General features: G+C 33.3%; 1 non-coding gene across 1 annotated transcript; it reads left to right on the top strand.

The window, feature by feature from the left end:
- Positions 1–81,014: 81,014 nt before the first annotated feature.
- On the top strand, positions 81,015–81,120 carry LOC114092068 (U6 spliceosomal RNA). Its single transcript, XR_003582611.2, has one exon. It is a non-coding gene; the product is annotated as a U6 spliceosomal RNA (small nuclear RNA).
- Positions 81,121–144,179: the final 63,059 nt, after the last annotated feature.

Raw genomic sequence — 144,179 nt, 5'->3', positions numbered from 1 at the left:
GGAAAATCAACACTTATCCAAAAATAAAAAAATAGATTTGACTGAAGGACAGGGTGGGGATAGTTAAATCCCAAAAATACAATCATAATTCTTCCCCTAGCTTTGGAGATATATGCACATTCAAACTCACTCTTCTATATATGCCTCACAACTTGCATTCTAACCCATTGAACATTATGCTATGTTGTAGTTTAGATATGAGGTATCCCCCCAAAGTGCACACGTGAGACAGTGCAAAAAAAGGTTAGAGGTGTAATGATTATTATTACACTAATAGTTATAATTAGTGTAATAATTACACTTATTAACTTAATAAGTGCATTAATCCACTGATAAGATTTAACTGGGTGGTAACTGGAGGAAGTTGGTAAGTGAGGTCATGATTTGGGGGTTTATATTATGTTCCTGGTCAGTGGAGCTCTCTCTCTCTGCTTCTTACTTGCTGTGTTCTGAGTGGCTTTCTTTTGTTGTTCTGCTTTATACCTGGGGCCCAGAGCAAGAGCTGGCTCTCTGTGGACTGAGACCTCTGAAACCATGAGGCACAAATAACTTTTTCATCCTCTAAAATTGTTCTTGTCAGCTCTTTAGGTCACAGTGACAAGAAAGCTGACTAAAATACTCTATCATTTTGTTTACTCCCTGGCCCACTTTAGTTAGTGTAGAAATAATAACCATGTAGACATTCATCATCGAGCTAACAGGAAATGATGAAATAATAATTTTGATCTCCAAATAAAATTAACTTTGTGAATTTTAAGTATTTAAAATTTTAAGATTCTTAAACATCAATATGAGGCTTAAACTCTAGAATATTTACAAAGTTAGTTTTATTAATTCTAGACATATAATTCCCTGAAAAAGTTTTGGGGGAAATCCTGCTTAACCTAGCTATGAAGGAGCCAGTTTTATTAATTTATTTGCTCATATTCTGGGTTAAATTTATCATACATAGACTGCTGAGGGGAAACTGACAGGACGATTTTTCTTCAGTTACAATTCTTTATTACCTTTCCCTAAAGATCAGCATCACTGTCCCCCATGTTATTAAAGACATTAATCTAAAAATACCTGAAATAATCCTAACAATCGACTTGCTAGTGTGATAGTTTTCTCAGCTGACTGATCATGTTAATTAGATTGGTGAACTACAGGAAATGTCCTCAGTTTTATTGTGATACTCTGAATTTGACAGTCTGGGACCTTCATACAATCAATCAGCAATTGAGGGAAGATGGGTCATCTTTGGAACTAAAGTCAAAGGAACTAAAGTAAAACTGTTCAGGATACAGAATAAAATTTTCTCCCCCAAGGAGATGTTTAGATTCCTCCCTAACCATTCTTAGGAAGATTTTCAAAAACAATGCCATGTCATTAGAGCACTAAGTACATAAATTTTGTACACACTTTTCTACTATGTAATTTAGATTTGGAAAAAAAAATAAAGAAAAACTAGAACATAAATAGCAAATGAATGAGCTATGTTTTCCCTTTTGAGGTTTATGGAAAGTTACATTTAAAAAATAGAGCTGTATAATCCATTTTATTATTACATGGTTTCACTGCATGTTGGTGGTAGAAAAAGCCCCCAATGCCTTAAAGGGTGATTCAAGGTGGAAAATAGATCAGGAAAAATCAGGAATTTAATTAATGTACATCAGAATACCAATGCTGCCATATAATATTGGTAAGATTAAGCAAGTGCCTGAAAGCAGGCTTGTATCAGTGAGGGAAGGTGGGTGTAGCATTTAAGAGGAATCAAAAGAAAAGTAAGATAAATATTTTTGATGAGTCTTCAATATATTTCCTAATATTTTAAAAGCTTCAAGGCTTACAAATATGGACTTTTCCACATAATCTGGTATAAAGTTTTTTGTTTTTTTTTAAAGGTATCACCATCCCCTGGATTTTGGTTGAAAAACTCCCCTAACTGGTCTTCTTGCTTCCACTTTGGTGGAAGCAATGGACATTTTACAGTTCAAAAGTCAGAGAGCTCTATCTAAAATGGGAAGAAAATAATGCCATTCCTCTGCTTGCCATTGTCACTTTGGGTAAAAGCCAAGTTCTTATAAGATGTGCTTGGCCTTTCTTGAGCCTTGCCTCTCACCTGTCTGGCACATTATTTTCAGTTCTTGCCATGTTGGACTTTCAGCACTATCTTAAATGCCCCTACTCTTTTCTGCTGCATGAACTCTGCACACCCACTTTCAGACCTCACTAACTCCTTTTCTTTAAATGACAAGCTAAATTTACTTTCGGAGTGGCTCTCACCAACCACCTAATCTTGAAAAGTTACCTCTCTTTGTTTTTTCCTTAAGCGCCACGTTTTGTTCTTCATAAGGTTTAACACAGTTTACACTGTGTGTTGTAATAATTAGGATACAAGCGAAGCTGCTGCTAAAAACAAACAGTAACAAAAACTTGACCCCAAGACTGAATAGTTTACATGAGGTAGCATTTGGTTTCTCACTTTCAAAACAATCCAGAGGCAAATGGTCTGAGCCTGGGGCAGAAACTCTGCAGTCTGCATCACATGGTTTTTAATCTTTGAGTTCCAGACAGTTCCATTTTTCACTAATATCCTACTATCAGGCAATAGGAGGGAAAAAAAAAAAAAAAGAGGAGGCAACACATTTAATACTGGGCGCTGTGGGCACTACTTCCACTATTGGCCAAAACATAACTATGTTGTCACACCTGAGAGAGAGACTGGGAAATTGAGCAGAGCCTGGTGGTCACATGCCAATCTCACTCCATGGCAGAAAAGAAGGGGAGAAAATGCCCTGGAGGACACACAGCAGCCTAGATAACGCTCATGTTTTAAGTGTTTGATGTCCATCTTCTCTACTCAATTGTGTAAGATCCATTAAAACAGAAAGCCCAACTGCTGGTTTTAACTTAGTCTCTGGTTCAGCATCTCACACAGAGAAACTCCTTAAAAACTATACTTTAATTAAATGAGTAAAATGAATTCAAAATCTTTACTCTGAAGTGGCTTAACACATTCCTTTTTGTAGCCTTGTACGTATTTGGCATTATATAATCTATGTATTTGTTCTTTCTTCCTTACAAATTTATAATCTCCAAAAGTGTGGATATCTTTACTATTTGGTGTATATCTCTATATCTATCTATCTATCTATCTATCTATCTATCTCTCCCTAGTATATAACATAAGTGGTCATTGAATAAACACATGTTGGATAAGCAAATTAACGTAAACACATAATCAGTTCTCTAATAGAAATTTTGACAAGGTCAAACATCTAGCAAATTCTGGAAATTCTTTCCTATCAGTGTTTCATTTTCCATTATCACTTCCCCTAAAGAGTGCTTTTTTGATAGCTTCCCAACACCTTTTGAAAATTTAATGCAGTGCATGCACTGTACATCTGTGTATGTGCTGTGGTCTTTTGGAGGACCACAAAGCATTGGAATATATAAGATTTTTGCCCATCAACTCTACCCCAAGGAATCAATTTCCATTCCCTTACGGATAATATAACCTCTGTTGAGAATGCTTTCTTTATCGAACAGCATGAGACTTACCATTTTAGTTCATTTTAAGGATAACAAGAGATGTCATTCGTAGATGCCATAGTTGGACCACATGAAATTAAATTAAATTTGCTTATATAACATGAAAAAAAAAACATAGGTTTGAAAATGCAGTATGTGGTCTACAAATTTAGTCTACCTGTCACTTGTTCTTACACTTTTACCTATGGATATCTATAGCTACCATTATTTAAGTCATTATAATTTGCTAGACATTGGGCTAACATTTCATGCACCTTCTCTGGTGGGAAGCCTTATTTGAGGAGGAAATTTGTTTGAAATGGGAGTTCAGTGTACTTCGTGGTATTAGGGAAAAGCAAAGGAGCAATTGGGAGAGCTGGAAGGAGCAGAGAGATGCTGCACAGTATGGATATGGACATTAATGGCAGTTTATTATTAAAAATATTATTTCCAAGCATAACATAGTAATTTTATGGTAAGTTTCTTAATAGTAGATAGTATTGAGGTCCATAATTGCATTACCATATTGTAAGGTACCATATTGTAAGGTTTAATAAAGAGACTTATCATGTCAGTGAAATTGCATCATCCTGATTTGTATCTTATTAGCTAATTATAAATCATTATTTTTCTCCATTATATTTTAGAATAGATTATTATTTATTGGGGCACATGACTGGGGTTAAATGTATCAATATCTTTATACTAGAATTCCAGTGTTTAGCTATGCTTTATTTATGGAACTTTTGTTTTTAAAATTTTCAATGATTCAAGCTGTTTGGTTGTGTCTCCTGCACGCATATTTGTAAAAAATATTTTAACAGATAACAGATAATGTAACATAATAAAAAAACACTAATATTTTAGGTTATGCATGAGGATGATATTTGAAGGACATCATTGGTGAACCACATAAAATCAAACCAAATTTTGACAAAGGATGAGGAAAAAAAATTGTTAGTCCAAGGAATAATAACCTGCTTATTAAAAAAAATCAGTTATCAAAGCAACCTGAATACTTTGGAACAAAGCCAAAACTTTTTTTAAAAGTAATTTGCAAAATAAGTTAAAATTGTGAGCTTCTCATTATCAATTAAAAATAGTGTATATTAAAAATGCTTCAAGATTTCCTGTGTTCCCATCTCTTCCTATGTTCATATCCCTTTTCTGATCTTGACAGTATTTATTATATTTAGGATTAAATATTTCTTTATTCCCCCAATCCATTTAATTGAACAATGAATTCCTGAGTGACAAAAATGATATTTTATTTAATATTTTCTGGAAGAATAAAACAATGTTGAAACACCATGTGGAGAAAAAAAAAAAAAACATTTCATCTTCCTGAGATTAATAACACAGGTGGTAGTTCTTGTTGATCTACATTAATCACCCAATACTGGCCCCAGTGATTTGCATATTATTTTATAAATTAATTTAATATACAAGACTTGGTTATCTATCACTTGATTTCCCAGGTTATACCTAACTAAAAACAGTACATCAAAGGAGTTAGACATGGATGGCAGAGCCACTAAAAAATGAGGAAGAGTAGAAAAGAAAAAAACAAACTAGAGTAAAAAGAAAATGCATATGTTGTTGAAAATACAAAGTGAAAGACATTAAATGTACTGCAGTCATTAAGACAAGGTTGAACAATATCTCACATAACATCTTTAAAAGCAAACATGTGATGCAAAATAAAATATTTTCATATAAAACTATGTTAAATTTACAGGTGGAAGTTAGTAAACTAATGAGCTCTAGGTACATGGAAAATCAGTTTCTTAAAACAGATTTTTTATATATGATGCTAGATCAAAGATATTACTCTTTCAAGGATCTACTTTGATTTATTTCAACTTTTGAAGAAAGTTCACATGAAAAGTCTATGAAAAGTTCTTACAAGAACAAGAATTATAAAAAAAAGAACAAGAATTCTATTTGCCTTAGAAACTTCTCTGACACTAAAAACATCTTCCTTAAATTCTTTATGCTGAAGATGGATTATAATGATAAATAGAATGATACTGAATTTGTACTGAAGATTAGCTTTAAAAGATAAAAAAAAAAAAAAAAAAAACCACGGGTGTAGTTAGTACCTAGATAAATTGTGCCTTCTCAGTTAATTAATTGAAATGGGTCAAGTAAGTGAATCCTTTATCCAAAAAGCTGAATATGGTATAAATTTATTCAGCCAAATCTTAGCACTCTATATTTTTGGGGTTTTGTTAGTTAGTTTGTTTGTTATTGGTACTTGGTATTGAATGCAAGGGTTGTTTACGGACTGAGCAACATCGCTGGTCCATTTTATGTTTATTTTGAAGAGGTTATCAGTCAGTTTCTGAAGTTCTCAATAAATTGCTGAGGCTGGCCTAAAACTTGCAGCGCTCCTACCTTAGTTTCTTAGGTCACTAGGATTACAAGTATGTTTCCATGGACAGCTCTAAAATAAAGCCCAACTTTAAAATTCACGCATACATGTCAGAAATTTTTATGTATATCTAAATATCACTTAAGTTTATATTTTAATTTTATTTGCTGAATTAGCCAATTTCTGAAGTTTCTGAACAACCTATAAATATATAATCATACTCATTTTCACTGCTGTTTGTGAAACATTCAACATCCTTTTCTGAATTACTCAGAGTTACTCCTCTGAACAGGTCTTAGGAAGGACATTAATGAAGACATTATTGAAGCATCCCAGCATTCTTTTGTGCTGCAAGCTCAGATCTATCATTTGAGGCTCTATATCAATAATCACTACCACCACCATCATGAAAGCAAAACCTACCTAAAGATTAAAGTCATATAACAGTATTGGAAATGGTGGAAAATACCTTGGAAATGATCTTCACTATCTTTCTTGCTTTGAAAAAAAAAAAAAAGTGAAGTTGATGTTCAGATTAAGGAAATGATTTGTACCTGATCATATGTTGAAAAACAAACCATATACAATGAATACTTAATAAGTACTCTGTAAGAGAAAGACTTTTTAATGAATCATTCCATGTAGTCTTATGAATAATGTTATGAAATAAAATTTATTGCTATGTTTATTTTAAAATGGAACTTTTTTAAGTGTGGAAGATGCTTAGTGCTGGAAATGAAGTCCACAGCTTTCTGATTCTTTATATGGCATTTCATTGGATATCTAATTGTCTGTTTAGGCAAACATGATAAGTTAAAATGCATTTTCTACAGAGGTTTATACTTAGTTTAAGAATAGTCGAACAATGCAAAGTCTTCAGTTAACAAATGTTATAGAATAAGAACTACTGTGAATAATTTGAGGGCCAATTTTGAGGTTAAAGATACCTGAAAGCCCCTCAAATACTCATCAAATAGATGAGTACTCATCTACTCCTATATACATAAAGTCAGTTAAATCATATTTCATTGAAACTTAGATGCACATTTTCCCTTATTTTTAACTTCATGAAATGAGGATGCTCTTTATAATTGAAAGCATTTTATACCTGTAGAGGTAGAGACACAGTTACTGGTAAAAATATGTACGTATGAAAATTTTGATCATATTAAGCATAATATTGCCAGACAATTGAAACACAATTTTTTTTAGTTTAAAAAGTGTGTAAAGAACATTTGTAGAAAAAAAAATTAATTCTGGATGCTGTCCAAATGCCTTTCTTGACAAACTTTTGTGATACTAAGAGTATATCAGGTGTATTTCCATCCACTGCACAGAAATAAAACAAAAAAAAAATCAACAACTAAACTTGAAGAAGACTGTCAGTGGTACACTCATTAAAAAAATGCTATATCCAAAATCTCATAGAAAACACAGACTTTAATCTTGTATGAAACCTTTTGATATTGTTAACTCTGAAAAATATTAATAATTTAAAAGTGTCAAACTGTGCATATTAAGAAGGTAGGAACTTCTCAATTTGTTGCATTTACAATTTCTTTTTTATGTATACACAAATATGATCTATGATAAAACATCAAAGTATAATAGATTTAGAACAGACTTACATATGCATAATAAAATTTTAAGTGACTTGAAATCAATATTTCATGGTTGAATCAACAGCCTTTTTTCTTAATGACACATAGAATAATGGAGTTTCTCAGATGGTGCTCTACAGATGTTAAGATATTCTACTATACAGTATGATGGTGACTTTTTTCTGCATTATATAAGACAGCAACATTTTTTTAACATGGATACTATTAAATTCTTGATGAATAGCAATACAGTTATAACTGAAAAAGTTTTTAAGACAAAATAACAACATTGACCAATCTTATAAAGATAATATTGAGTCAAAATGGTGGACACAAAAGCATGTGTGTTGATTCCACATAGCACATAATTAAAAGTATGATTTTTTTTTTTGGTAGCAAGAAAGAGGATGGAAAAGAATAACAAGCAGATGTTTTGTTTGCTGACAATTTTAGAAGGGTGGCTATGATAGTATTTGCTTTGTGATAATTCAATAGGGTGTCCATTTATGTTTTGTGTGCTTTCTATTTATGCAATATATTTCTAAATTTAAAGTACAAAACATTTGGGCTGGGGATGTGGCTCAAGCGGTAGCGCGCTTGCCTGGCATGCGTGCGGCCCAGGTTCGATCCTCAGCACCACATACAAACAAAGATGTTGTGTCTGCCGAAAACTGAAAAATAAATGTTGAAATTCTCTCTCTCTCTCTCTCTCTTTAAAAAAAAGTACAAAACATTTGAATGTTCTAAACAGGGAAAAAAGTCATAATGAACACTAAAGTTTATCTCGAAAAAAATCGAGCTAAATATCACACATTAGAGATATCCAAACAGATAACTAGTGAGATTTGACTTATCTAACATCATATAAGTTATCAGTGATAGATATGGAATCTGTGGCTCTAGAATAATTAATTAAATAGTATTAGTTGATATGCAACAATTAGAAAGAAGTCAGAATATTTAGGACATTTACTATTTCAGAAAAATGTGCAGAGACAATGATTACTGGTCCCCAAACTTCCTTTGCATGTGTGCAATTGTAGATGATATTGTTCAAACTGGGGCTCAGACTGGATTTCTCTATGCATCAGGTCTTCTCCACAAACCAAACCCAAACATTCATTAAGATACCATTTCCATATTTAGTTTAGATGCTGCTTCCTTCCTATGATCTCATCCCCCCTTTTTTCTTGACAGCTCTTAGGATATTAGAACATCTGCTTCTATGTATTTAACATTTATTTTTAGGTGCACTGTCAAGAACTGCCCCAAAGCAAGCCATTAGCAGCTATTTATTGAATAATTTACTCAAGATCACAGTGCTGATAAATGGTGAAGCTGGAATAATTGTATTGAGAAGGTAAGTAAGGAGCAGATGGAGCCATCAATTCATGATTTTGTAGGTCCCATACTATAAAATCAAGTGTCCTTGTGAATTATGCCAGAAACCCCAAACAACATAGATCTCTATAGTCAACACTCTTAATCTTATAAAAATATCAAAGTAAAAATTTCTGTAGTAGTTTCACCTGATTTATTAGCCATCCCAGGAACATCCTGATTCATAACATCTTCTCTAATTAAGAATGCACTGTTCCTTAGGAATTTTTTGTACCAATATTAAGTCATCAATATAATTAATTTTAGCTCTGATAATGATTTTATAGTCAACCTTTATTCAATTTTGACAATAAATAGGGACACTCACATAGCTACAAGGAAATATGAAAAATATATATTTCATTCCTTCTTATATAAAGTAATTTCTAGGTACCTTCTGAAATGGATGGAAAAGAAAGCATTAATGAGAGAAAGTAGCTTGTGCAGCTTCCCTCTGCCTTGTTGAATTTCCTCTCACACAGTGACCTGGGACAGTGATGATGACATTTTTCAGTATTGCAGGTCACCAAGTCCTAACAGTTGTTGATTTTCCTGGCTGGACAAGCCTATTATATCAAAAGTATGAAAGTATCAATACACCTGCATGCACCATTTCTTTAATGAAAGAAGCCAATATCCTCTTGTCCTCCAGGGAGTCTGAGCTATTTGAATTTTATCACAGCTCTCCACTTCAGTAACTCTAGAGGTTCCCAATTAGCATGTTCAATTAAAACTTGGTTAAGTGCAGATTTTGCTGTACCCTAGCCACTTGAGCAATAGTGGCTGGGTTTCCTGTTCACTCATAATACTTATTCCACGATGCATTCTGATATTAGAATAAACAACAAAACTCTCAAAAAAACAGATAGCATTAGCAAAATTTACATTGTCACTACTGCTTTTTTTCCTTTTTTATTGCAGTATCCTCTTATTCTGTCAAAAATATTATGAAGTTTTTAATGAGACAATGAAAGGAACGGTGTAAATTTAGCCTCAACATTTAAAAGGAATCCATCACTTCCCACCATGAGCCATTATGCCATGAAATCAGCAGATGGCTTAAGATCTCTCACAGGAGGTCTTGTGAGATTACATGCTCTGCATCAATTGCCATTTTTATTCTTCTTCTAGGACTATTTTCCCTGATATGGGAGGTTTGAAATTCTACTCCCTTTTTAGGTATTTCTTTTCTAAAATCTTTTGGTTTTGTCCTCTTTAATTGTCAAAATTAAATACATGCAAGGAGTTTCAGTCAAAACAGTGGACTTTACAGTTAGAGAGCATTCACTCCCCTAATCAAAGGTAAGCCAACATCAGCACCTTGGGAAATTGATCACTAGTTTTCTTTTTCTATTTTATTTGGAAAATGATCATCAAATCTATGATGTTAGTTTTAACAAGTATTTTCTTCCCCCAATTTCCCAACCATTACTACAATATTTTTTTCCTGAATTTTGTGACCTTTATTTGCTGTTTCAGTTAGTCTTCATATTTTGCAAAATTTCCCCAAAACCAAACTGTGAAGTTATATGTTGGGGGGACATTATTTAAGAGGGAAACCCATGATACATGAATTAGATTTGGTAAAAAGTGAGCTAGAGAAGGAAGAAATACATGTGCACAAATAGAAGCACGCGCGAGGACACACACACACACACACACACAAAGAAATGTTGTGCACTAATGTGTGTGATAGAGGGTTGCCAAAAAAATTCAGGACACCTAGTTAAATTTGAATTTCAGAAAAATAACAAATAGTATTTTTGTTTTGTATATGTGTGCCAAATTTTGCAAGAGACATTCTTACATTAAAAAAAAAATGCTCTTTTTCCAAAATTTAAATTCACCTATCTTTTATTTGCTCAATCTGGCAAATCTAGCCTGGTACCACGATAACATTGAGAAGCATATATCAACATCTTCCTTTCAGAGAACAGAGAGGTTGACTCTGCCCCATATTGTGGTTAGGGTTGCTCTGATTGTCCTGTGTGTTTCTTTTCCTCCCTCCCAATTTCATTTGCAGCCATGCCTGTCTGCCTCAGAGAGTTCCTGGGTGCTGGGGGAAATCCTTGAACATAAGAGAGGCACATCATTTGAGGGGGAAAGGTCTACCTCCAGCCATGTTCCATTATGTCAAAATAGTGACAAAGACCTAAACAATTTTAACAGAGGAAGGAGGACATATTTCATTCTCTTCCTTGTACTGGGGATTGAACTTAGGGACACTCGACCACTAAGCCACATCCCTAGTCCTATTTTGTATTTTATTTAGAGACAAGGTCTCACTGAGTTGCCTAGTTGCTGGGGCAGGAGGGATAGGAGTTCAAAGCCAGCCTCAGCTCTTGGGATTACAGGCATTTGCCATTGGGGCTGGCCATTGTCTTTCTCTTGGAAATGTAAACACCGTTCCTTGGAACAGGTTCTTCTTTACTTATGATCTCTTATTGTCAAGTTTTATTATGAATTTACGATCAAAGACTAGCTCAGAGTCTCCCGTGTGACCTATGTCTCAGATTTCTGTTGTCAGAAAACTTTACCCATGTAGAGAAGTGATTTCTTATTTTTAAACTTTTCAACAGTATTAAAAACTACTTTTTTCAAAACCAAAATTATTTCTAGGTCTTATCATTACTTTGAATAAGTGGTTCTCAGTGTGTGGTTTCTTGAACAGCAACAATTGCTTCACCTGGGAACTTGTTAAAAATACCAATTCTTGAGACCTACCCTGAACTTCTAAATCAGAAACTCTCCAGGACCCAGCAATCTGTTTATTCACAAGCTCTCCGAGTAATTTTGATGAACATTCAAGGTTGATTAAGTATTGCTGCAGACAAGTAATAATACTAATATGTGGGACTGACTCTACTTTCCTCCAATTTTTTTTATTCTGATAAAAGCAAACTATAAAATTTATAATATTAACCACTATTAAGTTTACAGCTCAGTGTATTAAATACTTTCATATTTTTGTACAACAACTATCACCCATTGTCTCGAGAATTTTTTTTCATTTTGCAAAAGTAGAATTTTTAAAAATATTTTATAGTTGTAATTGAACACAATACCTTTTATTTTATTTATTTTTATGTGGTGCTGAGGATTGAACCCAGCCCCAAAGTAGAATTTTATATCCCTGAAATACAAGCTTCCCATATTTTCCTTCCACCAGACTTTGGTAACCCTCATTCTTCTTTCTTGTTTTATGATTTTAACTGCTCTAAGTACCTAATGTAAGTAGAATCATATACTATTTGTCTTTTGTGACTGGCCTATTTCATTTAGCATAATTTTCTAATGTTAATCCAAGTTGCAGCATATGATCTGTTTTCTTTCTTTTTAAAATTTAATAGTCTTCTTTTTGTATCCATATATTGCATTTTACTTATGCATTTAATGTAATATATTTTTAAATTTTGAGGAATTATTAGACTGTTTTTCATAGAGGATGCATCATTTTACTTTCCCACCAACAGTGCATGAGGGGTCTAATATCTCTATATCTTTACAAACACTTGTTGTTTTCTTTTCTTCTTCATTGTTATAATAGTTATCCTAATTACTGTGAAATGGTAATCTTATCATAGCTGTGATTAGTATTTATTTTGTGAATAGTGGAGTTGAACATGTTTTTATGGGCTTTCAACCATTTGTATATCTTGTATGGAGAAATGTCTATTTCAGTCCTTAGATTAGCTTGTTTTCTTTATATAATCTTTTTATTATATTTTTCAGTTATGATTTCCAAATATTTTCTTCTATTATTTTGGTTGCCTTTGTATTGTGTTGAGTCATTACACAAAATATATGAAGTAAAAGTCAATGTTTTATGCAATGTTCCTTATTATAATATCCTTTATTATATGCTCCAAAATGACCAATATTCTTTCCTAGTTCATGTGCTTAAAGAAATAAAATTTATTTCAATGACAAAATGATCTGTCATAGATTTTAGAATCATTCCATTCTACATTTTAAGAAATTGCAAAAATGTTTAAATACCCATTAGTAGTTTCCTGAAATTTATGATTTCTAATAACAAAAGAAAAACCCTGAAAATAGTTTCCACATTAGTATTTCCTATATACAAGTTTATGTAGTGATATGTTCAGAAAAAGTGGTTTAATTATTCTTTATAATAATTTGTGTCCCTACCTAAGTTTTGATATTTTAGCCTAAACGTTAGGCTTGGTAAATATGAAGAGAAGATTACAGAATAAATTGTCCAAATAAACTAAATAATTTCTTATTTATATTATTGTATTTCTTATGCATACATAGGTGTCTTGACAAACCAAGGGGTGCATTTTATAGTATTCGTAAATATTTTTAATTGAGAGCAATACTGGCAGCAATTAGTTTTAAAATTCATTATAAAGGACACCTCTGACCAAGAAAGATACCAGGAAAATAATTTAACTATGAGGAAAGTGTCTCAGAACGAATTCTGATTATGCTTTTTAATTTTCAGAAAAATTCTCACAAAGTTGCTTAGGATGGCCTTGGATTTGTGATCTTCTGGCTGACCTCGTCCTCCTGAATCACTGGAATTGTAGATATTGGCTACAATGTCTGACTCAGTTTTGCTTATGTTGGCCTCTCAATGTCTTGGTAAATTAGGACTAGAATGCATAGTTTAAACAATAGAAATTTATGTTTCATAGTTCTGGAATTTGAAGGTGAAGGTGCTGGAAGATTTGGGCTCATACCTCTGTATGTTTCATGGTTTGCAGGTAGCTATCCTCTTGCTATGACCACGCATGGTTGAGAGCAGAGAAAGCTAGCTCTCTTGTTTCTTCTTCTAAGGACCCTAATCTCATTCACAGTGTTCCACCCTTATAGCCTAATTAACTTTCAATAGTCCCATCCCCTAGTACCATAACAATGAGGGATAGGATTTCAATGTATGAATTATGCAGGGACACATACATTCACTCCTTAACACTTAAATAGAACTTGATTTAATTAAGGATACTATACAGAATAGAATCTTATAATGCTGAATCATATTTTACCTGCCAGAGACAAAATCTACAAGAATTATTTCATACATATGTTTGAATACATTTATATACCACAAATAAATTTTGTAGGTTTTGTTTGAAAAGTACAATTAAACCTCATTTTAAAAATAATCAGGAATGATCTATTGAATTCTTTGTGCCCCAGTAATCAACTCAAAGGCTCAGACTGTGCCTATGTCCATGGCTGTCTGTAGATTAACTGATGTCTGGACTTCTGTTGTTGTATTAATAACAAATTGGCATGCAGCCAGCAGGATGGGCTGTGTGACAGTTGCCTTGATGGATCACTCACCATGATTACTTAGTGTTTGACAGTCACTTAATATGATAGATTCTCTTCATTTTTAATTATTGTCAGGCATGAGGTAAATTGGCTTAGAAATTATATGCATTTTTTAAGCCACAGAACATTGTGCTGGCATTGTACAATAACCAGAAAAATGTTCTTGTGTCAAAAACAAAAGGTTCTACTAGTTTCACAGCTCTAGTGATCTCTTGCCTCTTCTGTACTTCCAAAAGTACAATTGAGGATAATAATTCCACCAATAATGTCATTGAAGTCAAAATGATTGGATTCATTCAAATAACTGGATTTTTGGAAAACAGTTCAAACCTGTCAATAAAATTTCATTAATTATTTTCACAATATATTCAACATTCTGGGATGGAGTTATTTGGACTTATCCTCAGAAGTTAGAATGAAGTTTCTTCAGTGGTTTGACATTTATTTTAAAAGGTGAGAAATATTTAGAATTGTAAATAATTTCCATAATTGTCTTCTATTTTCAGAATGCTAAATTTGTACAACTCATTAAAATATAATGTATTCAGAATAAGAGCAGACTGCCCTGAAATATTACATGGTGATAGACTAAAATCTCTTTTAAAATGAACTTTTGGGTTAAATTTTAATCTTGTCATTTGGTAAAAAAATAAAATTAAGAAATATTATTTAAAAAGTTGAAATCTCTTCCCCTTGAGCAGTTTGAACTAAACTACATTCCATTGTTGAAGTACATTATGTCTATGAATCTGATAGCTCTAATTTAGAGGTCAACAACTTTTTCTGTGTAAACCAAATTATAATTATCTGAGAATTTTTAATCTGTATAGTCTCTTTTTATATTTGTGTAAAAGGACAGGTTCTTATATATACTTATTCTGTCATTTTTACTAAAATCACCCAATTTGAGCAGAACTAATTTGAATTACATGGTGTGGCAGGAGGATCATTGGGTTAAAAGAGATGCCCATCTCAGGTGGCATCCACTTCTGCTGCATACCAACATGAGATGGTTTTCCCAAAGGGAAACATACTCCATGTGTAATTATTTGAGCTGTAGACTCAAATGGCTGCTGTTTTAGGATATCATCTTAATTGAAAAAAATGATCTACCCCTAATTATGGGTATTCATTCTTCACTATCTTTTGCACATTATTTTACAAATGAATAAAGTAAGCACTTTTTAGTTAATATTAAAAATTGAGATTTCAAGTGGAACTTAGACTTATGAAAAACTTATATTTGCTACTGTAAGATCATTAGTTTTCAAATACATAAAGACTTGTTTGATGAGACTTGCACTTATATTAGCAAATGTCATTTTTTATATTATGTAAAATATGTCAATATTTGGAAAACTTGAATAACTGAAAAAGTATTTTCTAAATGATCAATGTATGACATTACAAAATCACAAATAGGAAAACAATTCATTCGATGTGTAAGAGGGACCAGTGAATTTTAATTTATTGCTAAAATAATGTAGAAAATATTTGTTAAAAGGTTTTTGAGTTCCATGTTGCCACTGCCTTTTAAGGAAGTGCCACTTGTCAAGTTTTGGTGTAATATTAAAGAACGTTCATAATTATTTGATCTGAGTATTAAAATACTTTCCTCTTTTCTAATTACAGGCTATGTGAGAAAGATTTTCTTCATATATCTCAAACCATATAGCACATCACATTCAAATGGAGTAGCAGTTTGAGAATCCTACTGTCCTATGTTAACCCAGATGATAAACATTGTCAATAATGTAAAAAGTGAAAATAAATTGTTTTAAAATTTTATCTTTATAAGTGACAGCCTAATTCTTTTTTTATTTTGGAAAATATAATCATTTTTTCAAAAATGCATGTTCCATGTTGTTGACATGTGATTAATGTATCTTAATTATTAAATTAATCAATTACTTTTAATATTCTTTGGCTTTGATTTATAAATTGGCAAATATCAATACATAAATAGAGAAGACAATTATGGCTTGTGACAAACCAAGCTCTTTGGAATCCTTAATATATTTTAAGAGTTAAAACAATCTGAGCTGAAAGGGTTTGGAAACTTTGGCTTTAAGCAGGCAGTCATCTATGTCCTGCTTATTTTCACATTGTCACCAACATCTTGAATCTGAAAAGCGGATACCAAAGGGGAAGTACTGGGAAATGATATTGATGAAAATATATTATGTGCATGACCAAATACCTACAATAAACCCCATTATTGTGTATAATCATAATGTGCAAATTTTTAAAAAAGTAAAAAAAAAATAAAAGCAGATACCTAAGATGATAAACAAATTTGTGAAAAATTGAGGGTTTTTTTTTACCTATATTTTTTCTATATGTATTATTACCTGTATGTGGAATTTATTCTAAAGGCAATGCAATGTTTTCTCAAATTTCACTTTGTTTTCCCTTCTTTAAGAAATGAATAAATCTGTAACTAATGTAGATATGGGAACAGTCTAGATCTACTCAGATCCTTTTCTCTAGGGGGCATGTTGCCCTGACCCATAATATCTTTGTCCTACTACTTCTTTGCATTTTGGTTAGTGTTTGATAGTGGTATCATTTACAAATCACACTTTTGGAGGCCCAAAAGCTCTGTCAGTGGGTGCCTGTGAGGGGACCTGCTGTTGTCACTCCCTTCCTGTCTCTCTTCCTTCTTTCTCTATCTCCAGGTGAGAGCTCTGCTTTTGAACACATTCTAAGTGCTCTCAGGCACCTTTTCTCCCAGCACTCTTCAGCCCACTGCAGTGCATAAAGCAGATTCCATATGGGAGGCCATGGGTAACACAAAGCTGTTTATTTCCTTTAGTTGGGGAGATTTCTGTACATGCTACAGTGGAATGAAGACTGATTCCTCACTGCATAAAAGAATGCATGGATGGAACAAGGATGCCATGATGCTTCCTGTGCACTCATTCGCCATATCTAAACCAAAATAACTACTATATCACTGTTGAATCACTTCATGCTGATCACCATTATATTTATAAGTGCAAAGCAACTAATTCAATGAAACAATTATGATAGTATTTTTATATTAAAAATAAAAATAAGGTAAACTGTAATGAAAATTGCATATAGAAATACCAGGGTGTAGGCTAAAATTAAAGCTATCTCCCCACTCTATAAAAGCAGAAATAGATTTCCTACTCCTACCTTTTCTATGGAAAGATCAATCTTGATAAAGCTGCAGGCATATTGGTGGCAAAAGGATTGGTCTTTTTATTGGTAAATCTTTATTTTTGCCTCCCATGGCATAAATTGTATCTAATATACATTTAATCATATTTAAAAGCCACTTAACCATTCATTCTTTAAAAGGCTTTTGTATTTGCTTATTCACATTTGTTTATTTAAGAATAAATAATACAGTAAATTCATTTTGGGATTACTTAAAAATTATAAAGTTGCTAGTCAAAAATAATACTGGCAAGCAGATTTTAGTGAAACAATGCTGACATCCAGTGACTACTTAAGTAAATACACAGTTTATAAATAGCACAGGATGTGAGAGATGGTGTTCATTCATTTAAAGGTCTAGTCAAAGTGAAATACTACTGTTATCTGCCTGGCTGAAGAGTGTGTCAGGATCTAGGAAATACCAAGCACAGTCATTATGTCTGAAGTTTCTGGATTAACCATGACAGCTATTCAATAAGTACCTATAAAATAATTTATGTTAAAGTTATTTTACATGATGTATTAAAATTTTCCCTAGTTTAAAAGTGTAGCTAAAATGATAATAAATACAAATTCATCTTGTAAAAATGGACAATGCCCCCTTCTGAGAGAGATCTGGGAAAAAGATTAATATTTTTATGCCAGTAATATATATGTATTAATATCTTTCATTTATTAAAAGATTCTGGGTTAAATACTCCTGATAATTGAATGTAAAAACTATATTAGCCAGTAAGGCAACAAATACATCAAATCAATAATATTTTTTTTAATCTCAGTTCTTGGTTTAACCACTTATCATAACTCATCTAGGTCCAATATAATGCTTTTAAAATATTTCAAAAGTAGCAAACTCACAATTCTTATTCCAAAATTCAAGTTCTAGTTGATTTATATGGTTCAGTTTCTGGTATGGAGACTAAATCCATTTCTCTGGGTCTCCTCAATTGATTGGTTAAATATATCAAATTCTTATAAATTACAAGTCTTATATTCCTGGTTCATTAATGCTTCGAGTACAACTATTACATGTCAGGCAATGTACAGAATAGCCTCAAAGAAACTTACTGCTTGTGTTAGAAGTGAGTTGTATTCTCCCTTACATTTTCTCATACAATTTTTGAAAACCCATTGTGTTTTTCTGTTTTTCTTACATACTGATAGTTCAAAACCATTACATAAATATTTTGTAACTGTTGTTAGGATGTCAACTCATTAGACAGAAATAATATTCTTTCAACATTTCATTCCTAGTGATATCATTATTTCTGATTTTAAAGATTTATGCTTTTACATACAATCATTACTATAACAATGTCTTTTGCATGCAACTATTAATGAAACTATCAGTACTGACATACAGTCTTGAGAGTGTATATACACACACACATATGTATAACATGCACATAATATGTATTTGTATTTACATGTGAAAATATAGACATATGTTCGATGTATCAAGAGAAATCCATGTATTCCTACTTCAGTACAAACTTTTTAAAAATAAGAATGAAAATTTAATTTTTGCTTCATATATGAGGAGAAGAATATGGAAATTCTTCTTTGGCATTGTTGCCATGAATTTTATTAGTAATAGACTATCTACCATTGAATCACATGTGCATATGTAGGAATAGTTTGCTTAGCTTGTCTTTCACTTAAAAATGCTCAAAGAAACAGAGCAGACAGAGTAGCTCAAAACATGACCTAGAAAATGTGGTGATTTCTTATGTGACCTTAAATTTTGAAAGGTGTAAAAATATTCCACCTGTTCATCAGATTTCCACTATTATGAATATTCCTTACCTAGAATCTATAAAACACTATACATTGTTCTAGTCACCTTTTTTAATGCTGTGACTAAAAGGACTGATAAAAACAATTAGTGGAAGAAAAGTTTATTTGAGGGCTTATGGGTTTTATAGTTTTCAGTCCATAGATAGCTAGCTCCATTCCTTGGGACTCGAGGTAAGGCTGAACATCAGGACAGAAAAGTGTGGCAGAGGGAAGTGGTTCTTGTGATGATTAGAAATCAGGAGAGGAAAAACCCCACTCACCAGATATGAAATATATATCCCAAAGGCATGCACCCAGGGACCCACATCCTCCAGCCATACCCTACCTGCCTTCAGTTACTACTCAGTTAATTCTAACAGGGGATTAATGCACTGATTAGGTCAAGGCTCTCATGATTTGATCACTTCACCTCTGAATGTTCTTGCATTGTTTCACATATGAGTTTTTGATGGACATCTCACATCCAAACCATAACATACATTATTCATTTAAAACATTATTTAATCTGTACATATTTCATAAGTACCATATCTTTTCATTCCTACATTTAGAGTCATCATTTCTTTCTTATTGCCTTCTTCCTAGTAGTATACAAAAAAAGAAAGAAAAATGACTCAATTGTCAGTGAATAATGTTAATCTTAATGAACTGTGACTCAACCATAAGCAGTTATCAGTACAAAACAAAAAATACATTATTTCGGGTTTTAAAATTATAAGATACCTTACTATTTACATTTGTAAACGTCAGGCTTTTTTTCTTTTGTAATTGCCTTTTAGAATAATAAAAAGAGGATACGCACATATCAGTCCTTTAAATATTTAAGTCAGCTCTGCACAGTAATTGGCAAGAGTTTGTAAATGAAAATGAGGCATTTCTAGTAGTTATTTGGTTGCTTTGTCTTCATAAAGCAGTGTATTTTAAATTAACTCATGAGCAATTTGCAATTCTGAAAAAGTTTTTAAGCTGACCCACTACATGGCATACTATAAAGGACAGAGGACCTCCTTATAAGGTGTGTTGGAAATCACTGTTCTACCAATGACAGTCTTTCTTCTTTATTACTGCATGCACTTATAGAATGAACTCTTTCAACCCTATTGAAGAGGTGAAATAGATGCCATAGAATAGCATAGAATGGCATCTATTTCACCTCTTCAATAGGGTTGAAAGAGTTCATGAAAATTAATGTGCTCAAAAGTTAAGTTTTGGTAATTGGGATAGGAAGAATGTAAGACTAAGATAGCAACATAATTGCTGTCACTTCAAACCATGGTTAGTTCCAATGTTGACTAGCTTTCAGTAGCCTACACTGCCATACTTGGATAAGAGCATTAAGGGTTAACACTTCCCATTTTACCAGGGTGGATTTTTCCAAGTGCCCAGAGAGTGTTTAAAACTTGTAAGTATTCAATAAACATTAAGGTCTGAATAGATAATGCTCCAGAGAACAATATCCTAAACAGAGCTGTGCCATGTCACTGATTTAAGAGTGCTGTGTGCACTGGATTTTTTCCCTTGTCTTTATATGGATAAATACCTTGATTTTCCAAATTTAATAATGGATTTTAAGGCAAGAAAGTGTATTTTCCACCAAAGTATTTTTTATACAAAATAAAAGTAGATAGTACTTTCTCAACAATGATTAATTGGATAACCAAATGATTTTCTTCTTTGTTTTTGTTTTTGTCTTTTTGTACCAGGATTTGAACCCAGGGACACTTACACTGAGCCACAACCCCAGCTTTTTTTTGTTTTCTATATTGAGACACTGTCTCACTAAGTTGCTTAGGGTCTTACTAAGTTGCTGAGGCTGGCCTCAAACTTGTGATCCTCCTGCTGAGTTGCTGGGGTTGCAGATTATCTACCATTGCAGAGCATGTGCATCTGTAGGATAGTTTGCTTAGCTTGTCTTTCACTTAGAAATGCCCAAATGCCTGCAACCCCAGCCTTCAGAATTGCTGAGGTCGCAGACATGCTCCACAATACCTGGCAACCAAATAATTTTTTGACCCCCCAAAAGTAATTTTTATACATCTCTTGAATGTGACCCTCCAGAGAAATGATATTATGAATAATAATTCATATTATTTATTTGTAATTTATTATGCAATTCATATACATACACACTGTTGAAAATGTCCATCTTACATGTTAGATGTATGGTTTTGTATTTAATATACTCTAATTTCCAATTAAATTTTCACTACACACCTAATTATATCATAAAACATTCTAATTACTTAGGAGTTGTAATAGATTGCCCAGTGTTCATGGTACTTGCCCTAGAATTATGTATGATAAAGACAAAGCAAAAGACATCTTTTTTTTTTCTTACTTTTTCTGATAGGTTTGTTTCAAGTCGTATACAATTAATGCTTTCTTAATTTAAACCAATTCCCTTTTCCAAATATTACAGAAAATATCTCTTACCTTGATAGTGGCAAATGCACAAAATGCTGAGGTTCACTAATGAAGTAATTTATGACATAGATTAATCTTGCTCTGTGTAAAATTAAGCTTGCTAATATTTTCAAGAGTACATTAGTAATTTAAGGTAACTTCTAGAACCAAAAGAAAACCTCTGAGTTTCAAGTTTGACATGACATTTTACTAAAATAAGTCCTTGTCTGCATGGCAAGCAGATGAAGTTTGACTCTCCTGAGCTTGATTTGCATATTATCTAATATTTTCATGCTGAGAAAGCATAGGCATTATCCTGATTTAGAAACATTGAGCAATTTCTATATCTAAAACCAGGAAAATATGCAAATATACATTCTTATTCTTAAAAGGCAACTTGAAATTTTACATAAGCCATTTGTTAATAAAAGAGCTATTTGATTAAATATTACAAAAATAGTAGAATGCATACATATATTTTGTATTTAAGGTGACCATATAAAATGAAGATGAAAACCCCATGTGTTTTAAGGCCATAGAATATTAATAAACAATTGCTACTAAGAACAAAATTTGAATTCTGCCCTTTTGTATAACTGAGGCATATTCCCATAGATACAGAAAACACATCACTGAAAAAAACAACCTGAGAAAGTCAGACAACTTGAAATGCAGAATTTAAAGTTAGATGTGATTTACTGAGAGAGAATCTGTAGAAATTTGAGCATTGAAAGATTTGCCATAGTTGACCATAATAATAACTATGTTTGACATACACTTTTTATTTTTGTTTTTTTCTTTTTAGTTATTTATTCTAATTTGTTATATATGACAGCAGAATGCATTTCAATTCATAGTACACATATATAGAAGAATTTTTCATGTCTCTGGTTGTACACAAAATAGAGTCATACCATTTGTGTCTTTATACATGTACTTGGGGAAATTATGTCCATCTCATTCCACCATCTGTCCTACCCCACTACCCCTTATGTCCCCTCTCTCTCCTTTGCCCTATCTAAAGTTCCTCCATTCCTCCCATGCTCCCCCTCCTTAGCCCACTATGAATCAGCCTTCTTATATCAGAGAAAACATTCAGCATTTGGTTTTGGGGGATTGGCTAACTTCACTTAGCATTATCTTCTTCAACTCCATCCATTTGCCTGCAAATGCCATGATTTTAGTCTCTTTTAATGCTGAGTAATATTCCATTGTGTGTGTGTGTGTGTGTGTGTGTGTGTGTGTATATATCACAATCTCTTTATCCATTCCAAATGGTATAGAATAGAGGACACAGAGACTAACCCACATAATTACAGTTATCTTATATTAGACAAAGGTGCCAAAAACATACATTGGAGAAAGGATAGCCTCTTCAACAAATGGTGCTGGGAAAATTGGAAATACATATGAAGCAAAATGAACTTAAGCCCCTATCTCTCACCATGCACAAAACTCAACTCAAAGTGGATCAAGGACCTAGAAATTAAACCACAGAACCTGCACCTAATAGAAGAAAAAGTAGGTCCAAGTCTTCATCATGTTAAATTAGGCCCAACTTCCTTAATAAGACTCCTACAATGCAAGAAATAAAATCAAGAATCAATAAGTGGGATGGAATCAAACTAAAAAGTTCCTTCTCAGCAAAAGAAACAATCTGTGAAGTGAATGGAAAGCCTACAGAATGGGTGCAAATTTTTACCACACACCCATCAGACAGAGGATTAGTCTCTAGGATATGTAAAAAACTCAAAAATCTCAACACCAAAAAACCCAATAATCCAATCAAAAAAGGGGCCAAGGAACCTAACAGACACTTCTCAGAAGATGATATACAATTAATCAACAAATATATGAAAACTTGTTCAACATTTGTTTTTAATTTATGAGTTCTCATTTTCTTAACTCACTTAATACCAAACCACCTTATAATATTTGTTATACCAGATTTACAGGAGAAGATTCTGAAACAGAGGAATGTTAAGAAACTTGCCTAAGAACATGTATGTAGTAATCACAGGATCCTATATTCCAACCTTGGAGAGGTAGCATAACTATTTCAGTTTAATGGGTCTGCTACCAATAGAAGCAATCAAGCTTCCAATGGTGAGACTCTTGCTTGCCTGAGTAAGTAACACTTATCATTATAATTATTTTTGTTATAAATAAAATAAATATCCTATGTGTATAAATACCATATGTATTTAATGAACAACATTTTTATTCTAATAGGTTTGTTGTAGGGATTCATAAAGTTAGTGGTTACTTTCAACTTTTAGAAAGTGTGCTACAAATAATTGCTCTTAACTTCATCTGCATTAACATGCATCCCTCTAAGATATGTCTAGATGCTTGTGTGAGTGTTTTTCCTGTTCTTTAGATCAGGGGTTAATGACTTTTCTATGAAAGTCTCTACAGTATATATTGAGGTTTTGTGGACCATGAGGTTTATGTCCCTGTTACTCAAATCTAGCATATTAGCAGCCAGGAACACTACATAAACAAATGTGTTCCAATAAAATTTTATTTGTAAAAACAGATAAAATGAATTAGTCCTACAAGTCATAATTTGACAACTCCTGACTTCAATATAGTAGTACTGGTTTAAACATGATAGAGGCAAGCTCTCAAGCCCTATATTTGTAGGCTTATATTTATACCAATATGCAGCCACAGATGCAAATTTTGTTCAATTTTATCTATAATGACTCCATTATAGTATCTCCTTTAGGTAGAGACAGCTGCATTCTAGCCTGGTAGCTTCTCAGCATGGTTTATTTATGGGATTCTGATTACATGGTAACAATCACAACAACTGTAACGGAAAACACATATTATATTTGTAAAGCCCCAAGTGAGCAAACAGGTTGGTACCTGGATTAATAGTCAGATGAACAAAAGCGACTTTCACATATACTTCCCATGTAACTACTCTAAATTGTACATAAGACAACTGGATGATGAAGATTTTATACACAATGTCAAGAACCACTTTAGAAAATGTGATTCTATGTGGAAGTGAATTTCTGGGGAAGTCTCTATTATATTTAACTGGCAGCTTGACTGCTGAGCAGATGATACAAATGCAGAAGGTGCTGCATAAATTTCTCATTAAAACAGAAACATGGGCTTTTTATGTGAAAGCAATTTAATTCCCTATGCTGTATCTGTAGTTTGTTTCCCAGTGAATATCAAGTTTGAAAAGAGAAACCATATATATATATTTTTACTGTTATGAATGAAAACTAAAATGATATGTTTGGAGAAACACATAGGGAACAGATATTGTATGTTTTTACATGTAAGATGATGCTTGATGTAAACAATATTTAACTCTGTTCTTTCTGTCTGCAAATGATGTGATTTCACTTGGCAGTTATGTTGCATAACTTCACTATCCTTTAGGTTAGTGGAAATTCCAAATTTTGATCTTTCTTATTCTTAAATGTCCTTGCCTCCAACTTCATAAAATTCACACATGAACTAATGTGCTTTCCTGCCCACCAAATCAAGATTTATAGACACACACACACACACACACACACACACACACACACTGTGAAAAAGTCATTTGTCCCCAGCCTAGCATGCTTTTGTGTGTCCCTGAAAGAGGAGTGCACTGCTTCTGATGCAAAGATACACCAGTTCTTTCTATTACCTGGCCACTCAATCCTCCTTCTATCTCTCCGGAATCCTTAACCTCACTTTCTATTTCCTCACTCTTCTCAGTCTTCAAAGCTCATAACTCTACATTTTTCTACCTTAGATACTGACTTTCCTTCTCTTGTCTTAATTTTATTCTTTCCATCCCTACCAAAATTTCTGGAAAAAATATTCTATATTTGCCATTTCCATTTTCTTATGATTTTTTAAATATGAAGGCCCTGTCCTTATTAATATCTTATAAATCTGTAATGGATCCTTTTTCACAATGTCATGAAAGTTATAAGTTTTTTCCCCAAAAAATGAACCTGTGGAAAAATACTTTATAGTAAAAGGTGAACTGATCCCTTGATGGTCTTCTAAGGTGACAAGTGATGGCATGTATCGTAAACAAAGGGTCCCTGAGCTGCTTTCTCTAATCAACTCCATGGATTCTCATACCACCTAAGGGGTCATGGATCTTCAATCTTTCCCCAGTGTCCTTCATGACCTCCAAATCTTCTACTGGACATCTCTACTTTGCACATTATACTCTAATGTGTCTTAAGTAACCCATTACTTCCTCCTACTAAACCCTTCTCTTGTTTAGTATTTTGATGAAATGTAGTATCATGACCAAACACTTTGGAGATCATCAATGCCTCTTTCACTATTTATGTATGATCTATGAGGAATTTAAATTGAAAACACTCCCAAATATCTGAGATCCTCTCTTTATACCTTTTACCTATTGTTATAATTGCCAAATTTTTCATTTTTACCATGCTACTGCAAGTATTAATAACCATTGTTATGACCTCCTACAGCCTCCATCCTAAAGTCCCTCTCAATTAATATTCTCCAAGAGAATCACAAACACCAAAAGTAATACAACAATCATAACTTAGCTATGAAAGTCATTTATACCCGCCGTGTTTTCAACCTCATAACCTGTAAGTCCTGTATCCCTAGCCTATATTCTTGTCACACTGAACTTTGTGTAGATCCAAAAAAGTCAAAATGTAATTTCTAAACAGTTTGGCTTGGTACATTTCATTGACTTTGGCCAGAATTTTCTCCCTTCCCCTGATAACCAAGAAATAACTAAACCTTTAAGACTCAATTCAAGGACCAATGACTCAAGGAAACCCTCACTGAACCATTTTATACACAGAATCTGATTGTGGTAGGTGATATGACAAAGAGCAATTAAAATCACAGATGGGGTTAAGATTGCTAATCAGCTAATCTGAAATTAGAAAGTTTATCCTGTATTACCGGGGGAATCAGTATATTGACAATAGTTCTTATAAATGGAAAACAGTCATAGAATAAGAACAAAATATGATTAAGAAATGACAGAGAAATGAAAAATTGGCTGGTTTTTAAGGTGGAGGGGTGATGAGGCAAGGAATGTTGGAGACCACTAGGAGTTGGGAAGGGTAAAGATAGAAATGTAAAGTTGTGCTGCAATTGGGTACAATGAATCAAAATGCATTCTGCTGTCATATATACCTAATTAAAATAAATACATTATTAAAAATCTTAATGACTAGGTTGACCTCAGCATAAATCTGGGTTGTAAAATGAAAAAAAAAAAAAAGATACAAATACCCTCTGGGAAAAAATGCAGTCCTACATTTTAACCTAGTAAGACCCATTTTGGATATATAACTCACAAAGAATGTAAGTAAGATTAAAGAAGTTGTGTTAAGTCGCTAAATTTGTAGCAATTAGTTCCAATAAAGAATGAATGCCACAATCATTTTTCACCATATTTCTGAGATTTAAGTCTCTGTTACTGCTTAGAAAAAAGAAAACAGTCACCTTGGTTTTTAATAAAATTGAACATCTATTACAATGTCTATAAAGAAAAGTAAAAACCATCAAACTAAAAATTCAGAGAAATATTTCAATGCTAAAACTGTTTCATCTATTTTCTTTACAATTTATAAATAATTAAATAATTTTTTGGAAAATTGATGTATTAGTTAAGATGGAAATAGAAAGGTGATGTTTATTCTTAAAAGCATTTCCATTTAGATTTTTTTCTCTGTTTTCCACTCCTTTATTCTGCTTCTGCACTTAGAAAATGTCACAGGGGAAAATAATATGTTTAAGGCTGCAAATTCTTACCAAAATATCCCTTAGTTTCTCAAAACCCTGATTTTGGACACCTAAAGAGTGAAGTATAGTTTTCCATCAGATACTCTTTGAGAAAATGTAGCTTTGAAAGTGATTTCATTTACTCTCTCTTATCTCTCTCTCTGAGGTCTTAACCCTCCATTTTTGTAAGATCCCAGAAACTTCCAGGAACTCATTTCTACATTATTTTTCTTATGGATGCCATAGGAACACATGTCTCTGGTTTTACCAACCCACCTCAAAGTACTGACTCCAATTTTTTAATTTATCTTATGAAATTTTTCCTGTGTTATTCCTGAGAGTTTATGCCGATAGACTGGTAAACTGGCAGATTCTGGGGAGAAGGACTTGGGATGGAAGAGGGTAAAAGGTGATGTGGGGGGATGCCTTTATTTTGTATTATGTACTTTAGTAAATGATTTTTTTGTATAAGCATCATTATGTACAAAGACTATGATTTATTTTTCACTTCTTTCAACTTCTCCTCATAAGAACCTCATGAATTAATTTCTTACATTTCAATTGCCTCCAACAAAAAAGATATGCTAATTTCCCTTCTAACCAAAAAGGAGTGTGAATGCCAATTAAGACAGCCAGTGAAAATGAGAAGTACCAGGACAAGAGGATTAAGTAAAATGTGTTTGAAAAATTTAAGAGGTTGTTTGCAAAACAGGCCCAGTATATTTTCTTTGATTCTTTCTTTCTTTTTTCTTTTTTTTTTTTTTTTTGTACAGGGATTTAATTCAGGGGCACTTAGCCACTGAGCCACAACCCCAGCCCTATTTTGTGTTGTATTTAGAGACAGGGTATCACTGAGTTGCTTAGCACCTTTCTGTTGCTGAGGCTGGTTTTGAACTTGAGATCCTCCTGTCTCAGCCTCCTGAGCCACTGTGATTACAGGTGTGCACCATGCACCTGGCAGGCTCACTATATTGTCTTAGAGTTATTCTATACAATTTTGAAAATGGTAGGTGGTCTACAGATAGTGCTAGTTTCCAAATATAACTATGTTATGTTAACAAAGTATCAAATATGGAAACCTTCCATAGTATCAAAGATGGAATCCCATTGCCATTTACCCTCTCTTAACCCAAGTTCTTCTCCCCAAAGTTTACCAATGTTCCATTTTTTTCTTGTAACTCTTTACAAAAGAATAAAGAAGATAAAGTAAACATTCATATCTCTTTTAATTTTATGCAAACATGAAGAATTTATACATACAATTTATCAATAAAGTAATTGGAAGATTCATTCATAAAGCAAGTATGTTTTGAATGTTTATCCTGTCTCTGGAATAGAATAGCAATCTTGTTATTTGACTTGTCTCTAAACAAATTTCTTAGTTTTAAAATATATTTTTAGTTTTTGATAGACCTTTATTTTATTTATTTAAATATATGCAGTGCAGAAAATCAAACCCAGTGCCTTACACATGCTAGGCAAGCTCTCCACCACTGAATCACAACTCCAGCCCCTGAACAAATTTCTTAACCTCTTTTTTCTCTCAGTTTCTTTATGTTTAAATAGAAGAAATAGTTGTATTACTCCATGGAGTTGGTGTGAGGATTAGGTAAGTTACACTATATAAAAGTGCCCATGGTTACTTGCCTGATAAGCATTATACAACTGTTAAGTCTTCTTCATGTTCTGCATTGTGTTACTAAGCTTCTAGTACTATTTTAGATACTAAGGATTTATTAGTGAACAAGGTGGGCACCTTGATTAAACGAAGTCCATATTCACAGGGGCAGGAAGGGGAACAGATAATAAACTAAAAAATCAAACCATAATATCAGCTATAAGCAGTGTATACATAATATGAAAATTAACATAATAGACTAGGTCTGAGTGGAAGAAGGACTAATCAAGCCAACTCCTGTGGAATGCTTGGGGAAGGGTTCTTTTTAATAAAACTGTCAGAAGATCACCATTAAACAGGGACAAGAGGGGGGAGGGAAAGAGAGAGAGAAGGGAAATTGCATGGTAAAGGAGGAGACCCTCATTGTTATACAAAATTACATATAAGAGGAAGTGGGGGAAAGGGGGAAAAAAAACAAGAGAGAGAAATGAATTACAGTAGATGGGGTAGAGAGAGAAGATGGGAGGGGAGGGGAGGGGAGGGGGGATAGTAGAGGATAGGAAAGGCAGCAGAATACAACAGACACTAGTATGGCAGTATGTAAAAATGTGGATGTGTAACCGATGTGAATCTGCAATATGTATACGGGGTAAAAATGGGAGATCATAATCTGCTTGAATCAAATGTATGAAATATGATATGACAAGAGCTTTGTAATGTTTTGAACAACTAATAATAATAAAAAAAACTGTCTGTTGTAAAAAAAATGTTAGACTAAGAGGATGAGAAGAAACATTTCAGATAGAGAAATGAGTAAGCAAAACTGTGTGTGGTAGGAGAATGAGTTTCATGTTTTGTGGAATACAACAATTTCATGTAACAGGTGGTTGAAAGCAGTGAGCCTGGGGAATGAGAGGATGTATAAGATACAAGGGCAATGTCTGTTATCAGCCATAATAACAGTGTAATAACCTTGTCCATGGTTCTGCTTTCCACAGTTTCAGTTACAAGCCACTGCAGTCCGAAATATTAAATGGATATTTACAGAAAGAGAGAGGGAAGGTGGTGGGAAGAAGAGAGGGAGTAAGAAAGAGGCCACGCATATAGAAATGTTGTTCCAGTATATGGTTATCATTTTCTATTTTATGACTTATTATTGCTAATCTTTTACTATGCTTAATTTTCAAATTTAACTTATTAATATTTACGTGTAGAAAAATGCATAGTATCCATGAAGACTTCTGTACTACTATGATTTGAATATGTTTATTCCCACAAAGATCATTTATGGAAGCTGGCCCCAAGTGTGACAGTATTGAGGTGGTAGAGAGGTAGCCATTAAGTGCTTAAGGGCCATTAATGCTTTTCTTATAAGAGGGAGTTAGCTATCTAGGGGTGGATACAGAGAAGGTTGTTAAAAGTAAATATGGCTTCCCTGGCTCTATTATTTTCTACCTCTCTTATCATATGATCTCCCTTTCTCTTTCTGGTTCATGTTCCAGCTGTGTTAAGCTATCTACCATGAGGCCCTAGCTGAAAGCTAAACCTGGTGCCATGCTCATGGACCTCCGGACTATGAACTACATAAATCTCTTTTAATTATACATTACTCAGCATCAGATACTTTGTTAAAGCATCATGAAAGGAACCAAGATTGGTACTATCTATAATTTTCAGGTGTCCACTGAGGATCTTGGAGAATATGTCTTGTGGATAAGGGAGATTACTGAAACTGGTATCAGACACAACTGTAAACTACACATACTACACAATAGGTGGCTATGTTTAGAAGCAAGCAGTGTAAAGCTGTGTCCTGTGTTCACCTCATATGTCCAGCAGTGGCACTTTCCCTGAGCAATGCAGGGAGGTGGAGTCCAAGCAGAGGGGTTGTCTCCATAAGCTTAGAAGGCAAAGCTCATAGTTCAGGGCTGCCAAAGGAGCTAACAAGTACACAGGCCAAGAACAGGGATATGTGCAGTGGGGTAAGAAAAGGTAGAAGTGTGACCTAGAAGTCTGCAACTGGGATTCAATGACAAATTTTTGGCAGAGATCAGGTCTTCATATACAGGGGATAAGGCTCTACAAGGTCTAGCAAAGAGCAGCTGCCATGGGGCTGAGAGCAGAACAGAGATATCAGAGGTCATACATTTTTCTGACACTTTGCAGTTACAGCCTATTAGGTGGCAGGGTCTTGCTGAGCCTCCCAGGCTTTCAGACAAGACAAATAGACCAGGGTGTTGAGATTGGAGAAAGAACTATTCCCTAGTACAGAATTCAAAAAATATTTTATATAATGAACCAGATAGTAAATATTTTTGTCTGGGTCTGTCGCATATTCATTTTTACAAACCTTTGTCAATGTGAAAAATATTCTCAGCTCTGGGCTGAACAAAAATGGACCATTAGATTTTGCCATCTGGACCGTTTGCCAACCTATACTATAGAGCAAGGACCACACTCTAAGCAAAATTGAAATAAATCTATCCTTACAAAGCATAAAATTATCTAGATGAGTTTTAATTTAACTGCTCATCAGGAAAAAAATCAACATTCTTTAAATTCATAAAATACATTTCAAAATTCACTATAATGTGGTATTGACAATGTGGAGCAGTGAAATACAAAATATGTATAAAAGCAGCTAAATGTGACCCATAATAAAAAAAATTGAGGAGCCAATATAAACAGATGCCAAAATTATCCAGATGTTGAAATTAGCAGACAAGAATTTTAAACATCTATTATAAATATGTTCAAGGACTTAAGAAAAAGGATGGTCATATTGAGTGAACATATGGGAAATCTCAGCAGAGGAATAAAAACTACTTAAAAAGTACTGAATTGAAATTTAAAAACTGAAATATAAAACACAGGAAATGAAAAATTCACTGGATGAGCTTAATATCAGATTGGAGACACCAGAGTACAGGGTCAGTGACCTGAGAAACAGATCTATTAAAAAAAATCTAATATGAATAAAGGAGAAAATAGATTAAAAATAAGCTGAGCCACCATGACAGGTGGAACACTATTAGGTAGTAGAAGTGCATGAAATTGGAGTATCAGAAGAAGAAAATGTGATGAAGTATAAAATATATCTGAAGACCTTATGGATAAAAAAAATTGTCAAATATTTGAAAAAAATATTTGCAGCTTAAGACAGGAGTGGCTATTAGTCTCTAGCAGGATAAGGACAGAGCAAAGCATGCCTAGGAATATCATGATCAAGCTGCTGAATAGCTAAGATAAAGAAACACTCTGAAATTTCAGAGAAAAATAACATAAAAAGGAAATTCTGATGTAAACAATAACGGACTTCTCAAATAGGGTGGTGACCCAAACACAGGAGAATGGGATAACTTCAAAAAGTCAAGAAAAGAACGGAAACAAACTACTTATCCAGAAGTCTGTATCTAGATATATCCTGGAAAAATGATGCAAATTAAAAAATTGATATGGATAGAAGCCAGAAGAATTCAGTGTTTAATAAAAGGAGTACAATATAAGAAATGATAAAGAACATTCTCCACGATGAAACAAAGATGATGAAAAATAGAAACTATACAACAGAATAAAGAGCAGGGAAAGTGGAAATGGAAAACACATGCTCAAATACAAACATTTAAGTATTTCTCTTCTTTTAATTTCTTTAAAAACAACAGAGTCCTAAAAGCCTGAAAAGTGAGGTAAGTCTGCAAGACCCTTTCTTTTCAATTAACTAAAATTAAAATCTCTGAAAAAACATAAAGAGGAACGATCTGAAGATGTTGAAAAGTGAACAATTGGCACACGTGCTGGGAGGAGAAGTTACAATTTGAAGAAGGACACTGTATGTGGTGAGTTGCTCATTTAATTTTGATTTTTCCGTATTTTATTGTAGCTTTGAGCTGAAGACAGATCCTCACAGAGCAGTCATGTAAGATGATCAGTAAAACTCTTAAGTGCAATCTCATGTTTCTAGCCACAGGAATTTGGAAAAGAAATGTTTGCTAAGTGAAAAAAAGGGTAATGAGGAGGTGCCTTTTTATTGATTATTTTTTTTTCCTTCTTTTTCTCCCAGTTTTCAGCTAAAGTTATCTTTTCTCCCAGAAATTAGAGTCAACACTCTAACCTTTCATTTCAAGGAACTAGAAAATAGAAAAGCAAATTAAACTATAAGAAAGTAGAAAGAAAAAATAGTCAAGCGAACAGAAAATATCAGTGAAACTGAGAGAAATCACAGAATTATTTCCAAGTGAAAAGTTGCATAAAAACAATAGAGAAAATCAATTAAATGAGAAGCTGGTTTTCTAAGTAGATGAATAAAAAAGTAAGGTAGAAGACACAAATTACCAGGGTAAAGAATGAAGGACACCTTACATATGTTGATGGAATAATAAGGAAATACTACGAACACATTTATTTTCCTAATTTGAGAATTTAGGTGAAGTCTATTAACTCCTGAAAAGACCAATGGCTGAAGCTTATTCAAGACAAAAATAGTAATCTGAGTATCTCAAAACATGTTAATAAAGTTAAATTTTCATTTAAAATATTCAAATCTTCAGACCCAGATAATTTTTTATTGACAAAACTACCACACAGTATAGAAATAAATAATACTAATTCTATACAATTATTTCTAGAAAATAGAAGTTGAGGTAACAATCTGTAAGATGATTTATAGGACTTTCATTGTCCTGATAAGAAAACTACTGACCAATAGTCCTCTAAACATACAAGCAAAATATTTTAACACCATGTTACTAAAACAAATAAAGCAATATATAAAAGAATACTATACCACAATAAAATAAAGTTTATCTCAGGAATTCAAGGCCAGTTCAAAAATCTATCAATATAACTATGATATCAAACACTAAAGTGAAAAAAAACTGTGAAAAATATTTGACAACATTGAACATCCATTTATGATCAATTTTTTTAAAAAACAGTATTGAATTCCCTCAAAGTGATAAAGTGCATATACAAAATATACCTATGATTGATATTACATTTAAAGATAAAAGAGTAGAACACTCTCTCCTTCAGGTGGTAAATAAGTTATGAATGCTTACTCTCTGTGTTCTTATATGGAATAAGGTAGGAAAAAAACAAAACAAAACAAAAAAGACATTGAGATTGGAAAGAAAGAAATACAATTGATTTTATTTGTGGATGGTATGATTATCTACATAAAAAAACACAAAACAATGTATAAAAATAGCTACTAGTATAGTTCAATAGCTCATCAGAATATAAGATCAATATTTAGAAGTTCATTTTATTTCTATGTTCTTATAATGGACAACTGTTAATTTGTGTGTGCATGTGTGTTCATATGGAAATGAATATTTAATTACATATTTCAACACATAATTATTTTATACTAGTACCTAGTTACTTGTGGTTTGTTTCCTGTGGTTTCAGTTATTGCAGTTAACCATGGACTGGAAATATTACATGTGAAATACCATAAGTAAAACTATTCGTAATTTTTGTATTGTGTGCTATTCTAAATGGTATGTTGAAATCTCACGCTGCCCATCTTTATCCCACCTAGAATATGAATCATCCCTTTGCTCACCCTATCCTCACTGTATATGTAACCTGCTCATCAGTAATATAGTAATTATCTACCTTTATTTGGTAAGCAAAAGCCCAATCAAATTTGTTTGAACCCAGTTATTTAAAAAGTTACTAAGTCTATCATACCACAGTTATTCTTTTCATTTAAACTTTTAGGATTTTATTTTACCATTTCCTCAAACTGAACACAACTTATCTGCACATTCTACAAAGTTTCTTTCCTTGCTTACTATACAAAGCAGGATAATGTTTCAAAACATATGTTACACAGAACATTCCCCACATGCTTCCATCAATGCATCTGATTTTGTATCAGGTTTCTAAAAGGTCATCAGTCTACAAGAAGTCGAGAAAGCCTTGCCGATTTTCATGTCTTGACTTGACATTAGTAGTCATACTGTCAAATGTGGCCTTTAGAGAGAGTTCTGACCTACTGCAAAACAGGCAGTTCAGCTGGAGCCTCTGTGGAGGAAGTCGCTTGATGGGCATGTCTGAAATAAGAAGAGAAAATTCCTTTGTCTGCCTGATTCTCTGAAAATTTCTTTAGGTATCAATTTTTCCACTTTCATTTAGAAAAATAATGAACAAAGAAGCGAATAGATTCATTCAGCAATTATAGTCATTATGCGAACTCAAAAATTAAAAATCTTTAGAACATATCTCTCAGATTAGTCTACTGTGTTGTTAATTAATTTGAGGAAGATTAAAAATAGCAGCACTGGATTAGAAAAAAAAGACAAGCTGAATGCTCATCTTTGAATTTGGTATTTTTCATTCCTATTAAAAAAGGAAAACGTCACCATTTTTAAAATCTTGGTTTTCAAAAGCATTATATAAAACAGATAAGCAGTGATCATTGTTAGGAAAATATTCTCTGTATAAGGCTGACACACTTTGATGAGTACTTCTGTTTTCACTTATTTGTGGTTTATTTTCTTAAAAAAATGAAGTATTTCTTCTTTTTTTCTAAATAATTATTTATATTTAAGTTTTCTATTATAATCATAAACATTTTATATTAACGATTATTTATTGTTTTTTTTTCTTTTCTTCATGTCAATTATATTCACAAAAAATAAAATTATACAGATGGGAGTATATACAAGAGAGAAAAGAGAGAAAAATAAAGAATAAATGTTGACAACTGTTTTGAGGAATGATTTTATAAAGGTGAGCAAATAAATGAGACTAACAGATCATGTTTGTCTATTTTTAATGCTGAGACTTGTTTGATGTCGCTGATATTGGCAAAGCAATTACATAAATGAAAGACGAAGGAAATACAACATTTTGGAAAAGAGGCACAGGATGTGACCCAGAGCAAAGTGTAGGATTCCATCCTACAGAAGATTTCTTTTTTCTTTATTTTATTTTATTTTATTGGTTGTTCAAAACATTACAAAGCTCTTGATATATCATATTTCATACATTTGATTCAAGTGGGTTATGAACTCCCATTTTTACCCCGTATACAGATTGCAGAATCACATCAGTTACACATCCACATTTTTACATAATGCCATACTAGTGAATATTGTATTCTGCTATCTTTCCTATCCTCTACTATCCCCCCTCCCCTCCCCTCCCATCTACAGAAGATTTCCATAGCTTATTCACATTCACAGAGCAAAGGTAGTAAACACATTGGCTCAGATGTGGCATGCCTGACAGATTCGCAATTGAAAATAGAGGTCCTCCTCTGAGAACTGTCTGTTCAGGTCCTTGACCCATTTGTTGATTGGGTTATTTGTTATCTTATTGTCTAGTTTTTTGAATTCTTTGTATACTCTGGATATTAGGGCTCTATCTGAAGTGTGAGGAGTAAAAATTTGTTCCCATGATGTAGGCTCCCTATTTACCTCTCTTATTGTTTCTCTTGCTGAGAAAAAACTTTTTAGTTTAAGTAAGTCCCATTTGTTGATTCTTGTTATTAACTCTTGTGCTATGGGTGTCCTATTAAGGAATTTGGAGCCCGACCCCACAATATGTAGATCGGAGCCAACTTTTTCTTCTATCAGACGCAGAGTCTCTGATTTGATATCAAGCTCCTTGATCCATTTTGAGTTAACTTTTGTGCATGGCGAGAGAAGGGGATTCAGTTTCATTTTGTTGCATATGGATTTCCAATTTTCCCAAAACCATTTGTTGAAGATGCTATCCTTCCTCCATTGCATGCTTTTAGCCTCTTTATTAAATATAAGATAGTTGTAACTTTGTGGATTAGTCTCTGTGTCCTCTATTCTGTACCATTGGTCCACCCTCCTGTTTTGGTACCAGTACCATGCTGTTTTTGTTACTATTGCTCTGTAATATAGTTTGAAATCTGGTATCGCTATACCGCCTGATTCACACTTCCTGCTTAGAGTTGCTTTTGCTATTCTGGGTCTTTTATTTTTCCATATGAATTTCATGATTGCTTTCTCTATTTCTACAAGAAATGCCATTGGGATTTTGATTGGCATTGCATTAAACCTATAGAGAACTTTTGATAATATCGCCATTTTGATGTTAGTTCTGCCTATCCAAGAACAGGGTATATTTTTCCATCTTCTAAGATCTTCTTCTATTTATCTCTTTAGGGTTCTGTAGTTTTCATTGTATAAATCTTTCACCTCTTTTGTTAGGTTGATTCCCACGTATTTTATTTTTTTTTGAGGATATTGTGAATGGAGTGTTTTTCCTCATTTCCGTTACAGACACTTCTCAGAGGAGGATGTACAATCAATCAACAAGTACATGAAAAAATGCTCACCATCTCTAGCAGCCAGAGAAATGCAAATCAAAACCACCCTAAGATACCATCTCACTCTAGTAAGATTGGCAGCCATTCTGAAGTCAAACAACAACAAATGCTGGCGAGGATGTAGGGAAAAGGGTACTCTTGTACATTGCTGGTGGGACTGCAAATTGGTGCGGCCAATTTGGAAAGCAGTATGGAGATTCCTGGGAAAGCTGGGAATGGAACCACCATTTGACCCAGCTATTGCCCTTCTTGGACTATTCCCTGAAGACCTTAAAAGAGCATACTACAGGGATACTGCCACATCGATGTTCATAGCAGCACAATTCACAATAGCTAGACTGTGGAACCAACCCAGATGCCCTTCAATAGATGAATGCATTAAAAAAATGTGGCATTTATACACCATGGAGTATTACGCAGCACTAAAAAACGACAAAATCATGGAATTTGCAGGGGAATGGATGGCGCTAGAGCAGATTATGCTAAGTGAAGCTAGCCAATCCCTAAAAAACAAATGCCAAATGTCTTCTTTGATATAATGAGAGCAACTAAGAACAGAGCAGGGAGGAAGAGCAGGAAGAAAAGATTAACATTGAACAGATACATGAGGTGGGAGGGAAAGGGAGAAAAAAGGGAAATTGCATGGAAATGGAAGGAGACCCTCATTGTTATACAAAATTACATATAAGAGGTTGTGAGGGTAATGGGGAAAAAAACAAGGAGAGAAATGAATTACAGTAGATGGGGTAGAGAGAGAAGATGGGAGGGGATGGGGAGGGGGGATAGTAGAGGATAGGAAAGGTAGCAGAATACAACAGTTACTAATATGGCATTATGTAAAAATGTGGATGTGTAACCAATGTGATTCTGCAATCTGTATTTGGGGTAAAAACGGGAGTTCATAACCCACTTGAATCTAATGTATGAAATATGATATGTCAAGAGCTTTGTAATGTTTTGAACAACCAATAAAAAAAGAAACTAGAGGTCCTCTGAAAAGCTCTAAGAACGAGGAGAGTGGAAGAGATGCTGGAGTTTTGAGGGAAGGGGAGATTTCAAATAACATAAAGGCTGGTGATTGTGAATTGATGGTCTCTGCATATTGTGCTCAATAACATTCATAATCCTATTTCTTATTCTATTTTTTCTTTCTTTAAGAATTTCTCACCTTTCAGAATCTTATATAATAAGCACTTTCATTATGTAATTTGTTCATTATTGATCTACACTAGAATGTAGATGTATCAGAGGAATGAGCTTATTTCTTTATATCATTACTGTGTCTCTCAAAGCTTTGTACTTTATTTATCTATTTTTATGTGGTTCTAAGGATTAAATCCAATGCCTCACATGTGGTAGGCAAGTGCTCTACCACTGAGCCACAACCCCAAGCCCAGTTTTGTGGTTTACAAAAAGTAGAGTGTCAAATATTCTTGTGGAATGAATATATTTTATCATAGTATTCTCAGTCTTCCTTTATCATAATATCGAATTATTTTGAGGACAAAAGAGCTATTTTTGTCATATTTAATTTTTTTTATCTACAGTATACAATTATAAATTGTGCTTAAGGTATGTAATTTCATAAATTTTATTAAAATGAATTACATAAAATGTGTTGAGTAGGCACTTAAAAGCAACAATTGATGAATACTGATATTCTACTTTTCTTTACCACTGTTTTGTTTTTTTAAATATTTTTTTACAAATCCACTTTTAACAAAGACTTCATGAATCTCTCAAATAAATAATGTGATTATTGAATTTATTTATTTAAACATTCTTGGAAATATTGAGTTTTTGTATATTAATTCAGGTATGTATGCATGTTTATTTGTTTTTATGTAGGCACTTAGAAATTTACATAGATCCAAAGTTGCTGATAGCTAATGATATTTTTATGATTACATGTTGTTTTAGTAGTAATTATTCTTTAACATGGAGCTGTACCCCGAGTCCTCATGTATTTTAGCTAGAGACAGGATCTCACTGAGTGGCTTACAGCCTAGCTAATTTGCTGAGGCTGGCTTTGTACTTGTGATCCTCTGGCTTCAGCCTCCCAAGTGATGGGTTTACAGGTGTGTGCCATCACCTCTGGCAGTAATTATTCTTTATGGAACAAATAATGTAGGATCACATATCAACAAAGTATCTATTCTCATTCCAGGCTTCAATAGATGCCTGGTGTTCTCCTGCATTAAGAGAGAGAAGGGATGAGTGAATGAATCAATCACTAAATGCTTGTTGAATGAAAGAGCAAAAGAACCACAGATATCAGTTGGTAAAAATTTCATAATTTTCTTCCCCTCCCCAACAGCATTTGACATAATTAGATTTTCCTTTTAAATAAAATTCATTAAGACTCTAAGTTTTTGTTATTTATGCCTTTAAAAATTCTTTGTTGATTTTTTAATATTGCCTACATTATTCAATTTTTAAAATGGTATATTTTGAGTGTCTCTGTGTGGTTCTGGGGATTGAACCCAGTACCCGGCACATGTTCGGCAATCTCTCTACTATGGAGTTACACCCCAGACTGTTTATTTTGAATTGCAATGGTGTGTCTACCTTTAAATATATTACATATTTTTCTGTGATAAAATATTAGAATCTTTCTATTTTCAAACTTGAATCCGAGGAATAGCTTCTGTTTTGCAAGTTTACAGGAACATACCTGACATGTTCTTTTCGAGAACTGAAAGGTAGTGATATTGAACAAATGATATTGTTATATTGTGTGCCTGTACAAATATGTAACAACAAATCCCATCAACATGTACAGCTATAATGCACCAATAAAAAATGTGAGAGGAAAAAAAAACACAAGCCAACTGAAAGGTGGCAGACTACCTTACTTACTAGGTAACAATTTGGACTGCAATAGTTTCCAATTTCTGACTCAAGAGACTCCTCAGTCAGAGATGAAGGACAGTATGTCTTCACTCACAGAAACTGCATGAGCCAGAATATCAACGTGTTTATGTCAATTCTCTGAGCCCTGACTTCCACAGGGCAACCCAAAGATGGGCAGAGGACACTTGCAATGCAGGAGAGGAGCCCCATATTTCAGAACTCATAACTTTAACAATAGGCAGTAAACACACAAACTTTTGCCTCAAAGGGAGAGAGCATCTTTAGCTTGCAAAACTAAACAAACCTGCATTTAGCCCTGGAGAGACACAGTATTCTCTCTTTCAATACTGTTCCCTACATGCTTATCTCTGTAAAGATTGCTGGAAACAAAGAATCAGTGATTCTATCCTAAGACAATATATATGTATATATTACATATTACTGAAAGTGATTGCTATTTAGGGATCTTGTTTTCTATTGGATTCTCCAATTTGCTTCTCAACTATCTCATGCATAGACTTATTTGTTTTCATTTCTTGAATGTGATGCATTAAATTTAAAGCTCTAGACAAGTATATACAGAGAGCTTATTGACCTTGTCACATACTTCTGTTTTTTTTCTTTCTAATCATTTCAGTGTATTTAATGTTGGTAAGAAGTTAACTAATATATGTAAAAAGTAATTCAGAGCCCTGCATCCCAGCTCAAATGATAGTCTTCTTTAATTACCCACCCAGTCAGGGTATGATAAGGTTTATCAAATGGGGTGGAGAACACTATAAAAATTATTTTTTCTAATTGCATGGAAGAACTAAATCATAGAAGAACTGATTCACCGGCTGATGATGCTAAAGAATAGGAAAACAATGCTATAAAAATCTTTATCTCCACTTATTTGAATCTGCATAAAACACAGTCATACACTATATAAATGAAAAATATAATTTGCAATTAATATCTCCTTATGAGCTCTACTTTTTTAGGGGGAGGAGCGGAGTACCAGGGATTGAACTCAGGGGCACTTGGCCAATGAGCCACATCCCCAGCCCTATTTTATTATTTTATTTTATTTAGAAACAGGATCTCACTAAGTTGCTTAGTGCCTTGCCATTTCTGAAGCTGGCTTTGAACGCATGATCCTCCTGTCTCAGCTTCCTGAGCCCCCTGGCTCCTTATAAGCTTTAATAATGGTATACATAACAAAAGATGGGATGAGGAAACCAGGAGACATACCATCAAATAATTCCTAAACTGAAAGAAAACAAAAGGGGAAAAAAAGGAAAACGTGAAAAAAACCACTAGAGATATATGGACAAAAATAAAACAATCTGCTAGAGTTGTGATTGTTGTTCCACAAAGAACAGGAGAGAGAGAGAGAGAGAGAGAGAGAGAGAGAGAGAGAGAGAGAGAGAGAGAGAAAATGAGAGACCATGCATCAAAAATATTTTTAAAATAACACTCTAAATTAAATAAATACCAGTTCATAGTTTCAAAACCTATAAGAACCCCAACCATAAGCAACATTTATCACTGGAGATAAAAACAACACAATTAAACTATTGAAAACAAAACAAAATTATACACACACACACACACACACACACACACACATCTGCTGAAATAAGACACATTACCCTCCGAAAAAAAAATACTGACAATTGAAATGAGAAAACATTGAAATAAGATCACTATAAAAACAGAATAGATGCCAATTTAGACATTCATGCTGAGAAAAAGTATCTTTATAAAATAATCTGAAATAAAGACCTATTCAGACCAAAAAGAAAAAGAAAAAAATGAAATTGAGGAAACTTATCATCTGCAGATGAATTCAGTAATGAATTTCTTCACACAAAGAAAATGATCACTTAAAAAAAAAGAAAATGATCACATAAATATAGGAAAGAAAATCAAAGGATACAATGAATACACAGGTAAATGTGAAGGAAGATTGTCTAACCCATCAATAATTGCAATGGTGTAAAGGATAAAAATGTATAAAATTAAAATGTTTAATGGAAAACGTGGTAAGAAGTGTTAAAAGTTGTAGTATTTTTTTAAGGACATTAGTAAATTTGGTAGCATTTTAATAAGCCAAAGATGTACTTTTGATCTTTAAAATATTTTTGTGGGGGAGGGTACTGGGGATTGAACTCAGAGGCACTTGACCACAGGGCCACATCCCTAGTCCTATTATTTGTATTTTATTTAGTTACAGTATCTCACTGAGTTGCTTAGTGTCTCACTTTTGCTGAGGCTGGCTTTGAACTTGAGATACTCCTTCCTCAGCCTCCCCAGCCTCTAGGATTACAGGCATGCACCACTGCACCCAGCTTAATCTTTAAAATATTTAAAGGCTTAACAAGTTAATGAACATTAATAAAATCTAGAACATAAAAAGTAAAGAAGTAAAATGAAATAATATCCTATGTTTGATTATTTCAAAAGACTCCAAGATAAACGGTGTGGGAAGGAAAAAAAAAAGACTCAGAGAAGAAGTATACAATAGAAACACATGCAAGTAAAACCACGATAGATAAAATTCAAACATATCTGTTATTACACACATTTTAAAAGTATCGAATGCTTGTTGAAATTATGATTCTAAGCTGGATTAACAGATTATATGTGTTGCTTCTCACATCACTCAAATATGAGAATACAGAATATCTGAACATAAAAGAATTTTAAAATGTACTATGAAAACAATTGGTACAGCTATACCAATATGTAGATATTAATGTCTACATTAATATCTAGTTTATTAGCTACTAGTGATAAAGGTATATTTAATAATAAAAGGGTCAATCCACCAAGTATACATAATGATTGTCAATATGTATGCCTCTGGTATTTTAATACAGATAAATCATTTTTAACACAAATAAAGAAAATGAAGATAGTGTCTATCATCCTTAAAGGAACTATTAAATCACATCTGATAAGTCATGTGTGCAAACAAAATTACACCAAAGTTAGAGAAAATATAAAAAAACACAATTAAAAATATCTCCAACAATGATATGAAACATCTATCCTTGAAAAAACATATTGAATTCATGAGTACTCGAGATACATATTTTAATCTATCTTGTATTACAAAGTAATCTGAACCAAATTTGAGGGATAAAGTCATTTTGGGATGTTTCCTAATAGAAATAATAAGCTTGGCATATATAATAAAAAAGATAATTAGAAAGTCTCTAATTGTTAGAAATTAAGCCACATACTCCCAAACAACCCATGGGTCAAAGAAGAAATAGCAATGGAAATTAGAAAATATTTTAAGCAGGAAGATCATGAAGACACTGCATATGAACCTTTTTGGGAAACAGAAGAAAACAGTGTCACTGGGGACATTTATAGGCTTAAAGGTATATTACAGAAGAACAAAGATTGAAAATCAAGGATCTAAGCTTCTATCTTAAGATGTTAGGAAATACACAGCAATCCAAGTCAAAGAAAGTAAATAGAAGTAAATAATAAAGATAAGAGAACATAAAAAAAGAAAAAAAAAATACAGAGAAGAGTATATAATCCAAGAACAAGACAATTCTTTGAAGATCTGGATAATCTTCATAAAATACTAGCAAAACCAGTTAAGGAAAATATGGAACATTGACAAGTTACCAATATCAGAAATATGAAATAAGATCACCCCAGGACCTTAAAAATTTAAAATGAAAATGAGGGGATTTTATTAATATCCATGCTGATATATTTGACAGTGGTTTTGGAAAACAAAAACTCTTTGAAAAGTATATTCCATGTTAGACACACAAAAAATAAAATCTAAATAGTCTCACAACTTTTTTTTTTTTAAAATACAGTCTACTACTAAAATCCTCCGCAGATAAAACATTGCTTTGCCACAAAATTCTTTCAAATATTTAAGAAAGAAATCAAGCATCAAATACTCATCTTTGTTTTCTGTGTTTGCTCTTGTTTGTGTGTGTTTCCTCATTGTCATTTTATTGAGGCTGCATATACTTGATAGCAAAATCTCACCAGGAATATTAATTTAAAATTTTTTCTCATATAATTCTCGAATTTTTCTTCTTCTTTACATTTACCTCTTAAATGATCATTGTTTCAAAAATATTCCAATTTCTTTAAACATGTTTTCATTTTTTGTTTGTTTTCTTTTTTATCTGTTTTTTCTTGACAGGAACAGTCATATATCACAAACTACTCTGTTTGCAAGTGGAAGACGACCATTACTTTAAGGCTGGGTTATTGGTATATTTCATTTTACTTTTTAGAGGAGGTATCCAGAAACATACAAAAATGGTCAAAGCTGAAGATATTTGGGTCATCAGAGAATTTTTAGTTTCAAAGGAATCAACAGTATTCTAGCACAATGCCCTATTTTACAGATTAATAAATCTTTGCTTAAAAATATATTTAAGCAATTTGTCATAATCTCCCTTTAGGATTTTGACCATCAGGACTGAAGTCTTGAACTTCTGGCTCTAGAAGACTCTTTTGTTGCCCTGTGACTTCTTTGTGACCTTCACTGTCCTGCACATATGTGTATTTAACTTCAGGCTGTGGGTGTTTTCTTTCTTGGACCTGTATATGTTGTGCTCATGTTACTGAAACAATTAGGTGATGCTCTGATATTTGATTTATTGAAAGCTGTTCCTCAAAGTCTTTCTTCCTGAGAGAGGACATTGTCTTCCTGTCCTGTTTTATAAAATGAAATCACCAAAGATGTTTTCAGGTCAGGCAAGATGTGTCCAAAATATTATAAATTTTATTTTTTAAGTAAAAGGATAGTGTATCATTTAAAATATAGGGTTAATGAGAAAAATTTGCTGAACAGTTTCATAGTGCTAGTTTCATTGCAATATACTGGAATCTTGAATAAAGCTCTTTATTTAAGACATCAATTAAGTAAAAATTCACATTTAGCTTTTCAAAAAGAAACATTTTTTTAGGATTATAGTTTTTACAATTTTTAGTATTGCCTATTCCTTAATAAAAAACTACATATATGTTTATATACATAGTTTTATTAAATACATATATATATAGTTAAATATATATATTTAACCAATATATTAGTGCAAATATATATATATATATATATATATATATATATATATATATATATTTATTTATATATATATATAAAACTATATGTATTTGCACTTGCTTTTGTTCTATATATTAGCTATCATACGTAGAATGGCATATGCTATGTAGACTACAGTGGAAGCATTAAAACAAATATATTTGTTATTGTAGAAACTCACCAATAAATTAGATCGCCAAGTACATCTCATGGTGAATCTTCTCATTGGAGTGATAGTTAATATTAATCAAACTAATAATAATAATAACTAACAATTTTGTGTGTGTTTGTGTGTGTGTGCACATGTGTGTGGTGGAAGGAATCAAACCAAGGTACTCATGCATATTAGACAAGTGCTCTACCACTTGACACCCCATCCTGATAACTAATAATAATAATCAAAATTCTTAAACTCAATGTATTTTAGCAGCATTTTATTTTCATGATGGGTGTATCAGACTACCATTGATAACATGTTTTGCTATACTTTTATATTTAGAATGCATTCCACATTCTCAGTTTTTCATGAAATCCTTTAGAATTAAATATCCTAGCTCTACATTTTCCATTAAAATGTATTGCAATAGGGCCAAAGTCAGGACTGGGCATAATTAAAAAACATTTATTACTGTTCTCATTTCCAATGACCTTAATAATCCCTAGTAAATATGCATTATTTGAAGAATAGTTTTCAGATTTAACCAGACATGTCTTGGCTTTATGTTAATATTTATACTCCGTAAATTAGCATAATAGTGGCATGGTTAAGTTTCTTTGGAAAACAGTTGATGATTCTTTATTACAGATCACATCTATTGTATTGCCTTTTAGTAGACTGTTATTAAAACAAAATGGCTCATTGATATTTGAATTTTTTAAAAGATATATAACAAAACTTTTTGAGTAGCTTAAAATACATTATGTTTCCTTTATTCCTGTATAAGTGTGTGGATTCTGCATGTGTACACTATTTGGAAACTTCCTGTTTTCTATTGGTCTTTCCGGAAGTGGAAAGGCTAATAGAAATGAAGAAGAGTGAAAATAGGATCTAATGGAATTCTCAAAGTAATATAATACTTGCACATACAGATAGATATAAATTTGGTGCCAACATACAAATTCTTAAAGTTATTTAGAATTTAGTCAATTATCTTCTACAGTCATAGCATGATTTAAATATTGGCCAATTTTCTACACTAGCCTTTATTGGAAAAAAGCATACTAGGTTGAGTAGACCAATCATAAACCTTCCCAGAAGGACTGATTGAACAAGTGAATGTGAAGAACAGGAAAGAAAAATGAAGAGGTTAATATGTAACAAAGAAAAACTTCCTGGTTTATATATTATTAAGAAGTTATAAATGTTATAACAAAGGATAGTGATTAAATATCAGTGAATAAAACAACAAACAAAGTTTTAACAAAGTTTCATTCCTGCTTCTGCCACCTACTCCGTGTACACCTTTTAGGACTTGACTGTTTCTAGATCAGGAGAGAGAAGCCACAGCTAAAGGCTAAGAGCTAGAATGTATTAAGAGCAGAGGAAATAAAACAAAATGTAACATAAACTCTGGCCATTTAGCTAGGCAAGAACAAGAACAAATAGACTGTGACAGCCTGAGAAGCTTCATTTTTATTAGTTTTAGCAGATTTGGATTTTGCATAATACCTGATAGAGAATAGATTCTTAAAAGCAGTCTTATATGAAATGATAAACTGTCAACAGATGTTAAGTATCTATTCAGTGTTTGATAATTCTGATACTTTTATTTTGGGTAATGGGAGTAAGAGAAGAAGTTTGTGAAACAAAGGAGCCAGTAAGTTTATTGTATTAATTCGGGTAAAGAGTAACATTTGAACTTGGACTATAAATTTTGCTGAATAAATTAAAGAAAAGAAAAGAAAGAAAAAAAAAAAAAAAAACAAGAGAAAATCCTGACTCTTCTATGGAGAAAAAAGTCCCATATTTCAATATCATATTTAATTTTAAAGGAAAAAGAAGATAATTAAAAACAAAGTCCAGTGTTGTTCATTTTAAGGACTGGGGAGAGTGACGCTATGTTTGCATGTGAATGTGAGAGATCAGGAGAAAACAGTTTTTGAAACAAGTCAAAGCATTTTAACAACCTCACCTCGGTGAAAAAAAAAAAAATATATATATATATATATATATATATATATATATATATATATATATATCATTGAATTAGAAATAAGGTAAGACCAGTGGGACTTCTCTCTCTGTCTTGGATCACAATATAAAATTATGAGTTCATTCCCTACTCATAGAAGCTATTCTCCTTTGAAATTTACTCATATGCTCAGATATGTTAGAATGGCAATGTGCTCTGTAATGTGGTCTTTAAAATGCACGGTGTAATTGGCCAGGTTTAAACATAACGTTTAGTTGCAATATCACCCCAAATTATCCTAGCAGGGAAAGCTGAGGCAAACCACCAATTTGGACTCTGCATGTATTTCAGATACAGAAAAAATGGATAAATTGGCTTCTTTTGTGTTCTCCTTGCTGGTTGTCTTTGTGAACAGGGAAATTGTGTGGCTGGAGATTTCAGCTCACAGAGAGGCTTGTAGAGGAAAGCTGCAGGAGATAGCAACTCCCAGGGAAACATAGACTGCAAATGGATCCAGTAGTGACCGTGCTGAAGAGGGTGTGTGTAGATTATAAGGTACGAGGTAGTTATTTTAAGCAGCAAACTCCAAGTCTCTGAACTGTAGTGGAGAAAAGGGAAAGCCTATGAAGAGTGGGCATTGTAGGAAAGATTAATTTGGCTTTTCAAATAGCTATTACTCAAAAGGTTATCAATAGGTTTCCAGGACTTAATAAGGAGTATTTTGCAGTTTTTCATCACTGTGACTGTATGATCTTCAACAAGTCACTTAGGCTCTCTCTGCCTCAGAGACTTTCTCTGCAAAATGGAGATGTCTAAAGATCAGAGAGTAAGTCAGAAGATCACATGAGGTCTCTTCTCACTCTAGGATGTATAGTTCTATGATTCACAAAGGCTTCTATCTTTGTAGTGCACAAAGGCCTATTAATTATAATGAGTCAACCTTGTAACCCTTAAAATTGTGACCACTTACCTCCTACCTGCATTTAAACACAATTCTAGAATCTCAGCTACCTCTGCTCTGGCTTCGGGATAAGTTAAGAAACCCTTGATCAGTAACGGCTGAGCACTGAGCACCTATTTCTCAGGTGGTTATGAAGATCAAATATATTAATGCACTCTAGTTCTTAACTTTCTGCTTAACACATGACAACTGATCAATAACATATTAGCGTTGGTGGGTGCAATATCAGTCCTCATTGAAATGACCATTGTGTTAATGGTGTTGTTAAACTTCCTGATGATCTGTTCCAACAAAATAAACTAATTCCCTGATGCCAGCGATAAGTATCATAATATGTTTTTTTTTGTGACCAAGCTCCCAACATACATTATAATTCTATAAACTCTACTTCTCTTTTATTCTTGGCTTCATTTCCTGTGCTCAAGCAGAAACTCCACTCTGGGGCCCTGTAGGAGATCTAGCAAGAGCCTTCAGATATGTGGAGTGTGGTGTGGTTGGATTCTTGATGCCTGCTTTGGCTTCCCTAATTCAGGTATTTATGTGGACCTTTCTCTTGGCTCCAGTCTCTAATCCAGGGTTCTTCTGCCTCTGTTGTCTCCAGTGCAAAATCTGTACCTGATCAGGTATTCGCTGTCCCCAGTAGAGGTCCTTCTGATGTTTGGAAGAATTTAGGAGATAAAAAGTAAGCTAGAATACCATCTTTCACATGGAAAAAACAGTATTGAAGAGTTGAAGTGGAAAAGAGATCAATCGATTTCCTGATGCTGAACCTCAGAACTAGGAAAGTCCAGATACAATGGCTGCTGTTGGGAGAAAGTAGATTGAAGAGTTGAGTTTGGGGCTGAGCCTAGGATGCCCTTGTTTCCCCAAAAAATCTTCCATTTGGATAAGTGGATAAAGGTGTGGTGAGAGATTAGAAGTGTTCTTGAGATAAACAGTCCCTCATTAGGAAGACTAGAAGTGGCCAACTCTTTCCTGATTACCTGTGCTTTCTTCTGTGAGAGATGATTTGCAGGCCTTGGCCATGTTTGGACTAAGCCTATGATACATATTAATGTCCTTTATACTTTATCTGGGGGTGGCAATAAAAGAGAAATATAAGCCCTTTATAAAACCTTTACTTTTTTAATGGAGTTCTATATTAAGGTAAGTGGAAAACAAGTTTGTGTTCATAATATAAATTTAGCAAGCATAATATTTGGTGTTAATGAAAAGCAGACTCTAGGGAAAGCAGCTGAAATACAAAAGCATCCTCTCTTCAGACAAAATAAAACAGTGCTTGTTTTAAAAGGCAGTCTTATGTATAGCTATATATAAAGGCAGGACAAAAGGAAGATACATTTTTGAGCATGGACATTAATTTGCTATTTGTCTTATTTCCCTATGCTATGATCATCTTCTTTAGAGTACATGATAGAAGGTGTCATCTCTGCTGTTTCTTTGTCACAGATTTATGTCTTCTAAGAATATTTTTCTTTGTGTAAGATAGTACTGCTGGTCATTATCAAGCACTTTCAGGATTTGAATTCATTAAAATATTTTAATAGGGATGAAAAATATTTCATTTTGAAGTGTGTCCTAAGGGTTCCACAGGGACCAGTAGCAAACAATAAATTAGCAGAAAAGAAACTTAACGTAATGTCACACTATGAAACAATGCAAATAAATTACATGGGATTCATCTCTAGTAATTATGAACTAGAAAAATAGAACAGGAAATCTGATGGGATTTGCCTTTTCGACTTTCTCCTTTTAGTATCAGTGGCTATGTGGTAGTGGTAATGGTGTGTATATATGTTTCACATTGGAAAGGTAAAGATCAACTCCATCCTTGAAACTATAATTTTATGCTCATTTTTAACCCTTTCTCATGTGCAAGAGTTATGCCAAAGGCACACAGGACTCTCACTGATCTGAAACGATACTTACTGGTAGGCAGATTTGCTGAGTACTCAGTGAATCAAGACGTGTACTCAGTGGTTTGCATGGGATATCTCTTTTAATGTTTCAACTCTCCTAAAACATATTATTCTCCCAATGTTTCAAAAACTTAGGTTTAAGGAGGTTATCAACCTTGTGCAGGAACATTCAGAAATAGGATTTTAACTCATGTCTGACTTTTGCCCTCCCCTATGCCACTAATTCTAAAGTATTCTCTGTGAGAAATATAGATATTTAGAAACAAGTGAATGCACTTGTATGCTGTGTTAGCTTAGTGTGTATTACATTGATATCTTCTTTTCATTTTTATTTTTACTGCTGTGGCTATATAGTAAACCTGGAGAGGGAATCTAACTGAAGCAAATGTATTTATACTTTTTCCTGCTTTTACTTTCTGATATTGTTTTGTTAACCCCTAGGCAGCCAACATTCTCTGGTCATGCACAAAGTATGTTCAGGGACTTTTCTGTCCCATGCCTGTTTGCTTTTCCATTTAGATTCTCCTCTCTTTTTCTACTACCTCTTCCTCAATCATTAGTATTCTTATTTTTACTTTTGCAGTACTGGGGACTAAATCCCAGAGCACTCAATCACTGACCTATACCCCCAATCCTTTTTAGATTCTATTTTGAAGCAGGTCTCACTAAGTGGTCAAGGCTGACCTTGAACTTGTGATATTCCTGCCTCCACTGCTACATTGCTTGGATTACAGGCTTGTGCAACCACACCCAGCTTCATTCATCAGCCTTGCCCTTTGATCAATGCTACTATCCAAATCTCAGCAAAAAACAAATATCCATTACCCAGATTATCCACTAACATGATCACAGAATTGCTGATAAGTAACAGCACAGGATATTCAGGATATCTATATTTTAAAAGTAACATCTGTCACATCAAATAAAACTTTTGAAAAGGGAAGCAGAAAACTGATTTTTTTTAAATTTCCAAACTCTAGATTATCAGTTATGTGGAAAGCCAAGAATGTTAGGAATGTAAGTTTTTCAGTTCCATTTTATTTTTGCAATGTTAGTGAATTAAAAAAAAAATTGACACATGACATTCTATTCATCTTTTCTTTTTTGTGGTATTCAGAAGTGAACCCAAGGCCTTGCACATGCTAGGCAAGCACTGAGCCACATCTCCAGCCATTTGCAATTTTTTTTTTTTTTTTTTTTGAGACACAATCTCATTATGTTGCCCAGGGTGGTCTAGAATTTGTGATCCTCCTGCCTCAGTCTCCTGAGTCGCAGAGATTACAGGCATGTGCCACCACGTCTAGTTATTTACCCCCCCCCCCTTTTTTTTTAACTAGTGGTTATTCTAGATGCTGCCTTCTCTCAGATGTGTCTTTTCTCCACTTAGTAATTTGCTCATTTCTATGTGAAATAGAAATTTGCTCATTTCTATGTGTCTTTAGCATAAGTTATTCAAACTTTTCGAAACATTTATAGAATATTTACTTAGAAAAATCAGCTTGTAATATCATTAAGGGCCTTATAAAAAGATACATTAAAACCTCTAAAACATTGATATTCTGTAAGTTCATATTAGTTATGAAAATAAGCACTCAGTCTGAGATTAAACAACAATCAGATATTTGATGTTTTTCTTCTCTGAGTGCTTCATTATTTCTAAACCTATCTCTCTGAAGGGCTATTGAAGACATGCAGTGAAAGCAGAGTTTTCTACCTTGTGTGTGGAAGATTTAAAACAGAAGAAAATAATGGAATCTTATGAAAAAAACGTTACAAAGTGTGTGAGCAATTTAATTTATTTCTGGTTCCATTGTTGAATTATTTGCAAACTTTGATTTTTAATGCAATTCTATTTTCTTTATCAAAGATGAACATTTCACATCTATGCTTTCAGACAAAATCATCATGACACTGATCATCCCAGCAAGCTCTTATTGTGGCATTTTTGATAGCACAGAGATTGAGATTCAAAGGACTAACAAAGACCCACAGGCCAACCTGTGTACACACTGTCTCCAAGAAGTCTATTTTATAATATGACAGAAACTTAGATCATAGACAAGGAGAGGACATTCATACTCAGTGTTGATATAAAGGCCACATAGATGTTTCTCTGTATACATAAATGCATAGATGTGGACTATGACATTTCAAGAGTACATCATGAATGTGTGATGAATTAATTTTGAAATCTGTTTCAATATTCAATCCCTCTATTAGGGTTTGTCTCTTTCAAACTATGAACCACATTAATTCTGTAGGCTCATTCAAGCTACATAATCTGCACTACTTCTGTAGGTTCAGAAAAATCAAATTATTTTCTCAACAGATCTAAAGCATAAAACATTTATTCTGACACATTCATATTTTTATTACTTTAAACCTTAAAATGATGAGATATGAGTATGTCTTTTACTTTTATTTCTTAGTAGAGACAAGCAAATAAATTTTATAATAATTTCATTTTTTTACAGAATAATTTCCCCTATTTTGATTTGACACTATCATTTTTTTAAGAATCAATTTGTGTGTTTATGCACTTACTTATATACAGTTCTGTCTAGATAGTTTGCAATTGAAAAGAAAAAGCCATTTTATAACCAGTTCTTCTTAACAACAATGGACTTTTTAGTATTTATTTGCTGAATGAGAAGCTGGTGATTTCCATTTTCACATGCCATCATTTTAATTTATTCAATTCTGCAGTGAGCACAGGTTTGTAGCTTTGCTATTTCATAACATCACCTTCTTTGCTGCAACTCTATCTGGCCACTGAATATACACAAAATAATTATTATTGCCCAAACTTATCGATGTGTTGATTCAGGACAGATGAACAAAAGTTAAACTTGCACCGGTCTTGGTACACATCTAATCCCAACATCTCTGGAAGCTGAGACTCCCAAGTTCAACACCAGCCTCAGCAACTTAGTGAGACTCTGTCTCAAGATAAAATAATAAATAAATAAATAAATAAATAAAAAGATTTGGGGAAGTAGTTCAATGGTAGAGCTCCCCTGGGTTCAATCCTCAGTACCAGAGTAGGGGTAGAAAAAGCCAAAGTTTAAAATTTGGAAGGCAGGTTAGAAGAATAAAGAAGAAACAGTTGTAAACGAACATCATAATTTTTGTCATTTGGATAAACATTATTTCTTTTCAAAAATATGCTTTTACTTATTCAATTTCCATGCAAATCAGTTTTATAAAACCAGAATTTATATTAGGGAGTAAAAGGTTCTCAACAACACCACAACTTCAAAACATCAATTATTCTACACCTTTGCTTTTGAAACGAACCCATTTCATGCAGACTAGGATTTACATGTTATCAGATGAACAGACAGTCTTCAAAATATATGACTCACACGTAATAATTAAAATGTGTTTCCCAAAATAAAAACTTGGTCTTTTTTTTTAATGTAGTTACTTTTTAATGAGTTTTCCTTTCATGGACTTCTATCCTGGAATAAAGCAGGTAGTGAGGTCCAAAGGTAAATGTGTTTTATTTTTTTCTTGGAAAGAAAAGAAAACTGACATAATAGCTCAGTGGGAGATACTAATCTATTCCTTTATATAAATTAATATAGAATGACATTGATCTTTTGCCAATTTAAGTCAGCTTACTTAAAAATGATACTTTTTAATAATTAATAAATGAGCAGCTCAGGAGGCTGAGGCAGGAGGATTGTGAGTTCTTAGCCAGCCTCAGCAAAAGGAAGGCACTAAACAACTGAGTGAGACCCTGTTTCTAAATAAAATACAAAATAGGACTGGGGATGTGTCTCAGTGTTCAATCCCTGGTACTAAAAACAAGCAAACAAAAAAAGAATGAATGAATATCTATTCACTTTTACTAAGTAAAGCCACACTTTACTCTGGTTTCCTTGATTTTTACCTAATGTTCATTTTCTATTACAGGATCCCAGTCCAGACACAATATACTGAGTTGTCAAGTCTAGCCTACTATTGGTTGTGACATTTTCTCAGACTGTAGTTTTGATAATCTTGACTGTTTTGAGGAATATTGATTAGATATATTGTGGGATGACTCATTGGGTAATTTTTCTGATATTGTTCTTGTGTTAGATTGAGATTGTGGGTCTGGGAGAGGAAGATCACACTGATAACATGCCATTCTCATCACATGCTATCAAGAGAGAAGATGATTGACATGATTTATCACTATGAACTGTGATCACCTTGCTGAGGTAGTATTTTTCAGAGGTATCCATTATAAAATTATCATTTTCTTTTTATGTTTCCCTACTGTACTTTTTAGAAGGCAGTCACTATGTGCAGCTCATACTTTAAAACTGGAAAGTTATATTCTCCCTTTTTTAGGTTGGAACATGCACATAAATTTAAAATTAGTCTGCATTGATTATTTCTTTCATCTCTCAAATGTATTATATTTTATTTCTTTAATTTTTTATTTATATTGGTATGGACTCATGGACATTTTTATTAAACTTTGTTATATATCCCAATTAATCAAACACTGCTTTGTTTGTTATGTTGTGTAAATTTTTCCAGATTTGGTCACTAAGAGCTGTTGTACCCCTTCAACACACTATCAATATGGTTTTCCATTACTTTTGAGCACTTACTAATTTTCAAAATATCTTCCAGGATTTTCTTCTTTATTTGTGTACCAGGTGTAGAATCACCCATTATTCCAAGGAGCAATTTCCTTTTATTGAGAAATAACACATTTAAAAAAATTATAATAAAATTGTTTAAAAAAAATCAAACTCTGGGTTCTAGGAGTGTTTATTGGTACTAGCTTTTCTGTGCTTTTATGATCTCTTTGTTGGCTATTAAGAATATAAACAACAATAAGTGTTGGCGAGGATGTGGGGAGAAAGGCACACTCATACATTGCTGGTGGGACTGCAAATTTGGACAACCAATCTGGAAAGCAGTATGGAGATTCCATGGAAAACTTGGAATGGAACCACCATTTGGCCCAGCTATCCCACTCCTCAGTTTATACCCAAAGTAACTCAGCCACATCAATGTTTATAGCAGCAGAATTCAGACAATAGCTAAATTGTGGAACCAACCAAGATGCCCTTCAATAGATGAATAAATAAACTGTGGTATATATGCATAATGGAATATCACTCAGAATTAAAAGAGAATAAAATCATGGCATTTGCAGGTAAATGGATAGAGATGGCTTACTTCACTTAGCATAAAGTTCTCCATCTCCATCCGTTTACCTGCAAATGCCATGATTTTATAAGCCAATCCCCAAAAACCAAAGGCCAGATGTTTTTTCTGATATGAGGATGTTGATCCATAATGGGTATGGAATGGTGAGAGTAAGGGAGGAATGGAGGAACTTTAAGTAGGGCAAAGGGGAGAAAGGGTAAGGGAGGGGGCAGGGGGTAGGACAGAATGTGGAATGAGATAGACATCATTACCCCCAAGTGCATGTATGAAGACATGAATGGTGTGACTGTACTTTGTGTACAACCAGAGACATGAAAAAATGTGCTCTATATCTGTATTATGAATTAAAATTCATTCTGTTGCCATATATAACAAGTTAGAACAAATAAGTAAATTTTTAAAAAACAGCTCTTTGCTGAACAAAGCACTGAAATATGTGTGCATACTAGCACATTTATAAACACATATCCACAGTTTATGTTTAAAACCATAATCTGTGTCTCTTTTAAGATAAATGTAAGTTCATACTTATGCCTTCAAGTCCAATCCCTCATCAGATGGATGAGTTTTGCCTCTTGCCCTTGTTTATCTGTAAATTCTCGTTCCTAGAATGAGAGATGTGGCCTCGACTATCTGCATCCATTTACTTGCTCTCTCTCAATCCCAGTATACATATATATAGAACAGTATCAGACTCAAAAACTCATAGTTTCATTGAGAAGTAATTTTACCAAATATATAATAGCACATTCATACAAGTGTTTTTACCTTTCATTGTCTAACGCTACTCTTTTCCAAAATGACTTTGGCTGGTCCCTTATCTTATCCTCACTTATTTCAGTAAAGTTGTTTCATATAATTGTAATACACTGACATGGTTTCTGTCAATTTTAAATTTTTGCCTTGAATTTACCAAACTTCCTAAATGTTTTTCATTGCATATGTAAAAGTCTTATTTTTGTTGTAAAGTACTACGGATTTTCACAAAAGAATAATGTCATGCACCCAGCCTGACAGAGTCATACCGAAGAGTTGCACAACCCTTAAGATTCATGTCAAGCCTTGTTAGATCAGATAATTCTCAGCTTTGTAAGAAACCAAAAAAATTCCCTTGCAAAGATACACACATTGTATATTCATATTGGCAACGAGTGGGGATTTCTCTTGTTCTATATCCTTAGTAACAATTTGTATTCCCAGTTCTTCTTTTTTCCCTTCACATTCTAAAAGGAGTGTGGTGTCATTCTATTGTTTTAATTTGCAGTTCCCTATTACGAATGATAGTGACTGCCATCTGTCTGTCATTCAGTGAGATATTCATTCGGCTAATTCTACTCATTTTTAAAGCTGGGCTGTTTCTTGTCTTATTATTGAGTTTTAAGAATTTTTGTTACTTTTTTGGGGCTGGGATGTGGCTCAAGCGGTAGCGCGCTCGCCTGGCATGCGTGCGGCCCGGGTTCGATCCTCAGCACCACATACAAACAAAGATGTTGTGTCCGCCAAATACTAAAAAATAAATAAAAAAATAATAATAATAATTTTTGTTACTTTTAAATATCAGTCCTTTATCTGAGTTTTGAAAAGATTTCTCAATCTATAGTGTGTCTTTCCAACCTCTTAACACTGTCTTTTTCAGAGAAAATGTTTTTATTTTAAAAAGTCCTACTGTACATTTTTTTTTTCTCTATGGATCATGCTTTCAATATTTTATCTAAAATCTAATTGCCACACAATAAGACACCATTTCATGTTTACTAGGTGGTTGTAATAACACTAATCTTATGAAATAGAATATGACAGGTGTTGGAGAGAAGGTGGAGAAATTGGAATGCTCTCACATTGCCAGTGTTGATATGAAATGGTGCAGCCATTGTGGAAAATGCTGACTCCTTAACAGATCAACCGTAGAATTACATATGACATACTAATTTCACTTCTAGACATATACCCACAAAATTGGAAACAAATACTCAAATACTTGTACATGAATATTCGTAGTAGCAAGATTCACTATACCCATCAATAGATAAATGAATGAACACAATGTATTATATACATGCAAAGGGATATTATTCACTAAGGAAAAGGAATGAAGCACCAAAACATTCTACAATATGGATGATTATTGAAAGTATAATGCTTGATTTTTCTACTAGAGGTTTCATAGTTTTGGTTTATTTTTACTTAGTGACTTGAACTAAAAGATGAATATTAAGTAATAACGAATGTTACATTCTATGTGTTTTTACAATATATTTCTTTCAGTTATCTAATAACATTTTGGGCACTTATAAAAATCAAAAAAAAACTTTCATATTATAAGTTAGGTATGAGTTGTTCCCCAAAACTCATGTTTGAGACAATGCAAGAAGGTTTGGAGATAAACTGATTCGATTATGAGAGTTGTAACCCAATCAGTGAATTAATCCCCTGAGAGGGATTAACTGAAGTCAGACAGGAAATAGTTGGAGGAGATAGGTCACAGGGGGCATACTTTGGGGTTTATATTTTGTGTCTATTTTTATTTAAAAAAATCCAAATGATTATTTTTCCTAATAAAATGTGAGTTTATGGGGCAATCTAGGAAATGAAGTCAAGAATATTGTTATATGGTGCCCATCAGAAATTAAAACATACAGAAATGAAAGTTTACTTGATTACTATAATGAAAGACAAGGTCAATTAGTATTTATTGATTTTTAAAAGTTTACATAATTTTCATATAACTATTAAATCTATAAGCATAAAAGTTCAAATTATAATGAATTAAAATATAATTAGGTTATAAATTATTTCCATGAAAGTGAAAGCAATTTAAAACAGTATTCTTTCTAGCTCAATTGTTCTTTTTGAAACAGGAGAGAGTATTATAAATATACAATGTATGTTCAGAGTAGACAAATAAGTAGGTTACATTTTGCTTATATTGGGAACCTGAAAAGTTATTATTAGGAGGCTACAGCCATCATCAATGTGCTACTAATAAGCTATTATGAATTAGCTATAGTTATTTTCCTTTAGCCAAATCTATATTTACAGAAAACTAATATATGTATAGAAAAATACTATGTAATATATTATATATATATATTATACATTATATGTTAAACTAAACTATATTATATATTTTTATTATTATTATTATTATTATTATTATTATTATTATTATTATTATTTTGTATTGGGGATTGAACCCGGGGATACTTTACCACTGAGCCACATCTTCAGCACTTTTTAATTTTTTTAGTTTGAGGCAGGGTCTCACTAAATTGCTTGGGGCCTCACTGAGTTGCTAAAGCTTGCCTTGAACTTGTGATTCTCCTGCCTCAGCCTCCTGAGTTGCTGGGATTACAGGCATGTGCCACGGTACCAGACAGAAAACTACTTTTTCATGTTTAAAATAAGTCTTTGTATCATCTAAAATGTTGTATGTTCTTGTTCAGATACACAACTAAGTTCACTAGAGTTGGAAAAGGAAATAAGTGCAGTAGAAGTGACTGAAAAAAACCTTAGTTCTATCACCAGAGGACCTTCTTCAGTGCCGTCTAGCCCTCCACTATAGTCCTTGCTGGAATGCAATAGCTGATTCCTTGGACGAATTATATGCCCTGCTTATTATTTTATACCATATTTGGAATTTGAGGGTATTAGTATATTTAGTGCCGCTTAAATTTTCAAAAGTTCTGGAGATGAATTTAGGTAATTAAAATAATATTTTAAAGGTGACAAGTGAAAGATAGTGTTCTGTAGCAGTTTCTTTCATCACATATGGAAAACAAAATATTCATGGAGAATGAGGATAATTTTACCATGAATGTCTGTGAATAGCTACATCACCTTCAACAATATAAGCAACTGCAACCAGGTATATCTGAAATTCTTAGAAATAAAGATCTCGAGATTCCTTAGGTTTTTCAGAGTTATTTTGTATATATGGTTTCTTCATTGCAAAATACTTTTCTGGCATTTTGGATCTAATGAGACCCTGACCTAGCTCCTTCATTCAGTTTAGATCATGTGGTCCTTGGCAGAAACTATATGCATGACCCACGAGAAACCTCAGTTTGCTTGCTTGTTGATCAAAGCTAACTTATTAATTTCTGGTGACTGATTCTCATTTGAGTAATTAAGTAATTCCAAAAATGGAAGATTTCTTTCCTTCTAAGGTCTGAGTAGTGAATACCCAATGTGTTTAGAAGCTATCCCCTCTAATCTGAATATAATAAGACCTTTTAGAGTATGTGTGTGTATGTGTGTGTGTGTGTGTGTGTGTGTGTGATTTCTGTGTTACTACCTTTATTGTTCCCTGGTGTAGTTATCCATGTTGGAAGTGCGTGGTAGGGAAATAAAACATGATGGAGCCCGTAATATGTAAAACCTATTTTCAACAACATTCACTTCTTTCTCTAATGTATGTCAATTATTGTTCCACACTCTCGAAAGTTGAACTATTGAGGTAGAATAGTCAATTAATACCATTCTTCTCATTCCTGGTTTTAGACTAATAAAAACACAAAGTAGTACTATATTCTTGGTAAAGCTGAAATTAGACAATGCGACTTTTTTCCTGAGCAAGTATATTTCTTTATATTGAAATTTGCAATTAGAGCCACCAATTTGCATATGTTTCTTGAAGAACAACTAAATTTAAGAGAGGAAAGAGTGAGTCAGAGGTGAGCATTATGTGGATACTTCCTTGTGCCAAGTTATAGAAAAAGACTAAATGTATTATGTTAATGAGTTTTCTCCAACTGACAGAAACATGGAGATTAGGAAAGAAATTTCTGTCCTTGCCACCACATTTTGCTGAGATTGGACTGAGTAGCTGGATCAGAAGTGATGGCTTCAATTCAGACACTCAACAGGCTCTCGAGCCTTTCTCACACAGAGGCACTGGCTCTTGGCTCACATTGCGTAACAACACAAGAAGTCAGGCTCAGTTCTCACAAGGCCACACCATGAAAAAGGCTCAACTTAGCCAGGAAAGACCTAGATACTTAAGGAGTCTGCTAGCTCCCCATTTGGATTGATTCGCTAGCAGAAAGCTCAGCTTTCCTGAACAAATAGGACTGAGAAATAGGATGGGACACCACTCACTCATATCTCCCTGCATTTTAAAAATGGAAGGTGAGAAACTTACTTTCAAGTAGACCATTTCTCTTGTTGAACAAATTGAATAAATACCAAAGCTTTGCTATGTGTACACAATAATGAATGAGGTGCTGCGTTTATCTCCCGGGAGGAAGAAGTACAGATTTTGCAAATCAGGTTTCTGTAGCAGGTGTGTCAATGGAACCTGCTTTCTGATTCTCCTAATACAGCTGCACAGGCTTCTGGCAGGCACCTTGAATCTGTGCCCCTTAACGTCAGTGATTTCATCTTGCTTGGCTCTAGGTCCTGGCATGTCTGTGCATAAATTGTCAATTTTATCACAGCTATAAAAGGCCCAAGTGTTAACATCAAGCGTGCAGATGCAGTGCCTGCCTGGCCAAGCACACTTCCTGGGCCACCAAACTAGTGCAGCTGCAGTCATTGTGTGCCATTAGCAGTGACAATCTGTAAATCTTAATCTGTTAAACTGTGGCACTGTCATGAGTTGATCCAAGGTAAACATTTGCTATTTCAATTAGCTAGTGGGCAGAACTCTACAAATAACATGCCATGTTTTCCCTTAGAGATTGTTACATATTTAAAAATCAAAGTATTATTTATTAAAAAGTGAATAATTTGACAATTACTGTAATAATTTTCCTTTTAGACTGTGTTCTTTGCTTCCTCAAAGTGTCTTGTTTGTAAATTACAATATTATTTTGAGATCAGGATTTCTGTTACATCTGTTTCTATTGTGTATAAGTATTTGTTGACTCATGATTCTAAAAGGCAAAGTATGTCAGTCCTCTTTATCATTGGGTTTCTTCAAATTGACTCAAATTTATTCAGATCACTTTGTTGAAGAATGCTACAACCAATATAGGATAAACTGATATAACTTGACAATCAATGAAAATATCACACTATAGATAGTGTCAGGCTTTGATAATCAAAAAAAAAAAAAAAAAAACAATAAGCCAAACATTACCTTTGTACTAATTTATTTCAAGTATTTGTTAAGCAAACTGGAATTAGGATGACTGAAAAAGAGAATTACGGACCAAAGGGAATATGTCTTTATAAATTTAAAAGTCATTAACATGTTTTGTGTATAAATTTAATAACATGAGAATTGAACACTTCTCAAAAATATTTCTTTAAAAATTCATATGTATCACTTATGTACTATGTTCGGGAAATATGACGGTAAAGAAAATATATAGAATCTGTCCTACCTCCTGAAACTTATATTCCATCCTATATTTTGCTGTGATCACTAAATGAACTTTTTAATTCATAGAAAGTCATTTCTCTAAATCAGACTATAGGTTAGCTGTAAATATCTAAATCAGTAGGGATATATTTCAGTATTATTTTTCTATGATTCTGGCTTAAGGTATCACACAAAACAGCAACCAAGATGTCAGTCAAAGATAAAACTGTGAAAAAGGAAAAAAGAAAAAATGTTGCAATTGTTTGAGACTTGACTAATACTGGGGATTATGATTCCACTTGCACTCAGAAGGTAGTTAGCTGGAGGCTTCAGTTACTTGCTTTATGGACCTCTCAATCTGCTGGCTCACAGTGACATCTGGATTCCTGCAGGGAAGTGGTCTAAGATATAGAAACAAAAACTATATTGGCTCATATAGGAAGGATCCTAGTCATACAGTGTTGCTATTGCCTTTTTATTCACTAAATGTAGCTCACAGTCAAAAAGAGATGAATATTTTTAAATGATTTATTTATTCTAATTTGTTATAATGATGGCAGAAGGCAATGCATTTCATATTACATATATACAGCACAATTTTTCAAGTCACTGGTTGTACACAAAGTATTTTCATACCAGTTTTATCTTCATACATGTACTTAAGGTATTGATGTGTAACTCATTCCACCATCATTCCTACCTCCTTATTCCCTCCTTTCCCCTTCCTCCCCTTTGCTCTATCTAAAGTTCCTCCATTCCTCCCATGTTCCACTCCCCAAATCATCATTATGAGTCAGCATCCTCATATCAAAGAAAATATTGGACCTTTGGTTTTTTGGGATTGGCTAACTTCACTTAGCATTATATTCTCCAACTCCATCCATTTACCTGCAAACGCCATGATTTTATTCTCTTTTAATGCTGAGTAATGTTCCATTCTGTATATATACCAAAGTTTCCCTATCCATTCATCTACTGAAGGGCATCTGGGTTGATTCCACAATTTAGCTATTGTGAATTGTGCTGCTATTAAACATTGATATGGCTGTGTCCCTCTAGTATCCTGTTTTTAAGTCCTTTGGGTATAAACCAAAGAGTTGGATAGCTGGGTCAAATGGTGGTTCCATTCCCAGTTTTCCAAAGAAACTCCATACTGCTTTCCAGATTGGCTGCATCAATTTGCAGTCCCACCAGAAATGTATAAGTGTGCCTTTTTCTCCACATCCTTGCCAGCACTTGTTGTTGTTTGTATTCTTTATGGCTGCCATTCCGACTGGAGTTAGATGAAATCTTAGAGTAATTTTGATTTGCACTTAAGAGATGAATATTTAAGGATGTACATATCTGAAGCAAAGGATCATTGGGGTCTGTCTTGGAAACTTATTACCACATACACTTAGATGAGTAAAATGTGTTTGTTAAAATATTTGATAATTATGCCCTATACCTTACCTTGGTAATAAGCAAAGGTGGCAAACTGCATTCAAGAAGTCACATACATCTCAAGAAAAATATATTTATTACATTGAGCTGAGAATTTTTCCTTAGTTAAAGGGTTAAAAAATGAACAAAAAAAGATGTATATGTAACAATACCCCACTAGCCACATGTTTACTGACTGTTTCTTTGTGGAACAGGTTTGCTAAACCCTGATAATCAGGAATAGATCCCAGGCAAAGTCAACATCATCATAATTACCTGATATATGTCAACCAGATAAAAGTCTGTTAACTATACTAACTTAGGTTTATGTTTTTCTTTTCATTTATATGACACCCAGCAGTAAACTTTTGTTAGTATTGTTGTGGTGGATTTTTTGTTGTTTTTTAACTTTGTCCTATCAGCTCACACTAATGACTCAGGACACTGTTGTCAACTCATAAATGAAACTATTCTTATTCAAGCAGCATTTGGTATCACATTCACACTAAATCTCATTATGTCTACACGAAAGCCAGCCCAAAAATAGAATAACCACAAATGAATCATAATTAAAACTTCTCAGTGTGTCAAAATTTCTTGTATACAGCTTGGTCTCTCCTCCTCTATCCCTACCGTACATTTCTCAGAATGACCATTTAATCTGGATCAATATGTATTTCAGAGACCAATTTTTTCACTCCAAAGATGTCACCTATTTGTCCCCCAAATTCTACTCTTTGAGATATTTCTCTACTGCATACAAATATCAAGTGAGTCAACAAATGTTTACTATAAATAAGATATCAAATAGATCATTTAATGTACTGAGGGTATTACAAAGAAATAAAGGGTGTCACAGAGGAAATCTTAGGCAAATTGGCAAGCAAGTCTTTGCAAAAGTGAGGTTAGCTAATAACCAAGCCAGGTGAGTGAAGTCCTCAGTATATAGAAAAGAAGAGGGATAGGAAACTTGTCTAGTCAGGTCTCTTACATATTAAAAGTAGGTCACTGTGTGATATTTAACCTTAGGATCATGTTAGAACATTTTTGTTAAAATCCAGGAAGGCCAGGCTTTCTTTTTCTTTTCTTTTTAAATTTGTCAGTAATAGTTGAATGAAAGCTCAATATTCAATTTTGCCTTCTTCCATCTTTAATATTTTCTTCAAGATCGATGGCTCAGAATGATAGTTTTCTGTCCCAAACCTGTTTTTAGCAAGTACCTGGTAATTATATATATCATAAAAATTAAACCTATTGACCACTGCTGGGATAATATCATGAATATTTTCATCATCTTTAAACAGCTGTCCAGCCAATGTAATATAACTGAGTTGGTGAGAAATTGAACCTATAATTGTTGCAGATGTACTAAATAAAGCCTGTGAGAACATTAGGCATACTGAATCAACAGATTATTTTGAAATGGCTTTGTGCATATGTATTTAATTGCACTAAATTTTAATCCATATATGAGGAATGCAATTACATATGGTTAATCCTTTTATAAAATAGGAATCCAAACACTGTTTATTCTGTTAAAAATTGTCTTCTTTTTTCTTTTTCTTTTTGTACGGGAAAGCGCATTTGCTTGGAGTAAGTCTCTTCTGGGCACTTGATACATGTGCTTTTGTGAAACTGACATGAGAAATGAGGAAGGCTGCTGTAGGAAATGAAGCTGCTTTCTCTTCTCTCCAAAGTTTTGTTAACCTCATTCCTACCTTATCAAAGCAATTATCTGATACGTACAAATGTTAAATTGGAATAAATATAAATGTATATTTGCAAGTCTACCTGAACTTTCTCTCTGATTTAAACATTGGAAACTCTTTTTTTAGAAAGGGAGACTTGTTTGTGTTCTTCTTAGGAGAAAATCTAATGTCACCTACTTATTTCAGTCAGAAAGAATTTTCTGAAAAGAACACTGAGGAACCAAAGGCATGATGAAGTATCAGTTCTAAGAGTTCCTAGACAATTTGAAAATGTCAAGACACACATTATTCTGTTTATATTAAACAACCTGTCAGGCCAGCGCATTTGTGAAAAATAACAGTGGGGTTCTGTTTGGTATTTCCAATGTCTCCACATTTAACTACCTCCTCTCCAATCTAGAGCCTGAATTAATGTAAAATAATATAATATAATATATATTCTTTAAAGCCATTAGAACCCTTCAGTCACAAAATAACTTTTTAATGTTTAAATTAACAGAGTTAGTGATAGCATGATGCGACTCAAAGAATAGATATGAATAGAAAGTAACATTTTTAAAAACACCAAAAAAGAGGGTGAATATAAAGAAATAAAAAATGACTTTCATATGAAACACAATGTCCAGCTATTGGCAGTGTGAAAGAACACATTGGTTGTATTAAACATAACTGATTCAATTTCCCTCATGACCTTATATAACACAAACAGCTGTGCTTCAACTGGACCACTGCATGTACTTTTTTTTTTTTCTTTTGCAGTACTGGGGGTTGAACCCAGGGACTAGAGCATGCCAGGATAACACTCTACCACTGAGCATCATCTCAAGACCTTTTCATTTTATTTTGAGACACAGTCTCCCCAAATTGCACTCTGGATGGTCTCAAACCTGCAATCTTTCTGCCTCAGTTGCATGAGTAGCTGAGAGTCCTGGTGAGCACCACCATACCCAGCATGGATATGCACTATTATACCAATCAATGCAAATGTCCTGAATGCTGTATTCTAAATAAGAAATCAAACTAGGTAGGTACTATTCAAGGAAACGGGGCCTTTTTGTTTTACATATGACAGTAAAATGCATTTCAACTCATATTATACATATAGAGCACATTGTTGATATCTCTGGTTGTATACAAAATATATTCACACCAATTCGTGTATTCTTACATGTACTTTGGACAGTGAGGTCCACTTATTCCACCATCATTTCTAACCCCATGCCCCTTTCCTTATCTAGAGTTCATCTATGCTTCCCTTGTTCCCCCTTCCTACCCCACTATGAATCAGCCTCTTTATATCAGAGAGAACATTCGGCTTTGGTTTTTTGGGATTGGCTAACTCCACATAGCAATATTGTCTCCAACACCATCCATTTACCTGCAAATGCCATGATTTTATTCCCTTTTATTGGTGAGATAATATTCCATTTTGTATATATACCACATTTTTTATCCATTAATCTACTGAAGGGCATCTAGATTGATTCCATAGTTTACCTATTGTGAATTGTGCTGCTATAAATATTGATATGGCTGTATCTCTGTAGTATGCTATTTTTAAGTCCTTTAGATATAGACTGAGAAGAGGGATAGTTGGGTCAAATGGTGGTTTCTTTCCCAGTTTTCCAAGGAATCTCCAAATTGCTTTCCATATTGGCTGCACCAATTTGTAGTCTCACCAGCAGAATATGAGTGTACTTTTTCCCCACATCTTCACTGACACTTATTGTTGTTTGTATTCTTGATGGCTGCCATTCTGACTGGAGTGAGATGAAATCTCAGAGTAGTTTTGATTTGCATTTCTCTAATTGCTAGCGATGATGAACATTTTTTCATATATTTGTTGATTGATTGTATATCATCTTCTGAGAAGTGTCTGTTCAGGTCCTTGGCCCATTTATTGATTGGGTTTTTTTGCTTTTTTGATGCTTAGCTTTTTGAGTTCTTTATATATCCTAGACATTAGGGCTCTATTTGTTGTGTGAGTGGTACAAATTTGCTCCCAAGCTGTAGGCTCTCTATTCATCTCACAAATTGTTTCTTTTGCTAAGAAACTTTTTTTGTTTGATTCCATCCCATTTATTGATTCTTGATTTTAATTCTTGCACCTCAGGAGTTTTATTAAAGAAGTTGGGGCTTAATCTGACATGATGGATATTAGGGCCTACTTTTTCTTCTACTAGATGTAGGGTCTCTGATTTTATTACCAGGTCCTTGATCCATTTGAGTTAATTTTTGTGCATGGTGAGAGATAGGAGTTTAATTTAATTTGTTGCATATGGATTTCCATTTTTCTCAGCACAGTTTTTTGAAGAGGCTATCTTTTCTACAATGTATGCACCTTTGTTTAATATAAGATCATTGTAATTTTGTGGATTAGTCCCTGTGTCTTCTATTCTGTACCATTGGTATACCAGTCTGGTTTGGTGCCAAGACCATTATGTTTTTGTTACTATTCCTCTGTAGTATCGTTTAAGGCATGGTATAGTGTTGCTACCTGTTTTACTCTTCCTGCTAAGGATTGTTTTGGCTATTCTGTGTCTCTTATTTTCCAGATGAATTTGATAACTTATTTTTCTATTTAAATGAGGAATGTTATTGGGATTTTGACTGGCAGTGCATTAAATGCATATAGTGCTTTTGGTAGTATGGTCATTTGTATAATATTAATTCTGTGTATCCAAGAGCAAGGTAGATCTTTCCACCTACTAAGGTCTTCTTTGAATGTTAATGGTCTAAACTCACCAATAAAAAGACATAGACTGGCAGATTAGATAAAAACAACAACAACAACAACAACAACAACAACAATATGCTGCCTCCAAGAGACTCATCTCATAGGAAACGACATTCACAGACTGAAGGCAAAAGGTTGGGAAAAATCATACCACTTACATGGACTGTGGAAGCAAGCAGGGGTTTCCATCCTCATATCAAATAAAGTAGACTACAAGCTAAAGTTAATCAAAAGGCATAAATAAGGACACTACATACTACTCAAGGGAACCATACACCAACAAGAATTAACAATGAGAAATATATATGCCCCCCAAAATGGAGCATCTACATTCATCAAAAAAACTCTTCTAAAGTTCAAGAGTCAAATAGACCACAACGCAATAATTTAGGGTGACTTTAACATACCTCTTTCACCACTGGATAGATCTTCTAAACAAAAGCTGAACAAAGAAACTATAGAACTTAATAACACAATCAATAACTTAGACCTAACTGACATATATAGAATATTTCTTCCTTCAACAAGTGAGTACACTTTCTTCACAGCAGAACATGGTTCCTTCTCTAAAATAGACTATATATTATGCCACAAAGCAAGTCTTAGCAAATATAAAAAAGTATAGATACTACCCTGCATTCTATCAGATCATAATGGAATGGAATTAGAAATCAATAATAAAATAAGAAATAAAAGCTACTCCAACACCTGGAGACTAAATAATATGTTACTGAATGAACAATGGGATGCAGGAGACATCAAGGAGGAGATTTAAAAATAATTAGAGGTGAATGAGAACACAGATACAACATGTTGAAATCTCTGGGACACTATGAAGGCACTTCTAAGAGGAAAGTTCATTGCATGGAGTTCATTCCTTAAAAGAAGAAAAAAATCAACAAATAAATGACTTAACATTACATTTCAAAGCCCTAGAAAAAGAAGAACAAATATATACCAAAAGCAGTAGAAGACAGGAAACAATTAAAATCAGAGCTGAAATCAATGAAATAGAAACAAAAAAAATGACAGACCAAAAAGTTGGTTCTTTGAAAAAATAAATAAAATTGACAGACTCTTAGCTAATGAAGAGAAGGAGAGAGAAAACTCAAATTACTAACATATGTGATGAAAAAGGAAATATCACAACAGACACTACAAAAATACAGAAGCTAATTAGAAATTATTTTGAAAACTTGTACTCCAATAAAATAGAAAACATTGAAGGCTTTGACAAATTTCTAGAGTCATATGATTTGTCCAAATTGAATCAGGATGATATATAATTTAAACAGATCAATTTCAAGTGACAAAATAGAAGACGCCATTAGAAGTCTACCAACAAACAAAAGCCCAGAACCAGATGGATACACAGCCAAGTTCTATAAGATCTTTAAAAGAAGAACTAATGCCTATACTCTTCAAATTATTTCATGAAATAGAAAAAGGGAGCACTTCCAAATTCATTCTATAAGGCCAATATCACCCTGATTCCAAAACCAGGCAAAGACACATCTAAAAAAGAAAACTTCAGACCAATATCTCTAATGAACATAGATGCAAAAATTCTGGCAAATCAAATACAAAAACATATCAAAAAGATTGTGTACCACGATCAAGTGGGATTTAGCCCAGGGATGTAGGGTTGGTTCAACATATAGAAATCAATAAATGTAATTCATCATATTAATAGACTTAAAGATAAGAATCATATGATCATCTCAATAGACGCAGAAAAAGCATTTGACAAAATACAGCCCACCTTCATGTTCAAAACACTAGAAAAATTAGGGATAAGAGGAATATACCTCAACATCATAAAGGCTATCTATGCTAAGCCCCAGGGCAACATCATTCTAAATGAAAAAAAAAAAAATTGAAGACATTCCCTCTAGAAACTGGAACAAGACATGAATGCCCTGTTTTACCACTTGTATTTAACATAGTTCTTGAAACACCGGCCAGAGCAGTTAGACAGATGAAAGAAATCAAAGGAACATACATAGGAAAAGAAGAACTCAAATTGGCACTATTTGCTGCTGATGATTCTATACCTAGAAGACCCAAAAAGTTCCACCAGAAAACTTCTAGAACTAATAAAGGAATTCAGCAAAGTAGCAGCATATAAATCAACACCCCTAAATCAAAGGCATTTCTGTATATCAGTGACAAATCCTCATAAAAGGAAAATGACCCCATTTACAATAGCCTCAACTAAATAGATAGATCGATCGATAGATAGATAGATACATAGATAGATAGATAGATAGATAGATAAAATATTTGGGAAACACACTCTTAAAAACATTTTGCTTGCACTTGTCAAGCTGTCATCACTAGAAAATAGCGGAGACTAGAAAAAAGCTAGTCTCTGTGTGAGACAGCTGGCTAGCAAATGATGGTCAGAGGGATGAGACCTGAGCTGCTTGCGAGCAATGTAGTTAAAGTGGATGGGGATATGCAGTCGACAACTGAATTTTTCAGGCATACTGGCACATTAGAAATCAGGCAATGTCTTCCACTTCTCTCCGTGGAGAGTGAGATACTCTGAAATATCCTCCAGGTAAAAATAAGCCTTATGAAAATGGATAAAAGAGGAAGGATAAAATGAAAACCAGAATGCTATCTGATTCCAAAACTGGAGTTGTTCCTGGTGCATATTCCAGGTAGAAAGCAATGGATAGTAGCCCTGGATTTGCCATCTACTTTCAATTAAAAAGCTAGAAAGGTCCTCTAAACTAGGGAGAGAGTGAAGCTGCAGCTCCAATGTAAAGCTGAGTCCATGCGGCCAGCACACCCAAAAGGAAGGATTTGGGATAGTCTCTTTTCCTGGGAGAAAGATTTCATTTTATTCTTATATTTTTACCTTCAGGTGGCAATAATAGTATCCTCTAATAATTATACCCATAAATCAATCCCCAAACAGTTCTTCTAAATGAAGTTATGCAATGTCTGAAAAGTAAAGCAGAGGAAACAAAATCTAAAATAGCAATAATTTATTAATAGTCTGGAAAAATGAGAGAAATGAAGCAATGCTCTCTCAGAGGATTGAATCCTCAAATAAAACTGAAAATACTCCTGTATGGTATTTGACTGCTAAGGAAATCGATACTGGAATTATAGATTAAAAAGTATGAAATAAGGTTGGGGCTATAGCACAGTGGTAGAGTGCTTGACTAGTCAATATCACTTAGAAATATACAAAATATACAAGTAAGAATTCTAAATATAATATTTAGAGTAAAACATCCACATATTTTTAAAGAGCCAAAGCTAAAGTGATACTATGTTAAGATGCATCAGTGCAATTAATTAAAAATTAATTTGAAATATCTATTAATGTAATTTAAATAATATTATATTTTAAATAAAAAGACTTCTGATTCTTCTAATAAGAACAGTAACAGGTCAACGTATTTTTAATATTTTAAAACATTTAGCAAACTAGTAATAAAAAGACACATTCTTTTGTTTTTTCTTTTAATTGGAGATTGCACTCAGAAGCACTCAACCACTGAGCCACATCCCCAGCTCAATTTGTGTGTTTTATTTAGAGACAGGTTCTCACTGAGTTGCTTAGCACCTCGTCATTGCTGAGGATGGCTTTGAACTTGTGATCCTGTCTCAGCCTCTGGAGCTGTTGGGATTATAGGTATGAGCAACTTTGCCTGGCCAAAAGATACATTCTTAACATGGATTTATCTATAAAAACCTGCAGCAAACATTGAAATCAATGGCAAAATATTCAAAGCATTTTGTTTAAATCAAGGAACAAGAAAAGAATGTTATGTATTCATCAAGTAAAGTTAGTTCAAAAAATACACATTATAAGTATTTGAATGTATACTTATTTTAATGTCCTTGATTCTGATTGTTCAGAGCTTATTATTTTGTTATAAAATGTTACATCAATTACATAATATTGTATTTATGCACTTGAAATACGCTGCTTTTCTTAAAGAGATTTTTGTGGGATTCATTCAAATTGATGTTACATTCCTCTCTGGTATTACATAGAAAAATACCAATGAGATACTTCAGACTCATTATTAGAATTAGCAAGAGAGACTAGTTATGGAGCTAATGGCCACAAGAAGAATGATAAATAAAACGTGTAACTATATAACAGTAAATATCAGAAAATATTTTAAGATACATTTATGATAACAAAAAATATGAAATAACAAATTTAATAAAAATAAAAACATGGAGAAAATTATATACAACATAAAAATTCTAAATGAACAGTTTACTTAGTGAAATGTAAATAGTTCTCTGTGTTTTCTCAGCAACACATCACTGATAGCCAAGGTGATAATATTAAAATAATAATAATATAAAAAGCTTTCTCAACTAAATCTTTGATCCACTTTGAGTTGAGTTTTGTGTAGGGTAAGAGATAGGGGTTTAATTTCATTTTGTTACAAATGGATTTCTAATTTTCCCAGCACTGCTTCTTGAGGAGGCTATCTTTTCTCCAATGCATGTTTTTGGCACCTTTCTCTAGTATAAGATAACCACATCTATGTGGGTTTGTCTCTGTATCTTCTATTCTGTACCATTTGTCTACATGTGTATTTTAGTGCCAATACCATGCCATTTTTGTTACTATTGCCCTGTAGTATAGTTTAAGGTTTGGACATCTCTAGTAATTAGAGAAATGAAAATTAAAACTACTATAAGATTTCATCTCATTCCAGTCAGAATGGCAGTTATCAAGAATATAAGTAATAAAATGTGTTGGGGAGGATGTGGGGGAAAGTATATCCTCATATATTTCTGGTGAGAGTAAAGAATGGTGCAACCACTTTGGAAAGAAGTATGGAGATTCCACCAAAAACATGGAATGAAACCACTATGTAATCCAGTTAGTCCACTCCTCTGTCTATACCCAAAGGACTTAAAATAAGCATACTACAATGACACAGCCACATCAATGTTTATAGCAGCTCAATTCACAACACTAAACTATGGAACCAACCTACTGCCCTTCAACAGATGAATGGATAAAGAAAATATGATTATATATATAACGGAGTGTTACTCAGCCTTAAAGAAGAATAGAGTTATGGCATTGCAAATAAATGGATGGAGCTAGAGAATATCATGCTAAGTGAAATAAGCCAAGCCCATAAAGCCAAAGGCCAAATGAATGTTTTCTATGATAAGCAGAATCTGAAGTGAGGGTACAGTAGAAAAGATGGTGGAATGAGATGGACATTATTACCTTATATACATGTATGATTACATGGCCAGTGTGTCTCTGCAACATGTACAGCCAGAGGAATGAGAAGTTGTGCTCCATTTGTTTATAAAATGTCAAATGCATTATTCTTTCATGTATAACTAATTAGAAGAAATGTTTAGAAAGAGGGAAAAAAGTTTTCTCCACTAAAGACCTACTAAAATATGAAAAGACAAGATATGAGTTAAGGGAAAAACATTAATGATGCATATGATTAACAATGGACCAATACAGAGAATATATAAACTGATCTTACAAATAAACAAATAAGCCAATAAAAAGTTTAGGAAAAATATATGAATATGCATGTCACAGAAAAGGAAACACAAAAACATCAATGAACTATCAAGAGACTTTGAACCTCTTTAGTAATCCTGGCAAGGAAATAAAAAAGAACACACTGAAATACAATTGTCAACAAATAAAATTATAATGAATATTAAAGGAGATCCATTAGATGGTATATGAATATTGTTATAAACACTTTGAAGAGCAATGTGGTAATATTTGGTAAAGCTGAAGGTACACACATCATAATACCCATCAACTTCACAAAACATCTCATACATAAATATTATTTAGGTAATTTCATTAAAATATCAAAATATCCATTGTTAATCTGAAAAAAAAAACTATATGTCCGCCAAGGAAAACGTAGAAAAATAAATTTACATAATTTTACATTGAATTAGGTTAATATATGTTATATACTACTATATATTATAGTATATATATTGTATTATATAGTGTATATATTTTATATTATATAGTGTGTGTGTTTCTGTGTAGCCATTTCAATCAATATAAGTCTAATAAACAGCTGAGAGACTAAAAATAACTGGTGTGTATGTTTGAGTGCATGTGTGCGTTATTAGGATATCACATTAAGGGTTTTCTACCTCTGAGCTACATTCCAGTTCTGTTTTTATTTTGAGACAGGCTCTCAATAAATAACTGAAGCCAGCCTTATGGTCCTCCTGCCTCAGCCTCCCAAGTCACTGGAACTATAGGTGTGTACCCACATGCCTGACAAAAATAACAAATTTTAAGATACGTCACTACTACTGTAGTGAACATTTTGTGCATGCCTTTTGGGATATATTGGTATGAATTTCTATTGGATCTATATGTAGAGGGAATTACTCTATTATGTAATTTTGGTACTTGCATTATTACAAAAGAATCTGACAGTTTTTCAAATTGATATATTTGTTTACATTCTCAATATCAACATTCAAGAATTACAGTTGTTTCTTATCCTTTCTAACACTTCTTTTTCATCTTTGCAAATACAGCCAAACTTCTCATCTGAATTGTGATTACAACCACATATTTTCTGTTAAACTCAATATCACTATGGTCATGTAGTGATCTCCAAATTTACCACATTTCTTTTCCCCTATCTTAAATCTTGAGAAACTCAACTATCTCCATCAATATCCTATTCTCTGGTCAATACTCTTCCATACCATTTTTTCCCATAGTAGTTTAATTCATGGGTACAAAAGACAATCTACACAGGGCATCACTAATCCAAATGGTTCACTTATTCCCATTAAAGCTTCTTAATTCAATGTTATTTTGTAACTTTCTGTGATGTTTCACAGACTCATTAGCATAATTTTCTTTCTCAGTGAAGTTCTTGCTCTAAAGGAAGTTCCCAACAAAAGAAAAAAAAAAAAAAAACTGTATCACCTGCATCATGTTATGTTTTTCATTCTTCGTAATGCTTTATCTGTATGCAAAGTCCAGGTTTTACACATTTGGAAACTAATTTAATAAGTCAATCTATAAAACGTATTAGCTGTCTTGGAGCTCAGGAACATGAGTTAGCATTTAGTGACTAATTTAGATTCTGATGCACTGAAATATCTGGAAACTGCTTTACTAGAAGCTCCTATATTGTTGCAACTTACCCTTTTAGTTTTATCATTTATTTATTTAAATATTTATTTAAATCAATAATAAAATGATGTTATGTTGCATAGAGCCTTGAAAATCACACATAACCTTTAAAAATAAGTCTTTGCCCTCTCTTAAACTTTGATCCATGCTTTGGTTATTATTGAAATAGTCTGAGTTTTAAAATGTGAATTAACTTTTAAAATGCCTTATGGAAAATACTAAATCCTTTTGTCACCTATAGAGAGTTTTTAATTCATATATCAAATCTATCAAGAAATAATAAAACAATTATTGATGAAAAAAATAAAGTTCAAGTCTTTGATTAACAGAGTTATTATTACATATAATCAGTGCACTGTATCTCTGGGTTCTGCATCCATAGATTCACCCAACTGTGGATCTAAAATATTTTTAATTGTCTTTTTAAAATATTTTTTAGTTGTAGCTGGACACAATACCTATATTTTACTTATTTATTTTTATGTGGTGCTGAGGATCAAACCCAGCATCTCTCAAGTGCTAGGTGAGTGTTCTACCGCTGAGGCACAACCCCAGCCTTTAATTGTGTCTTTACTAGACATATAGAGAATATTTTTCTTGTCATTATTCCACAAACAATAGAAAATAACAATTATTTATATAGCATTTCCATTGTATTAGGTATTATAAGTAATCTAGAAATCATTTAAAGTATACAAGATGGCTAGGTGCAGTGGCACGTGCCAGTAATTCCAAATACTGGAGAGGATGAGGCAGGAGCTTCACCTGTTTGAAGCCAGCCTCAGTAATTCAGGAAGCCTTTGTCTCCAAAGTAAAATAAAGGGATGGAGATGTAACTCATTGGTGGAGCACCCACCAGTGAATTACACCCTAGGTTCAATCCTCAGTACCCCCCTAAATTAAAAATGTGGTATATGTACACAATAGAATATTACTCAACCACAATAAAGAATGACTTTATGATATTCACCGAGAAATGGATAGATCTGGAGACTATCATGCACAGTGAATAAACTAATCCCAGAAAACCAAAGGTTAAATGTTTTCTCTGATATGTAGAAGTTAACCCACAAGGGGTGGGGGTAAAGGGGAAGAACAGAAATTCAGAGGATTACACAAAAAGCAATGAAGGGAACAGTGTGGGGATAGGAATAGGAACGACATTCGAATGAGTCTGACTCGACTTTCCTGTGTACATACATGAATGTACCACAATGAATTTTCACATCAGATACAACCATAAGATTGGGATCCTAATTAAAATAAGATATATTCCATGTTTGTATAAATATGTCAAAATATACCCTACTGTCATGAAAAAAAAATTCAAGTGGGAAATATAAGTAATAAAGCATACAAGCATGTAAAGTTATATGCAGATACTACACTATTTTTTAAAAGGTACTTGAGCATCTATAGATTTGGGTGTCCATGGTTGGGGTAGGGACCTAGAACAATCCTCAACAGATACTGAGAAATTACTGAACTCACTGCTTAACCAAGCTGTGTTATAAACTGAGGTTTGTCCCTCTGAAAGTCATATGTTAAAGTCCTAACTCCCAACATGACTATATTTGGAGATAACACTTGCAAGGAAGATTACTTAATAATATCATCATGATAGGTCCCTGATGTGGTAGAATTAACTTCCTAATAAGAAGAGGAAGGGAGACCAGAGATCACTTTCTGTAGGCATACATAGTAAAGGCCATGGGAGCACACACAGATAAACTCCCTTTTTCCCACCATTGTATCCTGTGTATTTCATATAGTGTTTGAAACTTGGTAAATAGTCAATGAAAGTATTGATAGAAGAATAAATTAAATGAATAGTTGAATATGATTTGAAATCTGGTAGTAGCATACAAAATGAATGGAAAAAGAGAAGGAAAAAGAATTAGATTTTTATAATAGTATTTTGATTGTGAAGACATTAAGAATCTTTACTAGGGACACCTAGGTGGGAAGGTAAGGAAAGGATGTATATAGATTATAAAAGCAACCTCCACACAGGATCTCCATGTAGCTTATATCTCACTGGATACATTAACAAAACTGAGCTACTAGTTATTAGATATAGTGAACACATTACAATCTTTATTTTATGTTGGCATTGTTCTTCAAATAACTTTTTTTATCACTGCAACTTCAGTCTGAATTTCCCAAAGACTATCATTGGGAAGCTCAGAGTATGGGATTTTTTTATTGGTAATTTGGATACAAATTTTTCAAAGAATTTACTATGGCTACAAAATCAGGTGCACATAAATTGAGATATAGCTCTAGTGTACGTCATGTTAGTATTTCCCTGCCTTTCCCAAAGACTGGACCCACAAGGCACATATTTATTTATTTCAGTTTAGATTTGTAATTCCCAGACATGGTATGCTTTTTTGCAAAACAACTGTAGTTGTTTAAGTGAAGTAATATTTTTAGCTCTTAAGGTGTATTTTTCAAAGACAGGCAACTGCTGTAAAACTTAAGTACCTAATATGAGTTAAGAGAAATCATTTTCCTAATATCTAAGGGAGTCTGCACAGGGATTCATCATTACCATTATCACTAGGCAATGTTAGCACCAGAAAAGCTGGATATTATTCACTCTGAAAGCTTTGAGGGCACACTATACATCACTTTCTTTCTTTTTAATAGACTTTAATAGAGGAATCAGGAGTATAGAGAACAAAAACTGCAATGATTTCCCACACAATCAAATTTTTTAACCACAAATATAATTTGTAAAATAGAATTTTTTTCTCATATTGGAGAATTAAATATAAGTAGATCCTTTTACACTATATTATTTAGTGTGTTGTCAAGAATATTAGAATTTTTACAGTTGAAATTTGCATTAACTGTGTTCTTTGATGGTAGAGATGAAGTTAAACATTTAAATACAACTTCCTCTCTGGTGTCCACATCTTATGACAGAGAAATATAGATCTTTAAATTGCCCAATCCTAATCACAATGGAGACTAATAGTTTATTTTGGAAATAAGCTCATTTTGAAAAGAATCATCTTTTTAAAGATTTATAATAATTTTGCTTATGAAACTTGTCAATTTATATGTTTAGAAACTAACTCAGGGAACAAAACATGTAAACTACAGTTACCTATTGATTTGGGAATCCTGGTATTTTATAAATTCTTTTCTTATCCCAAATCAGGTATTGGGAAGGAAGGTTTGCAATATTTACTTCAACTCCATTTTATTCCCTTTTTTTTAGGTCACTGTTTTTCAAATTTTCCCACATTTAAAAATCACCCAAAGCCAGGTGCAGTGACACATGCCTGTAATCCGAACTACTCAGGAGGCTGTGGCAAGGGGATCATAAATTCAAGGCCATCCAGGGCAACTTAGTAAGATCGTATCTCAAAGTTAAATTTGAAAAAAAAAAGTTAACTGTGTAACTCAATGGGAGAGCATTTGCTTAGCCTGTGTGAGGCCCTGGGTTCAATTCCCAGGTTTGCAAATAAATAAATAAATAAATTTTAAAAAATTACCCAAGGATATTGTAATAATCCCAGTGTTCAAGCCACAACTCATGTGAATTAAATCAGAATCTCTGGAAAGAGGACATTAAAAATCACAAGTGTGTGAAGTTTCCCAGATGATTCTGATACATAGCCAAGAATGAGACCCAAAGCTCTTGACTCTGAATTTCTTCATTCTCATAATGAAGTGTGTTATATGAGAATATTCAAAGGTTGGTATAAAGGTAAAGGTCTAATTTCCATATTCAAATAAAGTGTCAAAAGCTCTGAACCTTTGATCTAAGATGTTCTGCGTCTTGCGTCCTTCATTTCCCTCTTCAAAGGCAAACTTCTTACTAGGAATTTTTCACTCTTAAGCACATGAGCAGGAGAAGGAACATGGTTCACTTCAGTAGATAAAGATCTATCTGCTTCTCAGACTTCAATTGCACTTTTCAAGAATTGATTCTATCTAAACAAATGAATGAAATGATTAGCAACTAATGCTAGCTTGAGGCCTCAAAATCTAATTTAAAATGCATTTAAATTTAAACATTTCACAATTGAAATAAATGGTTGATGTCCACAACAGTTAAGAAAACTATGTGCCAAATATCAGAATGCTGAGAAATCTTCATTCTGTGAATATTAAATTCTGTGTTAAGACTTTAAATGAAAATGTATGTAAGCCACCATAGGGGAAAATATATGGATAAAAAATCAAATATGAGACTCTTTATTTTATATAACATTTAATTGTCTAGAAATATGTGTTCTAGTGAATTTCTCAGCACAAATAATAATGTCTGCCTTGAATCCAGCTATGGATTGCTATGTGCCTGGCCATGTGCTCAGGCATATAAATAAAAAATATATTTTTATTAATATATCTAGTTTTGAGCTGGGGATATAGCTCAATTGGTAGAGTACTTGCTTTGTATGCGCAAGGCCCTGGGTTCAATTCCCAGCACCACACACACATACACACATACACACCAAAAAAAAAAAAAAAAAAAAAAAAATATATATATATATATATATATATATATATATATATATACACACACACACATACACACACACATCTTTATGATAAAACATATTTAGAATATGACAATGGCCTTTTTGCTCAATATATACAATTCTGGAGTTTGTTTCTCTTTTGTTTTTGTACTTTTTAAAATTCATGTAAAATTTACTTAAGGTATTTTGAATGTACAGTTCTTTGTCTATTTTGAATGTATAGTTCTTTGAGTTGAATGCATAAAATTATGTACGAACAGGATATAAACTTTTGTTATTTTAACAATAAAAGGATCTTTCTTTATTATGAACATTAAAAAGAAGTGTTACAATTTTGAACTAAGTCACAATAAAAAAAAAAAAAAAAAAAAAAAAAACGTGAGACAAAACTCAATGATTGAGAAAATTAGATAAAATCCTCTTCCATTGAAAACTGACCAGAGAAAGATGTCAGGACATCATCACTTATATGTTATTTCTATATGACTTCTGTGAGACATCGTTCCCTTAAACAACAAACCTTTAGGGAAGGGAATATTATATGATTAATATAAACAAAGAACATGGTATGTGCAAGTGATATATTAAAGATAAGTATTTACTAGTCAATCTTGCAAAAGTAGATTTATATACAACTAGAAATATTTCAAGTTCTTTATTTAAAAGGCTCTGGGTCTATATTTTAACATATGATGTTGAGCTCAATATCATATTGTAGTGTTTCCCAGGCACAGTGCTAGAAAGCCCTTTCAGGAAAGCATTTCATAAAAACAGAAAAAGTTCCTGCCCTAAATATGATTATACTCTACAAGAAAGAGACAAAACGTCATTACAAAGAAGTGTGCTAATAGTATGAAGGATTATTGGTGACTGCAATGGAGTAGCTCCCTCAAAACTTTACTAACATTCTTTTTCCAGTCATTGAGATGTGCTTTACTCTTCAGAGAAAAATCGAATCACTTGTCACTTGAAAGCTTCTTTTCTGATATACTTATGCTTTAGTTTTATACATTTTCACCCTAAATCATAGTGTCATATGTGGATATGCTGATGCTTATGAGAAAACAATTTCCATTGCAGCTAATGTTACTTGCAAGCTCTTTGAAATTGTACTACTAATGTACTTTTCAGTGTTTAAGGTATACAATCTTTGGTGTGGGTTTTATAGAATAGGTATGAAACTTTATGAAGAAAATAAGACCTTTGAATGAATACAAAACCCATATTAAAATGCACTAAACCCCTTTGCTTTTCACTAATATATGTTCTCCCAGTAGCAGAGCATCCACAAATCTATTAATTTGATTTCTTCCCACTGCTACATTTGCCAAATGGAATTGGAGTTCATTTTCTGATGGGGGCATCATCCTTTCTGACAAATAATATGATTCAACCTTCCCAGCCTCATTGTTATTACTTTTAATTTTGCCAGTCAGGGAACTTTGTTTAAATTCACTTTTTCCTAGGAATCCTGCTATACTCTCTTGTAGTCATTTAAAAATGTAGCTGGTGATCTTGATAGTTCTCATTTTAAAGAGTAGAGTCTCTTTGTCCTCCGGTTAAATGTGGCCCGGATTTAGTAACTTGCTTTTAACAAATAAAATAATGTGTCATGAAAAAGAAAAAATGTCATGAGTGATGGCGTATAATTTCTAAAATTAGGTCCAAATAGAATAGATGCTTCCTTCTCCTCCCCCCCCCCCCGCCCCACAAGCCCCTGTCTGTTTGGGCTTGCTTATTTTAAAGGAAGCCCATTCCATGTCATGGAAGCCCTCGACTTCCTGCGGACAGGTTCATGTGGAGAGAAACCGAGATCATCCATTAATAATAGGTCTTTTGTGTTCACTTTGGCAGCACATATACTAAAATCAGAATGATACAGAGAAGATTAGCACGGCCCTGTGCAAGGATGACATGCAAATTCAGGAAGCATTCCATATTTTAAAACAAAACAAAAATAACAGGTCCCATGGGCAACTTAGGAAGACCTGTCTCAAAATAAAAAAATAAAATTTAAAATCTGGAGATGGAACTTAGTGGTGAGGGCTTGCTCAGCGTGTATTCAATACTTAGTACTGATATAAATAAACAACAACAACAAAAATCTAGGCCCAAGCCTTGTATTGTTGGCCATCTTGCAGTCAGATTTTCCAGTCTCAGTCAAACCTTCGTGGGACAGCATCCCTAGCTAGAACTTGGTGAGAAGTTACCGGAGAACTGTCCAGCGAAGAAGCTTAATATAATTAACCTATCAATTCCACCAAAGTTAATGAATACTAATTGTTTTATTACACTATAGTTTGTGATAATTTGTCCAATAGCAACAGACAAAATACAATTTTTGGTATCCAGTAGTAAACATGGTTCTTCAACTATCTGCAATCATGTGTGGGATTGGGGGGAGTTGAGAGGCGATTTTGGAATTGAGCAGTGGGAAGAATCTGGAACGATCTTGAGGGCTTTGGGCACCATTTTTGCCTTGCCCTCATTCTGGAATATCTTTCTCTCAGATGAGGTAATATGGCTGTTACTTTGTGTCCTTTTTGTCTTATATACATATCACCTTCTTAGGGAAATATTCCCTGACTACCCTATTTAAATTTTTTTAAAAAGAACCAAAACTCCTATTTCCCTCCTCTGTGTTATTGTTATAATTAATATTAATACTATTTAACATAATATACAGTACAGTTCTTTGTAATGACTTTTGTCTCTTCCCTGTAGAGCATAATCACATTCAGGACAAGAACTTTGTTTCATGAAATGCTTTCCTGAAGGGGCTTTCTAGAACTTTGCCCAGGACACACTAACACTCAGTGGCTCCATCTCTGATGAATGAAAAATGACCTTGGGTAAAGAAACCAAGTTGCAGGTTAGTGATTTCCAGGGCAATGACATCTTCTAAAGGTGGAGAGGTCATCTTCTAAAGGTGGAGAGGTCCTCCCGGAATATGTGTTTGCCAAGACCTTAAAAGCAAGCAAGATTATCTAAGATAAGGCAGCGGGTGTTGTGCTACAGAGAGAAGACATTGCAAATTGCATCAAGACTCTGTGTCTAAGCACAAGGGTCACAAATGCCAGGGAGTCTAAAGAAGGACTAAAAGAAAACAAAGCAACCAATTCTTATTTAAAGTTCTCACTAAAAGAGACACACACTTAAAGATTTTTATTTGTATCTACCTATTTTTTAATCAACTAGTTGAATTCTCTCTCTCTCTCTCTCTCACTCTCGCTCTCTGTCTCTGTCTCTCTCTGTCTCTCTTTTGTATGTATGTCTGTGTGTAAGACCAGAAACTTGTGATTTACCCTTCATGTTTCATTCTACCTTTCTCCAATCAATAACTAATTCTCAGGGCCTTTCTGCTGCTATACCAAGTAGAATCTTCCAGTTTCTCTATAATGATTTTGTTCTTTCAACCTTTCTTTTCTTTAATCTTCACTTGAGTCCTGTTCACAGTATCTTTTCAACTTCATTCTACTTATATTTATCACCCTTTGGCTAATTTTATGCACGTTGTCTTGTTATTTTTAGAATGAAGGCTAAGAGCCTCAACATTTATATGAGAACCTACCAGTCCTCACATTCCATTATTCAGCAATATAAACATACTCCAAAGAATGTACTCTAAACAGCAGTGAGCATTTATTTAGATCTTAGGCTATATTCTGTGAATTTATCTAACTCATGCCTTCACCATATTTCTCTTATAATTAGGTTTTCTTTGCCACACTTTCTTCAATGACATCGAAATACACTTGTTTGTGTGTATGTGTGTGTGTGTGTGTGTGTGTGAAAGAGTGTGTGTGTGTGTGGTGCTGGGAATTGAACCCAGGGCCTTGTGTGTGCAAGGCAAGCACTCCACCAACTTAGCTATATCCTCATCCAGAAATACATTATTTGGATACAAGATTTCTATGCCATTTATGTATTTTATAATACATAAGATAGATTCATTTGCATATTTTATAATACTTAAGTGTATTATTACTCAGTGTCAAATCATTTAGGAGACAAGTTGAATTATCAGCAGATAATAAATTCTAATTAGTCATATCTATCTAGCATAGAACATTATTTTCAGGATGGACATGGGGTATGCACAAATCTAACTCTTCCAGTCTGATTGCCAGTTGAGACTAAGTTATGTGCTTTTGGGACTCCTCCTGATCTTTTGGTACACCAGGGAGCCATTCAGCACAATGGAGCAATAACTTGTTAAATTGAATAAAGAAAGCAGTTTCTGAATTTGGCTCAGTATACATTTCTAGAAGATTTTGCTCTCAATAGACACCTAGGGCAATATTTTTTAGGAAAAAAATAATAAGATTAAGAAAGATAAGAATGTAGTTATTGTTCTTAATATACCTCACTATGTTTTTAAGAAATTGAATACTTGTCTGTGAATATAAACACTATAACAAAGTCAGTGGCTTAAAATTCTAAATGAAAAGCATAAATAATAAAGAGAGAGAAATGGAGAAAGAGACACAGAGAGACAGAGACAGAAAGATATAGAAAAATAGAAATAAAGACAGAGAGAGTGGAGTAAAATATTGTATATCTATTCTTTTCAATTCTCAAGTGTTCAGCAAGGCATGGTAGCACACATCTTTTATCCCAGCTGCTTAAGAGGCTGACGCAGGAGGATTGCAAACTTGAGACCAGCCTCAGAAAACTAGTGAGTTCCTGTCTAAAATTTTAAAAAAATAAAGAGAGCTGGGGATGTAGCTCAGTGGTAGAGCACCCTAGACTCAATCCCATTATCACAAAATGAAAAAAAAACTTTTAAAGTGTTCTGTAAATGTTTCCTGCAAAAAAGGAAATGCCCCCATTTATTCCAAAAGGAAAACAAACAAACTGCTGATTTCTTTTGACAAATGTCTCCACTTTGAGGCAACAAAATTTATATATTTTATAAAAAACCCATACATCTTAAAAAACTAGAATGTAGTTAAAATGTATAATGCTGTGTACAAATTCATGGAAAAATTTGTTATGTAAGAAAAAACATTCATTTAAAGTTTGAGACAAACATACCATGTGGCTAGTGACCATCACAGATGAAAAATTTCAAGTCCTCTTTCTAAAACATGAAAAGAAGAAAAGTATTTTAAATTTATATGATTTTTACCTTCAAGGTGAACACATATTTTCAGGGAAATATTGGAAAGCTTGGAAAAAACTCATAAACTTCTCTAGGTGTGAACCAAACATAAAAATAAGAAAAAAGAAATCTTGAAAACACCATATCTCACTGACATAAATGGCTAGTTTTTGTTTTCACTGAACTGAACTAGGTCTTGCAAAAAAAAATGTCTTTCAATTTATGAAATATTTTATTGCCACTGGTGACTAGGTACTTCTATTAGGACATTACAAGGACTCATTTTTAGACAGAATTTGGAGTTCATTTTTATTACTCTTAATTTCTGTTCATCCTCTGGTGAGAGTATATTTCTTCTACATTCTTTTTAACATTTCCCCTTTTAAAAATACAGAAATGAGCTGGTTATGGTGGCACATGCCTGTAATCCCAGTGGATTGGGAGGCTGAGGCTAATGGATCACCAATGTAAATTTATTTCCATTTGTATATTTTAATGTTATGCTCTCATAGTTATGTCACTTATATGATTCAGTGGAATAACTTTGCTGTAGGTAAATAAATTTTATATATATATGGTGCACACCTGTCATCCTAGTAACTTGGGATGTGGATACAGGAGGATCACAAGTTCTAGACCTGCCTCAGTAACTGAAACCTTGTCTCAAAAAAAAAAAAAAAAATAGAAAGGGCTGAGGATGTATCTCAATATAGAACACCTTTAGGTTCAATCCTCAGTACCAAAACCAAACCAAACCAAACACCTCCCCATTCTCTTCTAACCCCAGACTCTAAAATCTAACATGCTACTTTCTCTGTAAATTTGACTACTCTAGGTTCCTCATAAAAGTGGACTCATACAGCATTTGTACTTCTCTATGGTATATTTTACTTAGCTTCATATCTTGGAGGGTCACCCATGTTGCATTATGGGTCAGAATTTCATTCCTTTCTGTTGCTGAATAAATGTATAGGCCACAACTTTGCTATCCATTCATCTGTCAATTGGTTGAGCTGCATCTGCTTTTGGCTATTGTGACTAATGCAGCTGTAAGCAGGTGTTTACAAATGTCATGTAAGTGCCTGATTGTGTTCTTTTTGGGAAAAATCCAAAAATGAAATATCTGGACCATTAGGTGATTCTACATTCACTTTTTGGAGGAACTATCATACTGTGTTCCACACTTGCTGCACCATTTTCATTCTCACCAGAAATGCACCAGAGTTTCAATTTCTCCACATCTTTGCCAAAACTTGCTATTCTTTAATAGCTATTCTAAAGGATATCTCCTAGTTTTGAGGTGATATCTCCTAGTTTTGATTTGTAATTCTCCAATTATTAGCAATGTTGAACATATTTGCCATTGATTATTAGCCATTTGTATATCTTCTTTGGAAAATGTCAATTCGATTTCTTTGAACAATTTTTTCATGAAATTGTTTCATTTAGTTCTTAATGTTTCATTTTGAATTATAGCTCTTTATATATTTGCATATCAGTATTTTATCAAATTCAGGTTTTACAGATGCATTCTCCCAATCTATGGGTTGTCTTTGGCCCTGGTAATGGTGTCTTTTCAGGCACAAAATGTTTAATATTTATGAACTCCAGTGAATCTTTTTTTTTTTCTTTCATTGCTGGACATTTCTTGTCATATCCAAAAAATCATCACCACATAATATTTTCAAATTTTTCATCTATGTTTGCTTCTAAAAGTTAGTTTTAGCTCTAACATTGGATCTTTGATTTGTGTTTAATTAATTTTCTAATATGTTGTAAGTTACATACTCAAGTTTAGTAAGCACAAGTGGATATCAACATCATTTGTTGAGAAGACTGTCCTTTTCCCATTGGACAATCTTGATACTTTTGCTGAAAAACATTTAATCATTTGCATAGGGATTAATTTCTGAGTTTTCTTTTCTATTCAATTGCATTTCAGTTCTACTCACTTGGATTTTATGTCTGTTTTTACACAAGTACCACACTTTTTTGATTACTGTGGTTTGTTGTAAGTTTTGAAATCAGTAAGTATGAGACCTCCAACTTTATTCTCAATCTTTATTCTCAAGATTGCTTTGGCCATTTAGGGTTCTTTGAGATTCCATAAGAATTTTTGGATGGTATTTTCTATTTCTGCAAAATATTTCAGAGATTTTGGTAAGTAATTGTACTGAATTGACAGGTCATAGCAGGTAGTATTAACATTTTAATGATAGTTTTCTTCTAAACCATGTACATAGAATGTCCTTTTTATTAGTGTTTTTTTAAGTGTCTTTAAGCAATATTTTGCTGAACCATCCTTGTATCCCAGGAATAAATATTATTTGGTAATGATGAAAAATCTTTTAATGTTATTAATTCAAGGGCATTGGTCTGTAGTTTTTTCTCTTATTTTTTGTAGTGTATTTATTGGTACCAGGATAATGCTGTTCTCATAAGTTTGCAAAAATTATTTCCTTTTCAAGTTTTGGTATGTTGTGTTTTCATTTTCATGTATTTCTAAGTATTTTCTACTTTATCTCATGATTCGTTCTTTAAAACATTTATTCTCTTAAGTGTGTGTTGTTCAATTTCCACACAATTTTCAATTTCCTTTCCTTCTATTGTTGATCTTTTATTTCATTCTAATTAAAAAACATTTGAATACATTTAATCTTTTAAAACTTATTAAAATTACTTTTATAGTTTAACCTATCATTCTACCTAAGGAATCTTAGCCCATCATCTGTCATCTATCCTAGAGAATTTTTTTCCATGAACTCTTGAGAAAAATACTTATCTGTTGCTGGATGGAGTCTTCTATATGTCTGTTAGGTCCAATCTGTCTGTAGTATTGTTCAAGTTTTATTTCTTTACTGATCATTCATTTGCTCTATGCATTATTGAGATGGGGGTATTAAAGTCTCCTACTATTACTGTAAAACAATCTATTACTCCCTCAATTTGATCAATAGATGTAGAAAAAGATTTGAGAAAATCCATTACCCTTTCATGTCAAAAATTGTGGAGAAAGTAGAAATAGGAGGAACTTACTTCAATATTATGAAAGCTATATAAGACAAACCTAAGAACAACATGAGATTGAGTAGTGAAAGACTGAAAGCATTTCCTCTAAAACCATAAACAACACAAGGATGTTCACTCTCCCCACTCCTGTTCAACATAGTTCCTGAAACTCTAGTCAGAGCAATCAGGGAAATAAAGGATATTAAAGGAATACAAATAGAAAAAAGAAACAAATGAAAGTTATCTCTGGGGCTGGGGTTGTGGCTCAGCTGTACAGTGTTCACCTAGGACCTGTGAGACTCTGGTTCAATCCTCACACATAAAAATAAATAAATAAATAAATAAATAAATAAATAAAGGTATTGTGTCCAACTACAACTAGAAATAAATATTTTTAAAAAGGAATGTTATCTCTGTTTGCTGATAACATGATCCTATATCTAGAAGACCCAAAAAATTCCACCAGAGGACTCCTAGAGCTGATAAACAAATTTAGCAAAGTAGCAGAATACAAGATCATACTCTAGGATTGACAGAATTAATAGTGTCAAAATGATCAGCATACCAAAAGCAATATACACATTCAATGCAATCCTTATCTAAAAACAGATGACATTTTTCACAGAAACTAGAAAAAAAACAGTCTTAAAATTCAAATTTGTATGTCCATAAAATTAAGGTGAATCTCTAATAGATGGCATATACTGGATTATATTTTGTTATTTATTCTGCCAATATGTGGCATTTGGAAAGTTAAATTCATTTTCATTTAAAGTAACTACCAATAGGGAAGTACAAATTATTGCCATTTTGTTACTTGTTTTTTGTACCTCTAATAGTATTTTTTTCCTCAGCTTTTCCTTTATCACCTTCTTTTGTGTTTATTATTGGTTTCAATTCTAATTTCCTCTTGAGGATATTTTATATATACTTTTTTCAGTGACCATGGGGATCATATGTAAAATCCTAAAGTTATGATCATTTGTCTAAAATTGACATCAGTTCAACCTCAATCATTTACCAATGCTCTATTCCTTTATAGCTCTATCCCCAAATCTCACTTATCTTATCAAGGTGACAAATTGCATCTTTATATATTGCATACCCATTAAAATAGAAGTGTAATTACTTTATGCATTTACTTATTAAATTCTGTTTAAAAAAATTGAAAATGAGTTTCAAATCAAAATTATAATCATGCTTTAGTGTTTTCCCATGTTTTTAACTTTATTGAAAAATTATGCATTTTCTTATGTGTTAGATTTGCTGTTTTGCCTCCTTTCATTTAAACTTTTTAGAATCTCTTTTGCAATTCTCATATAAAGTGCAGTGGTAGTGAACTCCTCTTCTTTGAGAATTTTTAAAATTTTTACTCAATTTTGAATGGCAGTTTAGTCAGCTATAAAATTCTCAGCTGACTTTTTTTTTTTTTTTCAGTACCTTCAATACATCATGATATTGCTTTTGGCCTGAATGGTATGCTAGTTTGATTATCTTATCTCAATTGTAAAAGACCAGACATCTTTTTCTTATTTCTTTCAAGATTCTTTATCTTTGTCTTTCAACAATTTAATGATCTGACTCAAACTAAACTTCCTTGGATTTGTCCTACCTGGAATTCGTTCATCGGTTAATATTTGTAATCTCTGTCTTAATTTAAACTTGGAGAGTTTTCAATCATTATTTCTTTGAACAATCTTCCTCTTTTTATTTTTCTTCTTAAGACTCCCATAATATGAATTTAGTTTACTTGATGATGTTCCACAATCTCTTAAATTTGTCTTCACTAATTTTCTTTCTTTTGTGTTATTGTTATTTCTTAGATTGGATAATTTTGAATGCATGCCTTCAAATCTGCTGATTCTCTCATTTGCCTACTCATTAATGCTATTCAATCCATTTTGTGAATTTTACAATTTAATCATTTTTATTTTTTAACTCCATAATTTCTACTAGGTTTTTAAAAATTATTTACATGTATTTGTTGAATTCTTATTATATAGATATAGATATAGATATATATTCTTCTCATTACTCCCATTAGATATTTAACTGTATTTTTTTTTTTTTTTTGCTCTTTAGGATAGTTATTTTAAATTGTTTTTCTCATAAATATGATGCTTGTGTTTTTTTTTTTTCCCAGGGGATTTTTCTCTGGAGATCTATTTGTTTCTTTGAAAGGCCTGCATTTCCCACTTCTTATTTATGCCTTTCAGTTTTAGCTGAAAGTTAGGGATTTTAAAAAATAGCCACCCTCTTAGTGTTTGTAGATAGGCATGGAAGGCTTCACTAATGAACAGGACTCTGAGTCTTGAGATCAGCCTGGGGTAAAGGTTCAACATCTTCTCAGGTCTTTTGCTGAAGGGTCTTACCTGTGTGTCTGTGTGTGCATTATTCATTCATTCATTCATTCATTCATTCATTCATGTATTCATTCTTAAAATTTCTTTTGCTGCTTTTAAACATCTTGGTTTCCTAAGGAGTTCCAATTCTGTTTCTTTCCAGGCTTTAAATGCTCTCTTGTGTTCTTATGTTCATCATCTCTGGCCTCCAGGTATCTACAAGTCTGCAGTCCTCCTGTAGTCTTCAGGCACCTCGGTTCTCAGGACTGCCTTCAGCAGTCTCCAGTCTGAGAACCTGTCTGTGCCCATATGGCATCTGAAACTTAACTCCAGTGAGAGAGAAGCCTGTCCCAATGGCATCCCTCAGATGGGCTAGAACATTTCAGTCAAGTTTTTCTCTGTTTCTTCCACTCTAGAAGGGAGAACCAGCTGTTTTCAATGAACCACACACACCTTGTTACACTGGGACAGAGTAGGACACAGGTGGATTAAAGTGCTATAAAATTTACTACCCTTTTGAATATGATTTTTTATTATTTGGGCATTCACTTGATTGCTCTAGATATTTGACCAGTTCCCAGAGCTGTTGTTAAGTTATTTTGGTCACTAGTAGTTATTTTCAGCTTCCTGGAAATTCATAGTCCACCATCCTTTTGGTGTCCAAGAATCTACTTTTGTTTTAAATCACATGAATAATCAGTGCAAGGAGTAAGACTTTTAGAAGTCCTGACTTCTTGCTCCATTCTCATTGTTTAGTAAGAGTTTGCTTAAAAAATGAAACTGCCCTTGGTATAAACATAAGAATACTCTTAAATACTGAATTTGAATGTCTTAGCTCAAGAAAACACTGACTTTATGTTTTAAATCATAAGTTTACCCTAAGTTCTATAACAAAGATTATAATATCTTTATGAGATAAAGAGATGCAAGGTGTTGAGAAATAAATTTCATTTTGTGCAAAGATTTGTAATTAAGCACTAGGAATTCTGTATCAAGTATCTATTGCCCCAAATTAGTGACTTACATATTGAGCATTTACATAAACAAGAAGTCTGCATGCTGGCAATTTTGGCAATGATCAATTGGTCAGTTTTTTTCTGATCTCAGCTGTACTTGTTCACATATTATCATCTCATCCTCATATTGTAGGCTCAGTCATAGCAGTTAGATGTTGGCAGATTCAGTTGGTCTTGGCTGGGACCACTTTAGTGATTTGGCTGTGCTACATGTTTTCATCTTTAGCAGATTGGTCTGGGCATGCTTTCATAGTGATGGCAGAGATGCAAGAGAGCAGAACCTCATTCACAAGTTAACATACCATTGGAGAAGGGCAAATCACATGTTTAGTCCAATGTCAAGTGATAGAACTGGTCACCTTGATCTCAGTGATTGGGGATGATGATGTTACATGGCAAAGATGATGGGCACAGAAAAAAATGAAAAAAAAAATTGCAGTATCATTTTAATTAAAAACATCCTGTGAATAGAGTTTCCTATAATCTTATACTTATTCAAAAATGAAATATTAAACTTTTTAGCTATTGAAGGTCTCCTAGTATATCCCCTAGATATATTGTAGTCATTTAATCAGCTTTCATATTCTTAATTAGAACTAATAAAGTTTCATTTCCCATACCCTTATCCTTTAGCACCTAAAAGCAATAAATAGTTCTCACTACTGATAATAGAGAAATAATAAGTAATAATTGAGAAGCAAAAGAATCAGCACAATATTTTTCAATAATTTATCTTTATTCCACTTAATAGCAGCACAAGTTTTAGTACAGATTTATATAAGTTTATTCTTGTGATTTGCTTCATATTGGCTTTACCAGTGGACATGAATGCATGGCCTATATCTTATTTTTGACTCAATGACTAACCTCAATAATTTCACCAACTATGGTCCATGCATTTAACATTATAAAATGCAGATGTGATACTCAGGCTTGTTGTGGGAGACTTCTAATTGAGAAAGCTACACTACTAAAGAAAATGTGATAAAATTCTAATATCTACTGAAGATTACAAATATTAAAGGAAAATAATGAATTTGACACCAGGAAATAGAAAAGCATGTAGGTATAAAGGAAAATTTATTATGAAAGATTAATCAACTGAACATAAACAACGATTTATTCTATATCATTTCTCTGCCAACATTTTATCATGGTTACAAGGAAAAGAAGTTATAAAACATAATTAAATCATACAGCTGAAATGAATCTTGCATTTCATTTTTATTACCAGACCTTTTTTCTCCTTTAAATAAAATAATAAGCGAGATTTAAACTACAAAACAGATAAAAATGAAAAGTCTTATTGAATCCCTACTTCTTCTGTTTCCTTCATCTGTTTTGCTCTACCTCAACAGTCAAAACAATTCAGCAAAACACTTAGGTAGGAGTGGATGCAATTCAAAAAATATCAAATCTGTTATGTTGTAGATAAGAAACTGAGGAATAAAGAAAAAGATTAAGCAACATATTATCAGAGTTATTTACTAATAGAGCTGTAAATCAAAGACAAGTCATTTAAATCCTGATTTCTGTTTACTAAAGAAAGTAGCACTTTCATGTTTTGTTTTTCTTCTGTTGACCATAACTGTCAAGTATTTAAAACATATTTTTTGAGTCATAATGACTATGATGTTGTTTGGAGTAATTGAAGTTATAAGACTGCTTGAAAGAAAATTAGAGCTTAAGTATTTGGTGTTTCAGAATTTTCTGTTGATCTTTTTCCATGCTAATTCTCTTTCCACTATGAGGCCATTCCTTGATTGACATAATTCTGGCTGATACACGTCTCATTCCATAAGTTATCAACATAAACCAGATTGCTGACACAGATAAATGAACAGGAAAAAAAAAGAATACCTCCATCCTCTTCATAGCCATTGTTTCTAAATTTATTTTTAATAAATTTTAAATTCCCTTTAATGGATTTGTTTTTCTTTAATTCTGGTATTTGAAGTTCTAAAAATTATTAGCAATTAAATTCAACTACATCCTTTCTAGAGCCTGAAAATTACCTAAAAGTTTTCTGTTTGAAGTTCATAAAGTCTTTTCAATGATAAGTGTTTATCAAGGAATTTCTACTTAATAGAAGAAAATAATACAGATCTTACACTGAGCACAATATTGAGACCTAGATGAAAATATTATCACCAAACTTGTGGGGAAATAAATTATGATTCAAGGTTATTACAAAATCAAGTTGGAAATGAAGTAAATAGCAAGACATTCTCATAAAGTGGTGCATTTATTAGATGTTATGGTAAAAAATCAATGAAATATCCAAACAACCAAGAAGAATAGTAGAATAAAAAATTCAGAATTGTGTAATCAATGTAAATGAATGACCTTGAGAGAGAAAACCACTTAGATTAGCAATTTAAAAAATTGCTTTTGCACTACAGAATACCTAGAAAATAAGAAAAACATAGCATACATAGTTAGGATATAAGGGATAGGATGTTTGGAAAGATTTCTAAGTGTGCAAGTTTCTGTAATTCAGACAGAGTATATATTGTTGGGGGTCAAAAACTACACCCCCAAATAGTTGTTTTTACTGAGAGCATCTGGAGTATGTTATATACACAGAAAGACCTTCTCTGATGTTTCTTTATAACACTGGATCCATCAAAGAAGAACACAATTGCCTTCAATCTTCTTGCTGAAATTTCATTAACTAAGGAAGGTTAAACCAACATCATGGAAGAAGAGACTGAAAATAAAACCCCACATTCAGAAAATGAGAAACTATGCCCCAGGCCAGAGCCTATTCTCTAGGCTCAATCATTTCCCCTAAAAATTACTTATTTCATCTGCATAAGTGGCTGTGGGGCTAGGAAGTTGCTCAGTGGCAAAGTACTTGCCTGGGTTCCATCCCTAACACTGGGAAGAAAAATTTTCTAAGAGTGCCTATAGCCTTACATTTCCCTCTATTCTGTCCCTTTTTGAGTTCATATTTTGTATATAATTACCCCACATGTGTGCATTAATGAATTTTTACTTTTTTCTCCTGTTTATTTTTCTACTATTACTTTATTTCATTAGGCTTGAAGACTTCAACCCCTTTGAAAAGGGGGAGAAAGAAGTTCTTTTTAGTCCTCTAAAATCAATACCAGATTCAAACATGAATTTAAAAAAAAAAATCTTTAATTGTTCTCATAATTTTTCCACGATTTAGTGAACATTTTCACTAAATGAGAAAATAAAATAACTTGCATTTTTACATTTATTTTTAAGAACTCTCAATTCTTTTACTTTTTGTTTGTTCTTTTACTTTTTACTTTAAATTCAAGTTAATACATTAAGATTTTAGATTATACACTTAAAGCAAATATCTAAAATGATCCTATTCTTACAAAAATAACTGCTCTCCCATTCACTTTTCTAATAAATAAAGTAATATAGAGATATCAATAGAGCTCTGAAATCAAGCATGCTATGTTACAGTTGGTTTCCCTTAGTATTAAAAAGATATTACTTTTCCTTTTCACTTATCTTTTACCCACTTTAGTGTTTGACTTGTTGAATAATTTTCACAAAATAATTACATTAATATAATTAAACCTTCTGAACCACAAGTAGCCTACTCAAGTTAGCCTACTGCATGGATTGAAGGCACAGCCATCCAAACTACCAATTCTGTCCAAGGTTCAAGGTTATTAATTAGGAGGTTAGAGGGGAAAGTCCACAAGAAACCACCCTTATTTTTTATATAAGGTGAAATGCAAATTCAGCAGGAAATGGTGGCTGGGTGACTAAAATAGCATTCATGCTAAAGTTCCTTTGTCTTTAGGACATTTTAGAGTGGAGAAAGATTTATTACCTGTAGCAGGTAGGGAGAACACTGGCTTTGTTTGAAAAGCAGGTAGGGTGATCACTGCTGTTATTTGAAAAGCAATGCTCTCCCGAAAAAAGGAAGCATGGAAATTTTATTGGGGAACTTACAAAATATTCATGTAGGAAAATAAAAGTAGTGATGGGTATGTTTCTGACCATGCTCAATTTAAGGTCAGGAATTACATGTTCAGAAATTAAAGATGGCGAATATATTTCTGAACCTGCTCTGTTTAAGATTATAAACAAAATGTTTTTTAAAAAGAAAGACGGTGGCATGTTCCTATAATCCCAGTGATTCAAGAGGTCCAGACTGGAGAATAGTAAGTTTGAGGCCAACCTCAGCAACTTAGGAAGACCCTGTTTCGAAATCAAAACTAAATAAGGAAAAAAAAAAAAAGAATAAAAAAATGTTGTGGGCATAAACACTTCTGGACATGCTCAGTTCAGTATTTTAATGAGCCAAGTTTAAGCTAGGTTATCTAAAAGAATGAGTCAGAGTGATTTGATGGACTTGGCTGGTTCCTCACATGGTTCTCCAAGGAGTATTAGATGAAATAAAAGGTAGACCATTTGAAGTGGCAACAATTTTTGTATGAGTTGTATCCTGCCTCCCATGCTTCCCAGCTAACAATGTTACACTCCTGGAATTGATGTGTGACAATGTGCAAAACATAGACAATTCTGGGAATCTCTCACATGATTTATTGTCCAGATTTTTTTATTAGGGCTTCCTCTTATAGGTGTGATCAACTGAATTCCCACCTAGTTGAACTTCAGGTCAACATTTACCAACTTGACTAGAATCCCCCACCTTAAATCACATGGTTGTTTTTTCTGTTATGTATATGTCTGCATATATAACAGAATAGCAGAACTTTTACTTAACATAGACACATATACATATATCATATGTGTATATATATATATATATATATATATATATATATATATATATATATATATACATGTATATATTTTTTTTCCATCTGTCCTCCTGGGTTCACTGGTTGGGACTAATGAATCGAAAATGACAAAGTGCAGGTTAATAAGAGTAAAAGTACTTTTAGTCATAAATATATGCATAGGAATTGATTTTAAAAAAGTTCTCAAAAAGTTTCCAGATGATGAAGGATAATATACTCTCTTAAACTTAACAAAAGAGAATGGGTTTTTAACTTGGAATGGGGTGGTAAATTATGAAGGGAAGAGATATATGGAAAGTAAGGGTTGTATTGTTAGTAAGTGAGTCTCTCAGTTGATAAGATTTTTCTGTTGGAGTAGGCCTATTCTCCATTGAGCAACATCTTTTTTTTTTTTTTTTTTCAGTGAGATTCCTTTAATATGATTAACAACATTTACTGCATTTTTAAATACTTCCATGAGATTATGTGGAATTTTTCTGGATGCCAAAGCTTCATAATGTATAGAACAATGATTCCACTAATGCTAAAACTTCATGATGTATAGAACAATGATTCCACATGGCACCATTAGTAATAACTTCCAGCAACTTTTTAATTACTCTGCTGTGTTTTCCAGTTATGCTCTCTGTTCCATGTCTTGTAATTCTCATATACTTTTTTTTTAAATTGGTTGTTCAAAACATTACAAAGCTCTTGACATATCATATTTCATACATTAGATTCAAGTGGGTTATGAACTCCCATTTTTACCCCAAATACAGATTGCAGAATCACATTGGTTACACATCCACATCCCCCTATGAGCAACATCTTTACAAGTGGAAATTTCTTCTATCAAATTGATTTATTAAAGGGAAACTTATACTTTATTTTTAGGCAATCAAGGGAAGGTAAATAGTTGTACTCAAATCTTTGATTCTCAATTATCTTTACCTCAAAATATTTCTTATTTTGTTTACTTATTTATACATTATTATAGACTATAATAAATACATCATTTGCATTTTATTTATGCATTCAATTGTTTTTTTTTTTTTTTTGAGACACTAGGGATTGAATCCAGGGCAACTCTACCACTGAACTATATTTCCAGCCCTTTATAATTTATTTTGAGACAGGGTCTGGCAGAATTGCCCAGGCTGACCTTGAACTTGTAATCTCTCCACTTCAGCCTCTCAAGTCAAGGGGGTTACAAGTGTGCACCACCACATCCCGCTAATATTCTTTATTTGAAAGTGAAAAAAAAAATTGTATTGATATTTGGCAGATAGACATGAGCAAGAGGAACATGAAGGTAAGGAGTTAATTTTATAGGCCAGGCTACACACTGGCCTTCTACATGTTACCTAAGACTATGCTGGCCCTGCTCTGGCTTAAGTCAATAGGATGTTACATTCCTTGGCAAACAACTTGTTACCTACAGGGCTGTTCTCAGGGCTGAGTAATGCAGGTGGAAAGACCCCTTCCTGCCATTAAGAACAATAAGGTACCCCAAGTGGGACCTTTGTGAACTTCACACAGAGCAGAGATTCCAAGACTCAGGAAGATAAGATAATTAAAGCAAAGGACACTTATCATAAAATCTGTAAAACTAAGTTCCAATCAGAACCATTCAGTATGTGTCAAAGTGACTGAGACTTGACTTTAGATCTTTGGCGTGCCCTCTTAGTCTTATTATAATAGTAGAATTCTCCCTCCCACCATGGGTTTTGCTTGGGTACATTGGGTAAGACCATGTGCAGTAGGGATTTAGAAATCTGCTGACTGACAATCCCACTATCAGTTAAGAGTTAAGAGGTGGTACCTGGGTGTGACTCTTTAGAAATTTCCCTCAGTACCCAATAAAACTGGGGGAAAAAAGGGGGTATAGTGTCACTCTCCCCTTTAAGACAGCCCACCCTCTCCCTTGATGGAATTTTTACTTTTTTTCCACTCTAATAAACTTTATTATATTTTTACTGTTTCCTGTTTTGCTTGAAATTTTCTCCTGCAAGAAAACAGAAGCTGAGAGACACATGCAATCCCTGCATTTCCAGGACCCCTGCTAACAGTGTCCTTCAATTTCAAATCTTCCCATATGTTCTTTAGTTCCACTATCTATAACATAGCCCAAGCCATCAACATTTTTATAGGATCTAATTCAATTGCTTCTTATTCTTCTTACTCCCAAATAATTCTTCCCAAGTAATAGACAATACTTTATTAAAATGAATTTATTTTAAATGCAAAATTTACCTTAGTATCACTGTGTTTAAAACTCTTCAATTTCTTTCTCCTGTTCTTAGAATACATTGCCAAATCCTTAATATGATTCACAAGTCTCTACTCTTTGCAGACATTTCTGCCTTCTCAGTCTGGGGTATCTTTCTTCATTCTGTCTATGCCCATGGTATATTAATGGTCAATAAGATCTTTGAAATGTCAGTGTTCAAAAACTGCAGGATACTTTATCATCCTATTCCTCTTCACATAGAAATAGTGACTACTCACCGATTATATCTCAGTTTAATATATATTTCTATCTCTAAAAATTATAATGGAAAATTACAAAATATAATGGACAGTTACATAAATTAAAAGCTATCCTCACTAGATTAGTATACCTTTGAGGATAGGAAACAAATATCAACCTTCTTCATCTGTTAGTTTTGCAATATCTACCAAACAGTAGGTTATTAAAATTATTTGTCAAATAAATGATTTACTTGTAGAAGACATAATTCTTCATTTTGACAAGTGCAAAACCAACAAGCACAACCAGAAGATACTCATTCAGAGAGAGGGTTATTACTTGTAGCAAGTAAGTTGAACACTGGAATTATATGGAAAGCAGCACTCTTAATATTAAAAAAGAAAGCAAAGGGATCTTATTGGGGAATTTTTACATATTCTTATGGGAAAACCTAAGCAGGGCTGGGCACATTCCTGAGCATACTCGGCATAAGACCATAAATCATATGTTAGAAAAGGAAAAGTGGTGGACACAAATGCTTAAAGGCAGACAGTTGATTAGTATAATCAGCTAAGTTTATTTGAGATCACCAAAAAGAATGAGTCAGAATGACTGTGTGATCCTAGCTAGTTAAAATCAACTTGGAAGACATGCTAACAGTATTTTCAAGGGGCCTCTACTTTCTCCCCTGTAAGTATGAGTTTGCCCCTAATGTGTGTGCCTTCCTCAGCAACTAACATAACATAGCCTAATGAGCAGTCCAGATTAAGCTTTTATAAGCTTATGTAAGTTAGCTTTTAATTGTATAGTTTGCGTGCTAAGTACAAAATAAAATGATTATTTGCATGTTAAAGTTCCTTATGTTTAGTTTATTGAGCAGAAACCAAACTTATATCCCTTAATTCTAAAATAAAATATGCATAGTTTAAATATTAACTTTAATTCTATAGGTTAATCTGAATTTACATAAATTTATGATAATGATGGCAATTAACTATAACAGAATTATTCTCATTAGAGGACAAAACAGGCTTGCTGATCACTATGCTGGCTCTAAGCCTTCTCAACTTAATGAATGCTAAAATATTAAAATCTCATCCAGTTTATCATGGAGCCATAATTTATAAGAATAAATGCATAATAATCCTTTGGACTTCGGAGGTAATTTATGAGCAATATTCTCACAGAGGATGATGATAATTCACTCTCAATTAGCCCAGCTTGATTTAAATCATTGATTGCCCCATGTTTAATAATAATTTTGTAATAATGAAATTAATAGTTCCTTCTATTTTGGGATAGACGTTTTAAAGAATTCATGGTGAATTTTAACTTTGAACATGAAGATTTATAAATATCTTCTTTCAACTTTTCCACTTTGAATTGGTGTCTCCTTCCAGGTATTGTTAACTTTATCAAAAGAATCTGATTCCTTTGGAAATGTTGAGGTAGTTATTTTAGCTGCATGAATTAAATCGTCTCCTCTCTCCATTCTACTTACTTCCAGGTGTTCTACAAGAAGGCTTGTAGATATCTGATTCTTCAAAAGTCATAGTCACAATATTCACCTTCAGACATCTAAATAACATATGAATAGAAATAATTATTTCTTGTGATTTTCTATTTTAAAATAAAAGAAATAATTCACAAATATTTTTAAATGACAGAATCTTTGTCTGAAATATATTATAATCATTATTAATTAAGTAGATCTTACCCTGATTCTGCTAAAAATGGGTTTATGGAATAATTTATATATTCAATAATTTTAACAAATGAGGAAAATTTATCAACGGTGGCAACATCTAATGAGATTGGACTCATTCCAGCTCCACTATGGATTTTAATATGTTTTCTTTTCCCCATGGGTTGCATACACACTCAGAAGACATAGATATAAAATGTTCTGTCTGAAACAATGAGGTTACCTTGCTTGTCTCTATATTTTCATCTGAGTTGGAAAGGGGGCAAATGCTAGCATAACCCCATATCTCATTGGAAAACTCCTGATGGTCCCTCAGGTTTTAATCAGAAGTAACATCTCCAGAAAACACTTTTTCCACAGACTCATTGTGCCTGCCCAGTTAGTTTGATGGCCTGAGAACTCCAAACATTTAAAAAAAAAAATGTCACTGCTTGTGGAAAAATGCAACAATAATAGTAAAAAAGAAGACAATAGAAAAATTCAGAGTGCTGCTATTTTTCTTTACTTGGAAACCTCTATCAGCAGAAAGGAAAGATAACTGCAAGATATCATGTGAACCCTGACTTAGGCTTCTCTCATCCAATTTCTGACCTGGGAAAAGTTATATCTCAGGGCATCTGTTTGATTTACAAGAAGGATGGGAAGGGGATGGCCAAAGAGATCATAATTTCTTAAAAAGAAGTGTGCATCAGTATAACGCTTGTCAACAAGCTGAACATAATGGGACTCACTATAAATCTTCTAAGTTGGAATCTGTGACTGGGCCATTTATGTGCATTTAAATGATACACCTGCTATTCCTGAACACCCATAAAGAGGATGATTTTGGGGGAAGTGGATTACCAGAGATTGAACTCAGGGGCATTCAAGTACTGAGCCACATCGCCTGCCCTATTTTGTATTTTTTTATTTAGAGACACTGTCTCACTGAGATGCTTAGTGCCTGCCTCACTTTTGGCTGAGGCCAGCTTTGACCTCACAATCTTCCTATCTCAGCCTCCCCAGCCGCTGGAATTACAGGCCTGCACCACTGCACTGGGCACATGTGATTCTTAATGTCTTTTCTAGTTTGACATTTATTTTTCTAATGTTTTATGAATATTTAGCAATTTTACTTAATAGGCTAATCTATCGAAAAGACACTGACCAGCCAGGTACAGTGGCACATGCCTATAATTGCAGCAGCTCAGGAGGCTAAGATAGGAAAACTGCAAGTTTAAAACCAGCCCCAGAAATGGCAAGTTACTTAGCAACTCAGTGAGACCCTGTCTCTAAAGAAAATACAATATAGGGCTGGAGATGTGGCTCAGTGATTGAGTGTTCCTGAGTTCAATCCCTAGTATCAAAAAAAAACAGACACTGAGCAAAGGGAAACACCTTTAAATATTCTACATGTCTGTCTGTGTATGTGTGTGTATATATAAATAAATATAATTGAATATGTATTAAAAGACCTGGAGTCAGCATTTAAAGTGGTTTGTGTGTGTTAGCTTGAAATTAAAATTGACTTCTTTGAGAGCTTATACCAATTTTCGTGTTAGCAAGGGGTTTGTTTTCTTCTCCATTTTTCAAATTTAACAGAATAATCATTTGGGGTGTTATTCTCCTCTAGGTCCCAATTGAGTTTTGGAAAGGTCACCTTCTCATCATGGCCTATCCAGCTCTGTGTTGTTTTATCACTCATGAGCTCATAGGTTAGCCAATGACACAGACCCTATTTTTCTCTTTGGGGAAACTTCTTCACAGCAAAGTAAACCATAAAAAATGTAAACAGAGTGCCTATGAATGGGAGAAAATCTTTGCCACCTGCACCTCAGAGAGAGCATTAAGCTCTAGGATATATAAAGAACTCAAAAAAGTTAACACCAAAAAACAAATAATCCAATCAATAAATGGGCATAGGAACTGAACAGGCACTTCACAGAAGAAGAAATAGGATCAGCCAAAATGAGAAATTATACCCCATCTGATTCAAATGTATGATACGTCAAGATCATTGTACTGCCATGTGTAACTAATTAAAAGAAATTTAAAAAAATAATGGTGAAAATACTAAAAGAAAAGAAAAAAAGAAATAGGATCAGCCAACAATATGAAAAAATGTTCGACATCTCTAGCAAATTAGAACCACACTAAGAGATGTCATCTCACTCCAGTCACAATGGCAATTGTGAAGCATACAAGTAACAATAAATGTTGGAGAAGATTTGGGGGGAAAGATACACTCATACATTGCTAGTGGGACTGCAAATTGGTGTAACCACTCTGGAAGGCAGTATGAATATGGAAATTCCTCAGAAAACTTGGAATGCAATAACCTTTGACCCTGTTATCCCACTCCATGGTATATACCCAAAGGACCTAAAAATCAGCATACAACAGTGACATGGCCACATCCATATTTATAGCAGCCAAATTCATGGTACCTAAGCTATGGAACCAATCTAGATATCTTCAACAGATGAATTAATTAAGAACATGTGGTACATAAATACAATGGAATATTATTCACCATTTGCTGTTAAATGGATGGAACTGGAGACTCTCATGTTAAGTGAAATAAACCAATCCCAGAAAATCAAAGGCCAAATATTCTCTCTGATAGATAGATGCTAACACACAATAAGGAGAGGGAGTAAAGAATAAAAGTACTTTGGATTAGACAAAGTATGGAATGAAGGGAAGGGAAGTGGGATGGGAATACAAATGATAGTAGAATGAATCAGACATTACTTTCCTATGTTCATATATGAATATAGGACCAGTATAACTCCACATTATGTGTAACCAAAAGAATGGGAAGTTATACTCCATGTATGTATAATATGTCAAAGTACAACCTACTGTCATGTATAACTAAAAGAACAAATGAAAAAATTTCCAAAATTGTGCTTACAAGGAAGGAAAGGAAAATTATACAAACCTTAGTTAATAGGAAATAAGTTTTAGAAGTATGGTATATCCAGACAGAACGTCTTATGTTTTCCGACAATAATTGTACAGAGCCTAGTATGAAAATGTACAAGTTATACAACTGTTCAAGTTTGCATAAAATTATGTACAGTGTAATTTGTTTTTTGAAAAAAATTGATGTATGATTTAAAATATTGTATACAAAGCACTAAATCCAAGAAGATTGCTATAAGGAGATCCATAAAGGAACTTGGAAAACTTGCCAATATGCAATAAAAATTACCATAACATTCACATTTATCAATCTAACTTATAAATTTAATAAAGGGCCATTTGTTCTTGAACATCTCTGCTGTGATAAATTGTTCTTTGGAACAGAATATCCATAAAAACACTCAAAATAGCATAGAATAAATATAGGGCTGTCTTACAGTAATTAGCGCCAAATTAGGGAAATCCAGCAACTTAGATTTAAAAAGTAATTCAGTCTCTGATAAACCTGGTGAAAAATCCCCAGATGAAGCAGTAACTTCAGGCTAATTTTGCAAAAGATTACTCCAAGGACCAGGAAATGTTCTGTTTGAACGCTAAAGTATTTACAAAGATATCTGGAGAATAGACTCGTGGTGAGAATCTGCTGTAATAAATTCCAACAAGTTTTAGCAGAAAGTCAGAATAGTGGATGTCACAAATTGGGAAATGCAAGACTGAAAAAATGGCATCCATTTCCTTATGGCAGCTAAAGGTTTGCAGTTCTCTTGTTCAAAATTGTTCAGAATAAACTATTAAAAAGTGAATAAATATTGAAAAGACATCCAATAATAAAATAATTATACAAGTTGTATTTATTAGAGGAAAGTGAATTGTAGAGTATGCTTGGTTCCCTGTTGTGTATCTTTCTATTTTAAGTTTCATGTGTCCAGCTTGTATTAATTTTGCAAACTTAGAAAATACAAAATTAAATGAAAACCTTTAACAGTAACTGTTCAAAATGAAAATTCTAATAAAAATATAAAGCATGAATTCTTCATGAAACAGTTCAAATAATCCATTTAGAAATATGGAAGCCACTAGTTTTTAACCTTATATATCTACATAGTCTGTTCACATTTGTTCTGAGTAATTTATTCTATAATTCAGGTATTTTACAGAAATGCCATAACAGTCAATATTCTCTATCTGTAAAGGAAAATTTGGATTATTTATTGAAATAATTCAACCTTAAGTTTTTAGCACAGTATACATAAATATATTTTACTAATGTACGAAGAAAATTTATTTAGAAATTATTATTCAAAAAAAGTAAAGTGAGTAAATGGGAAAATATTCCATATGAGGAAAAAATATTAAACCTATTTTGTTTGATTAAAGTAAAAACCAACAAAAAATGAAACAATGAAGATTTATAACACAGCACCAAATGCTGAAGTGGATAAATGAGTCAATTTAGCCAACATTTTACCTAGATCACATTAAGGTTCATATCATCAATAACATTCAATAAATTTAAGATACACCATAACTCAGAGTAATAGTTTCAATATGTGTGTGAAAACTAAACAAAAGAAGATTCTCGTTTTTTTTTTTAATTCAGAAATTAGGATAAATACATAATGAAATTCATTTTCTGTCAAAATTGATGCTTGCCATGATATTCGCCTCTCTTGGACTGTGTTCTTTTAGTCCCATTTTGTAGTTTTTGTTTTATTGAATTAATCATCTCTGCTAAATTCATAAATTCAGAGAGCACAGTGTTTTTAATGCTGATTGCAGGACTTTGATTTTGTTTAATGTGTCTCTTAGAATGTTTAACATGGGTAACTTTGCAAGCAAATTTCAGGTCTAAGTCTGCCATTATTCAATATGTGCCTAACCTCATTTCCCATGGTTACCATTCTCCGTGACTTTGATAGCAAACTGTTATAGTATGTAGTATACACAGTAACCAGGGGATATTTCCAAACTATAACATATGACATATGGTGTCTATTAGATGAATATTTGTAAGAAAAAAAAATAGAAGCAAACAGAAACAAATATTAAACCTCACATTTCCACTTAATTTTTAGGACCAAGATACTAAGGTATCAATATATATCCATAGATAGGAATAGTATATTAATGTTGTTCACTGTGGCCTCCCAGATCCAAATCCTTTAATGCAGCCATTGGCAATGCAATTTCAGAAAAATCACTCTGGCACGCACTCATCTATCATTTACAACTTTTTATGGAGCTTCCACTATGTGTATACAAGTGTGAAGCAAATAAAGATGGCCCCAGCCCTGGTAATAAAGTACTACTGAGAAAAATGTAGTGACGCTAAGGGTCAAAGGGATTAGATGTGTATGTAGTGAGAAATGAGGAGGAAATAAGATTATCAGTGAGAGACTGTGGAGGAAGGGCATTAGGTTAAAATTGAGACCTAAACTAAAGGTAATAGTTATCTAGGGAAACAGTCAACAAAGGAGGAAACATGTACAAAGTCTCATGAGTAGGAAAAAAAACCAAAAAACACTTGGAATGGTTTAGGAATTGAGCATAACATGATTCCTTGAACATAACAAATAAGCAAGAAACTCACAGGAGATGAGACTGGAGAGGTTGGCATGAGCTGATCTGATAAGATATTTTTAGACCACGTTTTCTTTAGTGTGATAGAAAGCCTTTGGATGTACTTAAGTAGGAAAATAACATTTAATTTATATGTTTTGAATAATTATTTTTGTTTTATTTGTTCCTTTTAGATATACTTGACAGTGGAGTATATTTTAACATAGTATGTACATATGGAACATATATTTTAAGTAGGATTCCATTCTTGTGGTTGTACATGATGTGGAGATTCACTGTGGTGTGTTCATATATGAACATAGGAAAGTAAGCCTTCCAAGAGCTCTGTGATTTTTAAAAAACATAAAAAGATCCATATTTGTATTTTTGAATCATGAATTGACTCAGTTTGTATTTTTAAAAATCCCAGAACCCATTGGAAGGCAGTTAAAAGTGAATGTGTAGTGTTTTATTTAGGCAAAAAATTGCAAAGGTAGACATCAGAAGTAATGACATAATCCATGTGTGAAAAATGGAAGGGTTGACAAGATTTTGGAAGAGACTTGAGAGGTCTAGGTGGCATATGGAATCAGTATGTAGAGGAAGTGACTTAAGTTTCCCAGTAACAGTATGGATGGAGATACTGAAGACTGAAGGAGGAGAGAGATTTGACAGGTATGATTAAGTGTTCAGTTCTAGATGTGTTAATTTGAAATTTGTGTCAGACATCTGAATGACAAAATATGTTGGCTATGTAAGGCTTGATCTGAGAAGATAATTTTGGTTTAGAATTTTAGATGTAGTAGAATATATTACATTTAAAAATGTAAATATACATTAAATGCCTGCTTTTTAAAAACTTCCTGTGCTCAAGATTCTTGGAGTAATTAGAAAAACAAACAACAGCCTGAAAGAGAAAGTTAATTCTGGACTAAATGGAACTTACTGTTGCATGCTGGAACTTACAAGTGGCTGGCTACTTGTTAGGATTCATATAATTCAGACAATGGAAAGTTCTATTATTGAGGTTTAAAAAAGGTAGAGGCTTAATTGCTCCATCCTACAAAAAGTCACTTCAGGGATAGGATTATTACTCCAGGACATCATCATAACACATGGCTTTATAGCTTTTGATCCCACCATCCCTCAAAATGCAAGCCTTTAAAATAAGGCTTCTGAAATCATGGTCATATATTTGTTGTATCTCTAGGTGATGTATCTGCATTTCTTTCCATAATTACTAGAATGGCAGTATTATGAGGCAATCCCTAGCTGGATAGTAGTCTAGCATCTCCATTCATGAGTATAAAAAGACAGGGGGACTTTTGTTGAGAAGATGAATAGTAATCATTAACTTTGATATACTCTATGGTGTAATACCCTTCACAATTTAAGGCTCCTTATTTAACTTTATTTTAGCTCCATTAACAGTCATTTCTATAATATTATTTTCACTCATTTGAATGTTTCTCATGACTGCATGCTGTTTTTTATTTTGTAATTAACTGTAATATTCATGAGACATATCTGTGAATATTTTATAAAAAGCTGTTGCTTTCTTGTAACATTCTAAAAGATATATGCCATAAGCTGGCAGCTATTAATATGTGTTTAGTAAATGTGACTTTAATATACTTTCAAAGTGGAAAAATATCTAAGTCTCCGCAAGTAATAAAACAGACTAACTAACATGTATCCATTCCGAACGTACTCTGAAATAGTTTAAATGAGTAAGATACACCTATATAAAGACCTAAGAAGACACCTATAATATAAGATTAGGTTAAAAAAAAATTGTAAGCAACATATAAGAACAAAATAGGCCTGGGTCAGCAATCATTTTCTGTAAAGATCCAGATGGTAAACCTTTTAGGATTCACAGCCTCATCAGCAGTCAAAACTATTCAACTCCTTCATTATGTCATGAAAGCAGCCATAGAAGACATGTAGGTGCAAGAAGATTACCCTGTTACAAAAAAAAAAAAAAAAAGCTTATTTATTTTTTCTATATTTGTAAAGGGTACATTACTGTTGTACATAATGACAGATTCATTGTTACATATCCATGCGTGCACACAAAATAGCAATATAATTTGCCCAATATTCTTCTCCCACATTTTCCCTATCCCTCTTCTGTCCTGCAGTAAGTATGTAGTGGTTTACAAACTCTGATTTAGAGGATGATTCTAAAAGAGAAAAATAATAATAAAAATGGAGAATATGATTATTAATGAAAGATGCCTTCATTAATTTTTTTTGCTCTCCTCTATGTTTCGATGCTTTTTGAAATTTGTTTATTTTAAAGGCTTTCTTTCTACTGTTTTGGCCTATAGCCTCCCCTTTAGTCACTGCTTTTACATTACCTGGTTAGTAGAATAAGATGGCTTAATAAATTCCCTGATTATTTTAAAGGTAAGTGAAATGAACCTATTTCTGAGCATTTCATAGGGAAACCCAGCTGTGAAAATGTACTGATACAGATAGGAATCCACTGCTTTTTCATTTGGATCCCCAATGTATTCTACAGAGATAGGCACTTTAATATCATTATACTGTCAAAAATTAATTATATAAAATTATTCAAGGAAGATAATAATAAATATTTATTTGATTTTCTTAAATATTTTTTACATTGATTTAATTATACTTTGTATAAATACCAAAAAGCTCTCTAAAATACGATTTTCATTGCCAAAGTGAAATTAATCCCATGATATGATAGTTAGTAGGTGAAGATTTTGGCAACTCATGTGTATAACTAGGAATTACTTGTTCACTGAATGACTAAGAAAAGAAAGGGACTTTATGAAATTGATTTGAATGGTTATAAACTTTAATCATATCACATCCTGTGCATCAATTCTGGGCCTTCCTCAAATCACATTTTCCCTGTGATATCTTAGTGATAGCTCCAGGCAGAAATCACCTCTTCCTCCACAATGTAACTATCATCTCTCTTAATATATCCTTTTGAGACCTGTCTGTTGCTCACTAGCAATTTAGGTATTTGGCATTGTGTAAATGTCATCTTCGTATTTCTCACAGCAACTAGTACAGTGTTAAATACTAAGAAACATAAATGAATGATGACTAGTTTCAAATACATTCATTTTGGTATGTAATCCTCTGATTTAGGTGTTTGAAAAATCACACCAGTGTGCTCTTTGAGCCCCTATCAATTGATAAATTCAGTGAAAGAATGAAAACCCTTTATTAGAGGGAGTGATTTTGGCAGTAGAATGAATACAGTTAAGTAGGTTACCCCTGGGTTGTTTGCAATCCTATGAGAGAGCTTTTATAGACATCTAAGTTTTTAGTTGATTCAATAAAAAGGACACTTTTATATAATGAGATTATGGTATACTCGATTTGCAAATAATTTGCATTGTTAAGATAGATGGATAGAGCTCAGCAAGAGATGAAAGTGTTTAGAAATGTAATTATCAGCTGGTATTAGAGTGTGTCTGATCTGGAAACATTATAAATAAAAAACATAAGAAGTTTTAGGGAGAATCATGATTGTCTGGTTTAAAGAACCAGAATATAGATGAAGCTTTGGAATTTGGGGATGCAAAATGTTTGGGAAATGACCACTAGTCTAAAGGTTAAAGGGTGTGAATGCCATGGTGATGTAAGAATATGTTTCCTGAATACTGACTAATTGATTTGAAAGTGAAATATGGGCTTGTAGGTAAAGAATACTGTGACTGAAGCTGGGCACTAGGGAACTCACCCATAATCCCAGCTACTTCAGATGCTGAGGCAGAAGGTCTCAAGTTCAAGGCCAGTCTCAACAACTTAGTGAGGTCCTAAGCAATTTAGCAAGACTCCATCTCAACATAAAAAGTAAAAAGGGCTGGGGATGAAGTTCAGTGGTAGAGTGCCACTGGGTTCAATCCCCAGTACCATACAAGAAAAAAAAAAAAAACAAGAATACTGTGACTGAGACTGACCCTTCTCCAAAAGCCATTTTCCCCCATGATAGAGATGAATAAGAAATGGCTGTGCAGCTACTTGTACCATGACTTCTTCCCACTTAGTTGTGGCCAAGGGATTCAATTCGGGACTATAAGATGTGAAGAAAAAGGATGTGTTTCATTTCCAAATCATGTTCATAAAATGAATGTCGTTTCACTCCCCTATATTTCTTCAGTGCTGCCACTCTAGAGGCAGTCTTAATAGAATTGGATCAATATTTAGACAAAAATATGGAGACAAATGTTAAAGGTAGTTATCTCTTTCTCTCAGCTTAAATATCCTACCTCTCTATGGTTAAATTAAAATGCAATAGGGAATTAATATTTACTTTATATTTAGCTTGTCAGACAAGTGGGAAAAGAGGAGCCGATGACAAAGAAAACAGGAAGAAAACAGTGTATAAAGGCAGAAAAAAAAAACAACAGTATAGCAATCTTAATTCTTAATAGAATTAAGAACCTAAATGTAAGGTTCACAGTTTTGATTTGTAAAAATAGAGTATTCTCTAAGAAATTTGTATTTCAGATAACGTTTTTAGAATAGGCATTCCTCAAGCAACGTTTTGGTATTACTTATAATGAACTATTTGTTTTTTGTCTGAAATCAAATATAGCCCGATGTCTCATGTTCTAATCCAGCTACACTAAAATCAGACATGACTAGGTTTGCATTTTACTCAGCCACTCTACTTCAAAGGAAAATATTAAAACATGGAAATGTATGATACTTTCTAATTTAATATTGGAAATATGTCTTAGCCCACATGCAAAAAGCGTTAACTTTAAAATATTGACAAGTCTGAATGTTTTAAAGCTAAGAATTAATATTAAGACTCAACATTTGAAATAGTGTGAAAAATATAAGCTAGAATGCGGGAGACTGCGACTAGATATAGTCTATAAAGAATTCGTGTTCTAATGGATAATAAGTGCTTACAAATTTAAAAGAAAGCACAAAAACATGGCTGATAAAAATTTTTCATGAGTTTCAAATTCAAAAGTAATTAGAAAAATGATAATAAAAATGAAAATAAGCTACTATTTTATATTAAGACAAAAATGAGAAATTCTAAAAAATGCTAAATCCTGGATAAAAGTGAATCGATAAATTTAAAAAATAATTGCTGGTTTTCATCGATCTGATTGGAGAAAAATGGATTTTCATTGCTATATTTCTCAATATAAATCATTCCATAATTATGATTGAATGTGAACATCTGTTCATATGTTTAAGAGCTGATAATACATAATCATACACATATTATACATATAAAGTATAGTTCATACATGTATATACTAATACATGATAATACACATATCTCTATGATTATATATATATATATATGTATAGGATGTATATAATAAGATACATATTGCTGTTGTATATATATACATTTCATGCATGTTCATATGTGTGTGTGTATATATATATATATATATATATATATATATATATATAGAGAGAGAGAGAGAGAGAGAGAGAGAGAGAGAGATTGAGAGAGAGAGAGTCTGTTTAGGTCTTCTTCATATTTTTCCATGTGGCTTCTGGCCCTCTGTGCTTTAATTCTTGTTCATATAAAATCATATATGTTGCCATTCAGTGTGGTTCCTATATTTAAAACCAAGTCTTTGCACAGATCATTCTTTATAGAAACTATTTTCCTTCCTTGGTACCAACAAAAATGATTTTCAAATTTATTTCTAAAAGACATTTTCTAATATCACTACACTATGGTATTTTGAGGAACAAACAAAGACCAACTTTTTGCTCTGTTTTTTCCTATGTTTCTGAGTGGAATTGGCACCTCTCACTTTGGAACTTCAATCAAATGTCTTCCATTGTTGTTTAAAGATTTACTGTCTCTTCAAATAGATTTCACGTTTGTCGAATAGCAGTGTTCAACCTTTAGGTGTTTGAGACAAATGTTTGAATGATGGTATTTTGTGTGTCAAAATAAAAGGAATTACAATGTAAACAACTGTTTGAAAAAGCAAATCTAGAGAATCGTGAAGGCCTTCCATAAGTCTTGGTGGGATCACTGGTCACCTTTCAGTGCTGTGTTACCTTTGAGTAATACACAGTTTATTAGGTTATTCCTAAGTTTAACAAAAATTTACACCTTGTTAAAAATTTGACATTATAATTTTGAAGACTTCACAAATAAAATAACATTGCTTAGGAACCAGAAAACTGTAACTTGCCAATGAACTCTGTACTGAAGATGAGGTGAGTAGAAAAATATTTCCCACATAGTCAATTTCATATTTCCACTATTTTTTATTTCAGCATTCTTATGAAGGTTGTATTAAAAAGATTACATGTCAAATTTGATTAGTTAAAATCAGAAGTCATATTGAGTTAGTCAGCTTTCTATTGCTGTGACAAAATACATGAGACCGACAACTTAAAAGAAACTCATGTTTTCAGGTTCACATTACGCAGGTTTCAGTCTAAGGTGTGTTGTCCCTGTGGATTCTGGGCCTGTGACAAGGCAGTATATCAGGGCCAAAACATGTGACAGAGGAAATCTGTTCGCCTCATGGTGGCTGGGATTAAAAAGAGAGAGAGGAAGAGACCAGTAAACTTGTATTCCCTTCAAAGAAACACCCACAGTGATTCAACTTCTGGGAACGATGGCTTTAGTACATGATCCTTTGGGGGAAATTTCAGGTCGAAACTCTAGCAACCTCTATATGACTTATATGACTCTTTCTGATGTATAATAATAGTTCAATTTAATTAGTTTCATTGACATCTTAAATTAATTTTACATTTTAACTCATAAATTTACCATTTTTATAATTTTTAATTGTGTGTTCTTTAACACTGAAAAATACAAAGGTGAGTCCATACTTCTCAGTGTTAAAGAACCACTCATTGACTTATTCATTGATTGAAATTTGTACCTGCTCACTCTAACATAAGCTAAATTAGCTTAGTGAAAAAGATAGAATCAGTCTAAAATCCTAAGAAAAGATCCCAAGTAAGGAAGTCATATCCAGGCAGCTGGACCTTTCCATAATTTTCCCCAGACTTCCCCAATAATGAAGATGTCTAGATTCTGATAAAAGGAAGGTATTAAAGAATCCCTAGAAGAATCTCTTTGTCCCCTGAGCAGGTAATAGTCCAATCATTCCGCACTTGGGAGATGTTCACACATACCAGAAAAATTAAGATGATACAGATATATTTCTCCTCTTTCTAATGAAGCAGGTACAAATCAGATCCCCATCTAGATGGTAAGCAAATTGATAGCTAAATGATAAACCAAAACACCTATCTTATTTAAAACTGAGTTTCTGAGAAGCACAAATTTTTGTAGAATATAATTTCAAGTCATTAAATACCTTCGAATGTTTTATAAAATGAATAAGCAAGAAACCGGAATAGTAGTAATTATTTTTAGAATGGGTCGTATTAGTTCCTGAAATATTTTCTAATTAGTATGCTACAGGTGAATATTTAGCACAGTTGAAAGTAAAATGAAAATATTAGTAAACATTCCATTTTTTTGCATCATTTAGTTGAGAAAATTGAAAATCTGAGTTACAATAAATTGTGCAGTCTTTTATGTTAACATTGGCAAAGTATTTACAGAAAATTATACAGAAATGGAATTCATAATTCACAGAAACCAAAGTTTTATTAGTGGAAGAAATATAAAAGATAAGCTGATTAAAAGGCAAACATTTAAGTACTTAAGGTGAAATGTTTCCAAAACATTAGTGAAGTAACTGAGGCTGAGTTTATGTTATTTCCCAGTAGTATAGAAAAATAATGTAAAACTTATTCTTCAAAATCATTTTTAAATTTATCTATAAATTTAGGGGGAAATCCCAACTATCTATCTTTTACCTAAATTTCTGAAATAAATACAACAGTATACATAAATTATAGCCATATCAATAAACTTTTGATAAAATAAAAATTAAGCAAGTCATATGAAAATTATAATTCCAATTTGTTACAATAGTGAATTGAATTATAATCTATCATGCTTTCTTCAAAAGAAGTTATTAATTTATTTTAATTAGTAAATCTTACTAATTGTATTCAGGAGTCATCTTGGGAAGCACATAGTTGATATGTGAACTGAAATTAAAAATGAGTTTATCATCAGAGTAGTTAATTCTGGCTATTTCACTCATATTGACTGCTCTTAAATTTGACAAGTGTGCCTAAATAAATTTTCAAAACTACATTTCTCCAGTAAATAAGGTGAAATGCTTCCAAAATATAAGTGAAGTAACTGAGGCTGAGTTTATGTGATTTCCCAGTATTACAGAAAAATTGTTTGCAGAAGGGTATAACCGTGTGTTTTGGAGGAGCTCTTAGTGGTGGTGGGCTCTTGGTGGTAGTGGGAGGCGGGGGTTATAAATCAGAAAACCTAGAAGAAATGAGTAGGAAGAAAAAGGAATAATGGAAAGAAAGAAAAGAAAAGGAGAGAGGAGAAAAGTAAAATAATTTTTTTCTGACAAAATTAATTGTTTTTCTTTTCTCCATTTGTGTCAAAAAAAAAAATGGCTGGTAAGAATAGATAAGTTCTATCCTTATTAAATGCTGACATCTTGCTACATTCTGTCTCATACCACCTAAAGCAAAATCGTCCTTCAGCAGCCTTTAAAGTGTTCCTTTGGAGAGGGTACTTATATTGGACCTCAGTCACCCCTAAATCATTTTAGTTTCTGGAACTTTGATAACTGTCCACAACATGGTCCATGATTCAAAGATCACTCAAAGGATACATATGCAGAGAGAGAGTTTTTAAAAGGAAGGAATAATCTGCTAAATTAGTCATTGTATAACCATATAGTAAGTTCCTATGCAGTTCTTTAAATAGCTGGAACAAATCTATATATGCTAATATAGCAAGAAGTTCAAAACATAAATGAACTGAGAAGTGTCTGATTGCCCAAGGACTTCAAGGAGTATACATGCTTCCTGGCCCTGGACTTCAAATAGTTTTATATTATTTTTGCCACATTAATTTTGATTCTTTACTACCCAGAGCCAAATTTTTCTCTAAATCATGTAGCCAAATAGTCATATATACACAATAAAGGTGAAAGGAGAACAATGAGAGGGAGAAAATGAAAAAAAATATATGTATGTATTTAAAGTTGATCTGGGGCTTATGCTAGAATGGCTGGTTTTATCATAGGAAATTAAAAATATTGCCCCTCCAAAACACACAGTTAGTTATACCCTCCTGCAAAATTGCCGGAAATCTGAAATTCTTACAATCAGAAAAAATAATCTGTCACAGACAGAAAGTCCTACTGAAAACACACTGTGAAGAATAAGAACTGTTTTTATGTAATGGTTCAAAATTTATTCAACTTAATTTTTGCTAAATATTTTTCAGTTGTTGATAGACCTTTGTTTATTTATTTATTTGTTTGTTTACTTGTTTATTTATTCATTTATATGTGGTGCTGAGAATCGAACCCAATGCATCATACATGCCAGGCAAGTGCGCTACCGCTGAGCCACAGCCCCAGCCCTCAATTTATTTTTTTTTAAAGTCTGCATTACAAGAAAAATAAAGATAAGCCATCCAAAGGTAAGCAGGCACAGAGTGTACATAGTTGGTGCATGATCTTTGACTTCCTGGCTTCAAAAACTGTGAGAAATACATTTCTTCTACTATCTTTAAAGTCTCCAGTCTAAGTATTTTGTAATATTTATGATAAACACTGTGAAGACAATAACCTAGGGAGATGTAAAAGCCATATATTGATGGGATTGACATCACCTAGGGGCTTAATTCATCCTTTGTAAATTGTCCTTTGTAAACTTGTTTTCAGTTTTCTTTACCTTTGTCCCACATTCTAAATTCTATAGAAAAGCCATAGTAAGATATTAACTAGTAGAGTCAGCTATTCCAGGGAAACAGAACACAAGAAGATGGCCATAAGACTTCCTAATCAGTAATCTTTCTTTAGTTGACAGAACCCAGAACAACAGAATGTACATCAATGAAATGGGCCACTGCAGAATTAATAATTATTCTCTCCTACCAGCCCGCCTGTCTGTAGCTAAAATACACTTCCTGGAGTTTCCTATAGAAGTTCTTCGCTTGTGGTTGTTAGTTTAGATGATCATTGGGAATACAGTATGGTCAAACTAATCCAAACTAGCTTATTGTAAAAAAAAAAAAAAAAAAAAAGTTATTTGTTTGTGAACACCTTGCCTTTTGAGTAACTGTCTTCTGTTGTGCATTGAGCCGACTGAGCCTTTGTATGCTAACAGGAATCTTTTTGATTGGTTATACAGGGGAAACTATTTTGAGATGATAATCCAGCTGAAAGCTGAAAGATACTACAAAAGAGGCTCCTCTAAGTTTAAAGGAAGTATGTTTCAGATTAGAACCAGTTCAAAGGCACCGTAATGCAGAATGGTTTGTACAAGCTTTGGTAAGCTTTCTGTTTGAGTATAAGAAAGAGGAGCTATGAGTTTTGATTGCCATTGCATTTGCTGAGCCCCAGCACAGGGCGCCAAAGCTCTTAGGCAGTTAGTCAGGGTAAATTACTCTGCTGCTGATGTTCTACACTCACAAAGCTGGAAATCAGACACTGGAAAGAGAAATTTGTTCACTGTATCCATCACACCTGCCTCTAACCCTCAGGAATCAGGAGAATGGACACTTGAACATTGCTGTGAGAATCCTTTGGGTCTTCAAATTTTCTTAACAGAGGAAAAAAGCCAAATGGACAGAAAGATGCTCACGGTCTCACTTCTATCCAAATGCATCTGATTGGCAGTCATAATGTTTATCCAGAAACAAATCTGGAAGTCCAGGAAATGGGATTTTTAGCCCTCAGTAGAAAAAAAAGGAACTGCAGTAAGACAAGTCAGTTCACAGCATTGGTAGAAAGTTGCATGAGACAGCATTGAGATGATAAATAAAGACTGACTTGGGACTATTTAAATCATGGTCAGGATTTTGGATTTTTATTCTAGACATAATGAAAAGACACAGGGATGGTGAAACTGAAGAAATCTGTAATCTGGTTTACATTTCAAAATATCTCTTTAGGTGTATTTTATTTATTGGGTTGTGCATAGAGAGGAAGAAGGGCAGAAAAATGTCTATAGTTCTACTATAGGTGAAAGGTGACTGGGGATTTTAACTATGGAGAACACAGGAGAGAGAGACAGACATGGAATATATTTTGAGAAAGAGTTTACATATGATTTAGACATGGAATGTGGGACAATGACAATAATTGAAATGGGAGCCTTAAGTTTGATTTGAGTAATAGTAATAATAGTGTCATATGTTGTCATGAGGAAGCAGAGTAACAAGATAGTGTCATTGAGGGTGTTGTAGCTCAGAATAAGATACCCCAAAGTATGATGCTTAGACATGCTGAGAAGTTTGAATTAAAGAAAACTAAAGACCATAGAAACTGTCTTAGAATCAAGGTCTTTCTAACATTCCCTTATCCATGTCATTCCCCCCACCCCAATAAGTTCAGGAAAGGACTTTCTCTCTGAAATTCCATTATCTGACAGCTAAAGGAAGTTCATCCTGAAAGAAATGCAATTGTCTTGCACTCCATCCCTAAAATTTAATTAACCAGGCAAAATTAACTCATAGACAAAAAAAGGTTTTCATATAATTATATCAAATTTATCATCTATTTCTCTGAGGACTTCTACTTGAGAAACTTTATCTGCATAATAAAACAACCTTTGTTCATAGTTCAGTTTCACTACTCACCTGCCTATAGCTTGTTGCCACCTTCTCCAGAATCCAGGGGATATTTGTCTCAATCCCTCTTTTGTTCTTCAGCCATTCACTTCCCATGAAAATCGACCCCTCCTCCCTCAGAATGGACACAATCTCTCCCATTTTCCATTCTACCATGTAGAATATATTTAAACTCCAACCATCTAGCCCATACTTGAGTCTTCAAATTTTTTATGGCTCCTTGCACATGTGCACACTGTTGCACTACCATTGGTTTATTTCAGCAGACTCCAACTTTGAACCTTCAGAGTGCAAGTTTCAAACTTTCTTCTATGAATTTGCCACAGAAATGAAGAAATCTTTTTGTCTGTGGAAACTAGTAGATATTTATATAGAGTCTGGAGCTCAATTGAGACGTCAGCACTGGAGATGAAGTTCTGGGAGTCACTATAATAGAGTGATATCTAAAGGTAATGAAGTACTGAATATCAACCCAAAAGAGGGACTAGGGAGAAAAGGAGGAAGTGTCTGTCCCAGGATTGAGTGAATCTTAAAGAATACTGAGTACCAGAATTGAACACATAAAGCCAGATTAAAGAGAATTAGTCTGAATTGTTATTAAAAGGTTGGAGAGTATTTCAAGAAGGAAAGAATAATCAACTTGACAATTTAGTCATTGTAAAACCATAAGTTAGGACTCTAGGAAGTCCTTAAAATAAGTGAAACAAATCTATATATGCTACCATAGAAATACAAAATATACTCATAAGTGAGGAAAACATCTATTACTCTCTGTGTGATATGCTTCCATTTTCAGAAATATAGCATTTCATATATATTAACATTTATAACAAGGTACATTAATAATAACAATAAAAGAGTGATCTCGTTGGCTTACTCATTGCAATCCACAGACACATTAGAATATCCTGATTTATAAAATTTATTTGTTCTTTTTTTGGAAATAATTGTACCATCCTGTGAGACCTCTAAGGATTCAGGAGTCTTAGAAAACAAGTGAATGGAGAACTTGAGTGGAAGTAGACATTGTACTAGATAAGATGATGAAGCAAAGTACTAGCTGTTATTTATCTGCCCAAGAGAGCAAGGCAATGTTGCCAGAAATACATGAAACAAATTCTGACCTGCTTTTTCAATACATTGGCCAGTAGTTAGAAATGACATATAAAGGGGCTTGAGGCAGCAATGGAGGGCATGAGGAAAAGGACCGCCATGGTCCTTCTCCATTTTGGTCTCCATTTTGATTCACTGAAATGTCTGATTATTTATGCTCAAAACTTAAGGGAAAAGGCTTGGTTTTGTTTTCTCACAACCTCCCTCCAATTATTTCTGGAACATGCACCCACTTTCACCATGTCCTTTTGTCACCAGAAGTCTGAGGAGTTCCCAGAGAGGGGACCTCAACTAGGAACCAGTAGAGTCCTTGGCTTTCACGATGGAAAATAATTTCAACATCAAAGGTTTATTTAATAAAGCAGAGGCACTTTCAAGGGAGATTGTAGGCCATCTCCAGAGGGCTGGACAGAAACCCCTTGATGTGAGGGACATTTGCTAGGCACCAGACTAGAGGTGGAGCCAGAGCAGAGTTACAGAATTTGATGCCATTTTTTCCCAGCACTTGTGCTTTGTTCTTATGTTACTTTTTACAAAAGCAGGGACATGAGTCAAGGCCTTGGGATAAGGACAAGGGCTGAGTTTTTCAGGAAAGCTTGTTTTGAATTTCAAAGATTCATGGATTTGGAATGGAAGGTTAGAAGATTCCTGCATTCCAATACCTCATGGGTGCTTTTCTTTTGAGACTCAGTGTATCTCTTCTTATCTGAATCCCCAAATTCCTATCTCATTTCTATGAAATTTCTCCTTGCCTTTGTTTAACATCTGATTTGAATGAAAGTTGTATTCTTCCTAGATATCCAGCCCCTATGACCCATGTGACCAATCTTCATAGTTCAAGAATACATAGCAAAGTTCACTGCATGAATCACCTTAAGAAAACACAAGTGACTTATTTGTCAAAAATCTACTTCTGAAATAAATTCTATACTTCATAAATTTCACAGGAAATGCTATCAAATCTCCAAATAAGCAGATAATTCCCTCAATATTGAAATTGTTTTATGGCAAATAATGAAAGGATCTGGAATATTTTTGTAATATGTTATTATATTAAATAGGAAACTAAAATAAAAGTTCATACAAAAGTTACAGAAATGGTGGTATACATATCTTAAAATAATAGCAGAACCTATTCTCAAAATCATAATTATAATTCATCATGTTTAAATTAGAATAATTCCTGATTTTTCCATTCTATGTTCTAATAAGAAATTATTAGAACATATCATTAAGAGGTAGACACTTCACAAAAGAAATATGATTGGTCAACAAATATATGAAAAAATGTTCAATATCTTTAGCAATTAGAAAAATTCAAATTAAAACAACACTGAGATTTCATCTCACTCCAGTCAAAATAGAAATTATCGAGAATACAAGCAACAATAAATGTTGGCAAGATGTGAGAAAAAAGATACACCCATACATTGCTGGAGGGACTGCAAATTGGCACACTCTGGAAAGAGGTATAGAAATTCTCAGAAAACTTGGAATGGAACCACCATTTGACCCAGTTATCCCATTCCTCAGCTTATACCCAAAGGATTTAAAATCAGGATACTACAGTGATGCAGCCACATCAATGTTTACTCAATTCACAATAACTGAACTATGGAACCAACCTAGGTGCCCTTCAATAAATGAATGGATAAAGAAAATGTGGTATATATACACAACAGAATATTACTCAGCCATAAAGAAGAAAGAAATTATGGCATTTGCTGGTAAATAGATGGAAGTGGATACTATCATGCTAAGTTATCTAAGCCAATCTCAAAAAACCAAAGGCCAAATGTTTTCTCTGATATGCAAATGCTAACTCAATATAAGGGAGGATGGTAGGGAAAAATAGAAGTACTTTGGTTTGACAAAGGGGAGTGAAAGAAAGGGAGGGGGAATGGGTATAGGAAAGATAATAGAATGAATCAGACATTACCATTCTATGTGCATGTACGATTGTATGACCACTGTAATTCTACTTCATGTACATCCAGAAGAATGAGACGTTCTACTCCATATATGTATAATATATGTCAAAATACATTCTACTATCATGTATAACTAATAAGAACAAATAAAAAATATTTTAGAAAAAGAGGTAGAAGGAAATGATCCCCCTCAAGAAATGATACAGCATGTGACTATAATCAATACTCCTTCCTTATGAAAAAACATGTGGTAAATAGAAATCTCAACTTGAAAATTCACCATGGCATAAATGCTGATTCTCCCAAATTTTACATTCAAGGCAGCATGAACTCCCATAAGGAGTTCACTTAAACTACAAGGGAGGGTGTCCTGGTAATTCTCAGATTATAAGTAATATAATATGATAAAAAGATGGGAAACAGAAACATCAGATATTTCCCTTCTAGAGCATTAAATGATTCATATTATAATACAACAAGAGTTCATAGCACCTCCAATAAGATGTCCTTGCCTACAAAATTTAATGTAATTCTAACTTTTGACGTTAACCACCTAAGGACAAGTTAAAAGATACCACTGTTCTAAATGGCTTGGCGGATCTTTAAGAAGACATAGAAAATAAAACTATGTCTATTTTTCAGAACACTGTTAAAAAAAATAACAAATGTCTTCCTGCTGCGCCCCTATGACTTTGTGGCAATCCCTAGGTCACTGTCTTGTTTGCCTTTTCCCTTCAGAATTGGTCTGCTTTAATGTGATTTATCTAGTTACACACCAGATAAATTCAGTTTGTATCACCTTCATTTACAGTGCCTTTTCCCCTAAGCCCAGCATTCTAGATATTTTTTAATTCCAATTTTTGAGGTCAACTCAATCACTTTTATTCCCAGCTCCAGCACCCTAGATCACAGACTCACTCATCTCTGAAACCTTGTCCACCCAGAAACAGAATTAAGACGTATTTTCTTTTTTAAACAGTTTTTCTTGTTTCTCCTGTCGGCCAAACACAGACAAAGAAATTTGGAGAAAAAAATAAATAAATAAAGCCTCCTCTTGAAGTCTTCAAGACCTGAGCTAAGTCTTTTCCATTTAACTCAGACATGGCTGGTTCTTTGCCAACATCCTCTCAGTATACACAAAATCACCTGCTGACGTTCCTATAAGTGCTAACTTTCCTGAGACTCTGTAGACAGGTGAATGTGCAATAAAAATGTGATCTGCTCCCTTGTAAGGCAGATGGAAAACATTAGGCAACTAACACCTGGGTCAATTCTCACCCACTGAGGAGAAAGTGTTGGTAGATGGACATAGTAGACTTCTGTTTAGGACAAGATCTGGCCCATTAAAAAAAAAAATCAAAGAATAATATTACTCCCTGTGGCAGATGGTGTTTTTCAAAAAATGTTTAAACCAATATATATCCCATTCTAGATTCCCTTCTTAATTATATTGATATTTTTCCATTAAGAGATAGGATCTAGGGTTGGGGATTTAGCTCAGTGGCAGGGAGTTTGCTTAGCACATGCAAGGCCCTGAGTTTGGTATTTGTCCCTGAAAAAAAAAACAAGGAAAAAAAAAAAAAAAACAAGAGATAGGATCTATGCTTACATGCAGGACACGAAGTTTGGTTGTATGATATTGGACTTCTACTTGCTACCATACTGGAGAGATCACCTGAAGAGTCTACATCAAGAAAGAGAGAGAGCAAGAAAAAGAAGCCACAGGGCTTATCTACATCCCAGCAGTTTGAATGGACCAAGTGAAATGTTGTAGTTACAGTGGATCAGACGCAACTTTCCCTGATGCAGACTTCCCATTTCCTGACCTACAGAATCTATGAACATAATAAGGGTTACTAATAGGCTAGTAAGTTCTAAAGCTCTAGCGTAATCAAGCAGCCACAGTAACTGAAAGAGTTGTAATGGTAACTTAAATTTCCTATGTGAAGAAAGAATCAGATCAATCAGCTGTACAGGATTCGCCTGTGTTTTCCATATGCCATAATCATGGTCAACCACATCATCAGAAAGGCAAAGCTTTAGAGTATCAGAGGTGGGGGAGAACTCACTTCATACTGTTTTCTTCACACATAGATTTTAGTCTAAAAAGATGCTAATGGAATTCCCAGTTGAGCTTCCACGGCACCTAGTTAGAATATATAGATCTAAAATTCCAGTCTGAAGCTGGAACCCAGCTTCAAATTCAGACTTGATGCCTATGCTTAGGAGTATGTCAGGTAGCCATAGGGGGTGGGGGTGGGACAAAGAAAAACCCAGCAGAAGTAATGCTTGCTTAAATGTGGAAAATGTGGGAACAAGCATGAAATTTCCTTTTCAGAGTGATTTAAGAAGTCAAATGTAATGAAAGGGGAAAATGAAACTGTTGACTGCCTGGGAGAAAAGCAACAATGTCCTAATTATCCTTTACAATAAACATTTATCAAGTTTTGTACATAGGTGGATATGCATAAGTAAAGAATTCTGCCACTAAATTTAAACCAAGTCATTGGGTTTTCAATGTAGTAAATCAAGAATAATGAGCAGGAAAAAAGTCCCGTTTCTCCTTCTTCCCCTTCCTCTCCCCTTCCTCCCCTTCCTCCCCTTCCTCCCCTTCCTCCCCTTCCTCCCCTTCCTCCCCTTCCTCCCCTTCCTCCCCCTCCTCCCCCTCCTCCCCCTCCTCCCCTTCCTCCTCCTCCTCCTCCTCCTCCTCCTCCTCCTCCTCCTCCTCCTCCTCCTCCTCCTCCTCCGTTCTTTCATTTTGGTTAAATATTGCTTCAGATTCTTTTGAATTATGTTAACATTTAATTGAGAGAGGCTTTCCCTCATTTCATTCAAAAGCAGAGGTTGGGAGGAAAAGCAGCAAATTTCATTCCTTTAGCATTATGAAAAGACATGTTATTATCTCTAAATCCCAGATGACTTTCTGAGTCAATCTATATCCACTTTTCAGTCAGTGTTTCCTGAGCAGTACCACTTCCCAGAATGCTCTTGTAACAGGAATTCTAGGATCCCATAGAAACTCACATTTTAATGGAGCAGGGGAGCCAGTAAGGAGTTAGGAAACATGTGGCAGTATTATAGTAAGAATAGATTCTATCTTTTTATGGGAAGTATAAAATCCCCAATAGGTCCTGGGGCATCTGAAACCCTTAATAAAAGCCCTTTGTACATTTTCCATCTCAGGACCCCTATATAAAGATGATGGTAAATATATGATAGTGTCCTTTTGAACTTTAATAGAGACAATAAACATTATCTACAAACTACTTTAACTTCATTTTTTTACCATTTTTTTATTTTTAAAGGATACACAGACACAAATGTTGTTCACATTAATAGGGTAAAAAATAATGTTCAAAACATATACACATTGCATAATCAGGTAAACATTTATCTTCTCAAACATTTATCAATTATTTGTGGTGAAAACTTTTTAATTCCTTTTTTCTAGCTTTCCAAAATGTACAATAAATAATTGTCATCTACAGTCACCATGCTGCACAACTGTACCCCCAAATTTCTTGCTCCTGTAATAGCCATTGACAGACCTTTCCCCACCCTCACCTACTCTACTCTCCTTGGCCTCTGGTAACCATCATTGTACTCTCAGCTTCTAAAAGATAACTTCTTTACATTCCCCTTGTGAGTGACATCTTGTGGTACACATCTTTCTCTGTCTGGCTTATTTAATTTAACATAATGATCCCCAGTTCTATCCCTGCTGTCATAAATGATAAGATTTCATTTCTTTTCATGTCTGACTAGTATTCCATTCTGTACATGCACCATGATATTTTTTTCAGTTGGTGAAACGCATAGATTGTTTCCAGATCTTCTCTACCGCAATAAACATGGGAGTATGGAAGTTTCTTCAAACTAGTGGTTTCATTTCCTTTGGCTATATTCCTAGTAGTGTGAAATCATGTGGTATTTCTATTTTTAATTTTTGAGGAACCATCATATTATTTTTCATAATGGCTATACTAACCTACCTTCTTGCCCCACAGTGTACCAGGGTACCATTTTGTCCACATCCTCATCAGCACTTACTATCATTAGTGATTTAACAGTAATAGTTCTTACTAGACTGAGGTGATATTTCACTGTGGTTTTGACTTTCATTTCCCTGAAGATTGGTGATACTGAACATTTCTTATGTAGCTGTTATTCATTTTTATGTCTTGTATTTAAAAAAATCTCTATTTGAGTCTACTGCTCACTTTTTAATTGGATGAAGATGATAATAATAATGATGATGATGACGATTTGTTTTGCTATTGAATTTTTGGGAACTCCCCAGATTGAATTTATACATGGAAATGTATATTTTCTCTGACTGTATAGGTTTTCTCCGTATTTTGTTGAGTGTTCCTTTGCTGTGAAATTTTTTTTAAATTCTGTATAATCTGATTTATCTGTTTTTGCTTTTCATTTACTGTGCTTTGGAGTCTTTCTTTTTCTTTTTCTTTTCTTTTTTTTTTTTTTTTCTAGTACCAGGAATTGAACCCAGAGTGACCTACCATGGAGCTACATCCCCAGATTTTTTTTTTCCCCAAGACAGAGTCTCCTTAAGTTGCCCAGTCTGGCCTCAAACTTGCCATCCTCCTGCCTTGGGCTCTCAAATAGCTGGGATGATATGGGTGTTCTTGGATTTTAAGGATTTTACTGTAAAAGGTCAATTTTACTGTTTATCCCTGCTTTATTCACCATTTATTGACTTTCCTTGTTATAGTATATTTTTCTAATATAATCCCATTTAAAATTCATGAAAGGCAAAGGTTCCCCTGGGCTATCTAAACAGGAAATGATTCAAATAAATGTTTACTTTTTGTTTTCTTTTATAAATTGTAGCAAAATATATATGGCAAATGTTGCCATTGTAACCATTTCTAAATGTGCCACAGAGTACCTTCAGCACTGTTGGGCAACTAGACCACTGTTCATCTCCAAGACTTTGTTTTCTTCCCAAACTCTGATTTGGTGCCCACAGATGAGTCGTCCGTTTATAAAACATCCCAGACTTCTGCAGTGGTGCTGTTGGTTCTGTGGCTGTGTGTGGCCCAGATTGCTTTTCCCCTGAGTCAAAGGTGTGTCTGTGCGATCCCTAATGGTGTTGAGTGGCTACTCATCAGGGAACAGCCTGTTTTACACACCTGGGAACTGAGTCCAAAGCAGGGCTGGTAAGCATGCCCCAAGTCTGGCAGCTGTAGAGGTGGATTCACACGGGGCATGCCCCATGAAAGCCCTGAGCTGCCTCAGACAAGTGATAGTCACACCAGCTTGGTTGTCATTCATTCAATCACTTTTGGAGTCTTGTCAAAAAAGTCCTTGTCCAGAATTTTGTATCCTGCAACTTTACTAAACTCATGTATTAGTTCAAATAGTTTTGGGTGGCATTCTTATATAGCAATTATTCTGGAATGAATGTATCATTGCTCTTCGAATTCTTTTCAGTCATAGCAGAGACACAACTTATTGATATGAATCACATGTTCTTTTCTTTTTCTTTTTTCTTCTGGAACTGGGGATAGAACCCAGGGATGCTGCACCACTGAGCAACACCTCCAGCATTTTCTTCCCTTTTTTAACACACAATCTTACTAAGTTGCCAAGACTGGTCTTGAATTTCTGATCCTCCTTGCGTTTCAGACTCCCCAGTCACTGAGATTAGAGGTATTCACCACCATACCTGGCTTAAATATGAATTTCTTAAAAATTGATTTTCTATTATGAAAAAGAGAGTAAGATATTTAGATATATGCTGAAGAAGCAAAGTGGAATTTATATAGATGTTAAGAGTCTTGAAATTCACTGTGATATACTTTTATACATTACATATAATGTATTTTAGGTATTACATGTAAAATCTGTTGCCTTGAAATCTCAGAATACTTCTTGGCATGGTGGCACACACCTGTAATCCCAGCAGTTCAGGAGGCTGAGGAAGGAGGATCATGAGTTCAAAGCTAGCCTTAGCAAAAGAGAGGCACTAAGCAACTCAATGAGACCCTATCTCTAAATAAAATACAAAATAGGGCTGGGGATGTAGCTCAGTGGTTGAGTGGCCCTGAGTTCAATCCCTGGTAGCAAAAAAAAAAAAAAAAAAAGAAAGAAAGAAAAAGAAAAAAAGAAAAGAAAAAGAAATCTCAGAATCCCTTATTTTATCTCCTCATTAACTAGAACTGATTTGGAGGAATGTGGGGTTTAAATCATGACAATAATGAACAATAACTTCTAAAGCAATACCATTTCATTTATTTTTTGACATTCAGTTCAATTAACTGCTATCAAATATTTTGTAAGTAGAAATTCTACCAGACCAGCTTTCATAAAGAAATGACACCTATTTGGAATTAACAGCACCCATTTTCTACTTAGAATTACTCATGTAATATAATCTTCCATAGAATATTTCATAAGAAAATTAAATTATTTCCTATTTACCTATTTATGTGATAAATTACATATCAAACCTGTTCTCTGACATGTTAAGAATATTTTTCATTACACTCAGTTAAATATTACCTTTCACAAAGAGAGTGATTCTCTAATTTTAAGGCAAAAAAATCACATGGGGATCTTTGTTAAAGACATAAATTGTTAGGCTGTCACTCAGACTACTGAATAAAAATCTGTGGAAGATGGCCAGGAAAATCAGCATTTTTAATAAATATATTAGTTGCTTCTAATACTAGATGTCTGTGAAGTATATTTATACAAATACTTGAGAAATTTTTACTTCTCTATATCTCTATATCTCCATTACTACATGAATAAAATATTAACTAGTCACCAATTGAACTAGGATACTGAAATAGGAACATATTTTTAGTGAATTAAATGTAATGTAGTATTTAAGAAATTCTTAAATTTTAAAAAGTAAATGGAAATTAACCTTTCATCACCATTCCACTCTTTTGTAATATCTTTTTAAAATCACGTTGTCCAAAAGCAGGCCTTTGAGGAGAAAATTCTTCACAAAGAATTCAGGGGAATGTCAGCTACATTGTCAGCTTTGGACTCAATGCAACTGGATTTGTAGTAGTTTAGAAAAAACATAATTCATTTAAATTCAGGCTCCCAAATAAGATCCTATCTCTGAAACAGATACTGAATTCACATGAATATATATATATATATACCCTATTTTAAAAGATTGCATTATTGTCATGATTCCAGACCTTCTAAAGGTTTTGCCTAAGGGACTAAAATTATTTATGTTTCAATTCTTGTGTGTATTTATTGATGGATGAGGTTGGTTTATTAGGGAGAAACACAACTCACAAAGCAGAGGATTTCCTTTAAACTTCAATTTTCATACTGTTGCGATGTCATTCATAAATTCCAACTATGCTGTTGATCTTTGCCTCTCACCCAGCTCCTATTATTGGTTTGAACTACAGTAAGGGTTTCTGGCATTAAAATCATCTGGTCTTTTTATGTTTCTTTCAATTGCTACACATACACACAATTTCAGCTACAAGGATTCCTGGTTTTCCTACCCAAACTCACTCATGTTACAAAGTAAAAACAAAAACCAAAAAACCTTCTCACAGGTGGAAAAGCAGAAAGGATTGTAAGTTTATTCTTGTCATGATGCATTACCCAGGTTATTTAAAGGCACCATTGGTATCTCATCATATGCCTTCAATAAAAGAGGAATATAAAATTAAGAGTCAACACAAAAGCAATCATTGAAAGTCAATGACCTGCAAAGTCTAGAGTGACAATGTAGAAATATGAAAGTCTAGAGAACTCCAAAGAACCTGTGTGTGTCTTGATGTTTCAGGCAGGTACAGTTACTGATGGAAGAAAAGGAACCTGCTCCTTCCTCGGATAAAAGAATTGATTGCCTATGAGGTTCAAGATGCCGGAAAACTTGCTTCACTTTGGATGAGTGAAGTATTATCACCAATTGAACAAGTTGCTGTTGGTTTAGTAATATTTTCAGTGAATTCTCAAATTATTAGTGAGAATTGTTGCAGTATTTTAAAACAATACTATTTTCTTCATTATGCTTCATTTATTATAAAGACCAACAGTCAACAGGAAATGATTTCTCCTTTGTTTTTTTTTTTTTTTTTTTTTTTTTCCATTTTGGACAGTAACTTAAAGATTTGGAATTTAATATGGTATTGCTTTATGCCTGGCCTCTGACTCCTTGCAGCAGGTAGGTTCACAAGAGTGACATGGACCATCACTGGAGATACTTGCCCTTTTCTTCAGAATTTTCTGTGGAGGGGTGGAGTGCACCAGTGTTGGCTTGAAATTTGAAGACATAGTGGTAATTTTATGCCCCAGCAAATCTAACAAAATTAATAACCATTTTAAGAAAAACAAACAAAACTTACTCTTCAACATTATCAGACACCTCATAATTGTTTCAAAATATTATCTGTGAACAAAAGGTTCACAAAATCTTTTTCTTCTGAAGTAAACAAGTGCTACTCTTGAAGATAAAAACTCATGGTTGCTTCTTGATGTTTGCAGACAAGGATTCTTATGCATATGCAAGAAAAGAAGAAAAGGACTGAGGAGTCTCTCTGTGCTCTGTGTCTATATTTTACAAGAGAATGGAAGATAAATGATGAGGAACGGAGGTGAATGCCCCAAGAGAAAACCTACATTTAATAATCGGAATCTGTCCCTATTCCAAAGAGATGCATTGCCAACAACCTTTTAGGATAATTTGCATCAGCTGCAAAGGAAATGTGATTACGGCTTGTATAATGATGGTTTTGCTCACACATGCCATTGATCAAAAAAGAGTGCATTTTCATAAGGTGGAGATATTTCAGGTATTTCATATGAATTTTGGAAAATTATATTCATGTGAGTAACTTTTCCTGTCAAACACTTTGGGGGAAAAAAATGGTACGTGTCCAAGAAATCTCAAAACTGTAGCAACATTAGCAGCTCTTTGTCTTTTCCCTTTCCTAAAATAGAGTTATAATTTTTAAAATCTGTATAACTTTCTAATTTCCTCTTGGTTATTTTAGGAAAATGTTGAGTAAATCCAACTAACAGAAGAGAACCTATATTTAGATGATCAGTTTTTGTTTTCCTAATTTTAAAAATGTTTATATTTTAACAGGCATCCTTTCCTTACAACATTATTTTTTTGCCTTCTTCTCCACTTATTCTTCCATCTCATCTTTCCTTCCTCCCTCCTACTGTCTCTCCTTTCTTACTTACATTTTCCCCAAATGCATTCACAAGGAATTACCGAGACCTTACATGAACCCATCCAATTTAATGTAAAAAACCAGGCATTAAGTTCATAAAAGAACCCAAAATCACATTTTCCAGTACTGCTATGATATTATGATATTTAGTAGAAAAAATATTTCCATATTCTTAATGATTTCAATGAAAAAATATACAAATTTTTTATTGTCTAGGATCAATTTTTTTTTCTTAATTTATACAATACTCTTTTCGGGGGTACCAGGGATTTAACTCAGGGGCACTCAACCACTGAGACACATCTCCAGCCTTATTTTGTATTTTATTTAGAGACAGAGTCTCAATGAGTTATGGAGGCTGGCTTTGAATTCATGATCCTCCTTTCTCAGCCTCCCTCACTCAGTCTCAGCTGGGATCACCAGCGTGTGCCACTGCACCTGACTAAGCAATACTTTATATCAAACAAATCTTTACTAAATAACTGGCAAACTGGTGTGAACTGCTAAGTGATTCCTATAAAATGGAAAACACCATTCACACACACACCCACAAGCTGTCAGGTAGCCTACTGTCTAGCACAACATACAAGTAAAGATAGGGATAAAAATGTGTTTATTGTGAGTAGCAGTCGGAAGGAATAAGTAAGTTTATGTGAACAAAAGATGAAAAATTTCATGTTCTTAGATAAAAGTTAAGCAGAAACTTGAAAGCTAAGATGAATAATCTCTGAGAACAGTAGCAGAATAGATATTTCAGAGCAAGCAAAATACAGAGATAACCCTGGAGCACTGCAAGAGCTGAAAGTAAGCCTGTGGGCTGGACCATGAACAATGTAGATGGAGATGAGAGAAGAATGGAGAAATGGGCCTGGGGAAGCTCATGCTCCACATCGTGGGCTGTTGAAAGGTTTTAAATTTATTGCCATTGCCAAGGTAAGACATTATAGGGTTTTAATCCCATTTATGTTTTAAATTTCCATCTGGCCACTTTCTAGAGAATGGAATGAAGAAGAATAAGAATAGAAACAGAAAGACTATTGCCCCAATCATTGGCTTGTACTTGGCTTGTTGTGTTGAAGTTGATGGGAAAGAAGGAATTTGGGATGCATTTTGTAATTATATGGAAAATACATTTGCTAATAGGTTAATTGTGTGGCAATAGGAAATAGTAAAAGCAAGGATGGTACTGGGTTCTGGGGCTTGATGAACACAATGAATGGCTTTCCTTTTGCTCAGATGGAAATGCCCTGGAGGAATTATGATGGAAGTGAAAAAGAGGGGTGAGGAAAACTATGGAAAGAGAATCATCAAGGACTTGGCTTTATAACTGTTAATTATGAGAGGCAGTCCTATCCATGTGGAGAACCTTAAGAAGACACTATATATTGGATTTGAAGCTAAGATTGTTCTGTGTCAGGAATTCTAATCAGAGATGACTTAGCAAAAACACATAATAAGAAGAAGTCATTGTACCACGTGCTTTAGCATTTCAACACTTCAAGAATATGGAACACGGAAGACAACTGAAAAGAGTAGCCATCAGTGAAGAGAAATCAGAATTATGAAGTGTCAAGGAGCTGAAGAGAGAGGATGTTTTGAGAGAGAGGTGGCCATTGACTGTATCAAATACGGCCGAACTTTAGACTGCATTGGATTTGACACAAAACATTTGGTCTTTGGTAACTGTGAAAAGTGGAATTTCACCAGAGCAGGACCACAGAACACTAGTTGAAAATGTAAAAGACAAGGAGAAGTGGACTGGAAAGTGTATACAAATATTTTTTTAAGAAGTTTGACTACAAAGAGTAGTGAGTAAATAGGACGTGACAGTTCAAAGTTCTCTTCCCAAGAGCAATTTGAAGGATTGAAGCCTTTGGGAATATAAATGAAGTGATATTCAGAGTGTTTCTTAACACATTAAAAATAATTTTATTACTGAGTGGCTAGAGCTAACTTCTTTCGCTTTTATTGACATATTTACATATGGTAAACATCATCCATTTCAAGTGGAGTCTGATGAATTTTGTTAATTATGTAATCATGTAGCCACCAACATAATGATACTTATGTAAAATATTTCTAAATGCTTTAAGGAGGATATAAAATGATACTCAAATAAAATGCATAATCACACTTTTATAAAATACACAGTAGTTTCATTACTCTGGAAGTTTTCTTACGCCCTCTGGTAGGCATAAGAAATCCTTTGCCCCCATACTCAAGACAACTATTAATCTACTTCTGTCTTGAATTTTCACATAAATGGAACCTTATACTAATGTAGTCATTGTGTTTGATTTCTTTCACTTTGCATAATTTTTTGAGATTCATTCATTCTGTTGCAGTTAGTAATATTTTGTTAATTTTTATTGCTGGAAGTCATGCCATTGTGAGAGTATCTCAAATTTTGCTTTTATATTCACCAGATGATGGCTATTGGGTTGTTTCAGGCATTATAAACAACACTGCTATGGTCATTCATGCACAAGTCTTTGGGCATTGTTTTTCACTCTCATGAGTAAATGCTTAAAGTGGGATTTTGAGTAGTATAAGCAGTGTATTAAACACAAGTTACTGCCATACTGTTTTTCAAAGAGGTTGTTTAATTTTTCGTTCACTCTAGCAATGTGTTTGGAGTTAAGGTTGCTCTATAACAACCAAAAATTGGTATGGTGTGCAATCATTCTTGCTTTGGATATTCCTATAAGCTTTGTAGCAGTATTAAATTGTGGCTTTAATTTGCATTTCTCTAATGACTAGTGAAAATTATTTTAAGAAGTGGATGGTCAGACTTTTGCCTATGCAAAAATTTTTGACATTATTGAATTACTAAAAGGTCTGAGGGCTTTTTTTTGAGAAATGGCTGATTTCATGTCTGGGAGGGAAAATATAAGATAAGTCTGATGCAAGTAAATGAAACATTGATGCAACAATAAAAAAATAAACAGCTAAAATTAAAATAAGAATTTAAAGAATGAAAGGTTAGAAATAATAAAAGGACAAAAGAATTAATACAGGCTAATTCCCAGTGACTAAGTGAGGAAAATTCTGAAAAATAAAATAATCAATGCAATAATAGCTCATAATGTAAAGTGTATAATGAATATATATGAGATCAAAATTACCTCAACAACTGACAAATTAAAAAAAAGTGGGGTTGAGAATTGATAAAGCTCCTTTGAACAAAAATGCCAAGTGCTGTGCTATATGTGGACATTACCTTCCCCCTCCAATAATTGAAAAATCAAGTTTCTACCTCAAGGTAACATTTTTATTAATTTGTTCAACAACTGCATATTGAATAAATTTTCCATATCATGTGGTGAGAAAATAAATATTTAAAAGATACGGCCTCTGATTTTATCAGAGAGATGTTTGTATTTACTTAAATTTTTATTTCATTTTTGTTGTTTATTTTTATGTGTTTCATTATACATAAAGTAATTGAGAGCTGGGAATGAATTTTAGTCATTTTATATCCTGCAATAGTTTAATGCAAATCTATGCATGCTTGCTCAACAAATATTTGATATTTCTTCATATGAAAATGAGGAATGGGCAGAAAGCAAGATGATTTACGCTATATCTCTTATTTTCTACAATATGATTTAAGAAGAAACATCTGAAGGCTGACTCATGGCAGAGTTCTGACACATTCTACCTTGAATAGAATTTCTGTCAAGCAATGCAAAACAAAACTATTTCTATTTGACATTTCAAGTAGGATTTTTGAGTATGGAAATTTATTAGATATCATTTTGTAATAATCATAACATTAAAGTAAAAACATACAAAAAAGTTGTTATGTGTTATTTAAAAATATAAATTAATTGTACTTAAGAAATATTTCCTAAATGTAAAATTTTGTTGGAATTTTCTCAATTTTATTATCATGTGTCTGAAAATTACAGTATTAGGTCTAAGATCAGATATATAATATTCTACTCTCTGAAGTTAAAATTTTCTGCATTTGATTGAATTATGAAACTAAACATTCATATATGATTAGTTTTGGCTGTGATACTTTTGAAAAACTATCGCACTGTATCTATTCTGATTTCTTCTTGGTGATGTTTTTTAGCATTTTATGAATAGATTTGCTAAAATATTTTTCTCTTTGGGTTTAAGTGAAATTCTTAAAAATAAAAGGTCTCCTGAGCACATCTATTAGCTCATTTTTCTACTTAAATCCACTCTATTTTGCCTATTTAGTTAAACAGTCCTTTATATTCATACTTTAATTTTCCATTATAATTGTATTGTTTGAATCCAATGTAACAATATCTGTTTCTCTCACTTAAATGAGAGGCATAGCAACAACTTAGTCTATGTCCTATTTTTATTGAAAGACTTTATACATGTATTAATCTTCACTTAATAAAAAAATTTATTTCTAATAAGTAAATATATAGCAGAGGATGTGTGTGTGTGTGTGTGTGTGTGTGTGTGTGTGTGTGTGTGTGTAGGTTTAGGTATTTTTTTCCTCTTCACTGAGAATGTCATTTTGCCTCCTTTTTTCAGAATCTTTTCAGTATGGATTTGTAGCTGCAGGCAGAAAGCAAAAACATGTTCCTTTACCCAATGTTTATCCATTTTTAAAATTATTCCTTTCACTAAGATTTAAAAAAAAAACCCTTCTATTTTCTAAAAAAATTAAATGTTGCAACCTTTAAAGTGACATTTATTCAAGGGCTGATTGAAAAGCCATATTATTCATATAAATATATATATATGTATACATATACACAGAGATATATTTGATTTTGCTGCCTCCTACTGAAGAATAACCTGGTTATGATTTTCAACCTATATTGTATCAAAAAGTAAACTTTAATATTATTTCTAGTATCTATGTTCTTGTGCCATTATGTCTATATACTTGACAACATCTACCTCCCTTAGAATTTTCATCTAATATAACCAGCATCACTTTTCACAGAAAGGCAAGGATTTCATATATTCTGCCAATTTAGTTTGTATTTGAAATTTGACTTCTGAGTTTTTTAGCTACGCATTCTAAAAGACTAAGTTCACTTGGTGTCTGGTTTACATTCTTCTTCAATGATCCAAGAGATTTTTCTGGTAAATCCTAGAGATTTTACTTGTTGGTTTTTAGAATAAACATAAATAAATTATTTCTCAAATTACTATTATAAACATAAGCTTTTTTGCCATTTCTTATAAATTCACTATTTTTATTGTCTGCCTATAAGCTTATCCTGATATTACTCCTAGGTAATTTCAGCATTTTCCTCATTTCTGCCCCAATTTTGAAGGCTGCATGCTACCACAAACATTTTTAAAAGAATTTGATTGCTTGAATAATAATATTTCTAGAAAATGTTTTATATTCTTCATATAGTTTGCAGATTTGCTAGTTGAGCAAGCAGGGTATAGAGCAAGTTCTGGTTATTGGAAGTATGCTTATTTTCAAGTAAATTCACTTTTTTTTGTGGACAAGTGTATTCCTTCCCAAAAGTTACATCTCACCCCTCCTGTGGCTTGGTTTGACCACAGGAGTCTTTCTCACCAAAGGAATCCAGATGGAAATGGACATGCAACATCCATCTTATTTGTGTTAGCTAATAAATAAACATTTTGCTAACTAATCACTCACTAATTTCTGATCATATTTTATAAGGGATATAGACCAATTGCAGATGATTACCTTGTGTTCTCTCATTGTGGAAACCAAGACTGGAAGAGTCAACTCTATCTGGAATCTGAACTTCTAAGGTAATTGGATAGGATATGAGATACAGGATAAGTGAAAGCCGATGCTCATATTCCACTAACAAAATAAGTCACACATGGCTAAGTTCATGGCTGGAGGGCACACAGCACCTATGGGGAATCATGGCCAGAGGTATAAGGCAAGAGTCATAAAGAATCAAATAGTTGTGATCAAATAAATTCATCACACTTGCTTAAGCAGAAAATTTTTGTTTTATCGTTCTTTTATTCCCTTGAAATAGATATGAATGTAAATATTGTACAATAAAATGTTTGCAATGCAGATAAGGGAAATGGAAAGGAATGAAAGAAAAAAAATGAAACAACAAAAAAGAAATGAACTGGATAAATGAAAACTACTGGGTTTAAGCTACTCTGCAAGGTGAGATGGCCAAGTTTTTACATGAAAAAGAAAACAGCAGGAAAAAAAAAAGAATTCTTGTAATATGGTTTTAATCCAATTAAAAGCTTAAATTTTAATGAAATCGTAGGTTAACATACAGTTTCAAAAATAATAGAGATTCTGCTTACAATATCACAAACAAGCCAGGTGCAGTGGTGCATTCCTATAATCCCAGTAGCTCGAGTTCAAAACCTACCTCAGCAAAAGTGAGGCACTAAGCAACTCAGTGAGACCCTGTCGTGAAACAAAATACACACACAAAAAAAACAGGGTTGAAGATATGGCTTAGTGACCCCCTGCCACTCCCCCCAAAAAAAATCACAGCTAAGATATTAGTACAGTTAATTTAGGAAATAATTTCACCAATGGGAGTTTTATTAGTAAGGGTTTTGTAGAGGAACAGAACCAACAGGATGTGTCTATGCATGATTATAAAAAGGGATTTATTAGATTGCTTACACATTCAGAAGCTGAATAGTCTCACAAAGGCTGTCTACTGGCTAGGGAGCTAGGGAAACCAGTAGCTGCTCAGTTCAAGAAGTAGGAGCCTCAAAACAAGAAGGACCAATGATGTAACCCCAGCCTAAGACTGAAGGCCTGGAAACTCCCTAGAGAGAGTCCACATTGGAAGAGTGACTGAGTTGAGCCTGAGGCTCTCTGGTGATAGCAGCAATAGATACACCCACTCAAGAAAAAGCAGGCTTGCAACAGTGGAGCTTCCTCCTTCTTCCATCTTTAGTTACATCAGGTCCCATAATCCATGGGAAGCACGTCATATGTTCGAGGAGGGTCTTCCCCTTAGTTTGCTGTCCCACCTGCCAATCCTCACTGGGACCACCTTCATAGACACACTCAGAAGTCTCTTAATCTTAGGTGTCAGTCCAAATAAATTGACCACCCAGGAGTATTTGAAGTGTTACCCTTTAGAGCCACACTCAGCTTTCTTTCCCATACGAACAACCTCCAAAACCCAAGTACCAGTACTTAACTCCTGGAAACCACTAACCTGTTTTCTATTTCTATTTTCTGTAATTATATAAATACAGTAATCAAGTATAGAACTTTATTTGAGTTGACCTTACTTTACTCAGCATAATTCTCAAGAAATTCACCTAAATTAATCCATACATCAATAGTTGGCTTCATTTTGCTGCTGTTGCTGAGCAGTATGACACTTTATAAATGTATCAAAGTTGATATTTTTTTTTTTGGCTTGTTCTTTTGTTTTTGACCATGCACCCACTGACCCACTGGAAGTCATCTGAGTTGTTTGCAGTTTAGGAATATTACAAATTAAGCTTCTGTGAACATTTATGTACAGGTTTGTGTGTGTACAAAATTTTGTATTTCTCTGAAGTACCTATGCCCCATCAATCAATGTATTGGTTGAATATTAGCAGCATATTTAGGTTTTTAACAAATTATAAAACTGTTTCGCCCTGTCTCTAAATAAAATACAAAATAGGGCTGGAGATGTGGCTCAGTGGTCGAGTGCCCCTGAGTTCAATCCCTGGTACCCCCACCCTACCCCTCAGAAAAGAGTAATTGTACCTGTTTATATTTCTACTAAGAATTTATGAATTATCTATATCCCCCATGCCTTTGCCAGGATGTAATGTTCATTTTTAAAATATAATTCTTTATAATAGATACATGGTAATTTCCTTGTAGTTTTTATTTTAATTTTCTTATTGGCTAATGATGTTGAATATATTTTCACATGTTTATTTATGCTCTATTTTTACCTGTGTCCTGTATATCCACTTTTGATAAATGTCTGCAATTCTTATGATAATTTTCTTAGTGTTTTTATCCCCCTTCTGAGTGTTGAGAGTTCTTTAGATATTCTAGATGCAGGTCCCTTGCTGGATATGTGGTTTACACTATACTGGTCCAATCAATATCTTTTGTTTTGTTGTACTGGGGTTCAAGATTTGTGCTTCTGCATATGGTTCGTCAATTACCCCAGAAGGATTTTTAAAAAATGCTCTTCCCTCCATCAAGATGCTATTACACCTTTGTCAAACAGCACTTAGGCATATTTATGGGGGGTATGTTTCTGGAATATCTGTTCTATTCCATCCATCCATGTGTATATCCCTCACATAACATTGATTACTAGAGTGTGTAATAAGTCTTGAAAACAGACTGAGTCCTTGTATTTTCTTACAATTGTTGATTTGTGCTAATAAAAGTTTTAGAATAATTTATATCACCCCAAATTTTGCTTGGAATGTAATGAAAATTATGTTAAACATTTGTGTTGACTTGAAGATAATTGATATTTTTACTATATTGAATCTTACACTTTCCCCCACCCCCACATTCGGGTTTGAACCCAGGGCTGCTTTACCACTAAACCACTTCCAAGCCCTTTTTGTATTAAATTTTGAGACAGGGTATCACTAAATTGCTAAGGCTGACCCCAAGCATGTGATTCTCCAGACAGTGCTTCTTGAGTCACTGGGATTACAGGCCTGTGCAACTAAACCAGGCTGATATCTTCTACTCTAAAACCACAGTATGACCTGCATTATTTTTAAATCTTTTTGTCTATTATTTCACAGTTTGGATCAATAGAAAATATTCATTGGATTCCTATTATATTTCAGGTATTGTGATAATCTTCTATATTTGTTGCCTCATGTAATCCTCATAAAATACTTTAAAATTATTTATAACTTCCACTAATTTGCAGAGGAAAAACTGAAGAAAAAATAATATCAACATACTGGTCACATAGCTGACAAGTAACAGAACAAAAATTTCAAATGGTGTCTCTTTGATTTCAAATCCTATCCTTTTTCTTCCATGCGATGAAACTTGAATTTCTTATAACACATCCAGAATACACCACAGTTATTTTTAATGTATTGTTGTCTATTATTGTTTAGAAATGAGGTGTCTCCCAAATGTTCATGTTTGAGATAATGCAAGAATGAGAGTTTTAACCTAATTAGTGAAGTGATCTACTGATAGGGATCAACTGAGTGATAACTATGTGTAAGTAGGGTGCGTATTTTTAATCAGTTACAGAGAAGTAGAGTATGACGCTTGATATGTAACAAAATAATAAATTCTGTGGACTCTTGACAACCAACATGGATTTTTTTCATTATTTTCAGTAATGACAGCTGCATACCTGGCTGCCTGGAACAGTACTGGTATTGTCTGTGTGGATTATGTGCACTTTGTATACACCTACATGCTAATTGTACAAGAGAATTTTGTACAAGAGAATTTTCTCTGATCTCCTATGAAATAGATCAGTCTGTCCCCTAAGAAGACTCATTTGTGCTTAAGATCTCATTTTTTTTATGGTTGAAAATCATGCCATATTCACCATATTCAGTTTTGGACCATATTATACATATTTTACTTTTTTTCTTTTATAGGAGTATTAATTTTTCCCCCAAATTAGAATTTTAGTTTCAGGAAAAGTAAACAAGCTTTATGGCATATTTTCCACAGCATCTAAAGGGTTTGTCTTACTGCACAATTAATGTGCTGAATTTTTAATGATACCTAATATATATTTTTTTGTTTGGAACATATTGAGAAAAAGACCATTACACATACTGGAATAGAATTGTCATACCAAGTTTTATGAGAATTTAGTGGCAGGGGAATATGTCTATTAGTGTGAATGACCTTGCTGGAGAGAATTGCAAAGAGAAGCAGGCTGCTAATTAACTATTTTCAAATTGATGTATCACCTCCATGTGGCTTTCTATGAAAGTTTGCAATAAAGGTGAAAGTTAATGACACTCTGACCAGGCTTGAGTATTGGCATAGATCAAGAGTACCATTTAGCATGCACAAACTACAATCACATCAAAAGATTCTCTGAAATTTGACAACGACTTTGGGTTTGGGAGTCTTAGAAAATCAATTTGACCATGTGTTTTACTGACCCCTAAGGAACAGGATCAGACAAAAGCAGAGATACAGGAAATTATCATTCACTTTTATAAGTGTTGCTTTCGAGACTCTGGAGGGAAGAGCAAATGCCAAATGAAATCCAAAGGTGGAAATAAGAATAATAATTAGGAAAGCTGAGAAAATCAGTAAAATTAAGATTCTCTTCATCCTAAGTGGAAATTTAAGCTGTTCCTTTGGGCAAGCTAGTTATGGTAAATTTTCATAGACTCTGTTGAGATGGTCAAGAGTCAAATGAAAATATAATGCATCGTATGTAATGGATACACACACAAGAGTACATAAATTTAAAAATTACAAAGAAACACTCACTTATTCAAAAATGATGACACCTGCTTTTTGTGACTCTTTAGAATACTAGTAGATACCAAAGGGATATAGAAGAAGAAAGGTGGTGAGACCAAAGGTATCACAAGAGGATGAAATGAGGAATGGAAAATAAAATTACAACACAGGAGCAAAGAAAGGGAGGGGGAAAAGACTAGCTAAAGGAAAGGAAAAAACTGAGAATAGGAAAGAAAATTAGATAAGTATGGTTTTCAGTATGAAGAACTGTTAATTTGGGATTTGTTAATTCCCCTCTATTTCCTTGGTTAATAGGTCACAGTGCATTGCACCTCTTCTCATTACCCTTTGAAAACTTCATTAGTTTGTCAACTACTATTCAAAGTTATTAATATATATAGTCTATTTTTTTTTAATCTTTAAATACTTTTGCAGGTCTCTTATTGAATAGTAAAACTGTACCACTTCACCCCCAATCTGCATAATCTTGGGCTTATTATATTTTCAAAGCTCTTATATTTGATATTAAATATGGTTATCCCTCTAGAAAATTTTTCTTCAGAGCAAGATTTTATTAAAAAATAACGGGCTATGATTTTCTGTAAATAGTTGCTTATTTTCACATATTCTGAGAGTAAAAATATATTGATAAAAATGTTATATGGGATCTTATTAAAGGTATGTGGGAAAAAAAAACATCTCTACCGAAGTCTAATAAAATAAGTGTAATTAATTTCCATGGACTTTCCAACTAGGACCATAATACAAATATCTTAACGGTTATTAAGTACTTATTTATATGCCTAACATGATTCTAATTGCTTTACATATATTAGCTCATTTAATCTACTACAAGCTTATGAGGTAGATATTACTTCTATCTTCAATTTGTAGAGCAATATACCAAGACAAAAGAAAGGTTTAATAACTTTGCCAAAGCTATACTGCTAATGAGCAGCAGCCCTAGACTGAACTATGGTAGCCAGTTTTCGGATACCTTACTCTTAATAAAAAATTGTCTTAAAACTAATCATCATAATCAAACAATTAGCATTCTGTTATTCTGTCTGTTGTGCATTTTGCTTGTTTTATATTAAATTATTTTCTTCCAATTCATTTGTCAATTCAATTACTTGTGGATATTCTTAAATAGTAGCAGCAGATATTCACTGAAGATGTTGAGACCAAGGGACCACAAAAAAATTGATACATGCATTATACAAAGAAGGTTAGTGCTTGATAAAAATATTTTACCATAAAGTTAAGAAGTGATTTAATTTCAATATATACCCTTCTATTAAGATGTTTAATACATAATTGATTGTTCATTAGCTCTCCCTTGATAAAAGTAATATGAACTCTTTCATATTGGAAAGGACATTAAATATAAAGTTAGAAACTTTGAATTTTTTTTTTTTTTTTTTTTGGTAATGGAAATTGGACTCAGGGGCACTTGACCACTGAGCCACATCCTCAGCCCTATTTTGCATTTTATTTAGAGACAGGGTCTCACAGAGTTGCTTAGTGCCCCACTTTTGGTGAGGCTGGCTTTTTACTTCTGATCCTCCTATCTCAGCCTTTCCAGCCACTAGCATTACAGGCATGTGACACAGTGCTCAGCTAGAAATTTTTAAATTTTATCCCCAGTTCTGCCTATACATTTGGGGTAATATAAATCCTTATCCATTTTCTGTTCATCTCAAATTTGTAGATAAGCCAATACTGAACTATTTATTTGTACTACCTCTCTGTGCTCACATAATAAAATTCTAATATAAAAAGCAGTTTTTTGAAGAGAAGCTGTAGTGCCTTTAGTCAAAAATGAAATAAAATAATGATTAAATAAAATTCAAAATTAAACCTCAAAATACACAGGAATAAGAAGAGTAGATTTCTTTAGATTCAGATTAGCTTGTTTTCCATTCTATCTAAACAGTAAAATACATGATCTATCTTGTTTGAGGCCAATTCATACGAATATGATATAATCACCCTGATCGTGTCATTTAAGGAGAACACTTTTGAAATCTATATGTTATCAAGTTTTTTTTTTATTTCTCTCCAGTGAAGGAGAAAGATAAGTGGCCATAGAGTTGGTTCAAGTCATTTTTACAAGGTGAGGAATGAAATTAAAAGTACATGAAGATGGATATTTATGGTCATCTTTGTAGTAAATGAGAACATTTTTTAACATCTCATCACCAAACATAGTAACTGTGGCTAACTGGGTACCTGTTCATGTTCAGTTTCCTACTGTCAAGCCACAATAGTAATCCCAATAAGGACCTTTTTCCATGGATGATGACTTGTTCATTTAGTCATATTTTTTAAATAATTGCACTTTCACAAATAAGTCATAAATTTTACATAAATAATAATACATAAATTTTTTCTCACTTTAGTGATTTTAAAAGTTATTTTAAAGCCTACTCACTTGACCTATAGATTCTAAACTTAAGAATTTCTCCTTATAGGTTGCATTATTGGACTTTTGTTGACAGAAGATTCAGAGGAGTATTTATGCTTGGTGAACATCATTTCAAATGCATTTAGTTACAAGAAAATGACTTAGTTCATCCTGAGGCTGAATGTGCTTGGGAAACCAGGGAAACTGATAGAGGAGGAGGAGGAAAAGTACAAACTCTGTCACACAGTAGCACCTTGGGAAATCAAGGTGAGACAAAATTAGAAATTGCAGAGAGTCTGTGTGAGCACTGTGAGTTTGTTATCCTTGATTTGAGAGGCTGCTTCCAAAGTAAATTAGTGAAAATAAAATTTCCATAAGGATTTCTAAAAGGAAAGAGGAAGCACAGAAATCATAAACATATTTTATCCTTCTCCCTCCACCCTTTTAGAAAATCCCCTTCTATTAGAAACACCATTAGTATTTTTATGTCAGGTTGACCTATCAGATTCTGCAGTGAACAGTGATTGGGATGATAGAACTCCAAAGTAAGTCGGATAATGTACAAGAATGAGAGCTAAATTATAGACAGAGAGGAAAAACATGGAGACACAGAGGTCAGGAAAAGAAAGCATTCTTTTTATGCAGATCAGAGAAGTTTTTATGAAAATAATATTTGACTAGAACATGGAAGGGTTGATGGAAGTAATCCAGATGGAGACGGATATGTATCAGGTCTGTATGAAACAAGTATAGTTCTAGCACAGGATAAGCATAAATTAAATTGACAGATTAATTGAACTAATAGCATAAATTCTTTGTCTCATTCTCTCTATGTATCATTTATCAAGTTATATTTCAGCTTCCAAGTACAGACATAAAAAAGGAAGAAAAGAAAAAAAAATCTCTCTCCCTCTCCTTTCTTTTTTAAATTACAGACTTAATTAAGGAATGCTCTACCTCTAAGCTATATCCCTAGACCATTTTTTTAAATATATTTTATTTTGAGACAGGGTCTTGCTAAGCTGCCCAGACTGCCCTAAAACTTGCGGTCCTCCTGCTTCACTATATATATATATAGTGTGTTACCACCCTGGCTTGAAAGATTCTCTTTCTTATTTTTTCTTTCCAGAAGCTAGAGCATGTTCCCTGTATCCTTTTGGATATCCTCATAATTTGTTGACCAGAATTGTATCATATTCTCAAAAAAAAAAAAAAAAAAAAAAAAACAAAAAAATCAATGGCAAAAGGAACTAACTAGCTTTCCATGACTGGTATCTTAGTCCATTTTCTGTTGCTATAACAGAATACCTGAGACTAGATAATTTATAAAAGAAAGAAGTTTATTTTGGCTTATGGTTCTGAAAGCCTAAGAACATGAAATCAGCATCTTCCAGGCTATTGATGAATGTTCACACTGCTCCATACATAGCAGAAAACCAGATTAAAAAGCAAATGTTTGCAAACAGAGGAGGGTAACAGAGAAGTCCAGATACTTATGAAAACCTGCTTTTCTGAGAATTAGTCCATTCCTGAGAGAACTAATCCATTCTCAAGACCTTGACATTAATCTCTCTTGAAGGCTACAATTACCAATACCACTATTTGGCAAACAAAGTTCAACATAAATTTTGACAGCAAAATAAATAAATTACAATCAAACCACAGCAAGTGACTTAAGTGACTTCATATTAATTATCTGGGACAAAATAGATACAAAAGATTCATAACATAATATTCTTCACATAACACTATGAGCCCTATGAGTGAATACTTACTAGTATGAGAAGTATATGTGTTTCAAATTTAGTCAGATTTATTAAAGTATAATTAAATGAAATAAAGCACCCACTTTTAATGTACAATTGGATAAATTTTGACAAATACATATGCCCATGAAGTTATCAACATAATAAAAAAGAGGATATTTTAATCACCTGAGAAAGTATGCTTGTGCTCATACACAGTTTATCTCCTCTTAGACATCCACTGTTCTGCTTTCTCTCACAATTTGCTTATACTGTTCTAGAATTTTATACAAATGCATTTATGTAGTATGCACTCCTTCATATTTGGCTTGTTTCATTCAGCATGTTTTTGAGATTTTCTCAGGTTTGGGGATGGAAGCACATTATTCCTCCTATTATTAAGTAATATGCATTTTTTTTCTTTTTTAATTTTAATTAGGTATGTAGGACAGCAGAATGCATTTTGATTCATTGTACACAATTGCAGCACAACTTTTCATTTCTCTGATTATACACAGTGTAGCATCACACCACATGTGCAGTCATACATGTACCTAGGGTAATGATGTCCATCGCATTCCACCATTTTTCCTACCCCTATACTCTATCTCCACCTTTCCCTCCCTTTTGCCCCATTAAAGTTCCTCTATTTTTCCCATGCCCTGCCCCATCATGGATCAGCATCCACTTATCAGAGAGAATATTAGGCCTTTGGT

Source organism: Marmota flaviventris, chromosome 14 (genome assembly GCF_047511675.1).
Source record: "Marmota flaviventris isolate mMarFla1 chromosome 14, mMarFla1.hap1, whole genome shotgun sequence".
NCBI classification, from domain to species: Eukaryota; Metazoa; Chordata; class Mammalia; order Rodentia; family Sciuridae; genus Marmota; species Marmota flaviventris.
Note: the sequence above shows the minus strand (reverse complement) of the source record. Positions and strands in the feature narration are given on the sequence as shown.